The sequence below is a fragment of the Periophthalmus magnuspinnatus genome, chromosome 12, assembly GCF_009829125.3.
Source record: "Periophthalmus magnuspinnatus isolate fPerMag1 chromosome 12, fPerMag1.2.pri, whole genome shotgun sequence".
Classification (NCBI taxonomy): Eukaryota; Metazoa; Chordata; class Actinopteri; order Gobiiformes; family Gobiidae; genus Periophthalmus; species Periophthalmus magnuspinnatus.
In genome coordinates, this window is record NC_047137.1 from 6,220,443 (window position 1) to 6,350,633 (window position 130,191).

The following is a 130,191-nucleotide window of genomic DNA, read 5'->3' on the forward strand; positions in this document are numbered from 1 at the left end:
AGCTATAATTTCCATTTGCTTCTTCCTCAAACCTCTCCATTGACCCAGGTCTCTCTCACCTCCTCTTCCTCCTCGGTCTATGTCAGACAGTACCATTAGTCTGTCTGCTGTTACCAGGTCAAGTGTTGTTACCCCCATGCCCACATCAGGGACTTCATTATATAAACCAAATAAAACAGATTCTTGTGGTGATCAAAGGAATCCTTGATTTTCTGTCCAATCAACGAATGAACCATGTCGGTGCAGAAGAGTAAAGAAGACAACACCTGATTTTATGATTGGAAATGTAGGTGACAAAAGAAGGTTTGCAAGTGGCGGTTCAAGGAGGGGAAGTTCCTAAAGTTAACTACTGAAAAATACTGCAGTTTTTAAACTCTTACTCTAGTATCCATTAAACCTATGACGACAAACAACCACCAGATGCTCTATCAAATGATTCCACTTTCCCCTAGTGCAGTTTTGAGGAACTTCCAATGTACTTAAACATCCTTTCTGTCCTTACTTCTAAAACACAACACATCAGGATGGAGAGTGGACAAAGACAATAAAGATTACAACAATAGGAAGTCCATCCGTCATTCTGACCCACACAGACAGACAGCAGGAGGCAGGCCGCTGTGTCCAGATGGCACAGGAATACCCCACTCACTTCTAACGAGCATGGCTAATTAACACAATAACACACACACACACACGCACACATACACTGGACTGCTGGCCTTTTACATGTGATACAACAGGAAGGAAGAGCGCACACAAACCAAACAGACAGTGTGTAAATGTCACCGCTGTGTCAGAGGCTGGGGATGACACACACTCAGACACTAATCTAATTCACTCAGGAAAAGGCCAAGGGATCCTGAAACACTGGGAATTTTTAAAAAGGATAATTCACGTTTATGGCAGTTCAAAGTGTAATGAAAAATTCTACTGTGAAAATGAGAAGCAAAAAGATAGATTTGACCTCGTTCTCCAATTTTTGTTTTGGGAATGATTATGAAATTAACATGAATGTATACTGTACTGTAAGACAAACTTTTTTTTCTATTGTGACAAAAATGTGTATTTGTGAAGTATATAAATCAAATTTACAGTAAAAGAACTGAGTCACATGTCAAGAGATGTTCTGATTGGTTGGTCTACACACCCACTGAATTAAATGACTCTTAGACCAGGGTTTCCGGACTTTTATTCCCAGGGACTGCATATTGAAACGTCCTGGAGTATTAACTTCTTGTTTATTTCTTTAAAAATGTAGTAAAAAAGTACTGACAATCATCATTTGAGTCAGCTCAGCAGGAGGTCCGAAGGCCAACAAAAAATTATCTGAGGGCCTGCCTTTGGTCCCACAGTTTGAACACAAAGGGAAATGGTTTTCAGTTGGATAAAAAAAAAAAAACCCCGAAGACTCAAATGCACTGAAACAAATCACTTGTAGTTTGACAAAATATAAAAAATACAATTAGATGTTAGAAGTGTTTTCTCCACAACATTACTTTTAACACAATGCCAATGAATCCCAAATGAGAAGTGTTGAAGTTGCTGACACGCTGTTTCTGTACTACACTAGGCCCACTGCTTGTTCCTCTGTTTTCTGTGAGAGAAGAGAAAGAGGAAGACTGGAGGCATTAGTCACTGAGGTGCCATCATGATATGTTTAATTGTCTCATTTATCTTGTGCACTCGCTGGAGCCGAGACACAGCACAAATATAAGAGTATCATCATGTGCAGCTATAAACCATCTGATACCATCTCACACTAACAGGGCTTGGGCGTGTTCAAGTGGAGCAGTTTCCTCCACTGGCTATGTCGTACAACTAAGATCTACTCAGTGAGCAGCAATCAATGTACCTCGTACTGCTTCATAAAAACTACACTATAATTAGCCTTAGTAAAGCACGGAGAAAGACCCTAACTGCTGTCTCTTTAACTGAGTACTTAGTAAGCCTGAATAATTCTTAATACACTAGTTCAGGGGGGTCGCATTTAGCCCCCGGCCCATAGTTTGGACATCCCTGCGCAAGTTGTTCATTGTGACTCAAGTCTTGCTTTACTTTCAAAGTTATTAAGAAATGTTACCCTGCCTCTTAGTTTACTAGTCCATTTATCCAGTGTAGAAAGATTACAACATCACAAATATTTTATAGAACAAATTAATCAAATCTAAACTTTATCTATAAAGTACATTTATAATGTAGATCTAAGTTTTAACAAAGGATGGTGAATTGCAGAGGCAGAAGCATGAGTTTTCAGTCAATCTTGTAGTGCCTAGAGAGTGCAGTACAAACTATTACGAAGGTATTTGATAACAAAGACATTCAAAAAATATATTACTGTGATATGCAAAATTTGGTATGTTGTGTACTTTTTGGAAAGCTGCAAAGCTGCAAAAGTGCCATAACACTTCCACGAAAATAAATATTTATTGATATCTAAAGATTGAGAAAATAGACAATAATGAACATAACATGGCCACTTTCTATTGTATTCACAGAATTGCTAGCACACAGTTCCAGTACATTCCGAGCTGCAGTGAGGTGCATAAGTGACTGCTCTTTTATGTTTGTATTGATAGTCTCCTGCTGCACACAGCTGTGACACTGTACTGACGTAACAGCAGGATAAAGTGCCATCGACTGTTTAGACTGCACCAGCCGCACAACTCACTGCTGTAATGCCACAAAGGACTTTTTACATCACTCTTATATCTTTACATGTTTAACAAGCTTCTGTGAAACCTTTTCAAAGTAGACCAGGGTCATTCTGCAACCTGGGAGGTGGTGGTACAGTAGACTTTGTTGTTCTGTAGCCACAAGCTGCCCTGGGGCTGACTGATAAAGATGTGGCTGCCTTTCTGCACCAACAGCCTCTCAGACCACCATCAGTAACTATCACACAGATTAGACACCAGACTTTGGAGACACAAAAATAGAATACTGGGAATATTTTCTATTAAAAACTATTTAAAAATTGTCCAAAAAATTTAGAAAGTAAAAATAAAAAATAAAACAAGGTCCTGTGCTTCTGTGGTTAATTTTAAGATCTATTCATTTTGAGTGTGATACTTTAATTTAACCACAACCTTGCGCATTTTAGCACTTTAGAAGGTTTGCTACAACATTTTTATCACTGCGGTAGTCAAAAATATCCAGGTACTATTTTTGTCAATATCACACCACATTCACAGAGAAAGCTTGGGTGAAGAGCCTTGCCAAAGGACACAACAACTGACCATCATTACCCCCAGTTATTTTTCAGATTTACAGTGATGCAACTTCAAAATATATCACAGCTACACAGTTAAAGGCACTTTATATTTATACTTTAGTGTCTTAAAACTTGAAAAACAGAACTAGATCATTTTAAACAGTTTGTAGTGATCCAGAGTGATGCAGGCAGCATGGAGCAGACATTTTGTTCAAATACATGAGGAAAAAACTGGGTACAGGGCCTTTAACCCTTTTGCCCCCACCCTGTTACATAAGCTTGCCAAACAGACTACTTAACAATGTCCAGGCACAGACCTTTCCCGTACAGTACAAGACAGATCATATCCTCTTCACCGCTGCCATAACCACATGAAGACTGATCAACTCCTCTGTTTCCTGAGCCGAGACAGGGAAATCCAATATACAGACTATGGGGTTCTCAAAGTGTGTCAAATTGGATCATGAGGGTAAAGAGGAGGGGGCGAGAGATGATTTAAAAGGCAGTCGGAAAAATGGAGGAAATAAAGGAGATATATGTGTCTTGTGCATATCAATAAATGTAAAGATTTTTTTTTTTTTTCCTTCAAATTGTTAAGAGTAATGGCGTCAGCTAATGGACAGGAAATGTGGTCACTCTGTCCCGATTTTATCTTGCACCAATCTGATATACTTTTTGTAAGGAGACTGGAACAGAAAATCTAATCTAATACTGATTACTGATAATAATTTGAATATTGATTAGGCGTGGAAAGTAAATAATTAGTGAGTAAATTTGTACTTGTTAGTGAGTAAAGTCTGTACTTGTACTTGAGTATAATTCTAGCCATGTAATTGTATTAAGTTACATTTTAAATAGAGGTTATGGAGTACTGCCTCTGATCCTTTCTTTACTGACAAACACACATAAGATCATTGCATTGTTTTGCCAGAGCTCAGCAGTTTAAAACAACTACATTTAATTTTACACTTTTTGATTTTTCGCATTTTGTATAAAAGCCTGATCAAAAATGCTTCTAAAATTACATTAAAAAGTAACTAGTGGAGTAGTATTTTTCATGAGTTCTTTTTACTCTAACTTATTTTCCTGAAAAAACTTTTGAATAATCTTACATTTTCTCAGAACTAGTATAAGATCATGTAGTAATATTATTATTGAAAATTACATTGCACTGTCTAAATAAAGACTGTTGTTGTTTTATCATTGTGGCATCAAAATAGTGTTTCTTCGTATGGAAATCAAGTTTTACATTTTAGTATTGGGACAAGTCAATGAACAAATGAGAGGTTGAAAATATGCATATATATATATTTTTTTGCATTGAGAACAGAGGAGGATTGTCCAGTCAATCTGAAGGACAAAAGCCGTATTCTTGCTAACATGCCTATAGCTACTTAGGGAGATGGCATGGGCGATTTAACTGCGTGCCATACATTCTACACATTGCACACTCAGACAAGCCAAACTCACATTCAAAACCTAAGTATGCAAGTTATGGTAAACACTTTGCCTTATGACGGAGATACTTATAAATATGAAAAAGTTATACAAGACATCACATTAGAGAATTCTTGGTTCATCAGCCATAGCATTCTGTTTGGGAAGTTAATGAGATGATGGTGTTTATCTTAAATAAGACCTATTGTGCTTGTGTTTACTATATAGTTATATTCTATGACATCTGTGGATCATTATGTTATAATTTGCACATTTTAAATCGCAATATTCTTCTAAAACGACTTAATAAAAGAAACAAGCCCCCTAACCTTTGCGTTAGAAAACTGCCGTGCCCAGTGGGAGCTGACGTCGCTGTAAATGTCATCACAACAAAGAGCCGTGTAGCTGTCGACCCCTCCTATGGAAAATTGACTTTACAGAGCTTTCGATCATGTTGTAACATTGGTCCCTCATTGAAAACATGCCCGAAGAATTTTAGATGTAATTTGTTAGCAATTAATACCCCACAGAAGTGTAATATCCCCTTTAAACATCTAAAATAATTACATAACTTAATTAATTGTAAAAGCTTTATTGTCATTATCTAGCTTAATAAAGATCATCAAATAATTTTTCAAAACAAGCACATTTTTTACATCAAATTGATTCTTTTGGTTGATAAAATAGAAAAAAAAAAATATATATATATATATATAATTAATGCTAGCTAGGCACAAGTTCAGAATGTATGCTGGATTCATAAAAATACAAGCAAGATACAAATTTGTGTGCTTTTGGGAACAGCATAGAGATCAAAATTATATTATTTAAAAAAACCTACACAAAAATAAATACAGCAATAAAAGGCAGCTTATTAAAATATCATTCACATATTATTCCACTGTGAAAAAATATTCTTGGAAATTCTGCAAATCTTGAAAAATAACTATACATTTTGTAGTATAACAGCATATCACAATATTATTATGGGCATAGTATGTAAAGTTGTTTTTTGCGTTACCTACTCAAGAAATTACATTGCTTTGCCTGGAATGTTCCACTGTATGGCACTTGAGTTATTGTTCTTGTGTTTATTCAATTTCAGATGTTTTTAGCACTAAAAAATGCCTTGGAATACATGCTTTATTGCTATGAGCAGCGTCGCCTCTCCATAGATCAGACCTGGTAATATCATCTACTTGTCTCCATGGATATTGATAAGTTAAAGGGTCAATATTATGCTATTTCTTGATCTATGTTATAATGTTGTTTCCTTATCAAAAACAGACCTAGAGTTATGTTTTGTTTCATTCACACATGATTAACACACAAATCTGCATATTTGATATAAGATAAGATATTTTCTCAAACAGAAAACACTCTGTTTCACCTTGTGATGTCATGTGGTGATACAGGAAGTGCTCCACTGTGTTTTTAAACTCCATACACATTCACTAAAATCATTTGGATAATTTTAGCCCAGGAATTTCCTCTCTGCTGAACAAAAGGTAAAAGGCTAACCGCTTCATGACATCACAAGATGGGACAGAGTATTTTGAGCTTTGGAGACAAATAGACAGACAAATAAAAAAAGACGTACTCAAACATGTGTGAAGGAAACAAAACACAACTCATCACCTTGTGTGTCTAAAAGCTCACAATAGTTGATTTAGCATAATACAGGACCTTTAAATGCCATACTGAGTAATATTCCAATCAAAGCAATATTTTCTCCGTAAAGTCAAGCGGGTAGTCGACCCTCCATCCGAAAAGGTTACACAGTGTTCCTTTAACAGTCATGGATATATAGATGTTGTATCATTGCATCATTCAAAAATCACATGTTACCTTCAGAAACTTTTCAACCTTGTGGTTTGACATATATATATATATATATATATAAAAACCATAGTAAACAACTTATGAATACAATTTTCACACTTTGTACTTGACCTAGCTATATCAGCCTACATTCTTAAGATTCACATTAAGACAAGTGACGCAAGTACATGGCAGACCTCAACACTCACATACGCACTTATGGATAAATATGCAATTAAAATATCTCCTTCCTAATTAATAATCACACTTATTATGATTCATGTGCTACTAAGTGTTGGGGGTGGGTCAGCTGGAGGCGTCCTGCTGGTATATGCTTTTACATGTGATTCACTGAGAGCCGATCACTGCCAGTATGTGAATGTGTTCAAAAATAAGCAGGTCTGAGTGTGTGTGTGAGACTTGCATACTAAAAGCAGCCGAGTCGGTGTGAGGATGACGAACTGTTGCTAAGCACTGGTTGCTAGGTGTCGGAGGGGGAGGGGAGACAGGTTTGCAGTTTGTCAGTGATGGAATCTCAGAGCTCTACTTCTCCGCCTGCGTCCTGGATTTCACAATGGACATGTGGAGCTTGATATGGCCTATTTATAGCATTGGTATCATTTATAGTTATGTTATTGTGAATGGGCGGGCGTAGGCTCTGCTGTACATGCTGCCGTTAGGCCAGTTAATACGCAGCAATAGTGTGTCTTACCACAACTATACAGATGACACTCAGATCTATATCTCACTGGCAGCAGGTGAATATGGACCAGTGGATTCACTCTGCCACTGCATCCAACAGATCAGTGTGTGGATGCAAAAAAACTTTCTTCTGCTAAACTCAGACAAGACTGAAGTCATCATCTTTGGCCCACAGAAACATAGAGAAAGTGTCAGCAGTCACCTCCAGTCTCTCTCTCTAAAACCTTCAAATCAGGCTAGAAATCTAGGGGTAACAATGGACTCAGACTTGAACTTTAACAGCCACATCAAATCAATAACATCTGCAGCTTTTTACCACCTAAAAAACATTGCAAAAATCAAAGGTTTACTGTCAAAGCCAGACTTAGAGAGACTTATCCATGCATTTGTCTCCAGTAGGTTAGACGACTGTAACGGCCTGCTCACTGGCCTCTCCAAACGAGCCTTAACACAGCTGCAGTACATCCAGAACACTGCTGCTCGGGTCCTGACTAGAACCAGGAAGTACGAGCACATAAGTCCTGTGCTCAGGTCTCTGCACTGGCTTCCTGTAGCTCAAAGAATAGACTTTAAAGCAGCTCTGCGTGTGTATAAGTCTCTCCATGACCTAGGTCCAAAGTACCGGTATATCTCCGACATGTTAGTGCCATATGAAGGTGTGTGTGTATGTGGGTGAGACTATGCAGACTGTGTCTGTGTGTGGGGTTTGGGTGGATGTTTAGAAGGGCATATGGGATTATTTTTAATGACTGTAAAGCACTTTGTGTTACATTTTTGTATGAAAAGCGCTTTATTAATTTTAATAATTCAAATAATAATGAACATTTAAAAATGTAAATATGTAAAGATTATAGCCAACGTGGCATAAAACTTCATGAAGAATGTTCCAGTGTATGGTTTTAATGTTCTATTCATGGAATCATGGAATCATGAGAGTAACGTGCCTCCTCCAGAAAGTTACATACTGTACCTTTAAATAGAAATAGTAAGTGACATTTATCAATAGAATTCAATTAACTATTGTTTGTTTTCTCATACAACTATAGTCATGCTAACAACAGCTATGCATATTATATTTTAAAAGAGACTGTTAATCTTGAAGCGGTCAAGTCAATATAAAATCATTTGATGTATGATTGTGAATATTGTTATAAAAATTGCTCTCTTGTTTGCATTTTTACTAATTAGTCTGTTCAAAAAGACAAATCAGATGCACTGAGGGCAATCTGGGAATGACACATGTGAACACAGACTATGACAGAGCTGCAAAAATATTGGTGCTAAATATCGTCTAAATCATCAATGCCAGACTAATATCAGTAAGCCATCCCTATCCAAACTGTTCTAAATACGCGTCTCTAACCGCTTTGGCTGTTCCTAGCTTGTGCTGCTGCTGTCCGATTCGCTCTTGTCCAGTCGACTGAAGGAGAGAGTGGGGCGGTTGGCTGGGCGGGACACAGGCAGCCATTTGTACTGTAGGTCCTGGGTTGGGGGGTCCATACACCAGTTGTAGTGCTTTAACAGGTACATGCACGCTTCCTGTAAGAAAAACAAAAATATAATATGATACAAAAATATGTTTATGTTTTAGAAATGTTTATTCTTAAAGGACAGGGGTCATTAAACTGAATTTGATATATGTCAACTATACCATCACCTGCTAACTGTCAATGATAACAATGCTGACTCCACTGAAAATAACACTCCCTAGTAGTTTACAATAAGGAGTATCGTTTTATGTTTTTTTTTCTACCATGCTATAACATCATCTCCTGGGCCCTACTCGAATCATCCTTATGGTTAGCTGTAACATTCTGTGCAATGCTCAGCCCACAAGCCTACGTCACCCATGCTCCCACATGACAATCTCCATAAATATACAAAAGTATGATACAAAACTGTACACAACTTGTCAAGCCTGATATGATGTGTAGTAATAGTTTAATTAGCGGCATGTGTACTGATTGTGTTGTGATAGCATACTAAAGGGGTAGTGCTTAAACACAAGAGGGAGAGGCAACTTAGAGCATCAAAAAGGAAAAATGTTTATAAGGGAAACCTATAAAACATGTTAATAAGTTGTTTTCAGAAAATATAAGGTTTTCAAAACAATAAAAGGTAATATGGTGATCTAAATATGTTATGTGTTGGCAGTTAATACCCCAGAGAAGTAAAATACCCCCTCTTTAAGTCCATTGAACTACCCTAGATGTAGTAATAGAATGCAATCTTGTGTATATCGTACTGTTAACTTCAATGATAATTAGCTGTCAATGCATGCTTTATTTTTGTAATGTGTTTATTGCTAATACACATGCCTAATTCTAACAAAGTAGTATTATAATATAATATCTGTAATGAAAGACAACAAAATATTTGTACCACTGCAAACTGGCTATTCGCACATGAAACCAGGCTGGAAAAAAGCAGTATTCATGTACAAACGGTCTAAGATAAAGAAAGGGCATTATAATTTAGTGATTTCTCTTTGTAGCTGTTAGATCATAGTCCATGTGGGTTGATGTTTTTCTATATATAAAATTGACAGCACACACCTCCTACAGACAGTGCAGCCTCCATGGTACTTTGTTTGTATACCCACCCACACAGCACCGCTACAACTTTTGCATGCAAGCTGTGCACTCCAGCCCAGTTTCATAACAGAGCCATGTCCACAAGAATAAACCCGCTTCGATGCTAGACCTGTCCGCTGACACATTGGCGGGTGGGCGGATCCTAATTTTGTGGGCACAATAACAAAGCGTTGGTGTGGAAGGCACTCAGCAGAGCTAACGCCTACGCCAAAAAGCTGCACTGATACTTTGTGCTTGTGTTTACAGTGCCGAAAATAGCACAGCAAAGCAACACTTTTTAGGAGAAAACCAGAACATTCTAATGCTACAGTTACAATAAGACCTCAGGAAATTGATAGTGCATGATTTGATTTATCTTTCTGATCGGTTTTAATTCTATTTTTATAAACAAAAATAAAAATTGGGTAAATAATGAGAGTATTTTTGACTTGATGGACAATTGATAAGTTAGTCAAGTTAAGTATAAATTGTAATTCTATCAGGGATATAAGTTCATTGGTTCTAATTCCGAGTCTGAATCGATCTGCACCATTCTAACCAATGTAAAATCTAAGCCAAATAATGAGTTGGTAAGAATCAATTTAAATGTATTAAACACATTTTAAGAACAGTACTTGAAAGCAATGATGCTTGAAAAAGTGAGTATAGCAGCGTGGTACATTCCAAAAATTAATTTATAATTCCTAAAGCAACCTCCCAAAAATGTATACTAGACTAGAAATGGGCAATATATTGATTTCTCTAATACTGTGAATATTGTATACAGTTTAAAATAAAAATGTGTCAAAATAATGCAAAAAGAGCTAATCAATAAATATGAAACAAACTACCAAATCAGTATGTGATGTATGAAGTGATATTTCTGCACTTTTGTGGGTAATGTTGCATTGCTTTTCCATTTGTCTGATACTTAACAGTCATCTTAGACATGTTTTAGACACAAGCCACAAGGGATGCTCGGTTTTTAGATGACCTCACAACATTCTATAGGTCAGTAATATTACATTAACACAGATGGGGGAAGCTAAAATGAATATTGTTCAAATGAGTAATATTGTTGTAATACAGTAAGTCTTGGGTCTTGTCAATCATAAAAATTATCAGGTTCAACATTTGCATACCTTTTTTGATATTTCATAGTAAAGTACAACGTAAACAGTATGGAAAAAGGGCTCTTCTCTTGCCCCCGATCTGGGAGTATAACATTATCACAGAATATGAAATAATACTCCCTGAAAAAACACAACCAAACATACACCAATACAGTATGCTGTGGCAAGAAGAATAGACCCCATACAATCTCGACACTGACAGTTGCTGATGTCAAAGCCACTTCTCCCCATTGGCTAACACTTGTGCTCAGCCAACCAACATGGCCTACAGTCTCACACGCAGCACATCCCCAGCCTCCCTGACTTTATGAATGAGGGTTTTCTGATGGAGGGGGAGGAGCCGGATGAATGAATGGGGGGGAAGGCACTGGCAGAAGAAGAGGAGGAGGAGGAGGAAGGATAACCAGGAAGGAAGGGAAGAGAAGAAGGAGCTTGAGAGGAGGGGGGAGGATGAGTCACTGCTCCTCTGACCCAGATAGCCACACGTTACTTGCTACACCCTGGTCACGCCCCACTCCTACCACATGGCGGCATGTGCCAGCGGTCACAGAGACGTCAGCCAATCAGAACACAGCTCGTACAGACGTATGTATTATTAATTATCAAGGTGAGATAAAAGCATGGTGATCAGTTGTGTCGTCAATGCAGCTTCAATGTCGCAAGTGTATGGATGAAACTGTTCAATATTAATCCGTAATCAATATCGCAACTCATTTAGCATTTTAATTGGAAAATAAATTATTCATAGCCTTTGGTGCAGTTCTTAGCACACTGTGGACAGTGGACAGTGAATTCTACAGTTAAGATAATGCGTACTGGAGAGATTAAGAAATGTTATGTTTAGCTGAGAAAGTCCTTGACCTAGTGAGATAATAAAAGGTGCTTATTTAAAAATTTTAGTTTGTATTTTCATTGATTCATGTATTCTTTCTTGTATTGTATATTTTGTTCTGACCTTAAAATAAATAAATAAAATGTATGACAAAAAGGTCATTCTAAATCAACACAGTCACATCTTTATTCCTACAACCAGGTTCCAAACCAAAAAAATTTGTATTTATTTATTTTTCCCTCTTATTTTTTTTTTACACTTCTTTACACTTAACCCACCTTACCCCACTGTCTGAGTACACTGGTGTATGGTGTGTGAATGAGTGAGTGGAACCTTGATGTAAAGCGCTTTGAGTGCCTTGAAGGTGGAAAAGTGCTATACAAAAATGTGTATTATTAAAAGAAAATTTTATTCTGTCAACTGGAAGTGAAGTTTTGAAGTGGATACATGGATACGTTTCGAAACTCATTTAAGAGGCTTCTTCAGTTCTTCATTTTAGTATGACGTCTTCCATAAAAACAGGGAAATGTGTGGGACAGTGGTGCATACAATTTTTTAAAAAGTCTGTATATAATTAAAACTTTTAGCAATTTGCCATCTACGTCAATTGCAAAAAAAAAAATAAAAATTACTTAAGCAGCATTATGGCGTCACACTAAAATTTATACTAAGTGCAAGTTAAAAACCGCAATATTTTCAACTTTCCCAATTTGTGCCCAGTGAAGCACTCATATAATAGGTTAATGTATTCCGGCCTCTCTAGTCTGCACATAATAGAAACTGTCTATATGAAGAGTCCCCCATTGTCCTCTCGGAATCGCTGGGAACCAAAGCAATGTTCGGTGGTCATTATCTCCTCAATGGCTCTGGCTCAAGCAATAAAACTCAAGCGTCTTCTCAGGATATGGGACTCATTCACATTTAATGCTTTTTTATTTCAATAATTTGATCCAATTGGCTGGTGGAACAATAACGGGAAGTGAATAGGGACAGAGCCGATTGTTGAAGTTCACCTGTGCACTGCATGGCTGGACTAATATTTATGATGACTCAGACTCAGAGCTCGTTGTGTGTCTCGGGGTGGGACTGAATCATCCATCAGATTTCTTGTTTCGCCTGACAACAAGAAAAGTGCTACTACGTGCATTTGTTTCAATAAGATGACCATAGTTAGTTACTCTCTTGTTGGCGTATGTTAGAGCTTTTAACTTTCTTATAATGGTGTTTCCTCATCATTCACTTTGTTGTTTCAATTGTTTTTCAATTGATTCAGTTTGAGTCATCCTGCTTTGTCTTGCATTTGAGCCCGGAGTGCTCAGAAAATAGCTGTTTTCACCTACCCCCTATCTCCATGCACAGCTCTGTACTTGTCGGATTGTCAAGGGAATCAAAAATCAGATACTAATACATACCAAAATTAGTATTGAAACTAGATACTCATTTGAGCAAGTATCAATACTAAAAAAGTCACATTCACACAAAAGAAATGAACCTTTCCTAAATAGCTCTAGAATGATCTTGACCTGCATCAGAACGAGCAGAAGATCACTAGTTGTCCATGAAACTAGTTTATGCCCATGGACCACTATGGAACCTACCTGGACGATTGATGGATTGAAGGCCACATGATAATATAAAAGAAAGTACTACAATTTAATGTTGAATCACATTCTGTTTTCTAAATAAGATATTTAGTATCAAGTCTACTCTTTAGTATCAAAATCGAGTTTGGAATTTTAGTATCATAACACTACTTAGTTATAATTATAAAAAAAATAAATCAGACTGTGGGTCAAACATGTAGGGTTCCAAAAAAAAAAAAAGAAAAATGTCTCCTTTAAGTGAGTAGAAACATACTTGGAGTGCTTGATAAGTGGGCTGACTAACACAAATGTACCGTGCTCGGGTGACGATAATCTCCTGGCCTCCTTCAGATCTGTGCTGTGGGATTTGAGGAGACTCTTAAGATGTGGGAATAATAAAGAGAATGTGAACCGGAAATGACTCAACTATAGAAAAGAGGTCAAAGCTGAGGCAATCATAAGTTCATAAATTCATGTACCACGTGTTAATAATAGTCATCATTTACATTATGGATATTTTGTGTCAAAACAGAATAGGTTAGCCATTTACATTAAGTTCCCAAATTCAGTTATCAACTACATTTCTAAACAGGCATTGATTTTACTTTATTATTGGGTATTTTGCCAGTGCTTTTCAGTCAAACCAGGAGCAATGACTGAAAAGCTAGAGAGTCAAGATCAGGCTCATCACAACATCTGCTATAAATGCACTCTCCAGGGGCATTTCTAGGCCTCCAAGTTTAGGGGTCCTTAGCACCTAAGGGGTAATAAACATGCCTGTGTAGCATGCACCAAATCTACCACACCATGTACCTTTATACTCTTTCTTATCCATCTCTTTCCATTTTTTTTTTTTATATCAATCTATCTCTTTAGATCAGTTGTTCACAAACTGTGGTATAAGTGCATGAGTCATGTCCTGCTTTGTAGACTATGGCCTCCTCAGTCCTTCCTATAGGTTAAACAGTACGGATACTACTGTATTAAACTATATTCTAAACTCCTCTGTCCCTCTTCTGTCTAGTTGTTTTTCCTGTGGCTGAAATTGTTTGAATGAATATATGTGAATGAATTGGTCTTATAGTCATCTGCCAGGGGTTTTCATCATGCCTGGATTCTCACTTTTCTCTTAATCACTATGACTCACTTGGATGTTGTGTCTCATTTTCTTTGCCTTTTTATGCTGTCAATTATAGTTAGTAGGTAGTAGGTTTAATAGGCTATCTCATTAAAATATATCTAAAACATATGGTAGCATATTAGCATCACATCATTTCATTTTTCTTGTAATGTACAATAGGCCTAATTGTTTATAAATTGCCCATGTAACCTATATTTTCCAATATATTATATTCTGTTATCTGTGACAGACATACATGAATAATAGTAATTGATGATAGAACTTTTACATTCATAACAAACTGACTTACATTGCCTGTAGATCTGGCTTGGAATCCCGTTTTTATCTTTGGTCTAATCAGACTGCAGTCCGTCAGCAGTTACACTTTTGTCCCAAAAGCAAGATTTAATCATATATCAGTTTATTACTTTATTATTACATTTATTACTCTACTACTAAAAGTATGTTTTTGTGGAAAGTAGCAGATCCAAAAGTTGTTTACAAAAGTTAGTGCTTCTTCTACCTGTGCATGTGCGCAACATGATTCTGACCAAGAGAGGCAGGTCTTAGAGTTGAGATATGTAGCACTATTAGCTGGCAGTGTATTTAACCTGCTGATACCACTGCAAAACACGAGACATTTTAGCACAGATACTGAAGTATGACATGCTCTTTGACTAAGAAAACAAGTCATCTCAATAAGATAACAAAGACCTCTTCATTTTAGGGGTGGTGACTCACTCCTGACACTCTCTCTCTTCTATTTATTGTTCTATTAATATTGGAGTCAATGCAAAACCTTTTTACCCCTTATCATACAGTTCTCATACTTACTTGCATGAACATTTAAAATCCACATACCGGTAATCTACCATGTATATCTTTATTATATATTATATATTTATATATTTATTATTTTCAGACTAGGATGGTTAGGTATCTTTTACTAGTGTTAATCTCCATACACTAACCTATAGTCTGATCTATACTATTTTCAGTTTTTAAACACAGCAGGTTTTCCTTGATTTGTATTTATTTTTAAATTATTACTTTTATTTATTTATTTATTTTTTTATTTTTTGAATTGTCAGCCAAGCACAGCCAATTCCTACAAATGCACTCTCTCTCCCCCTCCAGTATTCTGTCAATTCCGCCCCATCTCCACTGCAGAACTATGGACCTCCTCTGCCTCTCCATTTTCTTATCTCCACCTCTCATAATGACAGCCAAATTCTGTATGCTCATTCCTTGACTATCTACCTGCCTAAGTGCCAATGTTTTCAATTCATCATCATCCTTCATTTGTCGTGTCTGTTTACTTTAATAGTTGATTAATGACAATTATTCCTATTAATTGTTAAAGGCTCAGTCTGCTGACTCTCCAGGGTGTGATACTGAATATAGCAGCAGTTGTGTTGTTAATGTCATGTCTATCTCCAGCAAGTTGGCAAGGACACATGTCTCTTTGGGTACAGTGTGAGGGCCTCCTGTCCCATGACTCTGCCTGTGGTGACTATGGTGAGCTGATCTGGGACTACTGAACCTGCTCTATACAGTGCTATCCAGTTAGCAACCCTCCAGTTAAATCACCATTGCTACAAGTGCTGTTCTATTTAAAGAGAAGTGGCTAGGGAATTCACTTCTGGCTATGACAATGCACTTTTAACACAATGTCATGTCAAGTACCATTATTTCATACTGTATTCTATAAAATGTCATGATATAAAATGTGTTTACAAAAAAATAAAAAAATAAAAAATAATCTAACAGGATGGGAATCAAAATACAGAATCTTTCATACAGTGGTTTTCACTTTCTGAGTTAGTAAAAATACATATATAAAGCAAAATGCATAGTTTAAACAAGGGAAATACTTTGGATTTAGGGAATATTTTGATATTTTGGCGTGTTTGTAAAAAAGCATACGTTTTGGAGTAGAGTTTAAGATATATATGTAGTATGTAGTGAAGCATGTTCATGTCGGTGCTACTGTGATAGCGGATGAGGAGTCACCTTAAGGAAAACATCCGTGAGTTTAGCTCCAATGCAGCTCCTTGGTCCATTTCCAAAAGAACAGAGGAAGTGCTCCTGGCCTGCATTCCTGCACAAACACAAAGTTTGACAATGTTACACAAAACTTAAAAAAATGTAGTTGATATCCGTTTCTTTTCCAAAACCAAAAGGTGCCTATATAAGTTTAAGGGATGCTCATTCTTTTTGGAAGGAATATTCAGAATTGATTGTTATAAACTTATCAATCTTATATCTTAAAGTCTTTTCAACTGACAACAATCACATTTTAGTTTTGATTAATGGCACCACTTTCTGAAGCTATTGTGAAACATTAGCTTCTGTTTTACTGACTTACATGTGAGTAGGCCCAGTAATTACAGATATATTAATGTGTCTGTACCCAAATTCATTTTGGCAGCTCTTGGGGTGAAAATGAGACCAGTGTCTGCTGTCTGCATGTAATTATAGAGCATTTTATTCTCCTTGAAACAGGAAGTGCACCAATAGCATGCTAGTTATTGTTAGGATTATGGTGAAGGAAACTCAATCCTCTAGCCTATTCTATCCTAAGCTGTGAAAAGTGCTTAAAAAACTAATCGCGGTGAATAATTAGGATGCTAGGACTGCATTAGGTAAGTGATGAATAAATTTAGACCACTCCAAACATGAGCTTGTTTTTCTGTAAAAATCAGGTACAGGGCCTTTAACCATAAACCAGGTCAACAAATCTGCATTCTGACAGTTAAAAAGCAAATCCCTCATAGTATTTTGACCTGTCCTTCAACTCAATTTTAAACTAGATGGAGGATTTTAGAATGTGATGTGATGTGAACGCAACCTATTTCATTTTCCTTATCCCTCCAGTACCTCTTTATGGCCTAGTCTTCTAAAATAATGTCGGGCATAAATCACTCCCTTGCAGCCGTCATAACGCTGATGCAGACCTCCTCCTGTCTCTGCTAATGCGTCCTGTCTTCCTGAAACCTGAGCTCTGATTAAAGCCAAACAGGAAGCATTAGAAGAGAGGAGAGTCCGCTGCACTGTATAAGAGCAGGAGGTATTGAATGTTCTCTCTCTACTGCATCAGTGTAATGAGGAAACATACTAACACAACCAGGCCTATTGTGGTAAGAGAGAACAGTAAGAACAGTCGTGATATGCAGGAAGTGATAATGTGGTGCGAGTAATGGCAGGTAATTACTTGTTGTCTTACTTTAATTTGGCACTATAGAGTTTAACCAAGTGAGATATTTGAAAGTGCATTGTTCATTAGCAGTACTAGTTGCAGTTGTAGTCGTAGTCTAAACAGATTTGACATTGATGCATACATAAATGGTAATGGTACATGGTCACTTTTTTATCTAGTGCTGTTCCACCTTCAGGAACCACCCTCCCATTCACATTCATCCATACACCAGTGTACACAAATACTGGGGGCGAGGTGGGTTAAGTGTCTTGCCCAAGGACACGACGACAGTATTCATCTGTGGGAGCTGGAATCGCATCGCCAACCTGTGAGTCAGCGGATCTGACCACTCGAACAATGATGTTTAACTCAAAGAATGATGTTTATGTCGCCTGATATCCAGTCAAATTTACATCTAGAATATGATAACAATAATATAATTAAAAAAGCGGTTCTATAAAGGATGCGTTCATTATTAATTGGAACAATCGTCATAAGTCAACTAACAAATACTCTTATTTGATTTAATTTCTTTTGTTTTAATTCAGCTATGCAATTTCAATACTATATTACAACAAAACACACACATGGGTGAAGAAGACCATGTCACCATCACTGTCATAACATAAGGTCACTCCTCAGCCAAAAATAATTACCCTAATACATAGATATTCTTATATGTCACACATATCAACAATGTTTTCATTAATGTTCCTCAATTCCCCTATATCTCTCAAATTCTTTTTTTTCCTGCAACACTTTTTTCAACTAAACAATAGAGCTACAGCCTTTTATGTACAAACCCCTCCACAACCAAACACCAACCACTGAAAAACTTGCATAAGTGAAGTGCAGGAAAACCTTCCACTTTCTTATGCATATTTTTAAGTCAACAAGGTATTTAAAGTTGATAATCATAGCTGTAACGTAGACTATATTGCTGGGTTTCAGATAACATCACAACATTGTATAGGCCAGTAATAATTTAATACAGAAATGAAGATTGTTCAGTGCAGTTTTTTGTTCTAATACATTGAGTTCTTGGGTCTAGTTAGTAATATAAATGGTCAAGTTCAACATTTGTCAATTCGCCTTTTGGATATTTCAAGGCAAAGCACAGGGAAGGGAAATCTGCCTCGTGCCCCCCATGTGGGAGAATGATATCATCACATTCAAGAATCTGAAAACCACCAATACAGACTCTCAAACACAAGCAAAAGACCTTATAAACTGAGACTAAACCAGAACTAGAACAGGACTAAATCAGGAGTTAGAACGCTATGTAAAATATTAGAATTTTTATTATTGTTATTACATTAAATCGTTACTAATATGCAATGCTGTTCCTCTTATATCTGCTACTATTTTGCAGTAAAATAACAACTCCAATAACAATTTTCCACTCACAATTCAGCCTGTTCTCTAGAGAAAAAGGCCCACTGCTCCCCTGAGACAAAACCCAGTCCACCTGCTCCAGCGGCTGGGAGTTCTCATCTGTATTTGGTGTTTTCCGATTCACTTATCAGCCGTCTGGAGCCTGCGTGGGTGTCCGGTCTGACAGGGAGCTACCTCTGCTACGGATACAATATTTGCTCCCAACTGGAAAAGCACACAATCCCCGCCTCACACCACAAGCAAGCGGGGAGACACAGAAATATTAGTTACATAACAAGACTGCAATCATTAATTTAAATGGGCAGGTGGCAAGCAATGCAAACTGGAAACTATTGAGGTGGAAAGGAAACAAAAGTCCCCAGATGGAAAATCACAGAAACAGGAAGGAAGCCAGGACCGGAAAATACACAACCGTATTCAAAACCCACACAGGTAGTTAGACTGGCAGGTAATTTGTTTATCCCCTGGGAAATCTATGTGATAGCAGCCATTCAAACAACAGCTAGCTAATGCGACATAGGAGATTGTAGTGTGCCTGTTCGCACAACCACTTACGCTTCCGATAGATCAATACGCGGCCCAATTAACACGGTAAATGTGCAACCCGCAGACCATTATGTGTTAGCCGGAAACCGTGCCGTGAGAGTCGACTCCGGATGTGTAGTTACAGCCAGGCAAATGGACTCACATAACCCACTGTGCACGGATGAGTGGGGTGTTTTTTTTATGTAAAACTGTTAATGATGTTGACTTTGAAGAGAATCATCTGTTGAAAATGATTGTAAAATATGGTAATATGTACTGTATTAATGTTGCTTTTATCATGTTTATGCTTTGTAAAATGACCTTGGGTGTTAGAAAGGTGCTTGTAAATGAACTGGATTATTATTGTTATTATATAAATGTGTGTTTGGGGCTGCAAGATTAATCGCAATTGAGTCAAAATCACAATTGAGTCAAAATCACAATTAGCAAATGGCAAAGGTTGCTTTTTTTTTCTGTCCACTAACAACAACATATCCTGTCTTATACTGCATAAAAAACTGCTAACCCTGTAGTTTAGATTGTACATGTTCTGAAATGCAATTCTTTTATTAATTTGTCAGTTCATATTTTTCAATTCTATTGGCGGGGTTTAAAATGTGAACAGCATCTTATTACTAAAACATAAAACTGCAAATCTAATCACAGTCGCAATGCTTGTCAGAAAAATCACAATTAGATATTTTCCTCAAATCGTTCAGCCCTATATTATACAATTGGTTCTAGTCTGTCAAAGCCAATATCTGTTCAAGCTAATTGACACGGGTTACTTTCACAAGGGTTTCACTATGCTTATTACACATGCATGAGTAAATTATTGTGTTGTTAAATTGTTAATAAAAAAAAAAAAGCTTTATTTTATATCAGTGAACTTAAAAGCTAACATTTTGGACATTTTGTTATAGAAATGCTTGTCTAAGAATACAATGGCATACACTGTGTTATAACTATACATAGGCCAAATAATAATATAATTTTCCCTTATCTAGAATGGTGTTATTGTGGTAGATAAGAGGATTATAAGGTTGTGAGAATGAGAGCTGAATTGCATTCACAAATACAGCGCTGTAGTCTCTCACCTTTGACTTTCTGAGCACGAAGTCTGCCTCACAGAAATATATTCTATGAGTCATTTCTGTAACCTCTTCCAGCAGAGCACACACGACTGCACAAATATGAAAATGGAAAAAAAAAAGATATGGAGGAGAGGGAATCCCCATTGGTAAAATGGGTGTGAGGTGGACAGTTACCATGGCAGCAAAGCCTGTCTGTCCATCTTGTCTCTTCTAATTATAACCAAAATTTAACATATAACTTTTTCAATAATTCTATGTAATAACTATACAAAACAAAACCTATCTACTGTAAAATTCAAGGTCATGGCTCTGAAGTTAGTTGTTCGTGTTCTCCCCATAGCCTATAGAACTTTAATGACGCATTATAGAGTTGGACAACAAACCGTCTGACAGAAAAATACCTTATGAGTCATATCCCCACCTCTGCAGAGGAAACACAACTAAAAAAGAGAAGGGGATCCCCATTGGCAAAAGGGGTGTGATGTGGCCAGTTACTAAGGCGTCAGCTACCCGGATGTCTGCCCATTCAAATGTATCAGTCCAGATCACATAAGACACATTATGTCCATTAACTATTTTATATGACATCGGATTACTATGACTATAATAACACAATGTTAAATACATGTAAATAATGGAGCCTTTTTATTTAAGTGTATCTTTATAGATATGCAACTAAGGATTATGTTAGTAATCACCTTGTCTATATCTTTTTCAATTAGTCAGCTAGACAAACGATTATTTGCATTGCAGATTGAGACTTTTAGAATACATTTTCAATCAAATAAATGTTGAAATATGGTGACTTATGGAGGCTTCTTTATTAATAAAATGTATCATTAATTAAAATCTGAAATTGTTGATTTAATAATGCCACTGTATTCAATATAAAGATCTTTTCCTATCTGTTTTATGGTCTGTATAGTCAAGATAATGATTACTATTATCAAAATATAACTACGATTATTTTTCATTGTCGCCTAGTCACGATTATAATTTTTAATTATTATAATTTTAATAAATAATTATAATTGTTATATTTGTAATGCGTGCTCCTGCAAAACTGTTGACTATTACTATTCAAATTTCAACAAAGTCTTTCTACTGATAATACTTCAACAAATCCTTAATAAAATTATTACTATAAATGCATTGTTTTAGCAGATTTTCATTTATTAGATCAAAATCCAAATAAATATAAATATTAGAATAATATGAAACAGTATTATAGATAATGACTTTCTAAAAATAACTATCGGCTCCCATGTGTCTATAGCCTGTTGGGTTTTTCCTAATTGCAGTTAACAGGGCTATTTCCTGTTTGAGGAATCACCTTCTCCTCTGTGTCACACTCGGAGGATAGCATCTTGAATGAGTCATTTCTGTGTCCCTTCACGCACCGCGGGGCATCATGGCTTCTCCCTCCTCCCTGCCCCGCCCTGCACACACTCACTGATAAAGAGGGAATCCCCATTGGTAAAGACCGGGTCACGTGACTGGTTGCTATGACAACGGAAACCTGCATGCATTCACTTTTCACTCCTCCTTGTGAACGATTGCACTGCTCCCTGAATGAATGACTATGAATGAGTAAAAATATATGAATGGAACTGAGATAATAACACTGAAAGAAAATGTTTTGTTGTGTAGTTGGTAGACTATCAGAAAGATGACAGAATTTATTCATAATACATTCCATTGCAATTATTTGATAAGAGGCTGTAGTCAAAATAACAGAGGGAGATTTGTACATTGAGGCATTGTTAATCTATCTGCATTGGTTTCCGTGGCAACAGTGTAGGCGTGTGTATGAAACATAACCGTGGGTGTGATTTCTCAATATAGAATCACAATGAAAGCTGCAGTCTAGACAAACATGATATGTCTGAATGTGTGCAACGCATATTCCATTGCACAAATCAGCAAATCAATGCTTCACATTCACAGACATTTCTTCCACACTAGTAATATAGTTATTGTACTCATTGTATACTTATTTTCCAGTAGTTCTTTGGTGTCTTTTTTGGCTTATTGTCCATATATCTCCTGGGTGAGATTTTTTTGTTATTTATTTAAAAGAGAAAATAAATGCCTCTCTACATTCTGACTGAGTGGCAGAACTACGGGCAGAATGGACAAAATGTGTTTTTTTTGCTTTTTATGGGCTTATTTTTGTCCATGGCACTATTTGTTTTCACCCCACAATAATTATTTCCTCAACACATAAATTCAGAAACAGGTTTTAAGGAGAGAATGGTTGAGTTCAACTGTGTGCGATCCAAAGTCTGTATCAGTGATAAATATGGGTGTGTCTGCAGTGTCGCTGTTGTTTAACTGTTTAACTGGACTTTCTTGTTTTCCATGTCAAGTGCAAACTAAGTATTTAGCAGAGTTGCAGATTTTTATATTTGTTATTCAGCTGTAGCAGGCTCTTTAACATTTTAAATGTGTTTTGACCTTTCAAGAAATTATGATTACTCACCACTGACTCTCATATACCTTTGCCACTTACTAATAAAGTTCCAAAGGTTGTGATCTCATATGCATAACCTCTATAGGTGAATAGTAAAGAATGGCAAAATGACTGTTAAAATTCGTTAATGCCATCTCTCTTGAAATATTTCATAAAAAATTGAGAATGAAACGGCCAGATATATAGGTATACTATGGATCCTAAGATAACACTTTATAATAAGTACCCTTTTGAAAGCCTTAATAAAGCAGAGTCATAATGAAGAAATAGTTTAGTAAGAATTGATTCGGGGGTGGTAACTACTTAGTTAATACTCTTAAGTAGTTACTAAGCCTGAATCATTCTTCATAAGCAGCTTTACCAATTTGTTCTTAGGATGTAGTTATTTTAGTGGTACCGTATTATACATTTATGTGCTTTGATTATGTACACTTCTCCCATAATGTGACTACTTCTTTTCACCCTGGATTGTAGCCATGTTCCCTGAATTTTGGTTCAAATTGCAGGTACCTGAGTGAAGTTGGTAAGTATTTAACAGTGCTGGAGAGTGGTGGTATAATGCGAGCAGCTTGTTACCGTGGCGATTACTAGCTCCTTTGTGCCTGTCTCTGACTCATCTCCCCTCAGACACTCCTGGGACAGCAGTCACCTTTTATGGTCTGTCCACTGACATTTGGAAAACAGCAGCAGGTATAGCTAGTTATAAATAGTTATAAATTATCTTTAAATATAATTGGATTCAGTTAATGAATTTTTCATTTTAATGTTTTGATGTTTGAAAATTATATCTTTATAAACTTGAACTGTTTTGTGCTGTAGGCACAAACATGCCCTACCTTGCCTTACATGCACAGAGAGATTTTATGAAATCCAGCATTTTATTTTCTTATATTCTAAAAATATATCACATGCTCATGTGCAAATGATAAGAAATACATTGTGCTAGGAAATTTTAACTTGATATTGTAAAACTTGTATTTAAAATAGGAATATGGTGTCAAGAGAGCAGTCGGTTTGGTACAGTTAAAAATTCTTAAAATTTACATTGTAGAATTATGATCTAGGGACAGAATTATGGCAAAACCATTATTTGGCTCATAATTGAAATCACGATTGTTTCAAACTATATAAGGTATTAAAGAAGTTATCAAACAATGCATCAGTAATGTCTTGTTAAAAGCCTATAAAGATTAAAAAAGTGGCTTTGCTCCAGGAGGCGCTGAGGGAGTGCACATAATTGTATTTTCAGTTACAGTTTTTGTAACTGAAAAAAGTAATAATTGAAACTTTAAATTATATTATTTGCACAGCCCTATCTCTGGGTTCAACTTTTCATCATTTTACAGTAAAATTTTTGGCAAATATAATAAGTGACACCTAATGGAACTGTTTCTTTTGATTAAACCAAATGTAACACCAGTCCCAAAATGGCACTTCAAATCGAAATAACAAAAATCTATCTTACCCGTCCATAAAACATTCTCTTACAAGGTCTAATCACTAAAATGGCTACCTTACACGTCCATTGTTCCCTGTGCTGGCTCTCTGGCTGCTGTGTAGTGGGAGTTGCCAGGATAAATGTTATGTCTGGACCACAACTCTTACAGTTTCTCACCTCTCTCTCCATCTCTCTGGCAAAAAGCTGTCGGGCTGTTGGAACACCTCTGGGTCCCGGTGCACCGCGTGGCTGATGTAGATGGCACCGTAGTCTTTGGGTACGTGGAAGCCAGCAATGGTACAGTCCTGTGTGAGAAGATAGAAAGAAATGATCAGATTATGAAAGAAGTGGGTGGTTCTAGATTATTTTTAAGCATGTAAAATGTATAACTTTTTTCCCCATTTAAAAGATATAATATTTTGTTTTAAATTGTTAATCTCTATGGTTACGGTGCTGATCACTCAATTACAGAGCATCCGGATTACTAGCATTTATATTAGTGCTGCACAACTGTGAAAAAAGGCAATTGGGATTAGATTTGGAATATATAACTAAAAATATGCTTCAGTTCAGAGTGCACATGGTAAATTCCAAGAGCATTAACATTTGAGAAAAGACTGAAATATGAACTAATAAGCTAAAACAATGAGAAGATTGAGAATGAGTGATATGAGAATTACACCAACTCAAACTGTGATCTCGATTTGATTGTGATGTATTGTGCAGGCCTATTTAACATCATCATCACCCACCTTGATGATAATGTATTGAATTGCTGGAACAAGTTAATTGATTAATCACAATTGATCAATTATTGACATGATTGTAATTAGCAATCATACAACTGTTTTCTGGACTATACACGAACTTCAAATCATGCAATGTGTTGAGAGAAGAGGTTAGATGATGCAGACAGAGCCATAAATACACCAAAATAACACAGGAAATGTGTAAAATGATGTTTTTGATGAAAGGCCTATTTTGTCTGTAAGTGTACTCAATCAAGATGTCCTCAAGCAGCATCGCTTCAATTTTATCTGGGTCTAATTTGGTAAAAATGTCATCTTTGTGGGCCTTTTGTGATCTAACAACTAAATTACAGCCCTTATGTTTTTACTTTATTTGTAATGATCTATGTACCTACAATAAAACATTAGTAATAGGTAGTAGTTTTACTTTTGTTGTATCATCTTGTGTGTATAGAGGGGGACTGTTTCTAAGGATGCATCCACATTTGCAAACACCACATCTAAATTGGGACAAAACTGGGACTAAACCCAAAACTAAAACCATACTAGACTAGGACTAACCCAGGACTAAACCAAGTCTACATAAGTGTGCTCAAAGTTGGACCAAGCCAGGACAAGAGTGAATACACCCTTAATGCACACCAGTGTGGCTCACTTTCTTGGCATAGAGATGTCACCTGGAATTCCCCCCATACATTTTTTTTTAACAATTTTTTTTAGATATGTTTAAATAATGTAACACTCAATCAATTGTTTAGAATTAGTCGATTCATTAATTTTGTGCATCCCTATTCTCACGCCTTCATCCTCTATCTTTATAAGTTCAGTAGGCCCAAGGTTGCCTGGGATCCAGAATACACACTTCTTCAATACTTTACAAGGAAAAAAGAAAGGGAAAAAATCACATAAGACTAAAACACATTTCAGTCACATTGCAGAATCAATGAGAAAAACATTAAACCCAATTACTCTGAGGTGAGATAAATGTAATTTTATTTCAAAATTGTGGGTCACCAATGTGCTCCTTTGTTTCACATGTGTCACTGAAAAAAAGACATGTGATTGCACAAACATGTTTGGCTCTGGCTTGAGACACAACAGAGGCTGTGGGGACCAGATTGATATCAATCTGTATAAAAAATACAGAGAGATATCATTTTTTGATTTGCTAGGCCAAGTCTAATGAGTTAGTGCACGTGTTACCACCTGCCTCTTCTGCCATTAAGTTGACCAAACTCAACTTAACAAAACCGACTTTACAAAGAAAGAAAAAAAACACCATAATTGTAGTTGACAGAAAATTCATAATCTGTTTTTCACAAAGGCCTATATGAAAGCAGGCACCTTGGGCAAAAAGAGCACTTAGCCTATTGTAGCCCTGTTTATCCACTCTTTGGGTCCATCCATTAGACGCAGGCAGCTCTAATGCACTGCCAGAGTACATGATTGCTGTTTCGCTTTCTTCTACACTCTCTCATTTCTCGCTCTCGGACCCTCTCTGCTAGAGTGGAAAATCTTTTCACAAATCTCTTGGTCGAAAGATGTCTGTGGCCTTGCAGAGTTCATTCTGGCCAAACACAGTGAAAACGAATGCATATCTTAGTTCTACCTGACAGAGCTTCACTTTTCCACCTGATAGTGAATACTAATCATCTACCACTGCCTGTGCAAAAACATCCCCCCATCTGCTGAAAAGAAGATGTCATTCTTCCAAACTGAGCCTTTATAATGCATATTATGGAATCTATTTCTGCATTAAAAATTATAATTTTTTTTTACTATTGGATTGGAATCATTTTATCGATTTACATCACTTTCTGATGGGAATTAATGGCCAATATAAATTCAAATTTTGTGGAGAATGTTCAGAAATATGGTTTTAACTTTCTTAAATTTTCATGCAATCATACCAATTTAAATTGTGAATGTCACCAAGAACACAACATAAACATACATAATATATAATTTATTTGCTACAGTAGCAGCAGATTCTTCCAATTACAATTATTTTCAGTCACTTAGAATGCCAGTACTTCAGTGTCTTACTCTTACTTTTTTCTTTTTTTCCCCATTTTTTTCCTACTCACTTGTCGGTACAACTGTGCCAAAGTCAGCCAGTAGTGAACTCACAAAGGTCATCGGTACAAAGTGTACTGGTGCATTTCCTGGAAGTGACAAATGACTTTCCACTCGGCTTAACGGGCGTCACTACTGCACCCCCCCCCCCCACAACCCCTACCCCCTCTAGCCCCCCTCACCATCCAAACCACTCCGATCACCACCGCCTGTGACCATGCTGCCTTCCGGGGGCCAGGGCCAATCCATCAGCGGAGCGGATCAATGGCCCTGATTGGCTCTTACATAAGTCCATCCGATGAGGTCACATGGATCAAAGATAACTGAACAAGAGCTAAAAGCCAACAAATCAACTGAGAAAAAGTAGAGAATATACCTGCTGATTTTCTAGATCACAAAGTCTTATTATGTTTAACTGTTAACTATAATTTAGTATACTATTATTCTAATTCTTTCCTATATTCCAAAACATGCACAATAGGTCAAATCCTCCATCTTAAAATCTGGAGATGGGTTCCTGGCTCCTGACAGGTTGCTCTAGCAACATTAAAGGAAGGGTGAAATGAAGAGGACAAATTTCCCTACAGTAAAATGTACTTTAACTCACTTTAACCTAGAGCCTTTAACCTTAAATTCACAAACAAAAATGAAAGTATTTCAAATTAGACAAGTACAAGGAAATGTCAACAATATGTTATGTAAGATGTGTGGAAATTAGTAGAACAAACATGTTGCAAACCCAAATGTCACAAGCCAAAAACTACATACAAAATACTTCAACATTTTAAATTAAACTACAAAAAGTATTTGTATGGTTTAATTTCTGTCCACCTGTGCTGGAAGTACAGATACAAGCATCACCAATACATCCATGCAGATAAAAACACAGATAATCAAAAGTAAATGCAGCTCTCTATTACCACCTGGTGGACAAATGTGAAAAAGCAAAATACTACATAAACTGCTTAGATACAATACATTAAGAAAGTTAACTATTGTTTTTCTCCTGCCGTTTTTAAATTGTGTGCTGCAACGTGATTTCAACCATTGCGGGACAAATAAAGGTTCTCTTGTCTGATTTTAAAATGTTAAAACTTTATCTTCCATTGGCTTTATTTTAAGATTACTGCTATTTCTTATGCAAATATTAAGTTGTACTAAGTTGTAAATTTTAAAGAATCATGTTACTACACAGTACAGGACATGACATGCAAAACACCTATTTCTGAGATTTTAGGTATTTTGGTGTGTTATACCAGAAAAAATCAAATCTTGTAATTTAAAGGAGGGAAAAACTATCGTGAAAACTTACCTCACTTGCTATCCTTCGTCCACCAATGAAGGGAGGCCATAGTCTCTGGACCTCCAGTAAAACTAAATGCAAGTAATCAGGGTCCTGCAATGCTTTTCTACGGGTTTCTGCCTGTAAGCAACAAAAGCTCATGGCTTAATAATAACTACACAATAACTAAGAAACATATGCAATACTTAAACTGTGTTTTGCTATCACCTGCTCATTGCCACTGAGTGCCAGTGTGAAGGAGGTGAGTAGAGATGCCAGAGCTTTGGGAATCAGAGCAGAAATAAACAGCAGAAGATGCTGAGAGGCAGAGCTGGAGTCAGGCAATGGCAGGGTACCCAGTGTGCCAACAAAACTACACAGGAGAGGAAAGTTCTATTCAAATGTGAACAAATTTCTTTTTGTAATTGTGGTTAATACATTTTACAATGAATCGTAATAGTATGTGTCACAACATTGCAATATTTCACGACACATAACTTAAATGTATGTATGAAAAATTATGGTAAAAGAAATTATACACCTTAATCAGTTTTAGAGCTAGGACACACTGGAGGATAAGTGTGTTATTGGAAATCTGAGCATCTCTGCTTAGAATGCTCTGTAACCCAGCCAAAGAAAAGCATAAATAGATTTTTTTTCAAAATGGAAACATAATATAGTGACTAGACAGTGTGAATGGGAGTCAATCACAGATCTCAAATCATGTATATTCGCAACGAAAATTAACATCTTAAAATTTGTGTATAGTTTATGAGTGTGTATTTTTGCTTGGACAGTTTACCCATTTTTGTCATTTTGTAATTTGTCTTTAATGATAGCCATGAGCTTTTCTCTGGCTTCAAGAGCCACGGAGAAGCCAGATGACCACATGGAGACCTTCACATTGATGGGAGCTGAGATTAGACCTGTAGTGGTAGACAGCGGTGACACAAGAGTTACAGCAAGAACAAATGAGGAAGTGTATGCAACTCTATTCTAAAAGCAGACTTTTGTTAGTCACTCCAAAACCGTGCTTTCTTTTATCACTCATTTGTCATACACTTTTGTACAATGATTCCTACCATGCCAGTGCTGTGTGCAGAGCTGAGAGATTTCGTGAAAAAGTTCAGGGTGTTCGTCTAGATGAATATTCAGAAAGAGTCCCAACACCAGCTGTGTCCCCAAAGACTTAAAGACTGAATAGGCACACTTTGGATGATCACTGCAAAGTTGGCACAAACACACAAATTATCATCATGTGTCAAAGATATTATTATAGTCATATTATATACATATAAAGGCTTTGTACCCATTTTAGGACCACAATTTGTGAACATTTTGGAGGAATATGGTTTAGTCTGAACTGCTAACTACTCTCACTTAGCCCTTCTTTCACTCAAGGCCTTCAAGTTAATGGTCAGAACCAAGTCTGTGTTTCTTGTTAAAGAATCAACACTGTAACTTTCTAGAGGTGAGATGTCATATGCATTATTTTATGGAAATAGAAATTTAAATCAATACTTCAGAACATTCTCCAGGGAGATAGATATGTTGTACATCATAAGAAGGAATATTATAGCCAATATTTCCATTGGGGACAAGCAGGTAGATGCCCTCCCTCAGGCCAAATATTTTTTGTCATGATGGAGCTTTAAGACGGATGTTCTACAAACTAGGACTAAACTAGCCAAAAGACATGGTTCGTAAACCACTGATGTATTGTTTTGTACCTTAGTGACAGATCCTTTAGCTGGTGCTCACATACCCTAAAAAGAGTGTGAAAAAGATTTGATCATACAATAATAGAATTTTACAAGTATTTAAAAACAAAACAACAAACCTTGACTTAAATAAATTGTTTAAGTCAAGGCATGGCTTAGCACAGTAGAATCTAGTCTAATAATATCGTATCATTATTATTACCTGGTTATATAGGCCTTCATGGATTCTAAACTACTACCTGTAAAGAGACTGGAAAATGACAGACGAAGGAGACTTGCCTCTTCACCTGAAATAGTAATATATAAAAAGTACCATTAGTTATGAACCTTAGTTGTATTTCAAGTAAATTCCAAATTAATATTACAAAAATCAAATTGTGTACCATTGGTGGTGACAATTGTGTCTCCATACATGTTTGTCATCAGATCAGTGGGGTCCTTTTGAAAAATATTGGACTTTTCTGGTACAAACAGAACAATTATTTTACATTTAAGACATGAAAGATTAAATTGTATTAAATGTATTACTACATCCTTGCCCTACAGCCCATGAATGCACCAACAGTTCTTTTACAGTTGACACACTACAATAGACTAGTGAGATTCTACAGTTTAAAACACAGTCACAAGTTTCTCTCATGACTGTTCAGACTAATCCTGGGCTGCCTTTTTACTATAGGCTGCAGCAAGGGTCTCCAATCTGTAGCTCCGGAGTTGCCAGTAGTTCCAAGTAGCTTGCCAAGGGATTTCTGAACTATACGTATTGTGCTGAATAACTCAAATTTTATGAATTAACATTGTAAAAGTATCATTTTGATGTCAAACTTTGTGCACTCATAAATGGATAATGGTTTATGTTTTATAGGCATCTAACTGTCCCCATCTAACCCCATATTATGCATACTCAATTTCTTATGACCAATAAAATGAGTAGCTCTCCAGCATTTTTGTTTTATAAAAGTAGCTCCCGGGAGGAAAATGGAGGGGGAGGTTGATAACCCCTGGCCTACAGCATGGGGAAAAACATCAGACCATGCCCTTGGACATCATTTTGCAAAGAGAGTGTGCCATATTTATACATACAGTGACATTAAGTTGAATATGTAGTTTTATTTTTGTCAGAAAAAACATAACACACCCATGTTATCCATTCAAAATATAAAAAATGAAGAAAAAACAGTCTATTTCCAACTATCAAAATCCAAAGAATACATTTAGGACTTAAAAATATTGGATTATTATTAAAAGTAAAGGAAGTTATTTACTAGGTTTTTAGTATTAAACAAAGCATTGCCTCACCTGTGATAAACTCCTCCCCTTTTCCTCTGCTCTGTCTCACCTGTCCTGTTTCACCCTCTTATAACTGCTTTCACCTTCTTTCTATCCTACTGCATTGCCCTATAGTTGCATTTTTTTTTTTTTTAGACCAGCTGTTTGAACATCATTACTTAAGTACTATTAACCAAATCCAAGACAATAAAAACACAGGTGCACGTTTATGTAGAAGTTAGTACCACAAAGCAGCTCTCTTGCGCCGCGCACGGAGCACACGAACACAGTGGCTCGGTTGAGGACGCGGCTCTGGAACACTCTGCCCCCGCGGTGCTTGTCCATCCTTTGCCGGTAAAAACTCACTGGGTCCCGGTAAAACTCCAGGGACTTATCGCCGAGCACCGTGAAGCCCGCACTTCCTGGTAGTTTCGACATTCAGGTAGTCTAATTGGTAAACTTTTCTACTCATGCGCAAAATAGTTAATCTAAATGAAACCACGCACATTAGGAAAATAGTAGCAGGTTTGTAAAAGTTCTCGCGTGTTTTTGTGCGTCTCGGTGGGTCAGATTACTGCTGTCTCACCGCTGCTATGGGTTACGCGCTCGTGAGGTCACTGAGGTACTGCGAGGCGTTCAAGGACTGTGGGAGAAACCAAAGATATCGTTAATTTTACAACAACAATGCGGATTTATAGATTTGCCTATAGTAAAAAAAAAAAGGAAAAAGGGGATGGATACGGTTAATTTTTGTTCTTTTTAGGTAGTTACCAAAGTGAAAGTCAGGATAATGTTATTGCATCGTATATACCAGGGCCGGTCCTAGCTTTGAGGGGGGTCCTAAACTGAATTTGTTCCTGGGACCCCTGACAGTGGATGTGTCCTTGCTCAGCTGTTGGTGATTTCACATTTGACAACATTATGACTATGCTCTCATCATCGCCGCCATTTGTATTTGTACTGATTGTCACAACTAGTATAGCCACAAGAGCAGTAGACACACATACGATTTTTGAGATTCTAGCAATTTTTTCCTGGTTTCTGGTGGATTTTAATGTGTTCCAGTTGGCTACGGTGGGCTTATATTTACATTACAAAATGCAGAGGTGGGTAGGGCAAAAGTCAAAAGTTGTACTCACATAATAGTGCACTTCAAAATAATATTGGCTACTCACCTCACATAGAAGTACAAATTATTTCTTCAACCCAAACCCAAAGTTTGGTGTCATAATACTATTACAATAAATTTTTTTAAAGGGTTACTCAAGTAAATGTAGCCTAGTAGAGTAACTGAGTACTATCCACCTCTGAAACATAATTAACTGTGGTCACTATATTATGATCATAGTCACCAGTTGAGTAAGGCAATGTGAATTTGCATATATAATTAGCAGAGTGTTAATGAGCCTGTACAATCCGCTTTCACGAGTTACGACTCATTTACAGGGCGTTCAGTGTCCAGCAAATGTGACAGTGGTTTATCAACGTTACTAATGTGAAAACAGGAGCAACCAGCGGGGATGTAATAGGTTATTTGGCATCCTCTCACCGTCTTTCCCAAAAAAAATCATCTTCTTGTGTTCTTGATGCATTGCACAAGACTTTAAGTTCATTAACTTTCAATCTGACTTGTAAAACAGCCATTCAAATGTCCAACTGAGGGATTACACCATAGATCAATGGATTACACAGACATTCAAATTTACCTCAGCTGCCTCAGCACACCTCAGGAGCAGGGCTCCTTACACCAGTGTAAACACATAGCTGCCCACACCTATGCCCAGCTCAAAAACAAATGTAGACATTAGCATATATTTTGCTACTATACATAAAAAACAAATGTTATCATTTGAGTGGGACATTTAAGTAGCTGTAAACACACAAGCCCTGCTTCCAATAAAACTTTACATATTATATTATTATTGGGGCCCTAAGCACTTGCTTAGTGCACTTATAGACTGGGCCGGCCCTGTCATAGACTGTACTATTATCTATTATTGCATGCAAATTAGCACAATATGTGTATCCATGAGTTTAACAGTTTGTATCCTGTGTGGGTTTTTTAGGTAAATGAAGGCTTTTCACTTATTTTCTAAAATCTAAAAATATGATTGACCTAAGATATAAAATTGTACCAGCATACAAACCTGTTGGACACTGCCATCTATTGGTGCAAGCTAAGTCAAAACACAAACACTTTTATACCATAGAATGGATAAAATTAAATCCAAGAACACACATTAAATCCACATTAAAATGCTGAATTTTGAGAGGGAAAAAGTGGGGCATAGATCTGTTTATTATAAATAGATAAATGTATTATATTGATGAAATGAACAGATAGTCCTTCCTTTCTAGTGCCAGCAGCTCCCTTTGTCACATTTTCACACAGAGAAGAATCTGTGGGACAGACCCACAGTTTGGAGCCTTCTTTAGTTCCTTCTCCAAGGTACTTTCAGGTCAGACCAGGTACTTTTTGTAATACAAGTAGGCTACATGTACAACACTGCCTTTGTCCTATTTTTAAATTCAGTACCACACTTAAGCTAGATAAACTTTATTGATAAAAATATAACGTAAAACATTCTTATAGCCTAATAAAATCTATTTAGTTCTTCACATGTCTGTTAATGTTCAAATAAGATGGTCAATTGTAAAAGAACAAAGCTGTTTCTGTATTCTGGTAGCCCCATTATACAGGTAGTGTGGCTGACGCAGATAGCCATAGGGTTTCAGTGCAAGTGTGGTGCAGTGAAATAAAAAAGGGACAGGAGCAGAAGATTTCATATCCTGGGGACACATGAAGAACAGTATCAAAGGCAGCACAAACATAGGGTTGAGCCCTTGGGTCAATGAGAAGTGACCTCTAATAGAGAAATGCATTCAAATTAACTTACTGCAAAAGCCATGAGCCACAAACAAAGCACTTTAGTTTACTCCATTCTATTGTAGTGAAGACTACAGTGAGCGTTACACTGGAGAGACAAACAAACGCCGTAAGGGAATGTACCAACACCGCAGAGAGGGCAGCTCAGAACCCCAATCTGCTGTACATCTCCATCTCAAAACCACTAACCACTCCTTTGAAGAGAAGGAAATACGGATCTTAGCCAAAGAAAGTGATTTGAGACGGGAGTTAAAGAGGCTGTTTTTGTTAGGAAAGACAATCCATCTTTGAACAGGAATGGGGGGCTTAGACATAACTTATTTCCTATTTATAACTCCATTCTCAGACCTAAATCAAAACAAGGAAACTATGGATACTTAGTCCACCTTTCATCCACTAGATTGTACACATGATTAGAGCAATGACACTCAGATTGCACATAAATATGGAAAACATGGAATGGCATTAAATGTGTCAGTACTCAGTATAGCATTCCCAAACTAACTGTATGAAAGTTGATATGGTAGGCCTAATAGTACATTGGTTACAGGATAGGTGCCAGCCAGTCTTTTTTAAAAACAATTTTATCATCCCACATACTTTTTTTCTCTATGAAGTTGTACAAAACAAGTCTAACCAAACTACAAATTACTTTGGTCGTCTACATGTGTGTGTGTGTGTGTGTGTGTATATATATATATATATATATATATATATATATATATATATATATATATATATATATATATATATATATATATATATATATATATATATATATATATATATATATATATATATATATATATATATATATATATATATATATATATATATATATGTATGTATTTTTTTTTTAACTCATGTTTTTACAGATGTTTATTGGGATATGTCATGAGCCAAGAAGGTGGATCTGCATCATGACCTTAACCTGAAAAGATGAACCCCTGAATTCCAGCTGTCAAAAAAAATTAAAAAAAATCCAGTTGTCATGGCATGATGTGGACACACGGGGGCAGCACTACTCCCTCTCTGCCTCTGTGCGCTCTCACCCTCCTCCTCCTTTGTGCTGATGATGGGTGCTCTCTCCCCCGTGGCACGAGCCGGACTGTCGCACGGTGTCACGCAGAGCAGACAGAGCTTGTGCGGCTCGGACAGTGTGGGCGCACGGCTGTAGCACGCGTTTGCCCCGGGAAAGGACCATGAGCGCACGACAAAACCGGAGCCGAGGAGAGGAGCAGAGCCCGCCACAGGTGAGTGTCCTACCCGCGCAAACTTTAACTTATAGCCTACACCAATTAAAAAGAAACGATAGAAACTACACTTTAGTTTGGTTTGGTGGAAGTTTCTGCAAGGAGACAGCAAAGAAGATGACAGACCTTTGTAAATATCACACTTTTATCATTTGTAGGCTGTTGAAATATTTCTTATTGCGCTTTTTCTATGCCTGCTTTTTGAGCGTTGACATAGACATAGACATCGTGAAAACGTATGATAATAAAACTGTAAGATAAATAACCTATGTCCTATGTTTGAGGCGTTAGCTCCAAAGAGAGAGCTACTAATGAAAACTCATTGAAGGCTAAAGACATTATTATTATTATTATTATTATTAACATTTTCATATCACTTTGTTACTGATATTGGGCTGTGATTTGAATAAAATGCCAGTACCTTTAAGTGATGGTTATTTTATGAAAAATAGCATCCTAATTAGGCTACTATTGTAAGATGCACTTTGAAAACAACATTTTCGCCAAACTTGTTTCATTTTTACCTATTATATGTAAAAATAAATCAATTTTTTGGAAGCCATCTAAATGTACCTCTTGTGAGATTGTGATGAGTCTCTTGTGAAATGTGAGAGTAAACAGTTGAAAGTCAGTCTCTGGTGTGTGCCTGGTGATATCTCTGACTTTACTGCTGTTGTCCTCTTTCCTGCTTCAGAGTCATAGTAGCTGGATTAGGCAGCAAGAAAGGTGAACAGTTATGGCTTAACATTAAGCTGGAAGACTAGTAGAATTCTATGGTCAAAATACAGATTCAGATTTTATGGTAATAATAATGGTAATGGTAATAATATCTTACCGGGCCTTTCCAATGAAATAAAAACTGGCACAAGTTAAACATCTTCTCTATCAACACAAACAAACTAATGTGAAACTAAATTTAAAAAAACTTCAGAAAGTGTTAGCATTATTAAACCCCAAAGATGTGATTGTCATTAGTTGAAAAGACTTTAAGATGTAAGATTAATATGACAAGTTTGTGCAGCCAGTCCCAAACAAGTAATTTGTGGCGCATACACTGCAAGACTTTACTGTAAATTAAGAGCCAAATTCCAACAGTACTTTACTGTTGTTACAGTAAACAGTCCTATACCATAAATCGCAATGATTCTGGGAGAAAAAAAGGTGGGAGAGTTGGAAAACTCCATTACTGTGATTATATATGCTGTCAGCTGCAATGGAAAAATGAGCAATATCAGGTGATAACTGTATTTTAACTGTACTACTGTAAATCTCCCTGAGCATCCTGGGAAAGAAACTTTGAAAAAGAAAATCAGACTGAAGATTTCAAAGGAGCATCTCTTCAGCAGGACTTTTTAGCCAAAACGTAATTTATTTTTTTTTACGTTTTGGAGACATTTTATTTCCCACATGACTGCCTGATTGCCTTTTATACCAGACACAGCAGTAAATATGTGGAAATGTGAAATTTTTTGTGGAGAGTTTTAGACCTGCCTCCCTCAGTCACCACCGGACCACAGACAGCAGCCTCTATGGGTAAGTTACTTTATATTTTAACAAAACCAATACTTTAATATATTGCCTTATATATATTCCAAAGTTTATAATTTAGTGTTGTTCCATTTTTTAGGCATATTTTATTCCCATGCACATGCTGTTTCCAGTGTTTTGCTGTAAGCTACTATCTGGTCTACTTTCTATTACTTCAGTGAACAAACACATATATTGCCTAATGCAGACTGACCTTTGTGGGTTGTAGGGCTGTATTTTAATTTTATTTTGGGCAGGTTCCTACACGGACAGACGGGCCCCACGACAGGGAGAGAGACAGAGAGAGAAGAGCAGGGCAGGAACAGGTACGTTTAAAGGTCTTTCCCAGTCAATATGAACTATCCCTCATTTAGTATTTCATAAACTAGCACTAGCCTTTAGCTGTGAGCTAAAACAAAGCTAACTTTTTGTCAGTTCTTATTTCAGGCTGTTTCTGCTCAGCGTTTGTCAGTGCAGGGGGCTGGGCTACACAGCATGATGGACATTAAGCTGGTAAGAACATTAATTATGTTTAGTTTATAATGCTTTTTAAAAAAATGTATGGATAGTAAAAACTCTAATGGTACTACAGTGCCATTTCATTTTGTTTGTCTTCAATACTGAGTATTCTAATCTGTGTGACCATCAGGAGATCTCTGATCTCTGACTGCTTCAAATGATGTTCTGTTTGTATGAAGCACAGTGTGTTTCTATTACTAAGTTCAACCTCAGTCTGATGCTGGACTCTCTACATAGTCCAGAGGTAGGAATTTCAAACCACACTGTAAAGTACCTGATATCTGAATGTCAGGTAACTTATCACATATTTATTTGTTTATCTTAGTATTCAAATTATTTGACTAATTGTTGTTTTGTACAGTGATTAGTTTACATACACTTTTTTTCACTGTCTGACATGAAAACAGGCTAAACCTTTCCTGTTTTAGGTCAATTAGGATTATCAAAATTATGTCTATTGGTAAAAAGCCAGAATAATGAGAGAAGGATTTTAAAGAAAATTTTTAGATACTTTCTTCAAAGTCAGAAGTACATTTCATTAGTATTTGGTACCATTGCCTCTAAACTATGACTTGTGTTAAACCATTCTGGATATCCTTCCACAAGCTTCTCACATGGTTGGCAGGAATTTTGGCCCATTCCTCCTGACAGAACTGGTGTAACTGAGCCAACTTTGTAGGCCGCCTTGCTCACTCATGCCTTTTCAGGTCTGACCATACATTTCCAATCGGACTTAGAGGGGGGCTTAGCGAGGGCCTCCACAAAACTTTGACTCTGTTATCCTTACGCCTCTCTGTAACCAGTTTGGCAGTATGCTTTGGGTCATTCTCCATTTGGAAGACCCCACATAACTTCCTGGCTGATGTCTTGAGATGTTGCTTCAGTATTTCAACATAATGTTCTTTTCTCATGATGCCATTTATTTTGTGAAGTGCACCAGTCCCTCCTGCAGCAAAACAATCCCACAGCATGATGCTGCCACAACTGTATTTCACAGTTGGGATGGTGTTCTCAGGCTTGCAAGCTTCCCCCTTTTTACTCCAAATGTAACAATGTTCATTATGATCAAACAGTTCAATTTTAGTTTCATCAGACCACATGACATATCTCCAAAAATTAAGGCCTTTGTCCCTGTGTGCATTTGCAAACTGTACTCTGGCTTTTTTATGTGTCTTTTGGAGTAATGGCTTCTTCCTGGTAGAGTGGCCTTTCAGCTCATGTCGGTACAGTACTCGTTTCACTCTTACCATTTTCAGCCAGCATCTTCACAAGGCCTTTTGCTTTTGTTCTTGGATTGATGTACACATTTCCTTCATCTCTGGAACTCCTTTGTGAGCAGTATGATGGCTGGACATTCCCATGGTGTTTATACTTGCATATAAATGTTTGAACAAATGAATGTGGCACCTTCAGGCATCTGAAAATTGCACCCAGAGATGAACCAGACATGTGCAAGTCCACAATTCTCTTCCTGATATCTTGGCTGATTTCTAGTGAGTTTCCCATAATGTTACACAATTAAGCAGTGTGTCAATAAACCTATCATGACATGACATCATCATCTGGGTTTTCTCAAATTGTTTAAATGCGTAGTAATCTTACTGTATGTAAAAGTATGACTTTGAAAAAAGTAATGAAAAATTGTCTAATAAAATCCTTCTCACTTTATTCTTGCATTTAGCAAATAAAAATTATTTTGGTAACCCTAATTGACCTAAAACATAAAAAGTTTTGTCTGATTTCATGTCAGACAGTGAGGGAAAAAAAGTATATGTGTCTTTTTATATAGTGTATGTAATCTTCTGGTTTCAACTGTGTGTTTTAGATAAGCTGCGTCAGTGTCAAGAGGAGGACCACCTGAAGAGTAAAGGGACAGCTGTTGGTTGTTTTAATAAATAAATTTTGTCTTAAAATATCTGCTTCTGCATTATTGTTTTTTTGTATGGAGCATGGTTTCGTATATTCTGATTTAAAAAAAACAAACACACACCCCCCTCCCAAAAAAACCCAAAACTGTACATTTTCAACTGTATTGTATGTATGTAAAATACAGTAATATCAAGAAAGTGATAAATTATGATCACTTACAGGCAGCACATTTGCCTGTAATTTACTGTTAATTTACCCTTCCCAGTTTTCCAGTGTAAAATTGGATATTTCTTCCAAAAACTGTAAGTCTCCCATAGAGTTATAAAGGCCCCTGTTGTCCATCTGAACTGAGACATTATCAAATTCTAAGAACTTGAACGCAGCCTGTACAAGAGGCTATTATGAGGTGTGTCTCAGAATTTATGATTAAATAAGATGTAATGAAATCTTTGCATCATAATTTGGTGCACAGGTCTAGCCATGTTGATCTCTTGGTTTATAGTGGGCTTCCATGACATTGTTTACAACAATACGACTACAGTGACAACACAATAACAACATGACCATTGATAAGTGTGGAAATATGTTCCATGATAAAAAATATGTGTGTAAATATAATTATATAATAAACTTTTATAATGCATTGACGCTAAATTATCAGTCAATATGATCAATGACGATAAGAGCTCTGTGAACACATGCATACCGGATCTACTTTTGTTTGCATAAGATTACGTACTGTTTATTTATGTATTCAGTTGGTCAGGATTACAGAACAGAAAAGTGTACAAACCTTTGGAATTGGCAAGAGTTGTTGAACATTTTGGCGGGAATAATACTGGGGATATCCAAATCTCTTGATACAATATTTTCACAATATGCATCTCACTGTACGATATTTATTGTGGTATTTTGTGGTAGCTAATACCATTGTCATTATGCTACTTGACAAGCCTTTGGTTCTGTCATAATAGATTTAAAAGTGCTTAATATTATTTCTTCATATAGTCTGCAGTGAAACAACCTAACAGTTCATGGTCTATATAGTTCTCTCGTTTCTCTCGTAAGCAAAGAGAGTTGTAATACTCAAGTGGTACTCGCATCTGAGTATAAGTCAAACCCCCGGCCAAATTATGAAAAAAAGTGCGACTTATAGTCCGGAAAATACGGTAAATGTTCTTGCTTTGCCCAAAATGTTGCCCACTATTGCATAATCTCCATAGAGAAAGGCAGATGGAGACGCCAAGCCGAGTTACAGGTCAGATCTGTGGACAATAAGAAACCTTGTTTTTGAGGTATTTTTGAGCAATAAAGACCATATAGACCCAATAAAGTGCAGCAGGTAGCGCACCACCAAAAAACCACAGAAAAAGTTACGTAGTCCACCTTTAATATTGTACCCAATCACAATTTCACGATTTCTTTTTATTTATTTTTTTACTTACACATTAACCAAAAACATTTATGAAAAGTGTGTTTTCTTTATAGATTACAAAGTAGAGCTATGCATTTAATTGAATTTTTATTAAATCAAGATCCAGTCATTTCAGTTAAGTTCAAAATTGTGATCTTGGCTTCAAGAAAATGTTGATTTGCTTTGTTTTGGCACAATACCCCAAAGTACCAAATTATTGGTATTTAGTAGAAGTAGTTATTTATCTACATATAAGATTTGTTATGGTTAATTTATTCCAGTTTATTATGGTTAATTTATTCCAATTTCATCATACATACATGTCATACATTTCACCATAAATAAACATTTAAAAGAAAGTTGAAAAAAAAAAAAATGTTTAGAAGATTTTAATGATGCCACTCCCAATTATTTGGTTAATTGAAGGTCATGAAGGTGGTAGACTCCCCACCAGAGAAGTGATGTAGTGCAGCTTTAACAACAAAAAATCCTTGATATAATGCATCAAATAATGTGTGAATACAAAACCATTCGTTCTCCATCTCCTAGCAGGGCACTAGTTCAGATGACTCAAACATAGAAAGATGTCTCTCTGGCTTCTTTGCAGCCATAAGCATTTGTAAATGACTCAAAGGAGAAACAGACTGGTGTGGATGAACTAGAGCCTGCGGGTGCACCCAGGTTAGCCCCCTCTGGCACCCTAAACTGGGGCACAGCATTAGTCACAGCAGCTGAGTCTGTTTTCAGTCCCCTCCTCTGATTAAGCGCCCCCTGTGGACATTTGGGAGAGAGTCTGCGCCTCCAGGTTAATTTGAGGTGGTCTGTGCCAACTCATTAGCCCAATTCCCAAAGCGGCAAGGCTCATTCATTAACGCTGTCAATCCGCCTCGTACCTGTCACTGGAGTTATGCACCTCAATTTTCAGTATACAGCAAGGGTTTAGGCTGTCAAATTTGTTGTTAGTAAGATAACTCATCTTGTTTGTTTTAATTGCATGCAATCAGAAATGGTCAGTATGGGCCAAGAGACATTCTCAGTGTGAAACCAAATGCTGTAGATGTAAGAATTTAATATATGCAATATAACGATGTGTGAAGGACTGCAGTAATCAAAAGAAATAGCAAATCTAATCACAATTTGGATTTATCAGCTAGTTATGATACTTCAACTTGACATTTTCATCTAAATGTTCCAGTTGGCACTCATAGAAAACAATGTGAAGAACTTATGCTCTGTCAGTTAAGATGGATTAGTGATTTTTGTTGTGTGACCAGCTAATGTAGGTTGTTATGTTGTCACAATACTACTTCTAAATTGATTTTGATATTAAAGGAGACTAGACTTGATAATCGACACCACTTTAAAGACCACAATAATAAAAATGTTCTCGTTAACAATGGACAATGGAATGTAACTTTCAACACTAAATAATAGTACTTTCTTTATGTTACAGCATGTCCTATAGTATACTGATAAAACTCAAGATTATTTTAAAACTGTTTTTGAAAGTCCAGTTTTTTTTCCCCAAATTAGTTTTTGGTTTGGATACTAGTTTTTCATGACCAAATTGAAATTGCGACCTTAAAAAATTGAGTATCTCATTCTACTTAAGTATGATGCAATGACAAGTAATACAGTAAGTAGGTGCTTGATGCTCTCTGACAGTTTAATGGGGAAGTTTGTCTGAGCTGTGGTGATGCATTCATTCTCTTTCATATTTATTATTAGAACTGTTATATACAAGTAGCTCAACTCTCAGACACTTCTGAATTCTGACAGCGTGAGCGATGGTGTGAAGAAGCACAGACAGGAAAGCATTGGCCTGTACTTAACATGTTGTCGATGGGTTGTTTTTGTCTCTTTAAAGTAACTCTTTACATTTCTGCACATTTTCTATTTCAGTCATTTTACTCAATATCGTACCTTTAATAATGGCACTTGAATGACCTGACACTTAAATTGATCTATTCTTCGCAGTTTATCTTGTTCATAATTGGTTTCCAAATGCTTGTCTTCCTACAGCATTTTAATCCCCACAGAGCAGAGGGACATTGTCAGGAACAAATGGAAAAGCAATCTATTCAAACTCCAGTAGTAACAATTTCCTTCCTGCTATCATTCTTTGTCTTCTTAGATGTGCAGGAAGGTAGTGTGTTTTCAGTCCATCAGTGGAGGACCTGCAGCCTTATTGTGACCACGCTGGTACGCTCAATTAGATGCTCACAGCCCATTAACCTAACCCACGCTCACAGTTGCAACTTGTTCTAGTCATCTGTGCAGCTGGCAGCTCTTCAGCGACACAGTAATAGCCGTTTGAACAGTCAGAGGTGGCATTATCGATGGGTAAAATATTTCAAAACTGTCATATGCAAGTGGGGATGGGACGATATTAAAATTTAGACTCACTTATTGTGAACAAAATAGTCGTGATTATCAATATTATCACAATAATTATTAAACCAAGGCAGTATAATGTCCTCATATGTGGACACAAGGACCTTGCAGAGAAAAAAAAAATTGTATTGTGGTCTAGACAACCCAAAATGTGTTGTACACATGTGTGGACGCCAGGTCCTAGGAGGTTATAGGTTTTCAAACTCATGATTGTTGTAAAATCATGCGCTGCTGCTAGCAAGGTGTGCAGTCACCTGTGCAAAGTGCTGTTCAGTTAGCGCTAACCTAGCAATAGCAAAGTCAACACAAAGACGGATTCATACAAATCCAAACTAACACAAACTGCATCCAGTAGTTTATTTCACATGGTGTGTTACTTACAATGGATATTTTCGGCTCAAGTTTGTCAAACAATGCAGGATTGTTGTCTCGTCAATGCGTGTGTAAGCTGTTGCTGGTGTTTTCTCTTGGAGCCATATCTTTTTTGGCAGCCTTTGTGGATTGGTGGCTCATCTTGTTGGTCTTGTGTTTCAAATCCATAATAATTCCACACATGAGACTTCACCTTCTTGAGTGGAGGATATAGATGCGCGCCATTACTGGGATCCCGATCCACTGCCTGCCCACTAGCCATGATGGTGGCTGACGGTGATGAAGAACCATCCCCAATTCAGAATAGTCACAAAAGATAACAAGTGTCATTGCTATGACTGAAGACCCCCTTGTGGACAAACACCAGAACTAACATCTAAACATTGTATTGAAACTGGAAACATGAGGCAGTCTGCTGCCATAAAGGCGATTATAATCATGTGTGATGATCACGATTATTTAAAAATGCCACAAATGATTAATTGTGGACCTTTTTTATAGTATATTGCCCCATTCCTATGTGCAAGGCAGGGTGAATGGGGTGTTTTAGCAAGAGGACTCTGTTACATTTGCTGAAGTACATTCACTTGAGCAGATACATTATTTTTGCTCATACTTGACTTACAACAGTATAATAGTAATCTTGCATGAGTAAAAAATAAGGTTACACTTCCAGCTGTGAGTAAGTCTGTAAGTGACAAAAAATGTATGTGAACAATATTAAATGATTGAAACATTTTTGTTTCTGGAACTGTTCCCTCAGATATGGGATGGCAGTAGATTGGTAGAGTGCTCGTTCTCTGGTCAGTGGTTCCCAGCTCTAACATAAAAACAAAAACAAAACAAAAAAGGCATTGTTCGTAGAACAGTCAGATCCCCTGGATCATAGGTTGGTGGTTTGATCAGCTTCCACAGTCCCACAGATTAATACCGGTGTTGTGTCCTTGGGCAAGACACACCCACTTTGCCCCCAGAGTCTGCATGCACCGGTGCATGAATGGTGGAAAAGTGCGATATAAATTTGACCAGTTACCATTTATATTATTTTCTCATTTTGTGGTCTATCTATATTGTGTGCATTATTTTATATTTTGTCCTTCTAATTGACTTCAAAAAGATAAATTTGATTATTTAAACAGTTCTTACAATTATAGTTTATGAAGAAGTAATCTTCATAAATACTTTTTTAAATGTATTGGACTACAACTTTGTACTTGCTCTTGAGTAATGATATTTTGAAACAACAGTACTGTTACCTAAATACAGTTTTGAGTACTTTAGCCACCTCTGGTTATAGCTCAGACTGAGCAGTGCACTGGATGTATGTAATGTACTTTCTACCTTCATTAGAACTCATTTGGAGGTAATGAGTTAATTCCCTGCAGGACCAGTCCAACAGGGCCTGTCATAGCAGCTATTCCAGTCACATGGCCCACTTGTCCACAGTCATGTGCAGAGATCACCAGTACGTAGAAGTGGGCACATTATAACAAATATGAATAATAACCAGGAGATTTTATAAGAAGCTATGGAGATTACTGTTTACAATTAAAGGCTCTGTACCAGATTTTTTATTTTCTTTAAAAATGTGAAAAACAGTGGCCCAAAGTTGTTCCTCACTTACCTAATGCTTTGTGAGCATCTTAATTATTCACAAAGATGAGTTTGTAAGTGCTTTTCAAGAGTGGAATTTTATTATAACAACCAGCATCCTAACCACACACTTCCTGATCATCAGACAATCAAATGCTTTATAATTAGATGCTGACAGTAGCAGACGTTTGACTGGGGCATGACAAATGTTGCTCAAATACATGGAATAAATCAGGCACTTTAAAAATGCTGCAAAAAGAGCTGAATAAAACCGAAAATAGCTGTCATAAACTCCAAATAAGGGTATTAAACGTATTCGTCTTTCACTGATTCAATTATAGATGGTTAATTGAAAAATATTTGATGTCATGTGTTGTCCATCCATCCATTTATCCATCCCTTATCTCTAAGGGAGCGCCCAGCCACCCTGTGGAGCAAACTCATTTCGACTGCTTCTATCCACAGTCTTGTCTTTTTGGTTATTACCCAAAGCTCATGACCATAGGGGAAAGTAGGAACGTAACCGGTAAATCAAGAGCTTTGCCTTTTGACTCAGCTCCTTCTTTACCACAACCAATACAGCAACCACATCATTGCAGACGCTGCCCCAATCCACCTGTCAATCTTACATTCTATCCTTCCCTCACTTGTGAACAAGACCCAGAAATACTTGAACTCCTCCAGGGCAAGCCACCTTTTTCTGGTCGAGAACCATGGCCTCAGATTTGGAGGTGCTGATTTTCATCCCAACCGCTTCACACTCACATGCAAACTCCCCCAGTGCATGTTGCAGGTTCTGCATGGTTCAATGAAGTCATCAGGACAACATCATCTACAAACTGCAGAGATGAGATCCTGTTGTCACCAAACCGGACCCCCTCTGGGACTAGACTGTGCCTAGGAATTCTGTCCATAAAAACAATAAACAAGCAGAGGTTGAAAATTGAAATGGATAAAACAAAAAATTAAATTAATGAAATGTTCTCAAGTGGAATAAAGAAAAAAATATTTTTAGCAATGATAATATGAATCAGGGGAAAATCTGAAAGTTATTGGCTTTTAAATTAAGAAAAACAACAATTGTATAATACAACTCACAAAAAAAGGATCCCCAAACAGATACTATTTAATTTAGTGTCAAAATTGGAAAATATTCAACAAGGATTTTTGATATTCTATAGACAATTATACACATATGAAGACGGTAGTCTCGCATTTTTGGATACAATTAAACTACCAAAAGTAAATGAAGAACGAAACAAAAACTTGATCTCAGAAATAACTGAACTTGAAATTAAAAAGGCCATTTCTGATTGTAAAACCAGCAAAGCGCCAGGGCCGGATGGCTTTCCCTCTGTGGTATAAGGAGATGAAGGACCTTATTGTCTCTATTATGACAACCTTATTCAGTCACGTTCTAAAATGGCCGCAGTGCCTCCATCTTGAAATGAGGCATTTATTTCATTGATTGCAATGGAGGGAAAGGATAAACTCAAGAGTGGGAGCTAGGAAAATTTAAATTCCATCAGTCATTTATAAGGGTGATTTGAGCTTTATATAAATGTCCAAAAGCAAGAATTAAAATAGACCTAGAGAGAGGAAATAGACAGGGATGCTGGGGTGGAGATGTTTGGCCAAGAACACAAAATCTCTTTATTTGCAGATGATGTGTTGATATACTTGACAAATCCAGACTCATCTTTTCTAAGTCTTCTTACTTACCTGGACACATTTGGTTCAATATTGGGGTATAAAGTGAATATTTCTAAAACACAGCTACTTAGTTTTAATTACACACCTACTCAGTCACTAACTTCTAAAATTCTGTTAAACTGTGAATTTGAATATATAGAATATCTTGGAGTGAATGTTCCAAAGGATTTATCAAAATTGTATGATGTGGACTTAACGCCCTTATGCTAGAAAATTAAAAATGATATTAGAAAATGGGATTTGATACCAATATTTAGTTTTGAATCACGAGTCGAAACTGTTGAAATGAACATTTTACCTCGGATGACGTATCGATTTCAAACACGTCCAATCCAAATTAGTGATGAACAATTCAATAAGTGGGATGAATTAATCTGCAGGTTTTTTTGGCAGGGTAGGAGCCCAAGATGGAGACTAAAGACTCTTCGGTTAGCTAAGGAGAAAGGGGGCCTTGCTTTGCCCTGTTTGAAGGATTATTACACCTCAACCCAAATTAGAACCCTGGTGTATTGGTGTAATACAGATTACAAACTCAGGTGGAAGCAAATAGAAATAAAAATGTCTAATGAATGCCCAATCCAGGCCATACTGGATCAGTGGATCAATTTACTATTGAAACTTTGGTTAAGTTTTATTTAAAGAAAAAAACTTGCATGAACCAATTAAAATATTTTTCTAATTACCTTGATTTTGCACCAAACACATTGGAGACTTTTTCAATCAATTCAATTTGAATAATAACGACAGATTTCTTACATAACAAGCCAAAAGATAAACATTTTTTTGAAATACCTATATTGAAGATCTTTATTAAGGATGGAGGAAGGATTTATCAGGATAATTCTGCTCTGAAGTTGATTTCTAGATTATATAAGGACTTTCAGGACATTAAAATTTCAAACACAGACTATATTAAACAAAAATGGGAAGGGGAAGCAAATATGGTTATGTCATCGAATGAAACCTGGATGAAACACAGTCCTTTCCAATGGAAGATCTCCAGTTCAAATTCATGTATTTTTGGCTGGAAGTGTTATAAAGCAGATACTTTACTTTGATCAAAGTTGAGAATAATATTTAATTTACAAGTGTTTTTAAATTGGGACGAATTATTGTTTGGACTTTTATATTCTGTGGACTCAGGCACTGAGATGGTTCATTTGTTTGGTATGTTGAGTTTAGCAGCACAGAAGTCAATAACTAAAAGATGGTTAAAGACATGCCCCGACCCTGGACGATTGGCACAACATGATATTCTCAATCTTTGTTATGGAACAGATTACAATGTACAACAGGCTTCAAATGGACAAATTTGACAAGATATGGGAGAAATGGAAATCTTATATTTTGCCTTATTATGTATGTTAAGTAAAATTCTTGAAAAAAAAAAAAAATCCCATCCCACAGGACCTGTTTGCCATGGGTGACCCTACCAGGGGCATGAAGCCCCAACGACAGGATCATTTGGGTGCTCAAACCTCTCCACCACATTAAGGTGGCGATTCAAGGAGGGGTGGGGTCATGTATTGTATTTTATGTATTTCTGTTAGGAAGCTGGAGGAGGAGATGTCATGCAAGCAGCTTTCATGTCAGCATTATTTGTCCATAACTCATATTACAAATGTCTGAGCTTTGTGTTCTGCTGTCTTGTCTGTCATCTTACATCTTAAATGAATAATGACAAAGTACTCACAAGAAATATTATAACTCTTTCCATCACACTATGTCTGACTTTATAACATTTACATTTTTTTTTTGACCAATAGCTTTCAGATGTTAGGCATTCCCCAGTTTTAAGTCGACTAGAATTTTTTCTCAGTTTTCCCAGATATTTTACATTTTTTTTTTAAATCTAAAGGCAGCTGGCATATTTTCTGCTAATAAATCATGTAAAAACTTGAACATGTGACATTTGTAAAGTTTATTTTGTTCATATTTAGAAGGCCGTTTGTCTGCCGCTTCAGTGCTCTGATAAGAGGCCGCGTGGTATTTCCAGAGTAGTACAGGCAAGTACTATTTAACATTTACCAAGAGCTGCATAGGGCCCTTTAACATTTGTACTCATATTTAACTCATAGTGGCACCGGCAAAGAGACCAATTTCAGCTCTCACAATAGCTGTCAAAAGTACCCAGAATGCATCACGGCCACTCAGACTAGTTGATGGATTGTGAAGGAACAGTCTGTCAGTGCTGTGTTATCAGGATTTGCACCTGCTCACACAGCGGCAACTGGACACATCTGCTATCACTCAGTTTGCTTTAGATTCTTAGAAGTGGAAATATGAATCAAAACACATTTTATACCTCATTAAAATGTATAATATATAAACATAAATTTAATGGAATGTAAAAAATGTTTTCTTGTGTTTTATAATCTTGACAGTATCTCACTCTCAAACCTTCCCTCACTTGTGATCAAAACCTCGAAACACTTACTTGCTGTATCATACTGTTGTGGTAAAGAAGGAGCTGAGTCGAAAGACAAAGCTGTCAATTTACCAGTCACACTACATCCCTACCCTCACCTATGGTCATGAGCTTTGGGTAATGCCCAAAAGGACAAGATCGCGGATACAAGTGGTTGAAATGAGTTTCTTCCGCAGGGTGGCTGGGCGCTCCCTTAGATAGGGTGATGAGCTCAGTCACATGGAGGATCTCGGAGTAGAGCTGTTGTTCCTCCATGTTGAGAGGAGCCAGCTGAGGTGGCTCAGGCATCTGTTCCGGATGCCTCCTGGACACCTCCCTGGAGAGATGTTTTGAGCACGTCCCACCGAGAGGAGACCCCGAGGAAGACCCAGGGTACGCTGGAGGGACTATGTCTCTCGGCTGGCCTGGGAACGCCTCGGATCCTCCTGGAAGAGCTGGAGGAAGTGTGTGGAAAGGGAAGTCTGGGCCTCCCTGTTGAAACTGCTGTCTCCGCGACCCGGCCCCAGATAAAGCAGAAGAAAATGGATGGATGGATAATCTTGACAAGCCTTTCCAAGTTCTACACTCGAGTCAATATCCATTCACATGCATGACAAAAATAAATATTGGTTATTAGGGTTGTCCAAAATCAGATGCTAAACATTACTAAAACTAGTGTTAAAAATAGGACTCATTTGAGCAGGTATCGATACTAGAGATAGACTGATATTTGGGCTTTTTGGCATATTGGCTAATGGCCTGAAATCTCCAGCACAGGCCGATATTTTGTTTTGGTCAATTTGCTCCCTAGAACATACACACAAAGCTTTATATTAACACTTAAATACGAAGCGACAACTGCACTAAATATAAAATATTGGCAGAGGTTATCACCATCGGTTGCTCTGGATTATAAACAATCGGTATCGTCATTGTCCATGAAAAAAACAAAAACAAAACAAAAATGGGCAGGTGGCATAAGGTCAGGTGATAGTAACTGAGTTTAGTCATTTCGGATCATATATTTTTGAAAAAATTATGAACGTCAGTCATAAGTACTGGCATAGTTTATCGGCCATTGGCAACTCTGGGTTTGAAAATATCGGTATTGCATTGGTCATGCAAAAACCTATATTGGTCAATCAAAATGCTCTGGCTTTGACACCAATAACTGCACAAATACTGTAATTTTACCAATTAGTGTAAATGCTTTGTCTGGGATCCTGCATACACACTTCATCAATACTTTATGAAGATGTGAGTATGGTCACCTGTGAATCTCCCAGTTTTAAGATGGGCGTGATTGACAGGTGGATTAGCCAATCAGGGACATGCATGGTCCGTCCATACCAGGAAAAATAAAGGGAAAAAAATACCATAAGGGACTGAGAAACATGGCAGATTTCTGCAGAATCAATGAGCTAAGCATTAAACTGTGTTAATCTGAGGTGAGATAAATGTGATTTTATTTGTAAGTCGTGGTGATCAATGAGCCCCTTTATTTCACGTGTCACTGAAATGAACAAATCTGATTGCATGATCACGTTGGCTGAACTTGAGATACAATGGAGGGTGTGGGGACCAGATTGATATCAACCTGTATAAAAAATACAGTGAGACATCATTCTGGATTTACCAGGCAAGTAAATACTACTCCTACTGCTAATACACTGTGTATTCATTTTTAGCATACTAGGGATGCTTTAACTAGATGCTACTGCAATTAACTAGTTCTATTACTACTTTTTGAATGGTCATAGTTGGTAAATGATTTGACTTACTAGGCTAATACTTACTTTACATATAGTATATTACAACAATACATATTACAGGCTATATTTTTTCTCAGTGTAAGACCTGCCCAAAAGAATTATCTGAAAGCGCACAAAGCCAAACATTTAAAATCACATTTGGATAGACTTGAAAAGCACAACATTGGCTGGTCTCCATGGGAACGAGATGAGCGGCTCGTCCCCCACAAACAAATGTACATGATGTGCACAAACAAACAGAGACAGGGCCGGCCTTCTCACAGTCTGAGGTGTGAGATTCCCTCCCACCTCCCAACACAGCACACGCTCTAAAGAGACCTTCTATGTTCAGTCGTCACGGAGACACCAGCCAGACACAACCATTTATTTTATCTATTGCTTGATTATAGAAGTTTCAACACTGAAACTCAAACTTCTATAATCATGTGTGTGTGTAAAAAAAATATAGCCTTTTGTTGGGTTCTGTTCTTTATTTGAATATTGACAAAAATGAATATGTTAATAGTGTTTTGAAATCTTCCAATAACACTTATCTTTCAATAAATTATATATGAAACATTCATTTTTAGGGCTATTTATTGTATGTATTTTTGTAGTATGATAAGATTGGAGTTTGTTAACTATATTGTATATTTACGAAGAATTTACTCTCTGAGGGGTCTCTCTCGTCACCCCTCCCTCAGTCATGACTTGAGCTAGAATCCAAACATGTTCATGCGAATTGCATGAACATGTTTGGGTTCTTTCGTTGGAAAGAGCTCGTTGGTCATCTATCATTTTGAAAAGAATAAAATGGGTCTCAGTTCAGATTAACAGAGTTTAGTGCTTTGTTGATTGATTCTACCAGAATCTGTGATGTTTTTCAGTCCACTGTAATATTTTTGTCCTTTCTACTTTCCTCTTAAATAGCCATACTTGATTTGATACAGATGGCTAATTGTTTTGGTGGATTGGCTAATCCACCTGTCCATCACACCTATCTGAACTCAGGGAGATTCACAGGTGACCGGACCCTCTGTGTGTGTATTCTGGATCCTGGGCCTGCGTTGATTACCACAGGGCCCGTAAATAATATGCCTACTTAGGGCACATGTATTTGTTCATGTGTTTGCTTAGCTGCACTAAATTTAATCAACATAGCAGGGGCATGAACAGTCTGACTATTCTCACAGCACGTCAAGCACCTGAATCAGTGAAAATGAAAATCAGCTGTGAAAAACAACAGGTATAGTGTGTAGAATTCGACCGCATGCATACACATTTATTATGCAAAATTGACTTTTCAGAGCTTTTAACCATTTATTCTCCTAAAGTTGTATTTGGAGTGATTTGTGCATGTTTGAGCTATCTTTAATCATTTATTTTCAAAACATCATATTGCCAATCAATCCCAGCTTTCACCACCACCAGCATACACCCACTGCTCTTTACTTCATTCTCCAATTGTATTTTTTTAATCAGTGGTACACATAGGTTTCGGCAGTGAGTGTAGTCATTTTGGCACAAATTTAAAAAATGCTACTTGCTAGCCTGATTTGCAACTATTTTTGATTATTCAACTTTTTCTGCACTGAATTTTTCTAACGCGAAAGTCAGTGAACTTGTTCCTTTTATTAAGTCATTTTAGATGAATATTGCAATTTAAAATGTACAAATTATAACATGCTGATGCACAGGTGTCATAGATCATAATTATATAGCAGGCTCAAGCACAATATGTCTTCTTTAAATCCAGAACCAACAAGCGAACATTCTTGACCTACTTATATGATCAAATTAGCTTCATTGTGCTATTGTTGTCCAACTCACGTTTATTCAGTCAACAATTTGGGATCAGGACACAACAAATAGATTTCACAAACCAAATCAGTGCAAATGTCAAGTTGATTAAGCGATAATTCAGAGGAACAATACTGCGCAGATTGAGGGAGGATCTCCAGTTTACGTTGTGATTACGGTGGCCTTTGAAATGGCCCGTAGAAAAAATAATCATTGTGATCCTAATCTGAAATGGTCCGAACAAAACAAAGACAACTCAGCCCTGCCTCCCACTCAGTTGCACACACGTCGGACTGAAGGAATGAGAAAATATTTGCTCATGTGATTCAGCGGCAGAGACCCGGAGAGGGAGAAGGAGAGAGACAGAGAGAAAAAAGAGATTGAGCGGTTGAGAAAGCGCGAGGAGAGAGAGAAAGAGAGAGGAAGAAGGTGACAGGAAGAGAGAAAGAGAAGATGAGAGAGAGCAACATAGAGATGCAGAAGAAGAAAAAGAAAGTGAGAAGAGAGAGAGGTGGAGAGATAAACAGTGGGAGAGAGAGGCAGAAGGTGAAGGTAGAGAGAAGGAGGAGAGAGGCAGAAGGATAGAGAAGGCGGGAGAGACGAAAGTAGGAGAGAGAAATGCAGAGAGAGAGAGACAGGGAAAAAAAAGAGGCGGAGGAGAGACAGAAAGGGACAGAGGCATAAGGGGGAGAGAGAGAGAGAGAGAAAAGAAAGAGACTGAATAAGAAGAGAGGGGCATAAGGAGGAAAGAGAAAGAGAGCATGTGTTGTGGTTCCAAGGAGGTGTGTTTTCACAGCCCTGCATGTTTAATTCACATCTGACTGACACCAAACTAAAGCGAGCCTGTAAGGAGGTAGGAATGGGTCAAGTTTAGGAAGATTTGAGGAACACTTAACTATAATAACTACAAACAATTAAGACTTAATTGATAATGTAATTAATCATTTTAAAGAATGATTGAGGCTTAGCAATTCCTTAATTAACAGTTTAGGGTGTTAATTAAGTACTTTCTAAGCCACAATATTTTCATTATGGATATGAATTCTTTGTTCATGCTTTATTAAGGCTATTAAAGTGTAGTTCTTATAAGTTTTTGACCTGTACATTTGGCAAGTTATTTAAAAGCAGATGGAAATAAGTAGTGTATTGATTTTAGTTATAGCTTGGATTCATGTTTAGGTTTCCTTGTATTAATCAGTTAAGATTTTCAAGTCAATTTATATATTTTTATAATTGAAACTCATGAAAATTGCTTCCAGTATGAATTATATGAACTTAAACAATTTGGAATTTGTGCTAGTGAACTCAAAAACAGCCATTTATTTCTCCATAGTCTGAACTCTGCTCTGAGCCTCATGCTTTTGATAGAGAACTGGCTGTAAACCTCCTGATTAAAAACCCATTAGTATATCATTGACAGTTTACAATTATTGGATCTCGATTCAATTAAAATTCAAATAACTACCTAACCAACAGCCTCGTCCACCAATGTCAATCATTTATAATTCATACACAAAATTTTCACAGGCAAGGTGGGTGACAATGGCAGAATGTGTTGGTTAGAGCTGGGATAAACCTCGGTTATAAACCAATTTCCGAGATCCATCCAAAATACTAATCAATATCACAACTAGACACAAACAATACTGCTAGGAAAAATATGGATAAACAGCACAAAATTTCCTTGAAAGGTCAAAAATCTTACAATTGTGTTAAAAAATACAATCCATTGTCTAAGAAAGTTAGTTTCTTTTAAAATTGTTGTTGTGATATCTAAAACCATTTTTTTTTTTTGTATTGAAATCGTGTTTTCAGTGTCACAACAACAGTAGTCATACCTTCATTGTATACGCTAGAGATCGAACAATATATGTTTTTTTCATGGGAGATGTGTTTCAAATACAAGCAACCAATGGCCAATAAACTGCCTATATTTTTGGGCCAATATATGGGGCTGGTTTTGATTATTTTCCTCAAATTAGGCAATTTAAATTCACTACAAACTGATCCACAGCCCTTTTTTAACCACAAACCTTTAAAAGAGGAGCGTATCACATTTAGTGCAATTGGCTCTTTGTTAAAAAACCTTGTTTGTATATGTTCTAGACAGCAAACTGACCATACCGGCTGGTATTTTGTTTATGTTTGTGAGATTTAAGGCCTATAGCTGATATGCTAAAAAGTAAAAAAAAAAAAGGTCAAAAGTAATATATATATATATATATATATATATTCTATCTCTCTAGTATACGCTGACAATTTGACAATTGTCTGTATTGTCTTGAACACTGTACACTAATTGTCTGTATTGTCTTGAACACTGTACACTAGTTGTAATCACTCTTTAAAACCACTAACACCTGGTGACACACTTGTCTTTTGGCCTAGTGTCAACTGTTTTTCTCTCCTGACGTTGTGGGTTATGCTCCTCTAGTAACCCCAATACAATTTTTTTGCATTAAAGTCAGTGACTGCTCATATGTTTTCTTCTTAAGTCATTTATATCTTAATAAAACATGTCAAAAATGTATTCTGGTAATATGGCAATAAAATTCAGATAATGTTTTTTACAATTGTGTGTGTATACTTTGCATAGTAGGCTATTTTCAATAACAAGAAAAACACCCAGGTCACGATTTATCACGCTTCAATAATAGTAAATAAAGTCATTTTATTCTGATGAAAGTTCACTCTTTAATGTGACTGGTTAAATCCTGCAGTCGCTCACTCAGAGCCTTACAGAGTCTAACCAATAAGAGAAGTGAGTGGAAACAAGTGTGTAGTGTAGCAGAGAAATAGTGTATCACAATATGATGATATGACAAAAAAAAGCATATCTTAACAGCGATGAGCTCACGATTGAGCTCACAATATCACCAAGCTCTAATACTGGTATTTATGGAAGCCCGTTTCCGCCATGAAAAAAAAAATAAAAGCCCCACAGAAAGTCGAAATTACGAGTTTTAAACTCGTAATTATGAGTTTAAAACTCGTAATTATGAGTTTAAAACTCGTAATTATGAGTTTAAAACTCGTAATTATGAGTTTAAAACTCGTAATTACGAGTTTAAAACTCGTAATTTCGACTTTTAAAACTACTAATTATGAGTTTAAAACTCGTAATTATGAGTTTTAAAACTACTAATTATGAGTTTAAAACTCGTAATTAGGACTTTTAAAGTCTTAATTGAGCTTGTAGCACACTGCAACTGAGTGTACAGAGCAGAGGAGACAGGAGGAGGACTGTTATGTTTATCACCTACATACTTTTAAAAAAATGAATAAATTAAGCTCCAGTAAAGTTTCTGGCGTCTTGAACAAATCAGTGGGCCCTGAGTGCTGTTCTGACCACTCATGAGCTGTGCTCTGTGTCTGTGAGCGCTCGTTTTCCTGGTCTGAGCAGAGTGCCAGCTGGTCACAACCCCGCTGGTTTATTGAGGAAATTATTAAAATACCAAATTCATTTAATCAAAATTGATAAGGTTCACTTTTTGTAAATGTTACATTCCCAAAATTACGAGTTATAAACTCATAATTCATACTTTTAAAAGTCCTAATTACGAGTTTTAAACTCATAATTAGTAGTTTTAAAAGTCGAAATTACGAGTTTTAAACTCGTAATTACGAGTTTTAAACTCGTAATTACGAGTTTTAAACTCATAATTACGAGTTTTAAACTCATAATTACGAGTTTTAAACTCATAATTACGAGTTTTAAACTCATAATTACGAGTTTAAAACTCGTAATTTCGACTTTCTGTGGGGCTTTTATTTTTTTTTTTCATGGCGGAAACGGGCTTCCATAGGTATTCGACAGCGGCACTGATCCAGAAATTTAGATCGGCCCCACAACAGCAGTTCAGCTGATAGGCCTATCTTGTTTGAGCCTTTAATTTGATGAATAAGACAATGTACTAGCTGATGTTGGCCCAGAGTGTCTCATAATGTTCTACTTTTTATTCATATGAGGTTGTTCAGTAGTGCGTGTGTTTGAGGAATATAATAAGACATTCTCAGTCCCTATACTTGTATTGATTAATTATTGAGTTTTGGGAGATAATTAAACTTTAAATATTGACATTGGTATCATCTGAAAACACTGGATTGTTGCATCCCTACCCCTAATAGCGCTAAGACTCTTGGAAAACCCCTTTTCACATGAGAAACGTCTTCATAGTACACCTGTTCGATTACAACCTCAGATAACATTGTTTGACAACAAAACACCTTGCCATATTAGTTGAAGTCTTTATCAGTGCGACTGAAAAAAGAACACAGTGTCTATCTATTTGGCTTGAAAGTACAGATGATATGTCTGCTGCTTGGTCAAATTCTTGCAGATTTTTGTAGTAATCTAGCCTTGTGTTATCTTTTTGTATGACTTAAGAAGCTGCTGATAACTAAATCAAACACTTTTTGATCTCTTCCTGTCATTTATATTTTGATTTCATTACAAACTAAAATTTCAGAAATAAGAAACCACAAGGGAGGACGAGTGTATAAGAATGGTCATGTATTTTGACAACCCAGTGCACTGACTTTGAACAGTTTGGACAAGTCGAAAAGTGTTGACTCAATCTCCACATTTTTGGCTGCCTGCGCTGAAAAGAAAATTGAATTTAACAGTTTTCACAGGACAAGCAAAGGATAGAGGATTCTTTTGTTCTGGAGTCAAGTGGGTGTGATTGTACTTGTCCATTATAAGTGTGGATGACATCAAAACCTAATTTAGAAAAAAAATAGTAACTAGGGATTTGACATCACAACGATTTGTACTTGTACATTTGGTAAATAAATACTAATGTAGTGCATTTTTTACTTTTTTTATAATGAAAAAAAAAAAAATTCCTCCTTGTCCAAAATAAATTATGCTATTTCAATAAAGTCCTGATTAATGGTGCATATTCACCACATTATAATTGGTACTAAACTAGTGTTGTTATATTACTAAAATTTCAAACAATAATCAAATAATAGTACTTTCTTTTATATTACCATAAGGTCTATATGTGTAATCTCTCAGTCCTCCAGGTATATGTGGTGTTTTAGAGGTTCGGATAAAACTCAAGATCATCCTAAAGCTGTTCAGGAAGGGTTCATTTCTTTCCTGTTGATTTGGCTTTTTATTATTGATACTTGCTAAAATGAGTATCTAGTTTCGATACTAGTTTTAGTATTGATTAGTGTCAGATTGTTTTATTTTTTGACAACCCTAGACTAAACCAGAACTAAACCCACAAAATAAACCTGGACTAAACCAAATTTGAATTTCGTCAACTGGACAAAAGATTAAATATGTTTCGCCACTCATCCAAGCAGCTTCTTCAGTTAAATAATGATCTTAAATAAGGAACTATCCTCCATCCATCTGTGCCAGGACACTGGGGGCGTAGTCTGAACAGGACTCTCAGACTTCTCTCACCCCAGACACTTCCTCCAGTTCCTCTGGGAAACTCCAAAGTGCTCCCAGCCAGTTGGCCTGTTTCTCATGTAATCCTTTTTGTAGTTCCTTTCAGTACAATATCCCAACTAGTCCACTCACATAAAAATGGCAAAGTACTCGGAAGAAAGTTAACTGATGATGTGTGATGCGGAATCTAAATTACAATAGATGGTGTTTATTGAAAAGATCTTCAGAATATTCAACATGCATCGATGTAGCATTTACATAATATCAAAATGCATACGTAGAATAGGCCCAGAACAATCTTATGACCTATTACCTCAGTAAAAGTCAGTTCTGCAGCTGTCCCATTGTGTAAGCTAATGGCCCTCATAAAAAAGCTCTTGTAATCAGCACTTCAGACTGATAAGGTGTCTATAGTAAATGTCCCCACTTTTCCGGTCCTCTCCTTCCTCTGCTGATCTATATATACTGTCACTGTAAACAAACAGTATAGAGATTATACAGTGAAACTCCCATATCACTACCCTAGCCTAGAGCACGTTTAGCTGTGTCTGATAAGGGGCGGGTCTAATGGGATGACAGGAGATAGAAGACAATTAAGGCTCTAGTGTAAACAAATGAATAATGGTAGTAATCTTACAAAACAGCTGGTGTTTCAGGATTAACAGGATTTTCTCCAAGAATGTCAAACTGTTTACATTTTTCATAGCAGCTGTACAGCATTGACTTCTTGGATTTTTGTGTCCTCAGATAGTAGGTGATAACTGGTTTAAGCTTTGTGCGAGCAACAGAGATTTACCAGGACAAAAGTTGTTATTGACCAACATGGGGACATATGTTCTTCACAGCTGGGCGGACAGACAGAAAAATGTGTACTTGTGCTTGGTGATTTAAAATGCCTATAAAATATCTGGTTAATCCCTCAGTCGTCCAGGTATGGTCCATAGCCAAAGAAAAATTCAATTCAATCAGTTATAAATAGAAGATAAATGACGTCTAAGCCAAATTGGTCCTGCTCAAAGGTGGATGGTTTTCCTGACAAAAATTACCTCTTTAATTCTCCTCTCAAACCATTTCTTTTCTTTGTCTAAGATTTGTACCTCACCATCTTCAAAAATAGTGAGACTCTATTGAGATGATGTACTGCAGGATCACCATGCATCTCCCTTTGTCAGCTGGCAAACTGTTAATGTTGTGGTCCTTTTCTAGAGCACTGATCACCTTCCTTTCCTCTGATGTTACATTGGAAGGTTGGTGTTGCTCAGTGCAGGTGTTATTTTCAGTCTAAGGTCTCCTGCTTCTATCTCTGTAAGCTTATTTCTTATTTCTAATAGCAGTTTCTGCTGCTGTGTAGTCCACTTTGGGACTCTGGTTAGATATAACAGAGAAGTTCAGTCCTTTGGAAAGTACCTCTTTCTCTGTCTGGGTGAGCTCATGGTCAGAAAGGTTTTCCACTCTTGTTGGCTGGGTTCATCCCCATTCCTCTTGTCTCTCCCAAACCCCGGGGGTAGGTTGTTTTTGGAGTTGCAAAAATGTCTTCATGTGATGTTCTTTGGTGTCCTATGAAGTTGTTGAACCTCTGAAATATTTCTTCTGGGACTAAAGTAGCTATCCAGTTTTGTAAGCTTTCTATTTTAAACTTTAAGTTTTCAATGAGATAATTCAGATGGCTAGTTCTAAGGCTGAGCATGTTCCTATGGTTGAATGCCCCATGCCCTGATTCTGGTGCCTTCCTTTTAAATACCTTGGGTATTAACTGTTTCCATTGACATCTAAGGTTTAAGTGTAAATTATTCCTATTCTCTGCTTATTTCTTGGCATTATCTTCCAGCTCTCTTAGCAGTTTGAGGGTGGTTTCCCTGTAATTCTGATGTCTGTGTAATCCCTCAGTCCAGGTATGATCCATACCAAAAGAAAATTAAATTCTGTCAGCTGTTTACAGTTTTTGTTTGTAGGCTAGGTCTATTGAACTACACTAAGTATCAGCTGAGCATGAGTCATATTTTGCAAAAAATAACATCAAGTTCACACAGGAAGGCCAAGGAGAGCAAATTGACCTTCTTAGATTGTGCAGTACTTATAGGAATGGACCACGGACTCCAGGTAGAAGTCTTCAGGAAGCCCACATACTGTGACCGATACCTGCTTTTCGATTCACACCATCCACTACAGCACAAACTGAGTTTTTCAAACATTACAACATAGGGCGAAATGCACCGGAAACAGGGCACAGTTCAGCCAACAAAAGGAAGATGCAGCCTTAGAATTGGTCATGTGATTTTCTCATTGAGTACTTACTTTTAAAATAGAAAGCTTACAAAACAGGATAGCTACTTTAGTCTCAGAAGGATTAACAACTTCAAGGAATTCAGAGAATGTCACATAAAGAAATATACGCAACTCCAAAAACAACCTAACCCCATCAGAGACAACGGTGATGAACCCAGCCAACATGAAGAGGAAGAAAAAAAATACTATTAAAACAGTATTAGTATCAGTTTGACATGTTCACCTTATAAAGAAAGTCTCAATAATTGCATGTAATGTACCACTATTGGGGTGAAAATGCTGGACGAGTGTGTCTTCTGTAAACAAATTATTGACCCATTTTCAGTTACATTTCTCCAGTAATACCAAACAATTTGCGATATTTTTTACCATCCACAGAGAATGTAACCTACTGGTGCGATCTGGCAGAAATCCTCGCTGCCTGTTGCTACACTTTCAAGCTGTGATCCGGATTCGTATTCTTAGTACCATTTCACATTTGGTGTCTTAATGCGTCTCTATAGACAAACAACACATGCCGGCTTGGATAAGTGGTCTCAACCATTTGGGCATTTGGAGTGAGTTGGGGGACTATTTGTGGAGACATGCAGATGTACTGTTATGTTGCCAGCTCTGTTGCATAATATCTTTGTGTGTGTGTTTCTTCTTAGAGTACGGGGCTGGAGAATGGGGTGATGAGGAGCAGCCTCTGTTGACCTCAATGCAGACAACCAGTGATGGCCACAGCACCCCCGCAAAAGTGAGTTCAACATTAAAGTGAACATGACACTACTACTATGATACAAAAATACAGGAGCTAGCGCTGAATTATAAAACAGAATACCTCTACCTGTCATTGACACGGAAAATTCCAATGAGATTAAAGGTATCTTAATTTAGTTTATAAGGCTAATCAAAATAATTGTGCAATTTGGAAGATTAGAACACTAGAACTATGTTTTAGTGGGTAGGTTAACCTTTGCTATGCATTTAAAGTCACGCAACACCTTGGGTAACAGTTTCAAATAGGGCTACACAATAAATCATAAGTTTAATTTTTTCATTTAATTTATCTTTATTTATACATGGAGAGCCCAATGTGAGTACCAGATTCTCTTTTACATGAGCACCCTGATAAAATACAAGCCAACATAAACAAAAACAAAACAAATAACTACATAGGTCCACTTTAAAAACAGGTGCTGATTTAGTTCTAGTAAGGCCAGTTTTTAGACAGACAATCATGAGATCTTGTATTAAAAAATTCCGTATCAAAGTTCAACAAGTAAGCAAGATATTGAGGGAGTTTATCAACTGGTCCCTTTATACTGTTGTTCTCTTCTGACAGATGGCCGACATACTTTTTCATAGAGTGTACAGTGATGGGTTCTAAATTCATCACCTGTTATAAAACGAAGAGCTGAGTGAAAGAATGTATCTAAAGATTTCAAAGTAGAGGCTGAAGTCTCCATGTATATTATATCTCCATAATCTTGTACAGAGAGAGAAGTTGTTTGAACAGTTACTTTCTGTAATTCAGTGGGATACAAGATTTGTTTCTATGAAAAATTATAAATTTGATTTTAAACTGTAATTCCAAGATATGTATTTTAAAGGATACATCTTTGTCAAGCCAAAACTCAAGATATTTATTGGTAGCGACTTTTTGAATAGATGTGCCATTTAGTGTATAAAGATTTGCAGGTTGCATATCACTTAAATATTTTTAGAAAAAAATCCTATACTTATTAGACCGTCGTGAGACAGGTTAGTTTTACCCTACTGATGATGTGTTGTTACAATAGTAATCCTGCTCAGTACGAGAGGAACCGCAGGTTCAGACATTTGGTGCATGTGCTTGGCTGAGGAGCCAATGGGGCGACGTGGGATTATGACTGAACGCCTCGAAGTCAGAATCCCCCCTAAACGTGATGATACCGTAGCGCTGTGGATCTTTGAGTGGTCAAGGATAGCCGGCCCGCGGGGGTCGGTGAGCAGAGCCATTTGTGACAGGGCTGGGGCGCGGCCAACATGTGTCCCTCTCCTAACTCGCACCTCATGTTTTTGGAGAACCTGGTGCTAAATCACTTGCAGACGACCTGACCTTGGGGTCCCACCGGAGGAGCTGGAGGACTTGTCTGGGGTGAGGGAAGTCTGGGAGTCCCTGCTTAGGCTGCTGCCCCCGCGACACGGTTCCGGATAAGTGGAAGACGATGGATGGATCATATACTTATATTCATCTTACATATACATATACTGATCATTTAAGATTGTCGAGGTGATTTGGGATTTCATTAAAATCTTGCTGCGGTTTTAAAATTGCCTGATCAGCAAATGGAGCACTTGTATACAAAGCAGCATTATCTGCATATAAAAGTATGAGGCTTTCTCTTAAATTGCAACCAATGAAATTAATAAATATAGTAAAAAGTAGCAGTAGTAGGTAAATTCAAATTACGGTTTTAATGATCGCAATTAGCAAATAATGAAGGATGCAGTTACTGAGATAATAGAATGCCTACTGCAAACAACAACAACTGTCTTTATATGGAGGAAAATATTCTCTTTCAAATGGTAATGCTTTAAATGTGCACTGTGAACTAAATTCATAAATTGCAAATCCAGTAGAAATGCAAGAGTTCATTTGTTCATCTGTTCATCGGTAGTTAATCTTTAATTCATTGATTCATTAAGTTGTTAAGTTGTTTTCTAGGAATATTTTGCAGGGGACATAGTTGTACAGTTGTCCCTCACTATATTGTGGTTCACCTTTCGTGGATGTTTTTAGTGCAATTTTGCATGCTTTTTTCACCGTGTATGAATGCGCATTGTGTTCTGCGTACTGATTGGCTGAGGGACTGTAGACCATTGTCCATCAGTCTCCTCCGTGCTGTGTCTCCTGTACAGCACAGAATGCGTTCAGCAAATTTACATAAATGTTCGATCGACACTACAGCGGAACGGCGCCAGGACAAAGAGGCCAGGGGAACTGTGAAATACGTGTGAGTCACTATTAATTAATTAAACAAGAGAGAAATGTGAGAAAATGTTAATGCCTGTCTGAGAAAAGTGTATAAAGTGTGTGGTGAGGGGTTTTAGAGCCTTATATAATAATCGTAAAAAAATAAAGCTGATTACTTTGTGGATTTCGCCTATTGCGGGTTATTTTTAGATAATGAGGGACCACTGTATTACATAAAGTTAATATTGAAATTTAAAACACCTCCGATGCAGATTAACTACTCTATAATTAGGTATATCTATACTTGAGAGTCTGCAAACAGGATTAACTGGAATTTGATTTTCACCTGTTAGGGCACATTCGTATGACCTTTAACCCGGTATACCATGTGTTCCATGTGTATACCATTTTAGTGTTACGATTATTGTGAGAAAAAAACACAACAATTTAATGATTATTCACAATTATTGACACCATGACTAAACAATAGTGATATCCTTGATTCTGTTTCATTTCTGTTGTGTAACATATTACAGTATTTGACCTGGTCTATGAAATCAAACTTTCTGATTGACAAAGTAAAGTTGAAGTGACACAGATTGAATGGAAATGACTTAATTTTGCCTCTGAAATGGGACATTTTCAATTAACTATCTTGACATCCCTAGTTACAATATAGGGTTGCACAATATTTCACAATGGAATCAAAATCGCAATTTGACTTGTTTTAAAATAAAATATCCTCTCAATTTAGAGTGGTTTACCCTGAAGTTTAATAAACCTTTTCAAACTGTTGTGAAATGCATGAGAGTCTTGCATTAGTTTTGCAGTTCATATTCCTGTCTTCCTACTAGAGATAGACATATATATCTGATATTTACACTTTGCAAAAAAATCCCATATTGGCCCATCTCTACTTCCTACAGATATTTCTACTCATGGATGTGTTTAAAATGTAATCTGTGAACTGAATCTTTTGAAAACATAATTTGCCTATCTTAATCCCAATTTCAGTTCTTGTTAGAAAAAATTGCAACTGGATTTTTTCCCCTCAAAACTGTGCAGTCATATTATAATATCAGTTTTTTTTCTTGAAATCATGATCTGCTGTTGTCTTTTGCAGTTCGTTGGATGACATAATCGACTCTGAAGAACAACGAGAACACCCGGAGTTCCTGAGCTCTGTAGAAAAGATAGTTCTCACCATCTTCCTGTCCATCATCATTATTATGACTGTGTTCGGCAACCTGCTGGTGATGGTGGCCCTATGCAAAGACAGGCATCTCCGGTACGCAAAAAACAAAATACAACCATCAAAATTTTATGCTAAATTAATTACCATGTTTATGATGGTTTTCTTGAGCCTTAGCCTACTCATTCATTTTGATTGATTCATGCATCTCCTAACTTGTACTTCTCTGTAAAATTCTGACTTAAAACATCTCTTTTAAAAAAAAGCATAATGACCACTGCCCCGTTTCTTATTATTTTAGGATGCAAACAAATTTTTTTGTCTTAGTTTTTGTCAAGTTTGAGTCCAAACGTAGACTTGGTTTGGCCCTGTCCTGGTTTAGTCCTGGTCTAGTCCAGCTTTACTTATGAGTTTACTCCCAGTTTAGTCCATGCGTGAATACTCCCTTAGATCAATAGCACTGTTTTCAATAAACAAATAATGATACACATAGATTAAGATGGATTATCACCATATATCAGAAAAACACAATATTTCTACTTACTTACTACATGGCCATAAAACTAAGAGCCTATATATCAGTCATCCATTTAACACAGTACAGTTTTTGTTTACAGTTCTCGGTTTATGACCTTCACCACTTGAGTGCCCTTAGGAAGCTATCGTAAAAGTATCTCCTTCCAAACACTATCTATTATGTGTGACTTACATGATGGAGAGTCAGAGTGGGTTATCCACATGGCCTGCACATAGGTTCCTCTTACTCTTTCTAGGAAAGTCAGTTGAGGAAACACATTAAAGCGGTTGCAATGTCTGAAACTGTAAAACTGTCATGAGAAGGAACATACAGTTCTCTCATGAAGCTGCTGAGGTCATAAAGTAGCCTTCCAGTGTGATTAAAAAGCATGTGACTGCATCAAGAGAAGTGGTAGTTTTGAGTAAAGGCTGTGAATGTCAAATTTGATCATAGAAATTATCAAATTTGACATTCAAATTTAGATTTATTCCCAATTTTAGTTTTGTCAGAGGGATTGGGCAGTTTTGGCAGTCAGAGTCCCCTTGTACTGAATTGTGCTTGTTATCATTTGTACCAGTGTAATCACCTATTCAATCCAATTTTAATCAAGATTGATGTGCTTGGGTCTTTTAACAGAAAGGTCCACAGCCAATCCTCTGACAGTAAAGTATGTGGGTTGGAGCAGAGCTGAGATTATAGATAGAGCAGATATTTGGACTTTTTAGCAGCTATCACCCTTACATCTCCAGCATATTTTGTTTTGGTCAATCTGGTGCCTAGAAAATACACACGAAGCTTTATATTGACACTTTAATACATAGAGATGGCTGTACAAAATATGCCTACACAGTGTTCTTGTAGGTTTGTGGTAAAAAAAAAGGGCCTGGGGTGGAGTTTGTAGTAAATTTAAATAAAATATCAGCAGAGCTTATTAGCCATCGATTGCTCTTGCTTCTAAACAATTGGTATCGTATCAGCCATGAAAAAAACAATATCGGTCAATCTCTAGACATTTTTGTTAAATGGCAATGGTTATAAATATGCCTTGTTTATTTTCAGTAAATTAGTATTGAAAGACATTTTTATTTGTTTTTACTGAGATCAAGTGAAATTTTATGTCAAATCAATATGCAGAAAATATTAAATAAATGTTTGTTTCTTTTATCATATTACCCAACCATACTGCCAGTGAGGGAGAGAAACAAAGTAAAGTAAAATGTTCCAGTGTTTTTAATAGAGATTGACCAATATGGATCTTTTCATGGCAGATACTGAAACTCATTCTTATAATTTGCCGATAAGCTGTGGTGAAATTTTTTGCTAATATTTAGGAGTGTTTTTAATATTTTTTCCCCAAATATATCATTTTAATTATAAACATAATTACTGTACATTGCACTGCTGTATGTAATAATTAACCATAAAACCTCACTACATTAACAGGTTTTATGGTTTAGAAACAATGTCAGACACCAACACCAAATCAGGTTCACCCATATTCTTTTTGAGGTAATTTATATTTTATTGAAATATTGATGCAAAAAAATGTGTTAATATGTAATAGTGTTTTACTCATTGTAGAAATGTGACCTTTGCTTCTGTATGTCAAATTTTACTGTAATAAACTAAAACTAAATAAAATAAACTAAATTTTGTCTTTCAGTAAAAAAAAGACCAACTACTTCATTGTGTCCTTGGCATTTGCTGACCTGTTGGTGGCGCTGGTGGTCATGCCCTTTGCTGCCATTGAGCTGACCACAGGGGAGTGGCACTATGGAGAGATCTTCTGTCTGGTGCGGACATCTTTGGACGTCCTGCTCACCACCGCGTCTATCCTACACCTGTGCTGCATAGCCTTAGACAGGTCTGTGTGTGGAGACAGTCTGTTTTGTGGAACAAAGGAAGCATCCTTGGAACTTGTAAAATAAATTAATAAATTCATATACATATATATACATATATATGTATATATATGTAAATGTAAATGTATATATACATATATATATATATATACATTCATACATATGTGTGTGTGTATGTGGCTCTAATGTGGAGGGTAAATTCTGTTATGAGGTGAAAAAAACATTTTCTATTAAATATTGTTTATGAAATACGTTTTTATTCCAGGTATTACGCCATCTGCTGCCAGCCACTGGTCTACAGACACAAGATGACCCCGGTGCGAGTGGCTGTGATGCTCGGTGGCTGCTGGCTCATTCCCACTTTCATCTCCTTTTTACCCATCATGCAAAGCTGGAACGCCATTGGCATCGAGGACATAGTAAGTCATTTAGTTTTATCAAAAGCGGGTGGCATGGATGGATAGAAACAAAACGCTTTTTTTTCACATTTTGTTTGATAAAATCACCAGCAAAACAAAGTGCATCGGTCAAAGGGATTTCATGTACCCATTTTAAAAGTCCCCCAGTCTAATATTGTCTCTTTTAATAACACTTCCAATCCTTCCACAATGACACAGTAATGCAGTGATCACAAAACAATTCCAGTCCCCAGTGGAGGTTCTTTAGCTTCGAGCGACTAGCTAGAATTCTCTCCTTTCTTCTCCTTTCAACGTGTTTGGGCGTTTGTCGAGTTATTTCAGAGATGGCAGAGACACCCAGAGGCAGGCAAAAAAGACAAAATGCTTTGGCCAGACTCAATGAAATTCCACCCAAAAACAATATTATGTGAAAACGGTGGCTGTTGTTTCGCTTAGTGAGAAAACAGGCAGTGAAAAATGGTGCAGAATGGCAATATAATTCTCTTCATTCACAATAAATATACATTATAGCTGTATGTGAGTAAATGGTGAATAGTTATTGGGTTAAAAATAATGGAAAAAAATCTTATAATTATTTGTGTCATAAATCATATTAGTCAAATAGAGAGGGATGTATATGCACAGCAGCAGGCAAGAGAATGCAAGTTATCTGGAGTTTTGAGAGACTGGACAGTTTAGGCTTGCTGTTTACTAATACTTTTCCATATATAGTAGTTTTGCACAAGATTGTAATGATTTAAAGAGCTTATGCCAACACCACAGCACAACCCCTTTTAAACAATTAATCGATGCAGGGAATGTACTACTGGGAATCTACCAAGATTTTCTTTTCTATCAACTACAGTTGTAGTTATTACTATTGTTTTATCTCTCTCTATAGATTTTTTGTGGCTTTGCTACAAGTTTTAGGTGAGAATTCATATGATTCAGATTTGAATTTAGTTACTTTATTTGTAACTGACTGGAGCCATAACTGTCATCACTGTAAAATTTGTTTAAAGCCTTAATAGAATCTAAATAATTTATGACAAATATGGCTTCAGTTTGTATGTTTATTTTATTTTTGATTAGTTAACTAAATCATTATTTCTACTGTACACTGAGATTTTTCAATATATTTTAATTAAATAAAGGGTGGAATATGGTGTCTGAAGGCTTCTAGAGAAGAATTTATGAATAATGTAATATTGATGAAAATCTAAAATTGTTTATTAGATATCTAAATATGAATGCAATTATTTAATAATCAACTAGTCACAGTTATTCCAGTTAAACGTTGCAGCACTAATGGCAAAGTAACATAAAAATAAATAACTGTTTCTTAAATGTAAGTTTTTATGTTACTTTTTGACCCACAAATAACAAATTGGTTCATATCAAATGTAATGTATAGAGACAGACTGGTGGTTAACAGTTAATCACTAATTATGCAATAAACTGATTAAAGAAACTGAAGAATTATTGTGCATTCCCTATTCCATACATTCATCATTATTATGGTGTTATGCACAATTAGGAGTAATGTTGTGCTCGGAGTATTACAGTAATGGTCTGGAGCTTGACTCTGAGCTGACCTTGTTATGGTGCCATAGACGTATTCATCTCGTGGAGACAGTGTAAGCATCCCAGACAGAAGTTTCCTGTGCACCCTTTCATTGAAGAGCTGACTATATTTCATCAAAACGCCAGCATCTAAAACACTGATGTTGAACAGATTAAAAGATAGCTATAGTAATACATATCTTATTACCATCATGAAAAATATGATTCAAATGTACTTGTTGCTTGACTTGTGTTAACAATGACAGAAAGTATGATTTGATTGTTATACAAGTTGTTTGAAGTCAGTAGTTTGAAAAGTAGTACATATGAATGCCAAAGTGTGACCACAGTTATAATTAAGCAGCACATCCATATCCTGATCTGTGTGATGGCTTAATTAAGAAAAATGAAAATAACACGTTTACTCAACACTGGGTATTTCTGTATCACCAAGTCTTCAGTGGCAAAAAGTGGCATTTTTGCCGAGATAATCTCTAGGAAATCAAACTGTCTTGGAAAATATGTGTGGTATTCTTCACTACGCAAGAAACAAGAAGAAAATATATTGCAAAGGACAAGACTTTTTCATATCGCAGTTGCCTAAAACTGCTTCACCCTAGAGTTCACACCTCACTATGTGTGGTTAAATCCACCTGTCACTCACTGAGCAAGTAAGGGAAAGTGTGTAAAAATCATAACCAAACAAATAGTTTGCTTGTCACTGGATCACAGGACATTTCTATTATATATCATCACTGCACACCCCTTGATAACACCTTGTGAAATTGCAGTAGAACAGATAAATAAACCATTGGACAAATAGGATCAGTCTTCTTGTACTTAGAAATTACTCACCATTACTGCTCACCTCCACATTACCAATCAGAGTATTATCTTGTGCAGATCGCAGAGCGGCGTGCTTTAGCTGGTGGTGCTAACGACACCAGCTGTGTGTTCCTGGTGAACTGGCCGTATGCTCTGATCTGCTCGGCTGTGGCCTTCTATGTCCCCTTGGCACTCATGATCCTGGCCTACCAGCGCATCTACGTCACCGCCATGAGCCACGTGCGCCAGATCGAGACCTTACAGCGCGCGGGCTCCGCCCCTGTTTCCGGAACGATGCCCATCATGACTGTGCGAGCGTCCACTTCTTCAGACCCTCTGGACCATTACAGACTCAGACCACCCCAGGGTGCCCTGCCCTCAGAGCACGGTCCCATGGTGAACAGTCGTATGAGGATAGAGACCAAAGCGGCTAAGACACTGGCTGTGATCATGGGCTGCTTCTGCCTGTGTTGGGCACCATTTTTTATCACCAACATTGTAGACCCGTTCATCCACTACTCAGTGCCCTGGCAGCTGTGGACAGCGTGGCTCTGGCTGGGGTACATAAACTCAGGACTTAACCCCTTCCTGTACGCCTTTCTGAACAGAGCGTTCCGGAGGGCCTTTCTAGTCATCCTGTGCTGTGGGGATGAGCGCTATGCACGGCAGGGCAGCCACTCCTATGGACACACCAACAGAGCGTGCTCTGCTGCATCGGTCAACGGGACGTCCATAGCCCTCAGGTATGGAAATGTAGTTTAAACTGATTCACAAATAAACGTTCCAAAATATGATACAAATATATAAATAACCTTTGTTTATTTGTTTTGGTTATTCAAATCCATTCACTTTCGTTTTGCAGTGCTCTATTTTTCCAATTAACTGCTTATTTTTAATTCATATTTTAAATGGTGTCTTTATTTTGATTTATTTATTTATAATCATTTATTTAATATAGGTTTTCTTGCAATCAAAATGGACCTTTTCTCTATAACAGGAAACACCACTTCTGCATCAGTATTCACATAGAATCCATGGCTGAAGATAGGTGTGTATTTGCATTCTCCTGAGGTAAAGCTACTAAAGCTGACAAGATACTGTTTATCTTGTCAACTGTATGTAGGATAAGCTTAAACTCTAAACCAATCTTATTCATAGTTTTTGAGAATGGCTTTTTATGGCTCACAAGTAAGAAAAAGCGGGTTTTTGTTTGCTGTGAGTAAGTAAGTTGAAGTAAGATATAAGACATTACGTTGCGTTCGAAGAATTTCTTTTTCAAATTTGTGAAGAACTGAACTGAGAAAAGACTCTTGGCAGGGCAGTTTTGAATTCTTCCATTTACTGTAAAATTTTGAGATGAAAGATGAACTTTGGAGAAAGCTCAAAAATTAATAATTACAGAATCAAATCTAAAAGAACATATTACAAAAGCTTTTGATATTATTTAAATGACATTTTTGATATAACATTGTTTAATTATTTTCCTTAACCACTATAATCTTCGTTTTTTGGATACATTTTTATGCAATACTGGCATTTGAACATATAACTCATGATTTGTTTTTTTATTTCTGTCAAAACACTTGAAAAAAAACAACAACAAAAAAACGATGATGAGAAAAGTACTACCACCAGTGCAGGTTTTCCAAATCAGTCTTTTGAAGGCAATAATTGGATAAAGCGCCAAGATATAATTAAATATTGTTTCAACATAACTTTTAACTAATGTGATTTAGAAAGGCATGTGTTTGTTCTTTCTGTGGCTTCTGCAGAAGTATGATAGAGGAGGAGAGCTGCTAGTGGTCGGCTGTGTTTACCTTACACTTAGGCCCAAATCCACAAGGAACCAGAGGATCCATGGATAATTTTAGACATTTTTATTTTGACTTAAAAGATGTACTATAGTCGTCACTTATTATGTATGTACGTTTTTAGGTTTGGGGTCAGAAACTGTCTTGCAGGTTGGCAAGAACACCTCCAGTGTCATGTTTCTCAACAATCAGGGAGACATATGGTCCATCCGTATAAAAAAAATTATAATTACACAAATATCACAGGGGGCTGAAAAACATTGTGTGTTTCTGTAGAATCAATGGCCCAAGCACTAAACTTTTAATCTGAGGAAAGACAAATTTGATTTTATTTGTAAATGATAGGTGACCAATGAGCCCCTTCGTTTTACATGTGTCACTGAAAAAAAACAAATCTGATTGCATCAACATGTTCTGGGGGTGAGGACCAGACTGATATCAATCTGTGTAAAAAAATATAGAGATATCATTCTGGATTTGCCAGGCAAGAAAAGTGGTGGTGCAGTGGCAAAGTAGTATACCCTTTCTCCTTGAATCAAGAAGCTCCCGGGTTCAATTCCTTGGCCATGTAGGGTCCTTGAGTTTTTGTGTTCTCTCTGTATCTGAGCGGATTTCCCTTGGGTGCTTCGGTTTCCCTATTAACCTTATACTACTTAATAATACTCAAGTTAGGTACTCCTAACTTAAGTATTATCAAGTATTATCAAGCTAGCTCAAGATACCGCTCAAGGGTCCCAAGGCTTTGTACTTAAAGTTCGCCCTTGTGGTATTAAACAGCAGTTCAAAAGGTTTGAGGAAAAATGTACTGATATATGCACTTACTGAAGTCAAACACAGCCTCTTTTTTACCATCTAAACTCTGTAAATGAAGAGAATTTACCCCTGGAATACATTACCAATTTGTGTCTGCTCTATACTTCTTAATCGTTCTAGTTCAAATGCTTGTAAAACAGTATTATTTTTTGTGCTAGCATCCCCTAGATCTTTATATCACTTGCAAAGTCATAAATGAAAAGGGTGACTCTGATGATGCCCTCTATCAAAATCTATGGTGACTCAAAACAGACTTAGCATAATCCAATTACAACAAAAAAGAGTTGGCCATCGCACAAGGGACATGGTTAGAAAAATAAACATAAGTCATGTTTCAGGTCATAATAGAACCTGTGTTTTTGCTTTCATTAGGTGTAAAAAGTTCACTGGCACCAGGTCAACTACCCTTGTCCACTGTTCAAATCTTCCAAGTTTGAAAACAGAATTCAAAATTTTATATAATTTTTGCATTTTAAAGGTGCTTTATGTCATTTTTTTTTTATTTCCATGGAGAGGTTATAGCTTTACCTGTAATATTCTGCAGCATGCCATTAAAGTTTTCTATTTTCAGTTACAGATGTAGTAGTATCTGTGCTTGTCCCCATGAAAATAGATCAGTTTAATGCCATACCCTGGAAAATCCCATGCCAAACAATAACATCTCCATGGAGACAAGCATGTGGCAGACTGAAAAAGTTGCATATTGCACTTTAAGGACAAGTTCAAAGAAATGTTAGAAGTGATGAGTGGATGAGTAGCCAATTTCAGAAATGTGAAACTAATTACTATCTAAATAAAAATAGTGTTTGTGTTTTGCAAAATCAACAATTTAGTCAATGCACAACATAAACAACATGTAGTCTAGACATTGATTTGTGTTGGCATTTCATAAAAAAACATTAAACATTAGCTCATGTTTAGTTTTGATCCTAGCAACACGACTCAGACAGTTGTAACAGGCATGCAAGGCTGGAAAAATATAATAATAACAAACAAAAATTAAACCTGCCAATCATTTATATTTTACTTACACATGCAAAGTCAGACTGAAAAAAAGCTGCTGATTGACTGAGGACATATTCCAAAGAAGTGTTTTTATGGTGTTAAAGTGACACTTATATAAAATTGCCATTTATTTTAGTTATTTATTTATTCTACATGATTTCTTCCTTGGAACATCTCTTCTCTCCGCCTTTAAGCTACTGACATTAGAACCTTGGACAGTGTGGGCTGAATGTGTGAAGCCAAACTATAAGCAATGAAACAGTGACAGGTGGCTGCTGCCGTAATGACCTGATTCCATGTAAACACTTGGATTGCTATCACATTTTAATATGCAGGGTTTTCAGTGCAGTATATGGATGCTAACTCCAACGTAGCAACTAAAAGACACTAAACCTTCATTCAAAATCAATACAAAGATACAATGACACTGCCTGGTCCCTACTGGGTGGATTTATGGTCTTATAATTGAGAAATTGGATTGTGACGTGTGATGCTACTTACATACTTGGGACCAGACGACTTAAAAGCCAGTATCTGAATGTATAATAGGACAATTGAATATCTGATGCAGGTAATCAGATATTTGTACTATGCTTCATTTTTGTAATGAAAGTCCCATTCTCAGGGTAATAGGTTTAACCTACTAATGTTCTCCAAAACAAGAGCCAGTCTCCTTTGGATAAAATACTTTGGAAAGTAGCACAAGAGCAATTGTATTAGTGTGAAGTGAATGAGGTCTTGAATCCGTCTGTGGTAGTTTTTTATTTATTTTTTATATATATATATATATATATATATATATATATATATATATATATATATATATATATATATATATATATATATATATATATATATATATATATATATATATATATATATATATAAACTATATATATATATATATATATATATATATTAAAAACTATATATATATATATATATATATATATATTAAAAACTATATATATATATATAGTTTATATATATATATATATATATATATATATATATATATATATATATATATATATATATATATATATATATATATATATATATATTTGCATAGTAGCATAGTTTTTGTAGCATCGTTTTTGGCTATGTATATTTGCAGCTGTGTTCAAAAACAGACAAAAATGCATGTGCTGCCTCCAGTGGATACTGCAATTTCAAGTACTGTGAAATTCTTAGTATTATATGACATCACACAGGACTCCTCTGAGGCCTACAGCCAGGTGTTCCTGATTACAAACACCTGCAACGGCGGAGTTTGAAATGTGGATGCCCATAAGACCAATCACATTGTTCCTTTTAGTTTAGCAGCTCTATTTGAAATGTGGCTGTGGGTGGAGTTTAAAAGTTTTAAAGGGGTGACAGTGGCTCAGTGGTTAGAGTGTTGGTCCCCCAACCCGAAGGTCAGAGGATCGAGTCCTTAGGCGAAACACTTCACCCGCATTGCCTAGTATGAAAGTGGTGTGTGTGTGAATGATAGGTGGTGGTCGGTTATTATTAAATGTTAGGCTCACTTTAATACACACTTTCATATACACTTTAATATGGCCACTATTCAGTTCATTCAATTCCCATAGGTTTGGAGATCCAATTAAGTTTAGGTATAGTTTAATGTCTGTAATGAAGTTGTCTGCTGCATCTGACCCACTCTTCAATACAGCTGGGGAAACCTGTGAGGATAGACAGGGCTATGCTAAAATATTCATTTATTGTGATACTAAATTTGTACAGTATTGATTTTGTGGGATTCTGTAGCAATATATCTCCAGAAAAGCTTTGGTATATTTTAACAAATTATTTTGTGAAAGCACTACCATTTTGTTGCTTGAGGAAACTTGTTTGTACATTTGACATATTCACTGTTCTGATGATTCAAATTGGTGTATTTCATATCACGTTCGTCCAGGCAGTAGTTTAACAAAGAAGTACTGTTGTTAAAATGTATTTGCCTTTTAAAAAATTGTGAAATATATCAGAATATCATGTATTGATTATCGCATGTATCGCAAAATTGTTATAGTATCGTAATGTGAGCCATGTACTGTGTATTTTATTGAATTGTATGGGACCCTGTGATTCCTCGCCCTAATAGAAGGCTCCCTGGGGTACCTATCTCCAAATCTTGAACTAGATTCTTCCCACCAATATCAAGCAAGTGGGAGAGTGGGTTTGCTTACAAATCCTCCATATAGTACATTTAATTAGCTGTTCTAAAACGGGCTTAAACCCTTTTTTCTTCCTGTGCCACAGATTATGCATCCGTCTATCCTCACTTCACCTCGACTTGCACTTTTGGACTATAAAAAACTTTGAGAAACACATATCCAAGACTCCGAGCCAATTGTCAGACTACTCAAATATGTGGCATCTGTTTGTGAATGTTCAGATTTTCTATCTTCTCCAGTGCAAGCTGTGATGTTGGTGTCTGATGGTGCCAGGGTCAATCAATGTGAATTTGTTCTGTTTTCCCATCTATAATGTACCTCCTCTCCTCTCTGATTATGAAGACAAATGAGCTCTCCATAGAAGGATAATACCTTGGGTCTACAAGACAGATATCAATGAGGGAAAAATCTAATGCATAACAGAAAGTAAAATAAGAAAACTGGAAAAGGCACACATTTAATCCATGTATGAAATGAATGCTTTTGTTTAACCCATAAGAACCCAGACCCATTTTTCCTTAAAGGAAAATTATGTGGGCTATACCACAGACCAAGTGGACCACATAGAACACATTTCTACAAAGTGTTTGTTACACTGGTGTCACCGTGGGTTCTTATGGGTTAAAATGTGAAGTGTTTTGGGCATTAACAGTACCATCTGTAAGTTTATTTGATTTTTACCAGTAGATGGCAGATGTGAAACCTATTCCTCCATCCCCTCACCTGGCCTTTGTTCAGGCTCACCTGTGCTCTCTGGTCTTCTTCTGTCAGGCCAAAGCTGGCACACTATCAGACAGCCCCTAATGTAGATCGGATCTTGTGGTGATATGTGAGAATACAGCAGGGGCGGCAAATCTAATTACAAATGGCAGGTTTAAGGCTGCAACTTGCATGTGACTTTTCTGGTTTCTTTTCTGATGGTTTTAATTGCTGAAAAAAATAGAATGTATCTTTAAAACCATGGGTTCTTATTGTGATTGAGGTGTGACATGTAGCTTGGTCTGCTAGTGTTACTGTGTTAGTGTTATTAGCTTGGTCCATCAGCAGATTTATGGTGATTTAAACCGTACAGGGCCAGGTGGAAATCAGCTCTGTAGTTTTGAACATTTCATGTTTTAGAACCAAACATTATTTTCCAGCTTGGACACTCCCCATACTAGAATCTGGTGTAAGCCTCCATCTACTGGCAGCAGAGAGAATTATCATGGGGAAAAACTTATCTTAGCTAATAACAAACATGCCAACATGTTAATGTATGTATATATTATCTGCTCAATTGCTTTGAACAAGCCTGGCGATGATTTATGGACTTATTCACTGTATAACTGTGACACAATAATCCTGGGAAAATCATGTATTCTGAGGTTCAGAGGCAAATTTCTCATAGATCATAACTATATACCGGAACAAATAGTGTCTTCTTCAAGATAAGCTGTCATTGCCTTGTCCATGTGTCTTGTGCAATACTATGAGTTATTTGCTCAGATTGACTAAATACTCTGATTGACAAGTAGGAAAATGAACAGAGCACTTTCTAAACGCTATGGTATTTTTACAGTTAACATTTTGAAGCACTCTGGGAAGGCTTCTTTTTCTTGGCTGATTACCACAGCTATTATGCCTTGATGAATCTAAAATAATTTATCATTTTTGGAATTTTGTGGGGCCCAATTTGTTTGTTCTTTTATGCGTTTAAAAAAAGAAAAAAAGAAAGCTAAAGCAACACTGGACTCCAAGACTCACTTCTCAGGATAAATGTTGATAGGTCTCCATACTTAATGTACTCAACACTACTAGCTAATTATTTGTGGTATTTGGATTAAGCATATAAGATTACATAATTATAATGATAAGGTCTAAACATGGAGCTAAATATGGAGATCGAATAAGATTATATGATTAATTGAAATTAAATTCAAATTCAATATCTATACATTCCAGTAAACAACCTAAGGAGTAGTGCTGTACCACTTTGTGTACAATGTCAATTTGTATTATATTTACAACCATCTAAAAATAACAAATGTATTTCCTCCTCTCACTTTAACTTGGCCTGGTGGCTAGCGATGGAACAATAACAATAAAATGATTTATTGCAATACAAAAGGGAAGACAATAATCGTCCGTGGTACATTTTGTATAACTGTGATAATTGCTAACAAAGATAATTGCCATAATAACATAAGAGGAGGAGAAAAGAAGCTATATTCTTCTAGATTGTTGTTTTCACTTATAACAACGTACAATTCTATAATAGTTATTCAAACATAAAATCTATTCATTATTATAGATATAAATATCATCATAAATATGAACGTCCAAACTAGTCTAGTAATTGTGATATTATCACTAATCGTAATGTTTTGGCCATGATAATTGTGGCACACAATTTCAAACAGTCACCAGCTTGTATTGATGGTGAGAGGTACTTTTAATGCCATACCGTGGAACATTCCAGGCCAAGCAATAGCATTTTCACGGAAACACAGTGGACGCTTCACTAGAAACTTACATAGTGCTGTGTTAAAACAAGACCATGTAATTGTGAGCTTGACCTCAGGTGTATGGGTAGCTGAGGTAGAAGCAGGATTGGAGTGGAAGAATGATTTTTGGGCTGTGAGTGTGGACAGAGAGGAGGTGGAAGTGTAAACACTCCAGTGCGTGAATTATTCAGAGACAGCGGTGATTTATTATTGTTTGATTGAAACATGTAATCCCCAGCTGCTCCTGTCCATATTTTACACTACTGGGCTCCAGAAGATCCTATCTCCCCTCTCCGTCTGCTCGCTTTGGTCAAATGTCTACAAGAAATGTTTTTCTTCTTTCTAAAATTAGCTGCAGACTTCTCGGATTTCCAAACTTATCCTTTATATATTAGCCGTTGATGTTTATAATCAAAATATTTAACAATGAGGAGATGGGAAAAGCAATTCATGCTCGTGATGGAGCTGTACTGTAGCTATCCTCATTTAAATGTATAGCCAACCCCACTCAAATAGAGATGTATAAATATAATAATTGCAAGTTGAGAAAGATAACTAAACTATTATCATGATTCCTATGTTAATGTTCAAGAAATCTCAAAAAGTTATTATTAAATTTTACTTTTTTCTGGTGGATAGTCTGCCACTTGTTTGTCACCATGGAGAAATGATTACTCTACAGTAAAGCATAAAACAGGTGACATCAACGCATAAAGCTACAAGTGAGATCTGTGGTGAGGCGAGCCCGCTCACAATAAGAATGCATGTTTTTCAAGGTATTTTTTGACCAATAAAACACCTGTAATTGAATGAATGCAAGATGGATACAGTTAAAGCCATACTGTGGAACTTTCCAGGCAAAGCAATAGCATCTCCATAGAGACCACGCCAGAACAATTACACAGTGCACCATTAAAGGAGTATGTTGCATTGTGAAGTACGGTCAGAAATACAAACCAATCTGCCATAAAGAAAGATATTTTAATTGAGTCCAACAAGATTTGATCATTAACCCATTTACTATAGGATCTCTGGTTCAAATCATTATTTCTGTTTATTCCCATGCTTTTTAATCACTAGACAATTCAAATTCCTCTATGTTATTATTTGACTTCAGTGGACCTGAAATAGATTGTTCTACTGAAAGAAAAGTATAAAATGAAACCTTTGTTTTTGACACTAGTTGCTTTGTCCTGTCTCCACCTTTTGGGCTAAATTCATCTGTGATTGTAAATTAATCCCATCTCTCTAGAACAATATACTCTCTCCCAAAACCACAAGGGCCGTTTCCGTGGCGACAGAGTTGACCATAGCGTAGACCCACCTGGACAAATCAGCTCTTTGAAATTCAATTAGAACGGTCAATTTTCTATGGGACAAAAGACTGCCTTTGTTTGTATGTTTGGGTTAAATATGATTTGGATTTGCAGCGTGCTCCCTCCGGGTATGTTTGACTTAACTGAACTCACTAAACATTAAAGTAGGTCCATGCGTACACCAATTTGGGAAGTGTAATGCAAATAATGTTCATACTGACTTGTGTACCCTGCAGTAAACATATAAAAATAATAACAGTATAAAATTAATCATAGCCCATATAGCTAATTATAACCTATATAGCTAGTAATCAATTATCTTAAATAAGACAGGACTTGTGCAATTATTATTACTGTTTCAACACAGTTACAATGGGTACGGAAAGTATTCAGATCCCCGTAAATTTTTCGCTCTTTGTTATACAGTATTGCAGCCATCATTTATAAATCATAAATAAATCTGCAAAAACTTCAACAATTGTGTGTTTCTCTGTCAATATGTGGTTCTGTGTGTACATTAATGAGGAAAAAAATGAACTTAAATGATTTTAGTAAATGGCTGCAATATGACAAAGAGTGAAAAATTTAAAGGGGTCTGAATACTTTCCGTACCCACTGTATTCCACACAGGAGCCACTATGCATTAGTGCTATGAAAGCAAATGTTTACTAAGCTTGGAATTAGGGTTAGGAACAGGTATTCTGATTAAAGAGGGGATATTTTACTGCTATGTGATAACTGCTAACACATAACATACACGATATAGATCACCATTTTTCCTTTTATTGATTTGAAAATGCTATATTCTCCCAAAACAACATATTTATATGTTCTCTAAGTTTCCCATCCATTTTTGCGTCTCCCCTCCCTTTGCTCCCCGTGCTATGTCACTCCCTCTTCAGAGCGCTATCACAACACAATCAATGTACATCCTTCTAATGAAACTACTGCACATCACGTCAGGCTTGTCAAGTTGTTGTGTACAGTTCTGTATCATGGAGAATTATAGTGTGGGGGTGTGGATGACATAGGCTTGTGGGATAAGCATTGAACAGAATCTTACAGCTAACCATAAGGAGGGTTTGAATGTGGCCCAGGAGAAATCGCTAAAATACTCAAACATGCAGGGTTGACATCTAAAACTTCTTCAGGCATGTTTTTGATAAGGGAACAATGTTATTTTACCCCTCTCTCCTCTTTAATAAAGTCAGGGCATTGGAACAAGTTTAGAAACTGGCAGAATGGCATTTCCCAGGGTCCTTCCAGGCACTGAACTCAGGAGGTTGTATTATTATTACCATCATAATTCATTTTACATAATTAATTTTCTCTAGCCTACATCTCAGTAAATAGACTTATTTTAGTATTGTCTAGTAGCCTGAGGGCTTGAACCAATTTAAGTAAGACACAACATATCTATTTGCATTATGTAAATGAGAGTTTTTGAGGTTGTTATATATGACTGAAATCACTTAAAATACATCTTTTAAAGGGTTGTCAAAATGATCGATACCCAAATACTAATCGATACTACAACTAGTATCAAAATTAGAATTAAACAAGTATGAATACTCAACAGGATACAATTTTTAAAAATCAACCTGTCCTGAGAAGTTTAGTAAAGTTTTGATCCAACATGATATTATTAAAGAAAGTTCTCTTATAGTCGAATCTAACTGTCAGTTTTGCTAAATGTCTTTTAAAGGTGCACTATGTAACTTTTCTGGTAGAGGGTTTGCCAACTAATTGTGTCCATGGAGATGTTATTGTCTGTTGCACAGGATGACATTTAAATAATCTATTTTGCATTTATTTATTTATTTACAGGTGTTTTATTGCTCAAAATTCCATTTAAAAACATGCATTCCTACAATGAGCAGTCTGCACAGATGTGACCTGTAATTTGACCTAGAGAAGCCAGGTTCTTGCATAGATATATATTTAATGCCATACTATGAAATATTCGAGGCAAAACAATTACATCTCTGTGGAGACAAGCAGGTAGCAGGCCTGCCACTATAACAGTTGCATAGTGCCTTTAACCGCTAATATCATACTGCATTTAATTTAAGAACTGCCTAGCTCATTACCTTATTTGGCATCAAAATTCCCTACATAAAATGCATACTTTTGACATTTCAAGCATTATCTTTTATTATCTCACATCCATCTCTTGTCTTTTTCAGTCACATGGGTCTACATACCCAGACAATAAATTTTAATGCCATAATTGTGTTTCAGTGATTGTTTAACAGCTGACCTTGCTTAGCTCTTGTTCTCATTCTTTTCTTATATCCAGCCCTACAATGAGTGCATAGAGTTGCTACAAGACTCAGGTCAAATCAGATAGAGGAACATGCCCTGGCTCCATCATATTACATTTGGTTCAGGCATTGGCTGGGATTTGTTTGTTCATTTACCCAACTAATCGCATGAGTGTTGACTTCGGCATCGGAACACCAAATTGAACTCCCAAGGCACCAATGACAGAACAGCAAAGTAGTGTTTGGGTCATGCCAGGTCACTCTGTGTTTTCAGGTGAAGCATGTTCTGTTTGCTCACTATAAAAAGGATTCATATTGTGTGTCATTTGTACAGTCAAATAAATCAAAATGGAAAAGGTTCCTAGAATGTGTAACAGTATGAAGAGGAACTAGTCCCAACAAATGAACAGTCTGTGAGGTAAAAAGGCATCAGTCACATAATAATGCTGCAAGTATTGATCGTTGATGGTTATTTTGTTTCTAGCATTGTCTGGTATGGGCACTACATAGAGAGAGATTTGATTTTAGTCTGATTAAATTCAGATTAGACTAGAGTTTATTATGTACAGATCTATTTTGGCAGCACTGTTCCCTTGCTCAGAATTATGGCTCGAATGGTAAAAGCAATAAACCCAGGACATCTTAAGTCTGCCATATCAGACCACTGCAAGAATGAGAATCATCTCATGTGTTGGGAAATGATAAGGCCATTGGCATAGACAGCAACAAGTACCATCCTTGAAGCAGAGTGGTCATTGAGATCTGGAAACGGAGCCACCAGGCTGTAAATCGGGTTGAAGGGGCATACCAACTTTCTCATATGTGGGATACTGTTCTCAAGAAGTCGCCCTACTTCTCCAAGTAGGAAGCATCCAAATCTAAAATCTTTAAATCACCTGACCAGACACATCATCACAACATCACATTACATTTCTAAGGGCAGTCAAAACTGTCAAGGTATGATAAAAAGACATCTGTTAACTAGAAGCTGTAGTATGTGTTGATATTGTATCTGAACTACTCAAAATTAGTGAAAAGTAGCTCTTTCATTGTCAGGAATAATTTTAAAGGTTCACTACATAACATTTCTGGTGGAAGGTTTGTCACCTCCTTGTGTCCATTGGGATGTTACTGCTTTGCATGGAATGTTCCATAGTAATAATAATGGCTTACACAAGACAAAGCCTCTCAAAGCACTACACTATAGTCATTATTCATTCATTTCCACACTTGGTGATGGGAAGCCACAGCTTCCTATTATTTACATTGCATTTTGTTGTGAAATATCCAAAAGGTAAATTAACAAATGCTGAACCTGATCATTTCTATCAGTGACTAGACCCAAGAACTTGCTGTATTACAACAAAGATGTGCATTTTAACAATATTAATTTTATCTGCCACCCACCTGTATTAACTAATACTGGCCTATAGAATGTTGTGATGCCATCTGAAACCCAGCAATAAAGAACTCTAATCTTACATGGTCTATATTGAAGGAATAAAATGTGAAAATGTCAAATATCTTTTTTGTTTTGATACGTCAAAGTTATTTCCAGTTGATCCTTTCTCCCCTTTGTAAGGAAAATTGTCAGATGTATTTAATGTTGCGTGAAATGACTTATGACCAGCTGATCTTATACAGGGCATTCTTCCTCTGAAGTTGGCCCCTCACTGTCTCATTTGTCATAATCCATTCCTGTTCGTGTTTTCAGCTGTGCTTTCAAAACAAGACCCAACACTTAGACTGTATAGATCACTTACATCTGCTTTGAATTCGGCAAATTAGTCTATCGGGACTGTTTTGGGGACAGATTTAAAGTGAAATTCTTGGCTAAGGATGGTGAAATAGACCATTTGAGTAGGTCACTTGCACTGTATAAAACATCATTTCCAAAATATTTTACGTTATGTCTCAAAATGTTAAACTTAACATTTCACTTAACAACAACGCACACATTTTTCACAAGAACTCATGCATACGTTTCTTGACATGAGACTGTTGGGACTGTAGTACTGGGATTTTTCCTTTTTTTACCAGTAGGGAAAAATTCACACCAATCATACCACCAAACATCACAATCTTAAACACGTTTCAAAGTAAAGAGAACTAAAACTATATGATTCACTTTTTTGTAATTCACGCATCCCTGTGCACAACAATAATCCACAATCGATAAAGTTTGTTAACTGCGGCCTACATCATTAGTTTCTGTGGGAATTCTCAGCTGTGACCACTTCCATTGTGAGGTTTGGGGGGACAAACCGGGATTGCGTGACAACTGCTGGTGCTTTATAATAACTAACTGACATTTACACATCCAGTATAGTCTATTTTTTTAGTCAATTGATCAACTGGCTGTCATTCTGTGGCTTTGATGAATGACATTGACAAGTTAGACTATTTTTTGTACTTTAGTTTTTAACCTTTTTTCCTTCAAACTGCCACATAACTACTGTAAAACTATGATGAATATTTACTATCTACTATCCCACCAAACCAAGTAAGAATTAGAAAAACATGAAAGCCTTTTATATGCACTTGAGAGTCTTTTACATTTTTGACAAATTATACACACACTCACGCACACACACGCAAATCTTGGACTAAAATAGAAGCCCTGTCTCACCATTTCCCTATCGGTCCTCCATCTCCAAATATCCGAGGTGCAGGAAGTGAGGAGGTTTAACTGCAGTGAAAGCCCAGGGATCAGGGCCAAAGTCTGTCTGATGAAACGGTGTGCGCTCTCCTTTTGGCAGAATGAGCGCTGTTTTGAATAAAGATGACGGCTGATTTAGTCAAGGCCAGGTCCTGTTATGATAGAGGCCTCAAAATATACTGATATAGAACTCATTGTCGGGTGAGAGACATTAGACTTTTACTTTTTACTCATTGACCATTGTTAAAAAGATGATGGTAATACTGGAAATTTAAAGGCATTGTACCTGATCTTTAAAGTCTTAAAACATGAAAAACAGAACATTTAAACATGCATTTCTTTAGTTACAAGTGTTTAAATGCACAAAAATAACTTGCAAAAACATGCATCTTTACTGTGAGTGGGCTTACCTCTCCACAGATCTGACCTGTAACTTAGCCTTGTGGTATCACTTGATTGTGTTCCTAAGTTACATTGTTCACTTTTAATTATAGTACTGAAGAAAACTGTAGAAAACAATCAACTGTGCTTAGACATCAAATGTAAAGACCAGAGACAGCTGGTCAAATTAAAAATGAGCAGAAGGAGAGGCTGAGGAGGCTGATGGTTCTGCTGCTGCGGTGGAGTTGGATTGCTGAGAGAGCCTGTTTCATACAGCTGTAAGCATTTTTGAATAGTGTTTATGAGTGAGCTTTACCTTTTATTGAATAGTGACACTAATTCTAATGATGCTGACCTAACAACACATACAGCATTAATAAAACATCAGTGTGGAACCTCTGCTGCAGAAGCTAACAGTTGATGAAGGCAATTGTGACAAAGATAATAATGATATAATAATGTTGACACAGATAAAAAATGGCTGTAATGATGTGCCCTCTTTGTGGACGCTGATATGGAGCACTCCTGTCCTAGAAACCCACATCTGGCTCCACAGGACAAGCAGGTCGTGTCCCGGTGTGGCAATGCTTCTGTTTTCACTGTCAAGACAATGTGAAGTGAGGTGTGTGTTGAGGACACAGTTAGAATAATTTCATTCAGAAATCCTTTTTTATTTAGGGCCCAAACAAGCTGAGATATAGATATTATGTCATTTTTTCACAGAGAAAGTTGCCTTTAAAAACAATTCATGCTTTTCTGATTACACTTTGGCATGTGTATAAGTATGGTTAAAATGCTGCCTTTCAGCAGTATCACACATCATATTTTAAAATCGTAAAATACTAACACATAATCTCTACATAACATAATAAATTCCAATGCTTTCATTTATTTATTTAGGAGATTAGTTGCTAAGCACCTGCCCCTTGATAAACTAGTGTTGCGAGTGGGAGGGGCCGTGTACCTTGCTCCTGGTTGACTCTTTGGTTTTGTGCTTGGGTTTTCTAAATATGGTCCCTGGTTGCAGATTAACAGCTATAACTGCTAGTCTCGATGAGCTTCTTTTGGTTTGGTTTGATTGACACCGTTGCTATGTGGGCAGGAAGGGGCATTACCTTCAACAGCCTTGCTTCAGATTGGCTTTTTGGTTGCTATGATACTCACAATCTAAATTCTAAATATGAAACTTGACCCCTATAACTGTTAGCCTTGACAAGCTTCATTTGGCTGAAGCCGAACACTATGGGTGACATCACGCGTCTTTAGTCCAATTCTATTATACAGTCAATGCTGGGGACCCATTTCCAGATCTTGAGCTAGTCTTGCCCAGGACTACCTTAGCTGGAGGATTTTACCTATGGGGCATGTTTTGGGTTGATGGAGAGGGGGGAGCAGACCCACCCAGACACGAGGAGAAACATGCAAACTCTGCACAGAAAAGCCCAAGAGTCGAACACAAAATCTTTTTGCTCTGAGACAAGAGGAAGATTAGCCACACAGCCCTGTAAGTCAGGCACTACATACCTCGTATAAGACATTATATAGGTTCATTACATTGAAAGCAGAAAGTTTGCTTCTAAAATGTTAAATTGAGTTTTCGCTATCAACATCCATACAAGCGTGTTATCTTACACATGATGATCCACAGTCTGCTCTTTAGTAATTTGTTATGTGGTAACGTTACTGTATCCTCACTTTGGAATCTGAAATATTTGGTGGAAAACACAAGTCTACATTGTGTTTCACCTGAGTCTATATTAACATGGCTCCAGATCACAGCACTGTACAGGATCTGCTTACAGTATGAGCCACGGCACATTTTAAGTACATAATCAATTCTAGTTGTATATTTCTAAGCCGTATCGATAGTGCTATCCATAATAAATGGATGTATGGAGTTTATGAGCTCAGCATTGCACAAGACTATTTATCGAGCTCTTGAAAACTTGCCATTTCTGATTTGTGGCCGTTTCATAATGAATCCATGTGTGTTTACAGTAAATCAATACAGTGGTACTTATACTCTAAATATATTTGAGTAGGTTTGATAAGACGTGAATATTGATTTTGTAAAAGCTTTGGGAGCAGACTTTCATTACCTCAGCAGAGCGTCAACAGTTGGGCCCACAGTTGTGTCTCCATATAAAGATGAGCAGATTGGGCGTGATGTCATTTCCCCATTTGTCCACTTGTTCAATAGGACAACTCTATGTCAGATATATGTGTGCATAGTTGTGAGTTTAATCTTTTGAAGAAATTGGACTTTTAAGAGATAGATATGCTACATTTTCTTTTAATATTTTGAAGCAGCAATATGACAGTTGTGTTATTTATGCTTTTTGTTTTCATTGATTTATTAATATATTACAATTTTTATCATTAAGAAATGCCAACATCAAATCACATGTTCAAAAGAAAAAAGACTGCAAAAAAAATGGTATGACTTGACTATGACTACATAAGTAAGAACAGGAAGTCAGTGGTTCCATTTGTACAATTAAACAGATTTAGATCAATATTGTGGTTTATAATGTACAAAATGTAAAGTCATGATCTATGCATGTCATAATTTAAAACATGCACATGTATATAAAGGGTAAGGAATACGTATTCTTTAAAGCCACAGTAACATTTTTGCCAAAAAAAATGAAAGCATGTTTGTTTGTTTTTTGGTTTTTTGTCTGCACATTTTCATCCACCCATCCATTTTCTTCCGCTTATCAGGGTCTGGGTCATGGGGGCAGCAGTCTAAGCAGGGAGTCCCAGACTTCCCTCAACCGAGGCCAACCAAGAGACATATCCCCTCTAGCCTAGGTCTTCCCCAGGGGCCTCCTCCCAGTGGGACATGCTATCATATTCCATAGTATAGCATAAAACGCATGAAGAATGTTCCAGGGTATGACTTTAACTTTCTATTTCCATGAAATCTTGCAGGTGACTACACCTCCAGAAGGTTACATAGTGTAACTATATAGACTATATTTTATTATATATTTCATGTTTCATTTTTATATTCATTTTATTTCATTTTTATAAACACATTTTCATTTGACCCTCACCAGATGTGCTGTGCTATTTTTAAATCCTGGATCATCGGGCTCACATTTTTGTCTTCCCAAGGCACTCTGCACTGGCCAGTCTAGTGTTTGTTGTAGACTACTTGGCCCAAATTCCCCAGTATAAACATGATTTCACATTGCCCATTACCCTCAGAAAACCTCACCAAACCAGGCCAAAGTTTGTTGTTCTGTCTTCTGTTTGTGTACTTTAAACGCAACACAGAAAATCCTTCCATTTGTGATTTATTTATGGAAAAATAACATGTAAATAATAGCAAATTAGCTGAATAGTAGCATGCTGTTTGCTTATTATTGTCCATGTCTTCAATTTTCAGATGTGTAAACAGTCACAGATGAAAGACACGCATAAAATTGCTTTTTGCTCTGAATAGTTTTCAAATAAACGAGGGAGATTTTAAGATACATGCTTAATTTAGCATCCACTGAAAAGTATTCTGACACAGTGGATTTGGACAATAATGGTCCATTTTCAATGTGCAGTCCTGATCACTAAAATTGTGTTCCGCAGATGAATAACAATGTGTCTTATTTGTCTTTCTCTTATCATGTTGTGTCTATTCCAAAAATAAATAAATAATTAAATGTTACTAATGCTCTCTATACAGACTAACTACTACTACATGCTGTGAGTTAGTTGCCATTTGCCAATTGCTAGCTAACAGTTATGGTATTACTTCTGTGTATGTCATATCAGCTACCTGTCCAATTAGGAAGTAAAATTATTAACTCCAACTTCATTAAAGGTGCGCAGGTGTAACTTTTTTTTTTTTGATGGAGGGTCAGCCAAATGCTGGTCTCCATAGAGATGATATTGCTTTGCCTGAAATTATCAAAAGTATAAACTACAGCTTGTAAAACCATGGCAACATTCAGATAAGTTAGATTATGCACAAAAAAATTATATTGAATAAAAATAATAAAAAAGTTAATTCAGTAGTAGTAGTAGTAGCCACATGCATTTTAACCACTGTTTAGATCCACCCCGTACATTCATGTGGGAAAAGTCCCTATCATCTCCTTCATCTGCCCCACATCCTGGACTAACCGCAGCTAACAGAGATAAGACTCAAATTAGATTATTTAATGTACCGAGCTGATATTAGAAGAAAATGAAAGAAACACAGATCTCTTTTTTATCTTTGCTAAAGGTCGGGTTACAGATCAGGTGATGTTTGTGTGTCATTTATGAGAGCCCTCGTCTAAAAATATGAGGCTGTGTGCTTACAAGTTTTTTTTGTGTCATATAATAGGCCCGTGTCTTAATGTAAACAAAGAGGCCTGCTGGAGACCGTTTTTAGGTCTGAAATACAGGAGTATGATTTTTGGCTCAGGCAGAACGTTCGTTGATGTAGGTCAAAGATATTCATACGAGTTAGGCCTGTCACGATAAAATTTGAAGTGTGATATATCGCTGAAGTAAATAATGTTGAAGTCAAACCATAAAGCAGAATTATTCACAAAAAGTATTCTTAATGTACAATGCTGTTCAAAAAACACAAACTGCAATAAATAATCAAATGCAACACTTATAAAAAGAAGTTATAGAAATTTATAATTCAACACTCTAAAGCTCAAATCAAAAAAGGTCTCATCATAGTACAAAAAAATAACCAAGATTTTAACACTGGTACCATAATAAATACTGACCCCCAAAAAAGTATTGTTCCATCTGTCATGTATTGAATGATATGGCGATATAGTATTTATTGTGACAGGCCCAATAAGAGTTTTAAAATATTATTAGATTGTACCAATGGTTGCATTTTCCTTTTCCCACTTCATTAACACTCTTTACAATGTTGACTTTCTCTGAGCACTATTAATAATGTTATTGTATATTTCCCTAAATTGTTTTAGAATCGAAAAGTCCCATTCCTCTGCAGTTTCAAAGTCTATGAACATCACTGGATTTGTTCATTAGTGCACTTAAGTTGCATTCATTCTAGACATTCACATAGGGGCTTTGTTTGTATTTGTTTATATAAAGGATTCTTTAATGCTTTGTGCCTATTTTCCTTGTCAAAACCCACACGTGTGAAAAATCTACAAGTCCGATCAGATCAGATAACTCCAGAAACCACATAATGATCCGATTTTTTGACCTGCATGTGAACACAGACACTGATTTAAACATTTTAGTTTCTTGCACCTTACCTTCAGATATGACTTGATTAGGATACTAGGTCTGTCACGATAAATACTATATCGATTTAAGGTGTAGAAAGTTTAATTATGAACTTCGATGACTCATTATAGATGCAAGTTACCTACTTAGTGTTGCACTCTGTTATTTATTCTGTTATACATTTGTACATTTAAATACGTTTTTTGGGCTAATTCTGCTTTATGGTTTGATTTCAATATGATCGTTTATAGTCTAAATATATTTCAGCAATATATATCAAAACTTATTGTGACAGGCCTATGGGTTACAACATTAAAGTCCCCATATTACCTTTTATCAATGTGTTTCTTTATTTTGATTAGGATATGTAGTTCTTTAGATACTGTTATGTGATCGTAAAAAGAAATTCTCCAGGTTTTTCTTTGCAAACCTGTTGAACTGTATATGAAAAAAGTACTTGTATGTCAAGTATGTCCATGTTGATAGCACCGTAAAACTGCGAGACAGACTTGTTTGTTCTATAATTATTTGTCACGTGACTATCAGTTTAAAGTTGTAGCAAGCAATTAGCTTAAATAATGTGCCAATTCATCTGCAGTGTGTGATTAACGATACCAGGAAACGTCACATTCTTTAGGCTATTTATAAAATGTGCGTGTAGTGCATACTCTGTTAATGTTACTGCTATTGATACTACAATTATACACATTTATCCTAGAACTAACAGCAGTAGCTCAGTTGGTAGAGAGTTTGTCCACTGATCTAAAAGGTGGGTGGTTTAATTCCCGCTCTAGACATAAAACATCATAGGTAGAATGGTCAGATCCACTGACCCACAGGTTGGCAGTGCAATTCCAGCTCCCACAGATGAATGCTGTTGTTGTTGTTGTTGTTGTCGTTGTGTCCTTGGGCAAGACACTTAACCCAGCTCACTCCCTGTGTCTGTACACTGGTGTGTGGTTGAGTAGTTCCTTGATATAAAGCAATTTGAATGCCTTGAAGGTGGAAAACTACTATATAAAAACGTGGTCATTTACCGTTACAGTTTACTATTTAAAACATTACCATATATTCACATTGTAGCTAGTATATTATAGTATACTATATATATTATAGTAAAAATGGATGTATAAATAAATGCTGACCTAAATAAATATATTATTAACTTTTTACACCTTTAAATTTGATATTAAATTAATGTATGGATTTTAAATAGATGCAGACTAATTTATTTGGTAACATTATTATTATTATTATTATTATTATTATTATTATTATTATTATTATCATCATTATTATTATTTATTTAATATATTTTGCCCATCACAATAATTGATTTTTCAACCTTGTTACATAGTTTTTTTTTTAACTGTATTGCAACTTGTAACTTGCAACTTGTGAAATAAGATTAACTAGATTTTAAAGAATAAAGAAAATAAAGTATTAGGCAAGACAAGGCAAGTTTATTTGTATAGCACAATTCATACACAAACTAATTCAAAGTGCTTTACAGAATAAGAAAGACATTAAAATCACAATACAAACAAATCAACACAAATAATCATCACAAATTAACATTAAAGATAAAGAGGGCAGAATAAAAACCTTTCAACCATATGGACCGCCTGGATTTAAACATTATCAAAGTAGAGGCCTGGGTCACATCCTCAGTGTCTTTAGTGTCATAAAATGCTAATATTGTTTATCACAATATTTTCTACAATATGTCACACTTCAAATTGTGTTGAGCCAGATCCAAACCAATATAATCTAAAACATAACATACAAGTATCTCCTTACACAAGTGCATTTAAAAGAGAACAGCCTACAGTATAATTTCCGATATGAACGTGATGGTGAAACGTATTTAATTAAAACCCATACATAACGCTGTCAGTACTAGCCCAGATCCTGAGATATGTCCTGCGCCTCAGCACGCGCCCGGCCTGCTGGAGAGAGCTTTGATTTACGCATTCTGTTTGTGCCACTTTCCACCACAGATCACACACTGTCTGACAGCGCCCACAGTGGAGACGCCAGAGCAGAAGAGACGTGACCAGCCCTATGTGTGCACTTCCATTCACTTTCCATATGAACTCAGGGGTGCGCCTCAACAAATCAGATTACTCCCATTTCACTGACAGAAATGTAAAGAAAACATTAAAGGGTTAATACATGTGATGGGATTAGGGAGCTGATTTAATCCTGATGTCCACTGCACATTTATTTATATATTTTTTGTCTTATAAGTAGGGATGCGACGGGATTTCGCGAGATCAAATTACCACGAGATTGTGCGCACATGGAAATAACGAGATTCTATCCTCCGTCTTTACATTTGGCACAGGCATGAAAGGGTTATGCCTCACTCAAGCTCTAGAAAGTTGCGTACGGAGAACACTTTCAACTCTGGCCCAGTTTTGATTTCATAGTGATAGGACCTACAGTATATGGACGCAGATAAACAGTGATAAATTTGTACAAAAAGATGGTGAAAAACTGTTCATAGCAGACACCGCGGAATGTATAATGTTTTTCTCATTTAAACATTATTTGAAATGATCCACAAAGAGATTTTCGGGCCTTCTTCGTCCATAACTTAGTTTAAAGTAAGAAAGGAGAAGGAGAAAGAAGCGCTCCTCCTCTGTCTGCGTCCTTCTCAGCACCACACACTTATAACACATTCAGCAGTGGGAGGAGGGGGAGGAGGAAGAGCGACGCAGAGAGAACAGAGGAGCAGATCCAGTTTAGACTTTATTTTATTATTCAAATGATTAGACATGTTGGATATTGAGTATATTGCAATAATCAGTAGTGATGAATGTGAGGATTTACAAAGGTGGTTTAAATAGGCCCATGTGTTTAAACTATACAATGCAGCCAGGCTATTAAAAGAATATGATGGAAATGACTTAATCTGCTCATTTTTATAACTATATCAACACATAAAAATACAGTCAAAATACAGTTTTAAAAAAAAGTCACAATACAATTTATTTAAACAATAAAATAAATAAAAATCATGTGACCAAAATTGTGAATTGATCTGATTATTGTTAATTATGTCAAAATCTTGTCTCGTGGACCCTGTCTCATGTTTCATCTCGGAAAATTCTGTCCCGTCCCACCTCTACTTATAAGATTTTTGGATGTCACACTATATGATATGAGGAATTTAAAGTGGAACTAAACATGAAATCAACTTTTTTTTACACTACTAAAGCAATCACACAGTTCTTATACCCCCAGACACCACCCCACTCCACTCACTCTTTTCTTTAGTCGTCTAGTTACTGCCCAGTTTATCAGCTCTATTTCAAATGTGGTTGGGGGTAGAGTTTAGGTGTTTAGTTTCTCTTTATATCCTAATCAATCAATCAAACTTTATTTGTATAGCACTTTACAACAGCAAAAACTGAACCAAAGTGCTTTTCAAGTGCATTAAAATGTAAAAACAACAACAACAACAAAGATTCTATATGCAAAACAACAAACGATAAAAACAGTTATTAGCTGAAGTCAATTGTGAACAAATGAGTCTTTAGCTTGGCTTTGAACAGAGACAAAGTAGTGACTGAGCGTAACTCCAGGGGCAAAGTGTTCCAAAGTCTGGGACCAGCCACAGAAAATGAACGGTTACCCCACCGTTTCCTTTTGGTTCTGGGGACCTCCAGCTGGTATTGACTGGCAGACCGCAGAGCTCTGTTGGGCGTATGAGCCGTTAACAGCTCGCAAAGATATGAAGGTGCAAGACCATGCAGAGCTTTAAAAACAAACATTAAAAGTTTAAAATCAATCCTGAAACTAACTAGGAGCCAATGGCGGGAGTACAGAACCGGGGTAATGTGATTATGTTTGCGAGTATTTGTCAGAAGTCGGGCTGCAGCGTTTATCCTGCATCCTAAGACAGCTAACATGCACTGAGAAATAGTTCATACAATCAGAGTTTGTCTAAGCAAATATCAGGCTCTAGACTCTGTGTAGTAATGTAGTTGTATCGGTTATCTACGGCTAGCGCTAAATGCTACCAGTGTTACCACGTTTGTAGAAGTTAGTAAATGAAAGAGAAAAGGGAGGGTCTAGTCCATGGCAGAGCTCTTCGGCTGTTACAGTGTGCTTGTGTTTACTGCTGATCACATGGTTGACAAAGATTGATTATAGACACAGCAAGAGGATGGCTCACTCTGCCACTAAGATTCCAAAATATCATTCAGGCTTGGTATCAGTCGGAGCTTATTTTTGGTTCTAAGCTTGGTCTTTGTGCCTGTCTCACTGTGAGACCTACAACCCGTGATTTTGAGCTACCATAATCGGACATTTTTCATCATAGACAATTAAAATCGTGCAGCGGACACATGGTTTTAAATAAAATCACCACTGGCTACATTACACAAAATGGACTCTTGTGAGCTTTAAACAATGCTATAATGTTGTTACCTCCTCAAAAACATACCCAGCGTTGTGTTTTGCTTCATTCACACATGTTTGTGCCTTTTGTTCAGTAGAGATTGGCATTTTCAGGACTGAAATCATCCAAATGATTCTAGTGCAGATGTATGGAGTTTAAAAAAGCAGTGGAGCACTTGTCCTAAATATGCAGAGTTTGTGTGTTAAACATATGTGAATGAAACAAAACAGTTTTTGATAAGGAAACAGCGTAGATTAAAAAATAGCGTAAAATAGGCACTTTAAAATCTCTTTTCAATCTTCAACATTATCTCTTAGATTTTTGTCTTTGTCACATTAGTTTCCCCATTTTTTTGCACATTTTTCATTGAAAACATGCACAGGTATGAATAATCAAAGAGAAATCAGATTGCCTGCATCAGATATAACAGTTTACATGACATTTCAACAAACCATCTCTAGAAACCAGATAATGATTCGATTTTGGCCTGCTTAAACATAGCCACTGTGTCTGTGCTGGCTATTAAAGGGTTTATAAAGGACAAACTAGCTAGCAGATGCAGTCCTGACCTTTTCTGCTGTTTTGTATGAACAAATTAAATGCTAGCCAAGCATTTGATACATTTCCACCTGGCTACAGAAAATATATACCCCCAAATCGTAGCCACCTTGCTTAATACCTAAAAAACTGAAAATGCAAATTCTACAATAAAATACCTCGTGGTTCATTTAAGTTCAAGGGATGTATCCTCCTACACTAAGCCAAAAATGTAAGCCTGCTTATAAGCTTCCTCCCACTCTGCAATAGTGCCGCTGCCTTTGTTGTAATGAGTTTCCTGGGCAATATTGACAAAAAATAGCAACTTGATATTTTTTTTACTGTATCGTGAAAACAATAATAGAGATAATTTGTAAATCCAAAAGAAATGTTCCAAAATGTGTCTTTAAAACTGAAACTTGAGGTTTCAGTGTTTCAGACCTTTTGTGTTGTTTCAGCATTTTGAGATTTTTGTTTTATTATAAACAGTATATCCAATATTTAAATCTTGCATATCTTCAAAACAACATTCACAATAATATTATCAGCACAGGTGACAGTGGCTCCCCCAACCCAACGGTCGGAGGATAGGTTCCCTCGGACCAAGTTCTGTCATTGTGTCCTTAGGCAAAACAATAAACACTAAACACTTTTTGTGGTGGTCTGCCCTAATGCAGCTGTGGCTACAAACATTAGTAGTTTACCACCACTGAGTATGGAGGGAATGAATAATGACCTGTAGCACTTTGAGAGACTTTCTTGAGTCTGTCAAGCACACCACAAGTGTAAGGTGTTATTATTATTATTATTATTATTATTATTATTATTATTATTATTATTATTATTACTATCAATAATTTCTTATATTTCCCACTTCTTTTTCTGACACTAAGATCTTTTGCTTTATTGCCTACAGCATATATGGGAAAAATATATCTCAATAAAAATAATGATTCAATTGCTCGTGTAACCCCTGCATGATTGTGTTATAACGTATAAGAGGAATGAATAAAGCCGCGACAATGGTGTTTTAAGCACATATGATCCATATTAGCACATGCATAATTGTTTTTCCGTAGAACGTGATTCGGTTCTCCTTTAAATCAAACATGTATTTTTTCTTCGTGCTTTTTTTCTGTTCTATTAATATTTATGTGGACTGTAGCCATGAGCCATTAGCACACGATCATATGTCCTGTAGTGAAAACATTAAACCTATACTGCACATATATGCCCTGACACATACAACAGTTCACGCCAAGTTCAAACTCCCCCTGTGCTGTTTATCAGAATAAGAACAGGCATTTCCCCCATATTTCACAGTTCCCATGTGACAAGTGAACAAAAACAACATGAGACATTCTGACTGTAGCCCCAATCCTGTACTATGTGTTTATCTTCTCACCAAGGCATAATAATCTCTGGTGATTTGAATATTTGAATCATAGTAATTCAATATTTTCCTTGCTTTGTTGGGTGGTCCTATCGTGATAATTCCTCATTATCCTGGAGTGGCCCATTGTGGCAAAGGCAGTCATCTGAACTAGGTTTTAGGATTAAGATTTTGACTCCCATCCAAAGGTTTTCTTCTATTCTTAGGTCCGATATAGAAACATTTACGTGTTTGGGTATAGGGCTGCAAAATTGACCGCAATCAAATCAAAACTGTTATTTGAATGGACGCAAAATGTGCTGCTATCCTTGTAGTTTAGGTCTGTACAGTCATGTTCTGAAATATAATTCTTGTGTCAGTTTGTCAGTTCATATTTGAATCTTTTTGTCAATTCTTCTGGATGTGTTTATAATGTAAACTTTGAACAGAATCCTATTATTAAATCATAAATCGCAAATCTAGTCGAAAAAGCTGTGTTGGTGCATATTTAGTGAGTAGACTACGTCATCATAGGTCATAGGTCATCTTGTGAAGAAACCAATATTACTAAGCTATACTTTATATTCCCCTGTAGAGAAATTAGTCCTCCGAATTTGATCAATTTATCAGCGCTTATGGGGCAAGCTGTCAGGAGCAGAGGGTGACAGCAGCACTTACATATGGACCACTATGTAACCACAACGTGTTCACTTCAGGGGCACAAGAATAGATTCATTCAGTTGTGTTTGGAAGGGCATCTGGTCTAAAAAATTGCCAACGTTTCTGGCTTCTCCTTAAGACCACAGCAGCTAAAATTTCTATTCACAATTAGGGCTGCAGCTAACAGTTATTTGTTAGTTTGTTTACTGCAGATAACTGTTTATGTCATAATTCCTCCAGTTAAATGTTGCAGCTGTGATCATAAAATAGTAATGTTGATGTTAAAGGTGCACTCTGTAACTTTCTGGTCTGGAGAGCGCACCACTTGCTTGTCTCTCTCTCTGGCAATGTTATTTCTTTGCCTTGAATCTTCTACAGTATGGCATAAAACCTTTCTACGTCCATTGATACTTTTTTTCCGGATTTTCTTTTGAATCTGCAACTAGTAACAAAAATACTGGATACATACAATTAATGCCATACTGTAGAACATTCCAGGCAATATCTTGTCCATGAAAAAAAGCAGGTAGCAGAACTCCCACCAGAAAAGTCCCTTTATTCTGGTGGAAGGTCTGCTACCTGCTTGTTTTCATGTATTCTTCTAAATACATGTATGCAGTTGTTTCCCCTTCTCATTTACCCTCTCGAAGTTGTTTTTGGAGTAATTTGTGCATGTTTGAGCAATCTTTATCTTATTTTCAAGTTGCCATATTGCCGATCAATTCCCATTTTCACCACCAAAGGCATGCACCCTCTGATCTGTGCTTGCTTCATTCAACAATTTTATTTTCTTAATCGGTGAAACGTGTAGGATTCGTCAGGATTCGATAGTCATTTTGACACGTTTTTTTTTAAAGTGCTATGTGCAACTATCCATAGGAGTGGCCAACAACTTCTCGGGTCTTTGTTCTGATGATGTTTACAGCGATGTCAGCTCCCATTGGGCACCGTGTTTTTTTAATATGATTTAAATGAATATTGCGATTTAAAATGTGCAGATAATATCATGATCCACAATGTGCCCCATTCAAAATCAAAGTGAGTTTCGAAATTGAATGACGAGTAGACATACACTTCGTTTATTTTGATCCATCTCTTAAAACTACATGACTCTCTTCTCCCATTACTTTTTCTTGTGGTAAAAACAAATCAAATTGAAACTTCAAACAAATCGAAGCAGACATTACAGGAAAGCCTATTGTGTGAGTCCACTGCTTAAGTACATCTGGACAAAGCCTTGCGGTTTCTCCTTGATGCTAATGCCATTAGATCTTTTTTCGTGTGGGAAAGATCCATCTCTCCTTGGGCCATAACCCCACTTTTAAACTCTGGGAATGTTCGGAAATAGCATTTGGATCCACAGAGGCACCTAGCCAAACTGCAGCCACACTAGTTATCTTTATATATATTTTGGACTAATATCATTGCCACATGTGTGAACAGGTATCATTAGTCATCTGATGTGAGCTGTCAAAACGAGCAAAGCCAGATTTAGCGATAACACAGGAGCTTAGGAACATTACCATATATGTGTGTGTCAAGCGATTGTCCATGAACTGAGAATGTATGAATATTTGAGGTGATAAGAAGTCTAAACAGCTGTCGACGTCTGTCCAAAGCTAAATCAATTGTACTTGTTGTGGATTTTGCTGTTCGGAGTTTTAGATTAGGAGATAAGTCGGATGTGGCTTTGGCTATTAAAAGTATCTATTTAAGGATAAGTGTGCGGAAATTCAATCATAAGAAAACTTAATGGGATCTTGCTCGAGGTCGTGTGGTAGTAGTTAGTTCGGGATCTGCCAAAGAAAATCGGTTACGTCTGTTGCCGGGGAATGCTCAAGTGGGCTAATATTTAAGTTGAAATTAGCGCTGTTTGTGTTGGTCATTTGGGTGTGATTTATGTGCTCGAGATGTGCTGCAGAGTGCATTAAAAAGTTATATAAATTAAAATGTAATGATTTTACTTTCACCTCTATGTAAGTTGGTGATCAAGTAGTAGACTCTTGAGGCACTAATACAAGATACCGTACTTTTAAATGACTATTTAAAAGTCAAGGTTTTACTGTCACCAAATAAGAACGCAAATGAATGCCCCAAAGATTCCAAAATGTACACATCCAGTCATCCACTAATGATGTGTAAAGGCAGGTGATGCCAAGTGGGTCTGCTATGCCAGAGTTAGGACTGGACTTCATGGCAAACAAGTTTTTCCCTCTCAAATGAATCAGTCCTTATTTTTGATTCATTCATCCAAAATACTCACATTTTTTCTTCCAAATTCAATGTGTAAAATCTAATGTGTAAATCCACTGTGTTATGTGCTGAGGTCTGTTTTGCCTATTGCCTGTAAGGTCCAAAGAGGCTTTAAGGCTCTAGTAGTATAAAGTTATACTATAGATACCACACTATAGATATACTATAGATCCAATGCCTCTGGGTTCTTGTGTCATTTTACACACGCACATGAGTAAAACTGTTCTCAGAGGATGACAGCATAAGGAATTCTATTGACTCCACATGTATGTCAGATTTGCACTCCTCAATCTCCTCTTACTCCTCTTTTTCTTACTCTTGTCTCTCTTTCTTTCCTCTCTCCTTCCTCCTTCGCTCCTCTATCTCCCTCTTCCATCTGTCTCTCCTCTATCTCCCTCTTCCCTCTGTCTGTCCTCTCTCTATATATCCTCCTCCCTCTCTCCTTTCTCTCCCCTATTCCCTCACTCTAGCCTTCCTCTCTTTTCTCTCTCCTCCCCCCTCCTCCCTCTCTCCTCTCTGTGCTCCCTCACCCCTTTCTCCTCCATCCTTTCTCTCCCCTTGCTCTCTTTTTCCTCCCTCTCTCTCCTACCCCCCCCCCCCCTCTCTCCTTTCTCTCCTCCTCCCTCTCTCCACCTCTCTCCTCCTTTGTCCTCTCTTCTCCTCTCTTATCTCTCCTCCTTCCCCATGGCTGGCCTAACCTATTAGTGGACTAAGCAGCTGTCTAGGGCCCCGAGGCCACCAGGAGCCCACACATGTACACTGAAAATAATGATTGGAATGTTTTTTTGGAAACTAAACAGCGCTCAGGTTTTTATACAAGGCTAAATATCCCTCTAAAATAATTACATGTGTTTTATTTCCAGTAGCTAAATATGTGCTACCTACATTTCTACATTTTTGACTCAGGCAGTGGTGTGGGCCCCCTTCCCTTGAGGTGAATTTGAATGGGTGTTTTATTAGTTAGACCAAAAGTTAGTGAAGTTAAGTTTATCTTAAGTACGGCACAATACATGAAGAGCCCCACAGGTAGATACTGTTGGGAATGACTTTTCAGAGAGGACTCGAAATATGTCACCACTTTACACCATTGAAAGAAAATAAGAGAGAGAAAAAATAAAAGAGTGAAGCTGGAGGTGTATAATTATGCATACAGGACATATATCAGGGGACATGAGGACAGCTATTAAACTAGCCCTTTTGTGATCTAAACTATGAGATTATGACCGAAACCTCTCTGTTACATGAGCTGGATGAATGGACGACCTGTGAATGACTCCTGAATGTGTTCTAAATGCTCATTAATATGCGCTCTTTTGTTAAATCTCTGCTAATTTCATATGCAAATTTATGTCACGTAACTCAACTCTGCATCCCAAGCTTGACAATAAACATCAAAGTAGCATGATCCTAAAATCAAACGTGAGTCTTTTTATGGTATATTCTTTTAAGTTACCAGATTTTGTGCATTATTTAATGTTTAGTCCTTCCATTTACCTGATAGTTATAAATCGTTGCTATGTCCTGACTGTTTCTCTTAAGCTACTCTAACTTGGGTCACTACTTTGTACTTCTTGAGTGATATGATTCTGAAATAAGTCTACTCTTGCTTAAGTAGATCTTTTGGCTACTCTATCCAATTAAACATTATATAACATAAAGAACTGATAAATGTAAGCCCACTTTAGCCAACTGGACACATTAACATGCACCAGAAAAAAGGAAATAACTGTCTAGAATTTAAACATTTCTCTGATGGAGGGCCCCCAGACCCCCCTTCATTATATGTTTTTATACCGTTATCTTGTGGCTATTGCTGTTGTGAGCCTCAACGGCTAATTCTGCTTGGGGCCCCCTGAAGGCTAGGGCCAACCCTGTCACTCCCTCTCTCCTCACTCTCCTCCCGTCTTGAGGCATAGGACAGTGATGAACAGAGACACAGGGCCATGTTTGGACAGTAAACACACTCCCTGAACAGAAAACACTTATAGGACAGTTGTGTTTATTGTCAGCTCTTGACCTGGACATGTCTGGACACACTGCCCCCTATGTGTGTGAGAAGAAAGTGACCAATGCATTTATGTGTTTGTAATATGAAAAAAGATAAGTAATTCCATAAACTATACATGAGTAATTATGTGGACTGTATTTTTATATTTGTTATATAGTGGCTGGCTTCTTTTTTAAGTTGTCTGCACATTATTGAAACAACCTTACAAATGTCATTAACTTCATTCTGAATATCTTGGCTTTCCCAGTGGCAACATTTACAAGCACACCAAATATCTGATAATTATCTGATTTCTGGAGTTATCAGATTATTAAAATGTCATGTAAACCGCTACATCTGAAGTGAGTGATCTGATTTCTATCTGATTGTTCACACCTGTGCCGGTTTTGACAAGGAAGATTATACAAAAAACAAAAATGAAAGAGACCATGATTGAAAGAGCTATGTAAAATTATTGTACTTTGTCTTCCAAATACAAAAGTTATTCTAAAGATCCATTGATTAATTGACACATGTCAGCAGGTGTTTTTGATCATCAGATTTCTCGTGTGCACCTAAACACACACCAATAATATTTAATACTGATGGGAGACAACTAGATAGAACTGAAATAGAAATTACCTTCTAGATTTTGTGCATTTATATTTTGGGTATTTCAGGGCAAAGTACAAATATAAAACAATCATTGTAGAATCTGAAAAACACCAATTTGTCATTTATCTTATTATAGTTATAGATATCTGATTTTTACTGTCCAAATGTTAAAATTAGGTTAGTTTAAAAACAGCAATACAATCATGACTGAATCCAGGATGCTGTGATATGTTGAGAACATAGACTCAATATGGTCTTTTGGGGATTTCCTTTAACAGACTTTGGTAAACCGATTTTAATATGTGAGTAAGACTTATCTGGCCAGCTTTGCCTGTTCTAGATTTGTTCTGGTTACTGTCTAGCCCTTGACTTTTAAACTGACCATCAATTTTTATGCGGCCAATAGAAAAAAGTATTGTGAAAATGACATAAGCATGCCTTTTATGGAAAACATGAATTTAGAGTCTTGAAAATTCATGTAGTACAACAAACAATATAAAAGTTGTAATGTTTTAATGTAGTATTTAACCTATAGTCTTTCTCTCATTTCAGACTGTCCTTTTTACCGAACCGGAGCTACAGCGACAATGGCCGAACGATACTGGCCAATGAACAAGAATCGCAGGACTCTCTAGGGGCACTATGAGGACTACTTTTTGAATAGCACCACACACCACATTGACTGAAGTACTACTGTGTACTACTATTCCAGTGCACACATGGACCGTCCTCGCTGGTGGCACCCTGATCAAACAGCTGGGACTATTTCGTATTGTTCTCACAGTTTATAGGACTTTTTGTATATGTGATTCATTATTGTCAATACTAGTCAGTTCAGTGTGGAATTGTGGATTTTACAATTTATTTTGAGACTAGTGAGATATTGTGGTAGAAAGTCCATCAATGTGGTCATATTCATCCATAACTGATTTATTTCTTTGACAGATATGACATTATTTTAATGTATAAGGATTTAATTATTGGTAACCCATAGCAAATACATTAAAAAAGACCACATGCTGCATATTATCTGTGACTATATAACCCTGTTCACTTAAGCAGCCTGATCCAGGGATTTGCTCTTCCCTGCAGATGTATAACATCATGTTTCCTAAGTTAAATTGTCTGTCCATTTCCAACATGGTTTTTAAATTTAAAGTCAGACCCAAATTGTGACATATTATGTTTGTGAAAACAATCACGTCTAATGTTCAAATAGTGTAGCGTATTCTTTTTATCACTGTCTGTCTCCAAACAGCTCTTATGGCTCTCCATGTGCAGCTTAGCTCTGTTGCTTTTCTTTACAGCACTCATGGGTTATTTTATGGCACTTAACTCCTGAGGAGATTGTTCAGTGCATTTCTGTCATTATTTATTGACTATGGATATTCACCTATCTTTGTTCAAATGAATACAGATAGACTGAAGGATTAAAAGTGTAGGCTATGCGCCCTGTCATTGAAAATGTGTTATTTATTTATCATTAACACAAGAAGGTGATCTTCATGTGTTGGTGTGTTTAATGTGACAGAGATGGTATATACAATAATTTGAAATAAAATGTATACAGTAGCAAGAGATAATAAGGTTTGAGTATGAAACTTCATTTTGATGTGCATGTTTGATGGCATAATTTGGCTATCATCAAATAGTACAAGTGCTTCTTCACAGAATATTTAAAACGGCAGTAGGCTTTTTTTTAATGAATCGAAAGCCAAAGATATTGTCGTTACGCTTTAGAGCCACAAGAGGACACCAAATATCAGGATATTGCTATTTATTTGACCAAATTGCTTTCTCACACTTTTGTAAATTCGTGGCTATATTTTAAGACACGTGTTTTCTGCATGGCCCCATCACGCACAGCACAGTGGAGACTGCGCACTTCAGATCTACAGCACATATGACCCCGTCCGACCTCTCCAGGAGGACTGGCCTGACCACGTTGGTCTGGTTGGGTTTGACACGGGTTTATGATCATATTCAAACCGAGGACGAGTGTGATGGACTTAACAGCTGCAGAGGGAAACCACGCTGATGTGAGGTGGGCCCGGCACCAACTTTGATGAACTATTCAGAGAGTTAAAAGTGTTTTCAAATAATTATTTTAACGTAACAGCACTATAGCAAAGAAAAATAGTTGTAGGACTGAAGACGTTTTCCTTGCGGAGGGGCTTGGATGAGCAGCGAAACGTTTTCACTCCTACAACTTTTTGTCCACTTGACAGACTTTTTTTCGCTATGGATCAGACCTGGACGACACAGAAATCTAACAGCACTATCAAATGTAACTGCATTAAGCTACAACAGTATTTGCTGATTTCATGTTTGTTAATGGTAGGCTAAATACATGCATGTGAGTTAGGTTGCCGAATTACCTTATGAGAAACATAATTTTATTATTATTATTATTATTATTATTATTATTGTTGTTATTATTATTATTATTATTATTATTATTATTATTATTATTATTATATTTTTTAATTTATTTTTATGTTTTTGTGTTTGCTTGTTTTTTTTTAATTTAGAGCAAAGAAAAGTGTCGTAATTGGTAGATAATGTCAGTTTGGGCCTGCTGCTCAAGCACAATGTACCAACACTAGCTTTGTCCACTAGATGGCGCCATCATTCTCGTGTTGAGTGTAAACTACTCCAACAGTTCACATCTCCTGAGACCAGTGTGAGGAAGTATCTGAATACATCTACCAAAATACTAATCAGAATACTCAGAATACTCACTTTGAGTAACTGTATTCTGGTACATTTACTCTTTCATTTGGTGGTAAAGCGGTTACTTTCCTAAATTAAAGGCAATACATGGCGGTATTCCATCATGCAATTTTGCTTTTGAACTGCACGGTATTGGTGAGAAAAAAAGAGGAAAAAAAACCAAACACGTTAATCAAATTAATCATAAATGAATGCATAACAAACAGTGTAACAATATTAAAGGCGTTTGTAATTATATGTCATATTTTATATCCCACTATAACATAATGCAGTATTCAGAATAGTACTCTGATTGGATCATGTAACAGAATATGTTACAAAATGCATTCCGTATTCTGTAACTAAATACATTTTCAAAGTATCCTTCCCATCACTTTCTGAGACTCAGTGAATGATACATGGGATGTAGGTTGCTATGATGCTTATTTTAATCTTTCTGAAGTCCACACTTTTTGGCTTCAGATCAAAAAGGATCATTTTGTTGCTTAATCAGCGTGGGTTTGGTTTGTTATTGACATGTAGGCCTGTTCAATAATTGTTTAACTGGGAAACATTTAATAGTTAGGCTATTACAAAAAAGTCTAGTAGCATAAGGTGATGAGCAATTTTAGAACAAAGTTTTACTTTTTTTTTCTCCCCTTTAGGTCACGCTATTATGGGACAACTACAGATAAATAATTCACAATGCCCTTCCTCTTAGCTAGGGCAATGTGAATGAAGTGTCTTGCCCAAGGACACAACAACAGCTTGCACCGGGTCAAGAGATGCAAGAGTCACCTATCTTTAAGGGTAAACACAAGATGATCCCTTTTCCATTGTTTTTGTTACACATTTACATTCCATAGGCAAACGGGCAGTTTACTATCAACTTGTGGGGTTAATGAGTAGATAGAGGAGATGGCTTAACTTTCCAATATTTTGTTTCCTAGATTATGTTGACATGGGCATATCAGCAAACACGTAATGGTAAACAAAGATAGGCAGAGTTACTACTACTACCTGAAGGTGTTTGGGTTGTTTGTGACATTCCCTCATGAAAAACATACCTGCTGTTTATATTATTTAAAACATTAATACTAGTTGGAGCCAATACTGATATCCGATATTTGTCATTGTTATGGTAAAGTTCACAAATTAACTTAATAATTACTAATAATAATAATAATAATCATAATAATCATAATAAAACAAAACCTACAGCCCTGTCCTTAGCCTAATTTCTTTTTTATTTCCATTGTAACTCATTAGATTGTTCAAATCTGATGCACTGAACACAAACTGAGAATAACACATTGGTGCACACAGACTTGGGCAGCTTAGGAAAAATATCAGCACTTTGGAATATCTGACCCATTCCGATATCTGGGATCTTTCTGATATCACCAATACCAATATTCAAACCGATATATATTACCCATTCCTAAATGCAACTTATTATACCCTAACAAAATGCCAGAAATATTTTGTACCTTTTTTATATATAGGCTACAGGAAGAACAGCTACAGTATTTTTGAACGTAGTCAAATGGTTTTCATGATCTTCTTCACACCTTAAATCAGTGCTTGTCAATTATTTTCTATCATGCCCCCCCTATAAAGAAGAAAAAATTTCGTGCCTCCCCCCCCGCGCGAAATTTTTTATTTTATCCTTATTTGAACTATACATATTGTTGAAACAACTGATTGAACCATTTGATACTGAAAAAATAAAATACATGAAATGATATAATGAAATTTAATTAAATATCAAATAAAAAAATAAAATTAAATAAACATCAAATGAATAAATTAAAATTAAATAAATATCAAAATAATACATTACAATTAAATAAATATCAAATTAAAACAAGTAATTTAGCAATTTGGTACGCCACCTTATATGATGCTAACAGTGCTCGCTGGTTTAAGTGACATTCACAAAGCGGGATGATTGTTGGCAATATTTGGCACATTTACGCTGAGAAAACTCCAGTGTCTTATCAGTGTGACTGAGGTGTAATGAGGTGGCGCCTTAACTTATTTGGCTTCATACTGTCCGCTGCCAACATTTTCAGACACAGCAGACACCGGTCTGTCCTCGTGTCCCACCGGAGTCATGGTGAAGCCAAGTGCTAAATACACTTCATCAGACTTCCTCGTCTTACTTTTTAGGTGACTTTCGTGCGTCTCATTACCTCCGTCTATCTCCGCCTTTCTTTTCATCCCTGTTAAAATGTTTTCCATAGTGACTCTTTAGCAAAAGTGTTTCTTGTTCACTGTCCTGTGTCACGATCTGTTCGCTCTCTCCTGCTCTTTGCTGCGTACGTGCGGTGTACAGTACTACAGTGTCATACGCAGAGTCATACGTGCCCCCCCTGGCATCTCAACGCACCCCCCTATTTGAGAACCACTGCCTTAAATGAAGGACCCTACTATAACAAAATGCATGATTGAAAACCAAAAGCACACTGCACTACCCACGTAACCAAGGCAACCATCTGCCCCCTCCTCTCTGGTCTCTCACCCCCCCTCCCCTTCCTGTCCTATTCTGCTCCGTCTCCCAGCAGGGACCAGCCACAGACAAAGCTTCTCCCATGATGCTTTGCGGGAGGAAGCCGGAAGCCGTCAGACAGCATCACTGTCAATGTGGAGCAGAGACCCGGGGCTAGAATGCCGATGTCTGGGCAGGTAATGGTCAGAGTGGGGTGGCCAGTGGTGCCTCCTCCCGGACCCCCTGATGGTGATGGTTGTGTATGGGTGAGTGAGCAGACTTTTTGTTTTGTTCATCAGGTGGGAGGAATTTTAAATGTGGGCCAGTCATGCTAACAGATGGAGGCTGCCTGTGCGTTTAAAGGAGAAGTAATCCCATAGAGCGATTGTAGCTATGTAGTTATGATGCTCTTAATATTAGGGCGGCAGTGATTCATCAGAATAATTGTGACTAATTGACTGTTAAAATAATCATTGCTCATTTTAATAATTCTTAGTTGTTACATGGTATTATAATAAACTCTATAACACATGCCAAAAGTTGTTATAATAAAGACAGCTGCATTATCAAATCAAAGCAGAAAAAAAGAAGAAACTATTTGTGATGTGTATCAATAATATTCATCTCATTCATAATTACTGTCTAACTTGTTGCATTCAGTCGACATATTTTTACCTTTATATGGTTAATACAGTATTTAAAATCTTTCAGTGTACTATAGAATTTATTGTTTGATTATTTGATTAACTGTTGGTTCGAGCCTTACTTATACTGGCCACTCTATCTGTATTACAGACCTTGTTCTGTCTCAGAAACGAACTCGGACAAAGCAGTCTTTGAGCACAGTGTATAATGCTTATAGTGTCAAATCCACCCACTTGCAAATGTACAGACATGCTTTTGTCTGGCAGAACTTTTATTCATAAATCAGAAATGGCAAGTCTTTTCTAATTTGTATTAAATAGTCAGATAAAGGACTACGCCAAGCCGTTAAGTGAAAGTAGTGTTGAAGTATTTTCAGTTGCTATAAAACGCACTAATAAATAATTTATTGTTAGATAACAAACCAGACTAGGGCATACAACGTACAACACATACTGCTACCATAGTTGTTCAAGATTCAAAGATAAAATTCAGCTACTGTATTGACAATATGATGTCTGCTCAGGTTGAACCTTTGTTTGATCCTTTTAGCAAAAACACCCAAAAGTAAATTTTACACATGAAATCAGAATTTGAATTAAATTGTAAAACAAACCAAAGAAACTGAATATAAATACAATAAAAATATAAACACCAGTCACCAATCACTCTCTCCCACATCATTTTCACTCGAGTATGTCAGCCTTATAGCTGATGACTTTTACTTTATCTTAATCTGCTTGCACACATTTGAACAGGTTAATGAGTCTCCCTTGGAAGATAAAAACACCCAGTAAAAAATGACTGGGTTTAACCTAAAGGGCCGCCCTCTCTCACATATGTTGCGTTCCCATACCTAGATACTCTATTTGAATACACTCTGTCACTCTGCTGCCTTGTAATATCAATGTAAAATACATCTTTTGGCATGTATTTTAGAGTTTTGTATTGTACAGATAACGATAACAGTCAATAGAACAGACAATACCAATTATGTCAGTAGTCAACGAGTTCTGATTATTCTGAATAACTGTTACAACTCTATACTATATACAATGGATTACACTGATGTGCATCTAAACTAACTATATGTCAGGTAAGATACATATTGTATTAAAAATGAATGTCCTGCCCACTTCCAAAATCTGGGCCAATAGGAAGCACCTCTTTCTGACTATTTATTCACTAGCCCATCTACTTAGAGTTCATATGACTTCAGACAGGGAGCAGATAACAGCTCAGGGCAGTTTACTCAGAGCTTCTGTTGTGTCCAAGCCATTGACTCTGCAGGTGAGGAATATTTTTGCATTGCTTTGTGCTTTTAAAATACTGTCTTTCCTGGGACTGGATGGAAATGTCCACAGAGATACATTAGCTAAAACAACATTAACAAGTCAATGAATGCGAGGTGGAACAGCTTCTAGTTTTTAATGGCTGAATGAAGGGTTAAGAATCTAGCGTCCTAAAGTCTCTGCTTTAGTTGTATAGGTGGATTTGAACTGTGAGCCTTGTTAAAAGTTATATTATGTTCATTGAAAGGTAAATAATCAACCTGTAGTCTTCAGATGCAATTATCTTGTGTTATAAAATCTGTTCTTAATCGGTGCACCTTTATCTATGAATCTGGAATAGACTTTGGCAAATGTTTGTGTTAGAATTTTTTTCTTTAAATGTATATTTGTTAATATAATCCTGTTTACATTTGTATTGAGAGGAAAATATTAGGATAAGAAATTCCACAGACAGGGATAGGCTTTCACCTCATTTAACCTATTACAAGATTACCAATTGGTGAATGAATGATCTATGATTTAGATATAGACAAACATTGACAGTGTTGTGAAAAGTTAGTTTCATGTGTTTAGATATCAACAAGATTTAAAATGTGAGTTACTTTTGGTTTACGTCTGGTCATTTAGAGATTACAGTATTACAGGTTAGATTAAGACAAGACCTTTTGTCTCTCCAAACTTTAAGAATTAGATAATGTTACCTAAAAAAACTGAAAATAACAAAAAAGTTCCCCCACTGATTGATTTAGTGAGCAGTCACACATAAAAGCTAAGCCATTCTCCGAGTAACCCTGTTGGACACCTTACTACATTACGCCCTGCTATTGTACAACATGATTAAAGACCAAATCATTGATTGGTCACAGGATCTAATCAATTGTTTTGCACTTTTCAGATCTGATGTTATAGTAATGGTTAGGTTTTGGTTTCAGCGGCTCTTTAATGTACTTTTATCTTCTAAAGTGATAACTCTGCAAGAGGAGAAACTCTATTTGCATATAGACTGACTGTCCTGTTTACGTTCTCTAATTGTCACCTACTTTAGTTCCACGTTTATTTATGTTTGTGGCTTTCAGTTAAAACTCTATTGACATTGCTGTATGTGCCATGCTGCAAAAAAAGTTTGCAAAAAAATTTTAATTCAGAATTTTAGACTTGATTTTTTTCTTTTTTTTAAGTTTATTTAGTTTGTAGTTTGAGTTTCTAGTAGTAGTTTCATTGTATTGCTGAAATTTTCGACTCATGGTATAAAGGAACTGTACGTAATATTTTCATTTTCAATTCCACATGATCTATGTGTGCCCCCAGATATGAGGTAAACGTGTTCAAATATAGCTCCTACTAATAACAGATGTAATGCTGAGTTATTTTTTATTACAAAAATATTTAACACAATGGCAAAGTGGTTTATGTTTTAATTTGGTGTTTTGGTTAACAAGATTATTATCCAATCTAAAATCTGAATGAACTTCACATGACTCTAGCATCTCATTTGGGTTGCAAGTTTCATCTTAAATGATCAACCAATTAAAGGAACTAAAGGTTGTAGTGCACCTTTAGTTCCTTTAATTGGTTGATCATTTAAGTAAAAACTGCATGCTCAACAGTTGAGTTGGGAATTACAGGGTTCCTCACGATTTGATACATGGCTCACGATAATATCCCGATTTATTGCCCATGATATTCTATAATTACCATATACTAATCTATTTACAGCAGTATTTCTTTGTTAAACTACTACATGTGCATTCTCTTCAGGAGGTACACTTATTTTATAATCAAAACAGTGACGATGTCCATATATGTTACAGCTATGTATGTTAAGATTGTTGATATTTTTTGTGCAGTAAATTCCTATGTATTGAGTTGAACAGACTCAGACAAGCCCCACTACAGGAAGTCCCAATCACACCACATGACACTGTAGATGTTAGGGCTGATATGCAGCTGCTGGACTGTTTTATGGATAATGTGAAGAGGTTATCACCAGGATACACACTTGCTACTGTTACCTAGGAGGGAAAAAACATTGATGTCAGTGTTGTAGGAGTGAAGACGTTTCCCTGCTCATTCTTTAGTTCCTCACAACTTTTTGTCCAGTTGACAGATTTTACTTTTTGCTTTTACTATGGATCAGACCTGGACGACTGAGGGATTACACAGACATCTCACATTGTTTTGAACATTTGTTGCTGAAAATTACATTCACTAGAAGGATCAAGTCACACAAATGATATAAAATAAAGATATTTATTGACGGTATGAATGGATTTTGAGGCTATGAAGAGACTCAGAATAAGGGCTCTGTCTCAGGCACTTAGCCCCCCCTCTCCCCGAGGCGTTGAGGTGTGGTCCTGCTCCTGAAGCTTAGTCAATCATATTAATTCCATTTAAAGCGTCCTAGTGAGATAAATGTATTACGACTGGTACCTAGAGGCAATATAAACAGTTTACATACTGCTGTTTTGGTTAAGAAAACCATAAACAGACTTAAATGAATTTTGTACCGAAGGCTGTGAAGGGAAATTAGATTAATTTTAGTACTGAACAAATTTGTGTCATCAGAATTGATATTAGGCTAACAAAGGCTCTTTTAAAGCCACAAATGTGTGTTAGAATCCAATTTATTGTCAGAAGTAGCCCTGTGTCCTAAAAAAATCTTGTTTACATGATTTACTGTAATATTTAAGTGTTATACAGCATGTAATTGGATGTTTTCTGTGATATAGAACATGACAACTGGCCATTTTTAAAATACAATACTTTGTACATATGCATACATTGTACATATGTGTACATATTCACAAACTTTCATCTTTATTTTATAGGTATATTATGTAAAATCAACTTTTGAGATTCTAATCCTTTTAAAATGGTGTTCCTTCATTTACTCATTCCTGCTTGTTTGTAATCCTGTATTTTCCTGTATTTGCAGCTTTTGCACAGAAAATGTCTGTTTTACCTACCTCCTATTTCCACCCATTTCTCTACTTATTTGCGATTGTGTGAAAATATTCAGACTCTAAGTTGGGTCCTACATGTAGGGTAAAATTATTTTTCAACAATAAAAACACAGTTTGCTACAATGAAATGCCAGTATGAAGAGGCAGGTCTTTCAGTTGTGCAGTTTTGAATGGGAAGTCAATGGACCTGTTTCTATTATTAAGCTGTTTTAGATCAATATTGATGTTTACAATTAACAAAACTGAAAATAAAAATCTGCATAATAAAGGTTAATATTAAATAACTCACAAAAGCATAACATGTTTTCTTTATGCTATCAAAGATGCAAGAGGTCTAATGCCTGTTTAGTCTTATTTTTGTCAGTTTAGTTAGTTTAAAATGAGCCTACCAACGTTGCATAAACAATATGAAGCTGAAATATTTTGGTTTCCTACTACCACCGACACTTTTACTGCCACCTGATGACGTTGTCAATACCAACCACTGTGGGGTTTTTCCGTGGCCGATACTGATGCTAATCCAGAGCAACCGATGGCCAGTAAGATAAGCAATATTTTTAAAATTTTGATTATTTTCCCCAAATTATGTGGTTTAATATATGTACAAACCCACCTAAAGCCCTTTTTTTTTTTTACCACAAACCTTTAAGAGAGCCGTGTAGTTATTTTTTGTGCAGCTATCTCTTCACATTAAAGTGTTAAAATAAAGCTTCATGTGAACTCTTTAGGCAACAAGTCGGCCAAAACAAAATATCATGTGCTGCAGATGTAAAGCTGAGACTCCCCGATATATCAGCCAATCAATATATCTTCTATTTCTAATAATGAATATAATAATTCTCACATATCATTTGTTCTTTCCAGGAACACAGTTGACCACCTCATCCTCCCACCACCTCCATACCACTACACCCTCCCCAGAGCCATGGACGAGGACCATCCCAAGAGCTCCTCTGCCACTCCACCCTCTCCGCCGCCCTTATTGGAACGCCGTCTTCGCCAGCGCTCATCAGCCATCACCCTGCTTAAATCCAAAATGAAACATGGAGTCGATTGTTCCATGCCCAAGGTCCGCTCCACCCTCACTGGCTTCTTCCCGGTGGTGCGCTGGCTGCCTAAGTACAAGCTCAAAGAATACATGTGGGGTGATATCATGTCTGGTCTCATAGTGGGAATTATCCTGGTACCACAAGCCATTGCCTACTGCCTGCTGGCTGGAGTTGACCCCATTTATGGTCTGTACACGTCATTTTACAGCAACATCATCTATTTCCTCATGGGCACTTCTAGACATGTGTCAGTAGGGATCTTCAGCCTCATGAGCCTACTGGTTGGACAGGTAATGTAAATTATAGTTTCAGCTCAAATGCACAGACAGTTTTAAAACCCAAAATAAACAAATGCGAAAGCTTCAAGTGATGATAGTTTGAGCCAAATACTAGTTTATTTGTGCTGTGAGGATGCCATTGAAGATTCAGTATTATGTGACTTTATACCAGGAAGCAGCATACACTGATATATCCAAACACAACATTATTGTAATGGAAAAATTATAATTGTTACTGTTTTGTGTTACAAAACATAATATCAAAATTTGTTTAAATTACTTAGATTCAGGATATCTTAATGGTTTTGACAATGATTTAATTTAAGTAGTTCATAGGTTTAGAGTTTTGGAAGTATTTCCAGTGATGGAAAAACTACTGAAAAGTAAAAGTTTATTACCTGGTCAAAATTGAACTCTATTACAAGAACAAATAGTAGTGCCAAATTTGTACTTAAAGCCACAGTATGTAACTTTTTAGTCGACAAATAAACTAAAATATATTTTTTATTTATTTTTATTTGGGTTGTGTTTATTGCAATGAAAATGTATAAAAACTTGAATCCTTATTCTGAGAGGGCTTGCAGCTCCAAAAGAACTCCCCAAAAAAAACAAAAAACAGCTGTTTGTGAGCAAATACTTTTAGCACCAAGTTATCAGGTTTGAAAGCTTCAGATGATGATTGTTTGACCCAAATAGCTTGTACAGTGTGGATGTCTTTGAAGATTCAGGAGTGACTTTATGCTAGGAAGCTACATACATTGATGCACTCGAACAAATTTATTATAATGAAAAAAATATTTTTTTTAGTGCAGAGTTTGGTGCCGATTTTTACTTTGCAAAAGATACTGTCAACATGAGTTAAATTGACTTGAACTCAGGATATTAGTCTTGATTCGAGTAGTTTTGTCTAGATTTAATTTAAGTTACATTTAAGTTAGGTGGTTTAAAGTTTGGTATTTTTGGCTGGCAAGATCATTGTACTACTATTGATTTGGCCATTGAACTCTCTATTTTGATTAACTTCTCTCTTCCTGTTTACAGTGCATGTGAAATATTGCTTAAAATAATCGTTGCTATATTAAATAATGATGTCTCTTAATGTGTCCCTACAGGTGGTGGACAGGGAGGTGTTCAAAGCTGGCTTTGACACCAGTGAAGACTCCAAAATATCCAAACTGGGCCTGTTCAATGGTACACTGGATGTTAACTTGACCACGAAAACTATTGAGCTCTTCGGGGTGGAGTTTGAGAAAGAGACCTATGCTATTCTGGTGGCTACGTCACTGACATGTCTGGCAGGAATTTATCAGGTAAAAACATTGTTCTCCAATACTTCATGAAGATGTAAGTCTGGTCTCTGGTGAATTTCCTTGAGTTCAGATGGGAATAATTGACTGGTGAATTAGCCAATCAGGGACATGCATGGTTTGTCTGTATCAAAACAACTATGGCTGCGATCATGTTTGATTCTGGCTCGGGACTTGTCAGAGAGCATGGAGACCAGCCCCATAACCCTCTGTATAAAAAAATAAAGAGATATTATTCTGCCAGACAATGATTACATGGCTGTCTTATCGAAAATATGACTCTAATTATAAAACAAAGTTAGAAATTATAAAATAACAAATGAAGACCTTGTGTTACCACATCAAAAATAGTAAAATTGGTTATGCAACTTACTGTGTCTGATGTTTTTTACATACAGTTTAGAGCCCATGTACACTGACACATTACAATTTAAAGTTCCTATGTTACACAAAATGGATTCTTATGAGCTTTAAGCCATGTTATAGCATTACCTCCTCAAAAACATACCCGGAGTGTGTTTTGTTTTATTCACACGTTTGATTAATCCTGTGTTAGATAAAAATGCTCTCTTCCACCTTGTGATGTCATGAAGCGGTACCTTTTACGTTTTGTTCAGCAGAGATTGGCTATTAAAGGGGTTAAATTATCCAAATGATTCTAGTGAAGGTGAATGGAGTTTCAAAACACAGTAGAGCACTTCCTGTTTTACCACATGACATCACAAGGTGAAAGTGTTTTCTGTTTGAGAGTAGAACTCAGCCTAAATATGCAGGTTTCTGTGTTAAACATGTGTGAAAGAAACAAAACACAACTCCAGGTATGTTTTTGATGAAGATACAACATAGATTTAAAAATTTGCTCATTATAGGCCCTTTAAATGGACTACTGTTTGTAAAGATATCTTTCTAATTAAATATCTGTATAGAAAATGCTGTTAATTTCAGGCTCTCAAAGTACTCCACATAAATAAAGGGAGATTATATATGTACATTTAATGAATGATATTGCAGTTACATAACAAATCATTCAGACATAAACTAAAGTGTATATTTCCACTGTCCCAGGTGCTAATGGCAGTGTTCCGCCTAGGCTTCGTTTCTGTTTACCTTTCTGCTCCGATGTTGGATGGGTTTGCCACAGGGGCCTCGTTCACTATCCTGACTGTCCAGGCTAAGTACCTCGTAGGGCTGAAGATTCCACGGCACCAAGGTCCCGGTGTGGTGGTGGTCACATGGTTCAACATCTTTGCAAATATTCACAATACCAACTTCTGCGACCTCATCACCAGTGCCATATGTATCTCTGTTCTAGGTAAAATTGTTTTGTTTCGGGGTTTTTTTTGGAGGGGGTGCAACATAGGCTGAGTGGGGTGACAGTGGCTCAGGTAAAGAGGCCAGTTCAAAATCTTCCCAAACTAGTGAATATCATTTAATTGTGGAAATGGTGGAAGCTGAGCTCGTTGGAGCAAGATGACAGCCATGTCTCAGGGCATCTTGGCCAAGTATCTTACACCCACCAAAGGAGTGACCTTTCATAATACATAATACATATTTTCATAAATTGTTTATAAGAATTATGAATTATGCATTTGATTTATATAGCACTTTTTTGGACACTCAAAACGGCTTCACAGTGCATTCATTCACTCCAAATTCGGTTGTGGTGAGCTACTATTGTAGCCACGGCTACCCTGGGAGAGACTTAATGAAAGCGAGGCTGCCAATCTATGCCACCGGCCCCTCTGACCAACACATACACATGTACACACATAATAGGCATTGTGGGTGAAGTGTCTTGCCTAAGGGTACCTCAACATTTGCATTCGAGCCACTGCTGCCCCCAGTGTGGCAACTGGTACTCCCAGCTTAGTGTTAACAATTTACAACCTATCACAACAATATAAAAAACATAAATATGTACTAAGTCATCAGAACTGAACAGCTCATAAAAAGATAATCTGTTTAACTTAAACTGTTCAAAGATTTATTACCATAACAAATGTTATGTTTTATAACTACACACCATCTTTTTTTCTAGTGGCTGGTAAAGAGCTCCAAGACCGTTACAAAGACCGCCTGAAGATCCCTCTGCCCACTGAGTTAGTGGTCGTGGCAGCTGCGACTCTGGCCAGCCATTTTGGAGACCTGAATGGTAAATACAGCTCCAGTATTTCCGGGCACATCCCCACAGGCTTCATCCCGCCCAAAGCACCCAGCTTAAACATTATGTCACAAGTCGCACTGGATGCCATTCCACTTTCTGTTATCAGGTAACTCACACAACTTCTTTCTTATTTCAATATTTTAAATTTTCTTGAATGAACTATTTTCTATGTTTTGTTTGCTTCTCAAGCTTTGCCTTCACTGTGTCACTGTCTGAGATGATGGCGAAGAAACATTGCTACTCGGTGCGACCAAATCAAGAGATGCTGGCGATCGGCTTCTGCAACATCATCCCCTCTTTCTTTCACTGCTTCACGACCAGTGCTGCACTGGCCAAAACCATGGTCAAGGACTCCACTGGCTGTCAGACACAGGTGGACTTCAGCTCACTAAACTGGGAAAACAAAGATTACTTGTCTAACCAAACTGGATACACTATAACAATCATTTAGATCTGAAAAACAAAACTGAGAATTGATTTAATGAGCCATAAATTGGATTGTAACTAAAGTATTGACTTCAGATACAATCTTCCTTAATTACTGCTACTGTATCCTGTAGCTAGATAAAATGATAAAAATATCACCCAGTTTTTCAATGAGAAATGTTAATGTACGATTTCTCTATCAGGTCTCCAGTCTCATCAGTGCCTTGGTTGTCCTTCTGGTCCTCCTGTTCTTTGCCCCCTTCTTCTACGCTCTTCAGAAGTGTGTCCTGGCATCTATTATCATTGTCAGCCTGCGGGGGGCGCTAAGGAAATTCAAGGATGTCCCAGCAAAGTGGAGAGCTAGTCGGGAGGATACTGTTGTTTGGCTTGTTGCCATGGCAGCCACAGCACTCATCAGTGTGGAGTTGGGTCTTCTGGTGGGCATTGTCTTTTCCATGATTTTGGTCATCTACAAGACTCAGAACCCTAAGGTGAGTCACAATGTGCAGAAGTATATCTATGAAGACAGGCGCTCTACCACTTCAAAACATTATCACTGTAAATTGTTTCACCATCCTAGAGACATAACTGGCAACAAACTATTTTTTTCCATAGAAAGAACCTGGAATTTTACTTTTAGTCTCTATATAGATAGATAGATATAGATCTTTAGCTTCACTAAAGGCTCACTGAGAAAGTAGGGAGGGTCATTCAGCAAACTGTCCATTCACAACATTAAGTCAAGCTTAGATTTAGAGTGCAATATGTTGGGTACTATTTTATAGCAGTCAACAATAAAAACCTGTTTCCTTTATCATCTCCACATCATTTAGGTGTCATCATTTTATGGTGATATGTGATGCAAGCTGTGATGTGTTCATAAAGTAGAAGAAATACCATTCTAAAACTATTCAGGAAATTCCCAAATTCCTTCTTTTAATTTTTAGCTTTTTGTGTCAGTGCCTTATCAAATGGATAGATTTAATATACAAATGTTACTGAGTATCATTTTGGCAGTAGTGCTTTAGACATCAACTGTTCATGTCTACTCAGGTCTCACTTTTGGGACGGGCCAGCGACTCCGACGTTTACGAGGATGTGGATGAATACAAAAACCTTCTGCCCCCTGCCCGAGTGCATGTGTTCCGCTACCAGGCTCCTCTGTACTACGCCAACAAAGACGCCTTCCTCAAAGCCCTGTACAAACGCGTGGGAGTCGAACCATTCTTGGAGCTGACCAGGCGAACAAAAGAACAGAAAAAAGCAAAAATGTCCGCCAAGCAAGCCAGTGACGATAAAACCAACGGGGAGGTGGTGGTCGGGCTTATTCAGAGCGAGTTGGACTTCCACTCGATAGTCCTGGACTGCTCTGCCATCCCGTTTATAGACTCATCTGGCATGGCAACACTTAAAACAGTGGTCAAAGAGTACAAAGATATTGGGGTCTGTGTGTATCTGGCCAGCTGTAATACTTCAGTCATAGACATGCTACAAAAGGGAGAGTTCTTTGGGAAAAACAACCTGCACATCGGTCAGTTTTTGTTCCATACTGTGCACACTGCAGTGGAATACGCTTTGGCATGTAAAGCAGCAGACGGAGAAAGCAAGTCAGCTGCTTCTATGGTGTAGGAACCTGTCCTGAAGTTAAAAGTGAAACTAAATACCTAAACTCCTCCCACAACCACATTTCAAATAGAGCTGCTAACCTGGACTAAAGGCGAGAATGAGGGGGAAGAAGGGGCGCCAAAAACGACTAGGAACAGTGGGAAATGCTATAAAAACACCATGTATTAGTGTTTGGTTCCAAATGGGGTGGAAAGAGAGGTCTAGAGCTATTGTAGATGTGTTCACTGCACTAGTTCGTTTTTCGTTATGTGAACTTAACAGATGAAAAGGACAAAAAAAAACAACTGTTTATTTGCAAAAAACAAAACAGATTATCGCACTTTTTTGTTTTTATAACTATAGTCGATAGTGATTGTAGCCTGAGGAACAGCAAGTGACCAAGAGCTATGGACATATAAGTAATTTTTTATAAAGTGATCAAAAACAACAGATGCTTTGTTCTCTCTGCCTCCATCTTGACATGCGTGTGGTTTCAGACTGAGATAAGTGGAATAAAGTGACAGTACTTCTGTTTAAACAATGGCTGTAATCCAAGAATCTGAAGTAGTATTTCGTTCTCTGCAGTATCTACTGATTCATTGCACATAGTAATTGTTGGCATTACATGGTCATATAGTGTTACATTATTCTAGTGAGCATTTGTGTTGTCAAGATACAAACATTTCAAACTTGATTTCAATACTAATAAAAAGCCTTGATACTCAATACAAAACATTAGAATGTGTTCTATAGTTTTGATACTAGTTTTAGTATAGACTAGTATCTGATTTTCGATACTTTTGACAACCCTAGTGTGGATTAACCTTTTAAATTTCTACAAGAGGGAACAAACTGCATTATTCACAATTGCAATGGCTGGTCGAGGATTGTAAATTTGTACTTTTATATGTTAATTTTTCAAGGTAAAGAAAAGGAAAAAATGTTGTTTTATAGTTTTTTCAGTCACGTGAACTCTTAATAAATTGATTACACCAACATTTTACAAATCATTTTTTAACCTGCTGGCTGCAACAGTCCTATTAGAAGAGGTCATAATGTTGGACCTGTCACATGCTGTTCTCTTCCTGTCCCTGTGATAGCGGGGCAGTGAAGCGCAGTGAAGCGTATACGTTCTCTGGACTCTTGAAGAAGAGCGGAGTTGCAACACTTGTGTGTCCTCAACGCGACACGAACTCTAGTTACACTGTTACTTACATACTATCATTTTAAAGACATCTCTTTTCATGTTTTTGTCCTCCTTTGTTTGGGTTAATCATCACTTAGAACTAACTTGTCCTTAGTTAAGTCTCATAGACCAGGTTTTGCCTTGATTTAAGCCTTTTACAGTCCGGGTTTAGATGGTACTCAGAAAGTCAAATATTATTTTAGGTGGTGATTGGTGTGAATATTTCAAGAACCACTGGTCTATTGCTACCAAAAAGTCTTTAATGTTGTTCAAATGGCAAAACACTACATAAAAATCTCTTCATCTCTTTCCTCCTACTTAAAAAATCATGACACAGTTAACACTTGACCAGAAGAATATTGCTACTAATGTCTAAATCCAACATATGTGACATATGGCAATCTGACTTCCAGAGGTGGGTAATAAATAATATTACTCAAGTAGAAGTACAAAGGAGTGGTCCAAGAAATTACTAGTAATCAGTAAAAAGTATTTGGGGAAAAGTACTATTACTATGTAAGAGTAACTCAAAAGAGTGACTGTTGGAACATAGCATCTGATTTATAATTTATTAATGTAATTGGAAAAACAAAAAATTGAATATGAAGGAGCGGTGCAAAAACAAATCAAATCATTTCATATTGTCAACATAAAGCTTTTGTAACCTATAGACTTATTCACTCTTAAAAAGTACTATTACTTCAATAAAATATTACACATTTAGAAATAAAAGGATGCTGCTAGAAAAAGTACTCTGAAAAATACAAGTAACTCAAATAAGTGTAACTGAGTACTACCCACCTCTACTGACGTCTGACCAGATGACTCATCACAAGGCCTCTGTGTAATAAGCAAGTAATGTACTATAATTTAACGAAGCAAGACAACACATCCTGTGAGAACAGTGTTTAGTTTAACTGTTTGTATATATGACAGATAGTTTAAATTAAGTCATTAAAGTCACAAAGCCACAGAAATCCATTCAAAGAATCTTCAACCATTAATAGACACTTTCCAGATATTTATGTACAGCATTCTTCTTTATTCGTCCCGAGGTATTTAAAAATAGATTTTTACATAGGCATTATTACACTTTTCATGTCAGTACTTCATGTGCCAGCATTTCTCTCCAGACTCCAGTCAAAAACAAAATAAAAAAAAATAAAAATAAAAAAAACATATCAAGTAATTCCTGATGTCAATTCCGAATTTAAAATAAAAGGAAAAATACGTTTATACTTAGCACCTGGTTGTTAATTTTCGGCTCATCATTTAACCCAATGATCCTGACATTAAGAATATGAAGAGATTTGGGTAGCTCATTCATCGCTCATTTTCACTTCAATTAAAACAGACAACAGCGCCATCGGTCTACAGTGAGGTGAAATACATGCAATGGTCAACTGCTAACTGCTGTCTTATGTTGCTAATTAATTACTATAGGTGTTGAGAATGTACTCTTCTCATAATGGATTCATAGGTTTTAGATTTCTGTGTAAAGGCACAGTTTTGAATTATTAATGGATGTTAACTGTGCAGTTTTTCATCACTCTGAAACCTACGGATATTTAAATTGATTCAAAAGCTTACTGCCAGCTCCATTAACTCGCTGGGTTATCCTTTACACAATTGTCTAAATGTCTATATTTCAATTTAAATTTCAGGACAGGTATTAGTAAGTGCCTCTATATATTCTTCAATAACTGTCATAGTGCTGTATCTTTGTTGTGCCAGGTTTTTTGTCATTTGTACCTGCAGCTCAAAGTTCCAGACGAAATTTCAGACAGAACAGATTTGTTCACATTTTGAAAATAAATTGTTTGATATGTACAAAAACACAGTATCAAATAAAATATTAAAACATCAAGGTTATGCATTCGACATTAATATTTTGATTCATGCATTGTTTAGTCGATGGCTGGTTAAATGCAAGTCTCATCATTACCATATGACAGACTGACCTTAGCAGTACCACAAACCTACAAAGAGCAAAGGGAGAGCTGGTTTTAGATTCTATGGCCTTCATTTATGGAACACTCTCCAAGTAAGGCTAGACAGTGTAATTCCCTTAAATGGATTTAAGCACACTATATCTGTCATCATTTCAGGCCGTTGTAATTGTTTTAACTGAAGCCTGTGGACCACAGGTTCAGTAAATGTTTAAATGTACATTTACTATGCAGTTTATTAAGTGTAAATGTTGTATGCTTTAACTGTGTACTCAGGACTCACTTGTAATTGAGATGCAATCTTAATGGGACTTCCTGATAAAATACATTTTGTTCAGTGCTCTTGTTATCAGATTCTGTGGAATATTTGTTTCAACAATACTGACCTTAAATCTGTGTCAGTACTTTTATGCAGTTAAAAAACAAGTTATTTTACACAATCAGCTGGCCTTGTAAACTAGCAGTCAAAAGTTTGGACACACCTTCAGTGATATGTAGCAAAGATGCCCCAAATCTGGTATTTTCAAAGGATAGACCATAAAAATAAGAAATACTAAATCTTATATGAAAGAGTGGTGCAAGAAACACAAATGTTCAAATCATTTCATATTGTCAATATAAAATTTATGTCACTTGTAGACTTACTCACAGTGGGAAGAATAACCAAAACATTTACTCAAGTAAGAGTACTATTACATCAATAAAGATATTATTAATATAGGAGAAAGTATGCTGCAAAAAAGTAAACTGTAAATTACAAGAAAAAAAAAAAGTTACTCAAGTAAATGTAACTGACTAAATGTAACTGAGTACTACCCACCTCTACTGATGTCTGACCAGCTGACTCATCACAAGGCCTCTGTGTAATAAGCAGGTAATATACCGTACTATAATTTAAAGAAGCAAGACAACACATCCTGTGAGAACAGTGGTTAGTTTAGAGAACAGTGTTTAGTTTAACTGTTTGTGTATATGACAGACAGCCAGTTTAAATTAAGTCATTAAAGTCACAAAGCCACAGAAATCCATTCAAAGAATCTTCAACCATTAATAGACATGAATATTGAATATTATACTTCTCATATGTCGCTATTTCATGTGCCAGCATTTCTCCAGTCAAAAACAAGGAAAAAAAAAAAATAGACAAACAAACAATAGCATGATCTGTGTACAGTGACATGAAATAAAATGGTCTAATGTAATTTTTTTTCTGGGAATTTTAATTGAATTTTTATAATCCATGTGCAGAAGAAAAATATTGATCTAAATGACCTTGTATATGCCAGGTTAACTGCTGTCACATGCTGCTAATTAATTGCTATAGAGTTAAATGTGTTGAGAACATAGAGTCTTCTCTTAATTGATTCATGGGTTTCAGTTTTATGAATGTAAAGGCGGCATTTTGAGGATTTTAACCATTTAAAAAGATATATTTTATTTTGAATTGTTAATTGATATGTGAATTGTGCTGTTTTTCATCACTCTGAAACCCATGAATATATAAATCAATTCAAAACTCGCCAAATTTTTACACCATTGCATGTCTAAATGTTCTATATTTCAATTTTATTTTCAGTAAGTGCCTCTATATATTCTTCAGTAACTGTTATAGTGCTGTACCTTTGTTCTCAGTTTCAGTTTCTTGTCATTTGTATCTGCAGCTCAAACTTCCAGACAAAAACTCAGAACTGATTTTTTCACATTTTGAAAATATATTGTTTGATATGTACAAAAACACTACATCAAATGAAAGATTAAAACATCAAGGTTTAGGCATACAACGTTCATATTTTGATTCATGCATTGTTTATAAAGCTGATGCCTGGTCTCATCATTACCATACCAGGTCTTAGGAGAGACCTTAACAGTACCACAAATCTACACAGAGCAAAGGGAAAACTGGTTTTAGAGTCCATTGCCCTAATTTCTGGAACACTCTCCAAGTAAGGCTAAACAGTCTTATAAACCAACTCAAACTAAACAGTGTACTTCCCTGAAGTGATTTTAAGCACACTATATCTGTCATCCTTTCAGGCCGTTGTAATTGTTTTAACTGAAGCCTGTGGACCACAGGTTCAGTGATTAAACGTACATTTTACTATGCATTTTATTAAGTGTAAATGTTGTATGCTTTACTCAGGACTCCCTTGTAAATGAGATGCAGTCTCAATGCAACTTCCTGATAAAATAAAATACATTTTGTTCAGTGCTCTTGTTATCAGATTCTGTGGAATGTTTCAACAATACTGACTTTGAATCTGTGCCAATACTTTCATGCTATTACTGAGCTCCAATTAAAAACAATCAGCTGGCCTTGTACACTAGCAGTCAAAAGTTTGGACACACCTTCAGTATGGAAGTCTCAATACAATACAGCAAAAACACCGTTTTCTGAATTGTCTTAAACCTCATTCAGCTATACCACTTTAACTATAGTCACACACATGGTGTCATTAATTGTGGAACATAAATAGTTTTGACTAAGAACCTTTAATCTTTAATTCACATTTTGTTATATTGCCTAGATACGTTCATATAACTGGATTTTTCAAATTTAAATATTGGTTTCTAAAGTATTGACAGTATTTCCTCACACATTAATAAAATGACTTCATTTAATGCTATTTTAACTGCAGTCTCTTATGATGCAAACTATTTTCAAATACTTTTGAAATTAAAACCAAGTTGATTATAATGCTGTTCACTTACATTTGTTGGGACATGTTTATCACAACCAGCCCATAGTTTAAAGCCCTTTTAAAATGTTTTATAATTTTTAATGGTGCGTGGTGAGATATTTATGAAACTGTTAAAACTAAACCTATAGTTTTAACAACACAAGCCCAATACCTTTAGTCTTGCCAGTAAGACTCCACAACATTCAGTGTTATTTAGCAAAGAAAAAAAATACCCCTAAATGTTTCACTCAAGTAACTCGAGTAACCTAAAGAATGACTGTTGGGGCATAACATCTAATTTATAATTTATTGATGCAATTGGAAGAACAAATTAAATAATGCCCTAAATCTGGTATTTTCAAAGGATGGACAAAAATGAGAAAAACTAAATCTTACATGAAGGAGCAGTGCAAGAAACACAAATGTTCAAAGAATTTCATATTGTCAACATATAACTTTGGTCACTTATAAACTTACTCACTGTGGGAAAAATAACCAAGTAAGAGTACTATTAGACCAATAAAATTACTCATCTTGAAGTAAAAGTATGCTCCTAGAAAAAGTACTCCAAGAAGTTTATTTCTTAAAAAAAAAAAGAGTTACATTTACTTGATTAGCTGAGTACTACCCACCTCTGCTGACTTCTGTCCGGCCGACTCATCACAATGTAGTGTGTGTAATTAAGCCTGTCATAACAAATTTTGAAGTATGATATACTGAAGAAAATAGATAATATTCAATTATGCTACTGATGTGAACTCCCTAAAGTAGGATTTCCCACCAGAAAACTATCCTATAAGTGCAGTATTTTAATTAACATTATCTGCAATGTATCAGTGCAACACTTAATGAGTCATAGAAGTTATTTAATCAATCCTTTACTGTTCAAATCAGAACAGTAAAGAAAAAGTTCCCAAAATAAATATTGACCCCCCCAAAAAATGTATCCATCTATCATATATTGAACAGTAGGTCGATACTGTAATAATCGTGACAAACCTATGTGTAATAAGTAATGTACTATAATTTAAACAAGCAAGACAACACATCCCATGAGAATAGTGGTTAGTTTAACAGTTATATGACAAATACCCAGTTTGAATTAACCATTAAAGTCACAAAGCCACAGAAATCCAAGACTCGTCAACCATTAACAGACACTTTCCAGATATTTATGTACAGCATTCTCGTTTATTCATCCCCAGGTATTTAAAAATAGATTTTTACATAGGCACTCCAATAAATATTATACTTGTACTACTTACACTGACATATCAGTATTTCATGTGCCAGCATTTCTCCAGTCAATCAAAAACAAAACAAAAAAAAGAAAAGTTTTTTTTCCACCAACAGACCAAGCAGTTCATGATAATCAAACCAATATATACATTTTCACACGTCAAAATAAAAGGCAAAATATGGTTATACTTGTAGCACCTGATTGTTCATTTTCGGCTCATCAAAAGTGGTGTAACAGTAATTCCAAATAAGTTACTTTGTATATTTTTACACAGTACAAACATATGAAATAAGGCAGAGAACATGCATAAAACGTACAGTGAAATCATTGTTTAGTGATGTCCTGATGTCTGACCAGCACATTTAGCCCAATGACCCTGACATCAAGAACAAAAAAAGATTTGCGTAGCTCATTTTCCCTTCAAAAATAAATAAAGCGCCATCTGTCTACAGCGAGTTGAAATACAGTCAAATATAAATCTCTGAATTGTAATAATCCGTGTATAGAAGGTCAACTGCTGCCTCACGTTGCTAATTAATTGCAATGAGAATGTAGATGGTCTTCTCAGATTGGATTCACGGGTTTCAGTTTCCTGTGTAAAGGCGACATTTGTTAATTGATGTTACCTGTGCTGTTTTTCATCACTCTGAAACCCATGGATATTTAAATTGATTAAAAACCTTACTGCCAATTCCATTAACTAGCTGGGTTGTGTTTTACTCAATTGCACGCTGTATATTCGTTTTATTTTCTGGACAGATACTAGTAAGTGTTTCTTCAATAACTCTTAATCGATTCATGGGTTTCAGTTTTATGAATGTAAAGGCGGCATTTTGAGGATTTTAACCATTTAAAAAGATATTTTATTTTGAATTGTTAATTGATATGTGAATTGTGCTGTTTTTCATCACTCTGAAACCTATGAATATATAAATTGATTCAAAACCCGCTAAATTTTTACACCATTGCATGTCTAAATGTTCTATATTTCCATTTTATTTTCAGTAAGTGCCTCTATATATTCTTCAATAACTTATAGTGCTATACCTTTGTTATCAGTTTCATGCCAGTTTTTTGTCATTTGTACCTGCAGCTCAAACTTCCAGACATAACTGATTTTTTTTCACATTTTGAAAATATATTGTTTGATATGTACAAAAACACAGTATCAAATAAAAGATTAAAACATCAAGATTTAGGCATTCGACATTAATATTTTGATTCATGCATTGTTTATAAAGTTGATGCCACTTTGTTCAGTGCTCGTATTTCAGAGTCTGAGTAATATTTGTTTCAGAAATACTGACCTTGAATCTGTGCCAATACTTTCATGCTATTACTGGCCTCCAGTTAAAAACAATGTTATTTTACACAATCAGCTGGCCTTGTACACTTTTAGTCAAAGGTTTGGACACACCTTCAGTGTTATATACAACCCCAGTTACACAGCGTCCCAACTTTGTTGGAAAACTTAAAAAAAAAATAAAAAATACAGAATACAATGATTTGCAAATCCTTTTCAACCTATATTGAACTGAATAAACTACAAAGACATGATATTTAATGTTCAAACTGATAAACTTTGTTTTGATGCAAATATACACTCATTTTCAATTTGATGTCTGCAACACGTTCCAGGCTTGTTTCAATTAACCCGGTCACCTGTGGAATGTTCCAAACAGGTTAGAGCATTCCTCAACTTTCCCATTCTTTTGTTGGCTCTGTCCCAGCTTTATTGGAACGTGTTGCAGGCATCAAATTGAAAATGAGTGAATATTTGCATAAAAACAAAAGTTTCAGTTTGAACATTAAATGTCTTTGTAGTTTATTCAGTTCAATATAGGTTGAAAAGGATTTGCAAATCATTGTATTCTGTATTTTTTTTACACAGCATCCCAACTTCATTGGAATTGAGGTTGTAGAAAAAAAACAAAACTAAATGTTTAATACATGCTTTATATTAAAAGTCCTCAAAGTAGTTACCCTTTACTTTGTTGAAAATGCTCTAAACCCTTGGCCTTCTCTCAATGAGCTTCATAATGAGGTCTCCTGAAATGGTTCTCACTTCAGCCTTGTCAGGGTTCATTAGTGGAATGCCAAGCAGTGAACAAAGCAAAGGGTAAATGCTATTTTGAAGAATTTAAAATATTTAAAAAATGCTTAGAGCTATTCCACACTTATTTCGCTTACTACATTCCATGTGTGTTCATTCACAGCTTTGATGCATTCAGCAAGAATCTACCATGTAAATGGTCATAATCAATGAATTACATGAAAAGGAGTGTCTAGACATATGACTGGTAGTGTATGTGATATGTTGACTTAACTTAGCTGCTCCTTCTCTGGGATGGGCACGGCTGGCTGTGTCTGAACCTCATAATGTACACAGCTGTCTGGTGCCACCAGTAGAACATCAGGACCACCAGGACGTGCCACACCTGGTGACTCGCGCCCAGGTAGTTCAGCTGGCCTGGAGGAGGAGGTGGAAGAAAGGAATATTTACCTTGATCATTTGGCTAGGTTCAATGAATGTCAAAGCTGACACCTGGAATACTTAATATGTCTCAAAAGCCAAGTTTGTAAAAAACAGACTATAAGGAGCACTTTTTTGTATAGTTTGGCCAGGGGCGCGACTTGCATGTGAAATGATTAAAATATATCATTTCAGATCGTTATCACACTGATAACTGCGCGAGGGCACTCTAGGCTTCTGTACCAGTATGGCAGCCACATGGAAGCGCCGCTTCATCTACTTCCAGAGCAGATGGAGTTGTTCAGAAGCGCCACCGAGGATGAAGAATTCAATGGATTTAGTGATTTGGAGTGAGACTAAGAGTAAACTTGTTAGCTTGTTTTTTTATGCTTTAGTTATCTGATTAACTGTTAATCCTACATTAACATACCAGACATTCAGTTCAAGTTGTATTCAGTTCCAGTTCATTGTCTATGCCTCATGTAGTTGAATAAATGTGTTATATACTGGCTGATTATACATGTTACAACTTGTAATACCTGAAAATTTAATTTACTGACTTGTTTTCTTTGATACATTTCATATTTAATTTCCCCTTCATTTATAAGACCATAAATGTGATTTTTTATTTGGAACAATATTGTAGACAAGTCTAGTTTAAGGTTGTGAAAAACGTCCTGTTTTCCGGTTCAGCCCTTTTTTTTTTTTTAAACACTAATGCGAAGTCTTACAGAGCACTACTTAAACAATTGAAAAGTAAAATATAAAGTTTTCAGTTCACCCGTTTGTTTACTAGCAGGCCAAAATGGTTTGTATATTTTCCATGCGTTCATATGTAATTTTGTTTGTATATGTAAAATGAGCCAGAGGTTATGTTATATTTTAGGTGTTTGCTAGTTCTACGGTGTGAACTGTGATGAAGTAGTAAGACCACAGTAAACATCAGTGAAAAGAACTCGTGTCTCATGTTTGTGGACAAGCCGGCATATGTTACATCAGAGTAGCTTATCTGATCAACTGTTAATATCTTACATAAACATACCAGACATGTATTCAGTTCACTAAATATAAATGTGTTACATTAGCGTGCTGTACTGCTATTCAGCATGTTGTTCTCCATTTTATTGCCATTATAACTTGCCTTTAAAGACAAAATGTCTGTTCTTGTTCCCCCCAAAAAATGTGACTTTTGGTTTTTTCTTCATCATTATGCATTTTTTCGTTGGTGCGACTTATAGTCCAGAAAATACGATATAAAGCAAGCTAAACTGTAGTAAGGAAAAACAGATTAAATTTTTTGCCATGCATTTTTATTCTTTTAAAAATATTTTATATTAAACAATTTTCTGAACAAACCATATTCATAAATATGGGTGAAGGGCTTACCTGGGAAATACCGTTCAGGGATCTTTGTGACGTAAAAGAGGAAAGCTGATGCAGCAATCAGGTACATGATTAACACTCGAGGGAGGAACAGCTGTGCAAACAACAAAACTGTTTAACTTCAAAATGTATTCCATGTACACACGTTTACAAAACTGTTGGTACTCGTCGGTTAATGAAAGAAAAACTCGCAATGGTCACAGAAATAACTTGAATCTGACAAAAGTAATAATAAATAAATCTATGAAATTGAACCAGTGAAAGTCAGACACTGCTTTTCA

At 36.4% G+C, this 130,191-nt stretch overlaps 4 protein-coding genes across 5 annotated transcripts in view; 2 read left to right on the plus strand and 2 right to left on the minus strand.

The window, feature by feature from the left end:
* Positions 1 to 8,522: 8,522 nt before the first annotated feature.
* LOC117379516 (cytochrome P450 26B1-like) lies at positions 8,523 to 32,156 on the minus strand. The gene is made up of 11 exons (XM_033976239.2): positions 31,876 to 32,156; positions 30,745 to 30,822; positions 30,564 to 30,648; positions 30,371 to 30,406; positions 29,723 to 29,862; positions 29,443 to 29,566; positions 28,869 to 29,013; positions 28,671 to 28,781; positions 24,711 to 24,838; positions 16,423 to 16,510; positions 8,523 to 8,707 (listed from the first exon to the last, which is right to left on the minus strand). Exons 1-11 carry the CDS (start codon positions 32,066 to 32,068, stop codon positions 8,546 to 8,548), a joined length of 1,290 nt encoding a protein of 429 aa, XP_033832130.1. The 5' UTR covers positions 32,069 to 32,156; the 3' UTR covers positions 8,523 to 8,545.
* A 3,484-nt stretch (positions 32,157 to 35,640) lies between these two features.
* On the plus strand, positions 35,641 to 103,651 carry si:dkey-247m21.3 (5-hydroxytryptamine receptor 4). Its single transcript, XM_033976331.2, has 7 exons — positions 35,641 to 35,770; positions 61,476 to 61,564; positions 64,890 to 65,054; positions 67,139 to 67,339; positions 67,603 to 67,756; positions 70,202 to 70,866; positions 102,625 to 103,651. The coding sequence occupies exons 2-7, from the start codon at positions 61,542 to 61,544 to the stop codon at positions 102,716 to 102,718; spliced, it is 1,302 nt and encodes a 433-aa protein (XP_033832222.1). The 5' UTR covers positions 35,641 to 35,770; positions 61,476 to 61,541; the 3' UTR covers positions 102,719 to 103,651.
* Positions 103,652 to 107,388: 3,737 nt separating this feature from the next.
* On the plus strand, positions 107,389 to 120,117 carry slc26a1 (solute carrier family 26 member 1). Of its 2 annotated transcripts, none has more exons than XM_055225624.1 (8): positions 107,389 to 107,541; positions 113,037 to 113,511; positions 114,612 to 114,809; positions 115,872 to 116,118; positions 116,845 to 117,076; positions 117,160 to 117,343; positions 117,600 to 117,887; positions 118,450 to 120,117. In XM_055225624.1, exons 1-8 carry the CDS (start codon positions 107,522 to 107,524, stop codon positions 119,023 to 119,025), a joined length of 2,220 nt encoding a protein of 739 aa, XP_055081599.1. In that variant the 5' UTR covers positions 107,389 to 107,521; the 3' UTR covers positions 119,026 to 120,117. The 2 variants fall into 2 exon arrangements, with proteins under 2 accessions (XP_055081599.1, XP_033832213.1); XM_033976322.2 differs by lacking the exon at positions 107,389 to 107,541 and adding an exon at positions 109,135 to 109,207 and having other exon boundaries at positions 118,450 to 120,116.
* Positions 120,118 to 125,985: 5,868 nt separating this feature from the next.
* The window catches only part of LOC117379392 (progestin and adipoQ receptor family member 3-like), a 10,287-nt gene continuing 6,081 nt past the window's right edge, over positions 125,986 to 130,191 (minus strand). Inside the window, exons 6-7 of the mRNA XM_033976097.2 lie at positions 129,914 to 130,004; positions 125,986 to 128,524 (exon numbers count right to left, since the gene is read on the minus strand). Of these exons, the coding sequence (XP_033831988.1) occupies positions 128,382 to 128,524; positions 129,914 to 130,004 (234 nt within the window). The 3' untranslated portion in view covers positions 125,986 to 128,381. The remainder of the gene's footprint in view (positions 128,525 to 129,913; positions 130,005 to 130,191) is intronic.

Bases quoted from the DNA above. Each gene is read 5' to 3' on its own strand.
- LOC117379516 (XM_033976239.2), bottom strand. From the start codon at position 32,068: ATGTCGAAACTACCAGGAAGTGCGGGCTTCACGGTGCTCGGCGATAAG. The intron at 29,014-29,442 runs GTAAACTGTCCA...TCTCCTGTGTAG, and splicing joins TTACAAAATGACAAAAATGG to TTTTGTTGGCACACTGGGTA. The intron at 16,511-24,710 runs GTGAGAAACTGT...GTGTTTGTGCAG, and splicing joins CCAGAGAGATGGAGAGAGAG to GAATGCAGGCCAGGAGCACT.
- si:dkey-247m21.3 (XM_033976331.2), top strand. From the start codon at position 61,542: ATGGCCACAGCACCCCCGCAAAA. The intron at 61,565-64,889 runs GTGAGTTCAACA...TGTCTTTTGCAG, and splicing joins GCCACAGCACCCCCGCAAAA to TTCGTTGGATGACATAATCG. The intron at 67,340-67,602 runs GTCTGTGTGTGG...TTTTTATTCCAG, and splicing joins TGCTGCATAGCCTTAGACAG to GTATTACGCCATCTGCTGCC.
- slc26a1 (XM_055225624.1), top strand. From the start codon at position 107,522: ATGGTGATGGTTGTGTATGG. The intron at 117,344-117,599 runs GTGGACTTCAGC...TTTCTCTATCAG, and splicing joins CCACTGGCTGTCAGACACAG to GTCTCCAGTCTCATCAGTGC. The intron at 117,888-118,449 runs GTGAGTCACAAT...ATGTCTACTCAG, and splicing joins ACAAGACTCAGAACCCTAAG to GTCTCACTTTTGGGACGGGC.